General features: G+C 40.0%; 3 protein-coding genes and 1 long non-coding RNA gene across 10 annotated transcripts in view; 2 read left to right on the top strand and 2 right to left on the bottom strand.

The window, feature by feature from the left end:
* The window catches only part of CCDC170 (coiled-coil domain containing 170), an 83,755-nt gene extending 34,868 nt beyond the window's left edge, over nt 1-48,887 (bottom strand). Inside the window, exons 1-6 of the mRNA XM_040238753.1 lie at nt 48,861-48,887; nt 28,346-28,474; nt 25,619-25,875; nt 21,709-21,850; nt 16,651-16,836; nt 179-496 (exon numbers count right to left, since the gene is read on the bottom strand). Of these exons, the coding sequence (XP_040094687.1) occupies nt 179-496; nt 16,651-16,836; nt 21,709-21,850; nt 25,619-25,875; nt 28,346-28,474; nt 48,861-48,887 (1,059 nt within the window). The remainder of the gene's footprint in view (nt 1-178; nt 497-16,650; nt 16,837-21,708; nt 21,851-25,618; nt 25,876-28,345; nt 28,475-48,860) is intronic.
* An 8,040-nt stretch (nt 48,888-56,927) lies between these two features.
* Nucleotides 56,928-64,408, top strand: LOC120862621. The gene is made up of 2 exons (XR_005720818.1): nt 56,928-57,038; nt 62,262-64,408. It is a non-coding gene; the product is annotated as an uncharacterized LOC120862621 (long non-coding RNA).
* Nucleotides 64,409-78,761: 14,353 nt separating this feature from the next.
* ARMT1 (acidic residue methyltransferase 1) lies at nt 78,762-90,060 on the bottom strand. The gene is made up of 5 exons (XM_040238693.1): nt 89,896-90,060; nt 86,831-86,936; nt 86,123-86,367; nt 81,216-81,381; nt 78,762-80,446 (listed from the first exon to the last, which is right to left on the bottom strand). Exons 1-5 carry the CDS (start codon nt 89,934-89,936, stop codon nt 79,679-79,681), a joined length of 1,326 nt encoding a protein of 441 aa, XP_040094627.1. The 5' UTR covers nt 89,937-90,060; the 3' UTR covers nt 78,762-79,678.
* Nucleotides 90,061-90,333: 273 nt separating this feature from the next.
* RMND1 (required for meiotic nuclear division 1 homolog) lies at nt 90,334-125,578 on the top strand. 7 transcript variants are annotated; one of them, XM_040238690.1, is made up of 13 exons: nt 90,368-90,479; nt 92,926-93,013; nt 94,989-95,503; nt 102,509-102,617; nt 104,501-104,576; nt 107,104-107,143; nt 109,165-109,265; nt 111,168-111,274; nt 112,227-112,291; nt 113,075-113,151; nt 115,510-115,630; nt 123,274-123,390; nt 123,863-125,441. In XM_040238690.1, exons 3-13 carry the CDS (start codon nt 94,997-94,999, stop codon nt 123,902-123,904), a joined length of 1,362 nt encoding a protein of 453 aa, XP_040094624.1. In that variant the 5' UTR covers nt 90,368-90,479; nt 92,926-93,013; nt 94,989-94,996; the 3' UTR covers nt 123,905-125,441. The 7 variants fall into 7 exon arrangements, 5 of the variants coding, with proteins under 5 accessions (XP_040094622.1, XP_040094625.1, XP_040094624.1 ...); XM_040238688.1 differs by lacking the exon at nt 92,926-93,013 and having other exon boundaries at nt 90,334-90,479; XR_005720816.1 differs by lacking the exons at nt 90,368-90,479; nt 92,926-93,013 and adding an exon at nt 93,037-93,207 and having other exon boundaries at nt 113,075-113,165; nt 123,863-124,074.
* Nucleotides 125,579-125,847: the final 269 nt, after the last annotated feature.

Below are 125,847 nucleotides of genomic sequence, written 5' to 3'. Positions count from 1 at the left end.
ACGGACTGAGAAGCCTGGCGGGTAGGGTCCACAGTGTTGTAAAGAGTCGGACACGACTGAGCGACTAATGCTTGGGGAAGAAACACTTTGACTAACTCAGACAACTCACTCGCTGAATATGCTAAATGAAGGAACTGACTGTCCTTAAGAAGCCTGTAAGCCCCCAACCCCCACTCACCTGTTTCCCACTCTCTTCCTGGCTGCCCATGTCTCGAATCCTCTCCAGAATGGCATCCTCTGAGGGCCTCAGTGTGCCCCAGCTGCCCCTCAGGAGGGCTGCTATCTTCTCCCTAAATGAGGAGAGCTCAGTCTGGGAGGCCGCAGTTGCCTCCAGGCTGGCCTTCAAACTCTTCTCCAGCTCCGAAGAGCTCCTCTTCAAGAGGCTCAGCTCCTGCTTTGAGGCATCCCAGACCCGCTGACCAGCAAGCAGCCTTTCTTGGAAGACCTTAACTTCCCTTTCAAGAGCTTCTTTGGCCTCCACGGCACCGAGCAAGTCCTAAAATAATTATGGAAAGTGAAAACAATAGCATTAGTAGCCAACGGAGGGGAGGCTGCATTTGCTTCTTTATCTTGCTTACTGATGACTTCCAGGAGTTAGGGTTAAACACTCATTCCATTCTTCATTCCAGGTGCCCTATCCTCTCTTCATAAAGACATTAAATTGTAAAGCTATGTTAGGTGAATTTAAGTGTCTGAAAAAGAGAAGGGATATAAAATCAGGGCTAGAGAACCAGACTGTGGACAGTTTGAGGAAGAAAAAGGTAGGACAAATTGAGTAGTATGGAAACATACACACTATTGTAAAATATAGAGCCAGTGGGAATGTGCTATATGACTGAGGGAGCTCAAATCGGGGCCCTGTGACAACCTAGGAAGCTGAGATGGGGTAGAAGGTGGGAGGAAGGCTCAAGAGGGAAGGGGCATATGTATACCTATGGCTGATTCATGTTGATGTATGGCAGAAACCAACACAAGATTGTAAAGCAATTATCCTTCAATTAACAATAAATACATTTTTTTAAAAGTAAGTGGAAAAAAAATCAGGCCTAGGGGTGGAAAAAAAAGGAAACTGACATATAAGACTTTTCTATAGGGACCTCTGGAGAGATTTAATGAAAATAAATCACTGGCTAACATACTAGTAGATTCGATCCATAGGTAGAATAGGTTTCCAGGGCTATGTGTTTTCAAGCTTGGTATACATGGAAATTGATGTTGAGGAAACAGTCAACTCTCAGAGTCCTAATTAGCCACTAAAAATTATTTGAATGAAGCTAAATAACAGAGTAGAATTATCATAAAACATCATTGTATAAAAGAGAGTACGATCTTTCTTCCAGTATTCATTGACTGTGTATCTCCCTGTCTGATAAAGACAATACTAATACTGGTAGGCCCTGAAGAAAGGAAATAGGAAGGAGTAGTCAATTTGGGGGTGGAAGGATTAAAAATGGAGAGAGAGAACCATGCTGAGAAAAATAACTTTAAAGAATATGTATGCTTAGGTTTGTAAAAATAAAGGGCACCAAAAAAGTTACCAGTGTATCTACTTCTATTTACTATATCTAGAATGGTCCAAAGAGGCATCAAAAGGATATCTTTAAAATTCATTAAAAAAAAAAGTTTGTTGACATCAAGTTCCAAATTAAATTAATTCACATCAAAAAAGATTATGGAAATTAGCTCATGAAATGCTTTGCTTTTCTGGCTCCTGGTGACTGTTTCATTTCTCCACTCTCTTTCCAAACCAGTTCTTTTTGCAGAGAAGCCCCATTACTACTGTGAATTAAATAGTATGATGAGTCAAGGACACTTTATAGCAAATACAATACTTTAATACTTTAACAATTTACAATACTTTAATACTTTACAGATTTATTTTCAGATAGTAATACAATATCTGTTCAACTAGAATAACATTCTAATCTAGCATTAGCATTGGTGACAATAAATTGGAATTTGTTATCATGTATTAACTTAGAAATTGCAATCTAATGTGTGGTTAGAAAACTGAGTCCAGGGGACTTGCCCAGCGGTCCAGTGGCTAAGACTCCAAACTCCCAGTGCAGGGGGCCAGGGTGCAATCCTTGGTCAGTGAACCAGATTCTGCACACCACAACTAAAGATCCCGCATGCTGCAACTAAGCCTTGGTGCAGCCAAATAAATATTTTTTTAAAAAAGAGAAAGAAAACTGAGGTCCTAAATTTGATGACACAGTGATGAAAGTTAATCCTAGTCCCCTCAGAGTCCTAAAACCCAGTAGGAAATTATATATCAACTTTTACATTGAAAGAAAGTCCCTAACGCAAAAGATGAACCTTTCCATGACCAATGGAGAGATATTTTTAACCAAGAATTTACAAAAGTTCCTACAAACTCACAGAAAACGTATCAGACACTTGAGTACTATAGACTTACTGTCAGTTTGGAATAAACGAATCAATTGGCAGCTTACACTGAGAGACCAATAAACATAATTAAAATATTTCAACTATGAGAAATTTTTTCCACTCTGATATCAGAATGTTGTCTCACTGCCTTAGAGACCATGGCCAAAACAATCCTCTTTTACAAATCCAGAGCACTAATGCTTATGTCTAATAAAAATCAGAAAATTCCTTCATGGTCATAGAATATAGTGGCACATGGCAGCGACTCAGATTTTTTTTTTCTGGACACATTTCAGCCCAGTTAACTATACAGTGTTTCCCATATGAAAGGCAGGAACTTGGGCGCCAGCGGCCAGGCCTCGGGGACCTCCTCCTCCGGTGCTCTGATTAAGTGCTTCAGAATTCAGGGGGCACAGGGCTGAATGGCTGGAAACAGATGTCCTCTTAAATGCAATTACTGATAGAGCTTTAAGCAGGAGACAGCAGCTGGAGTGGAGTCTGGTTGCATGGCTACCTCAAGGACACACTGAAGTAACGTGACATAGGTGTCACCGGCCAGGATCCGGGGATGCTGTCAGACCAGACTGACACCCAGAACAAGAAACAACTAGCTCCCTCAGAGCAAAATCAGGACAGACTTCCAAGAGGGAACTGCATGGGCAAATGAGGACCGACGCTATGGAAATAGTGATGGGAATCACTTAAACGAATTTTTTTTCTTAATTTATTTACTTTTAGTTGAAGGATAATTGCTTTACAATATTGTGTTGGTTTCTGCCATACATCAACATGAATCAGCCGTAGGTGTACATATGTCCCCTCCTTTCAGAGTCTCCTACCCATCTCCTACCCCAACCTAGCCCTCTAGGTTGTCACAGAGCCCCAGTTTGAGTCCCCTGAGTCATACAGCACATTCCCACTGGCTATCTATTTTACGTATGTTAGTGTACATGTAACAAATCTTTAGCTTCAGATCTAGTAATGCAAACAATATATAATGATCCTTTCATGACTACTTGTAGCAAAAACATTTGTAAATCATATGATCAAGGCATTCATTTTAACTTCCCAATTAAATGCATGAAATAATGCAATGATTCCAAGGTTTTTGTTTTTAAAACATATTAGTTCCTATTATGATATTTCTAACCATCCGATGGCTTTGGATATGTATGAGATCAAACTGCCTCTCAGAACTAAAATGACTGATTATCATCAGGGTAGAGAACCTCTGGCTTGAGCTTAATTCATCCAACCCTAGGTAATTTTCATAAAACTAAAACTTAGTTGGTTATTTCTATCTACTGCAGTTAATACTAACAAATAAACTCAGAAATTCCCCCAAACATGCCCTCTCATGCATTGCTGGTGATAGTGTGAACAGGTATAATTTTGACATAAATATCTAAAAAATGTAATATGCACAATATCCTTTGGTCCTGTAATTCCATGATCTGTTAGAGAAGAAGCTGTAGAGTAACATTTTACTTCAAAATGAGGAAGGCCTTTCCTAAATCTGAGCTATCCCAAGGGCATCATCAACCTTGGAAAATAACAAAAATTCAGTTTAAATTTGAAATTCTCATTGTTGACAAACTCGATTCAAGTTAACAATGAATTAAACTGTCCACGAGGCCAATGTGTTCCTAGGCTTCACTTTGGTACTGCGAAACACTCTGCCCTGAACTGGTCAGACTGTGCCTGGAGGACCATGGACAGTTCCCAGCTGAAATTTAAAGGGGGACATTGTCAAAATGGATTGGGTTCCACATCACATGCTAGGATTAGATCCATAATAAAAATATTTACATAACCATGTTATTTTTAACTCTGTTTCAATTTATTATAAATATGTTGAATGAACCTAAAGACAAAGCACTGAAGACTTATAGTTACAGAACAGAATGTAAATATTACATAACTTGACATGGTAAATTAATGATATAATAAAAACTGTAAAATGAATGAGGGGAGAAAAAAGTAGGAGGCATTAAATTCATTTTATTTCATAGCAGAACATCCAAAAAAGTACTTTTTCAGGTTGTCAGGTATAGTATTGCTTTAAAGTCTTAATGGTAATATTAGAAGTTAAAATGAGAGTGTAAACTGTGGCTAGAAGTGGAAGGAGAGATGATTCTTAATTTTACTTCGGAGTCATGAACATTTTAAATTTTTTATAATATGAGCAGATATGATTTTAGTGTTCATTTACATTTTAATGCCTCACCATTTTAGAACCCTCCCTCTAGCTTACTAGCACCAGGTTGCAGATCCATCCACCATCCTGTTGGCATCAGGACTGGGATGTCTCAGGCCAAGTAGCTAGCTGGGGAAGGATACAGCACCACCAGTAGCCTGGCTGCCTTAGGACCCCATGATTCCCTAACCCACCCATCAGAGTGCCCAGGACCACACCCCACCCACCAGTGCACCTCACTAGCCCTGGGACCCCTGGGACCTTACTTGGCTGCAGGAACCAGCCCCACTCACCAGCAGACAGACACCAGACCCAGGACCACCGTAACCCAGGAGTCTGCCATATCAGGACCTGGCCCTCCACATGAAGGAGGCAACACCAGCTCTGGGACACCTTGCACCACTTGGCCAGCTCAAATTCCTAGAAACACACAATCTTCCCAGACTGGCTAAGGGAGAAATAGAAAATATGAACAGACTAAACACCAGTAATAAAATTGAATCAGTAATTTAAAAACTTCTCATAAACAAAAATTCAGGATCAGATGGCTTCATAGATGAATTCTACCAAACATTTAGAGAAGAGTTAACACCTATCCTTCTCAAATTCTTTCAAAAAAAAAAAATATTGCAAAGGAAGGAACACTTCCAAACTTGTTTTCAAGGCCAGCATTATCCTGATACCAAAACCAGACAAAAACATCACTAAAAAGAAAATCACAAGCCAATATTACTGATAAATATACATGAAAAAAACCTCAACAAAATACTAGCAAATCAATTTTAACAATACATTAAGAAGATCATACACTATGATCAGGTGGGATTTACCCCATGGATGTAAGAATGATTCAGTGTGATACAGTACATTAATAAATTGAAAAATAAATATCATATAATTATCTCAATAGATGCAAAAAGGATTTTGACAGAATTCAACATCCACCTAACATAAAAACTCTCCAGAAAGCAGGCGTAGATGAAACATACCTCAACGTAAAGAAGGCCATATATGTCAACTAACATCCTACTCAATGGTGAGAATCAGAAAGCGTTTCTTCTAAGATTAGGAACAGATAAAGGTGCTCACTCTAGTTACTTTTACTCAATGTAGTATTGGAGATCTTGTCAGACAAGAAAAAGATATATTAAAAAAATCTAAACTGGAAAGAAACAGGTAAAACTATCTGTTTGCAGATGACATAATACATAGAAAATTCTAAAGATGTCACCAAAAAACTACTGGGACTCATTAATGAGTTCAGGAAAGTTGCAGGATATAAAATTAATATGAAAAACCTGTTACATTTCTACACATTAACAACAAACTATCAGGAAGAGAAATCAAGAAAACTATCTCATTTATAATTGACTCAGAAAGAATAAATACCTAGACATAAATCTAAAGAGGTAAAAGACCTGTATTCAGAAGACTATAAGACTATTCTTCTTATGAAGAAATCAAAGATAATAGAAATAGACAGAAAAATATACCATGCTCATGGATTAAAATAATTAATAGTTAAAATAACCATATCACCCAAGGCAATCTACAAATTCAATGCAATCTCTATCAAAGTACCAAAGGTATTTTTCACAGAATTAGAACAAATGATTCTCAGATTTGTATGGGAATACAGAAGACCTCAAACAGTCACAACAATCTCGAGAAAAAAGAACAAAGCTGGAGGTATCATGCTCCCTGATTTCAAAATATTTCTGCAAAGTGACAGTTATCAAAATAGTATGGTACTGGCACAAAAACAGATACATAGATCAACAGAATAAAATAGAGACCCCAGAAATAAACTCACATTTATATGGGCAATTAATCTACAACAAAGGAGGAAAGAATATAATGTGGGGAAAACACAGCCTCTTGTAATAAATGTTGCTGGGTAAACTGCACATCTACATGCAAAAGAATCAGAATGGAGTACTTCCTCAAACCTTGAACAACAATAAATTCAAAATGGATTAGACTTAAATGTTAAGATCTGAAACCATAAAACGTCTAGAAAAAAATATAGGTGGTATGCTCTTTGACACCAGTCTTACTAATATTTTTTGAACCTGTCTCCTCAGACAAAGGAAACAAACTCAAAAATAAATAAATGGAATCGCCATACTGTTCTCCATAATGACTGTATCAGTTTACATTCCCACCAACAGTGTAGGAGGGTTCCCTTTTCTCCACATCCTCTTTAGTATTTACCATTTGTAGTTTTTTTTTTTTTTTTATGATAGCCATTCTAACTGGACTTCCCTGATGGCTCAGACAGTAAAGCATCTGGCTACAATGCGGGAGACCCGGGTTCGATCCCTGGGTCGGGAAGATCCGCTGGAGAAGAAAATGGCAATCCACTCCAGTACTATTGCCTGGAAAATCCCATGGACAGAGGAGCCTGGTAGGCTACAGTCCATGGGGTCGCAAAGAGTCGGACACGACTGAGCGACGTTCCTTCACCTTCATTCCTTCATTCTAACTGGTGTGAGGTGATACCTCATTGTAGTTTTGATTTGCATTTCTCTAATAATTAGTGATGCTGAGCATCCTTTTGTGTGTTTGTTGGCCATCTGTACATCTTCTTTGGAGAAATATCTGTTCAGGCCTTCTAAGAAAAATGATATTGATGAACCCATTTGCAGGGAAGAAATGGAGCTCCAAGGATGTAGAGAATGGACCTGTGGACACGGTGAGAGAGGGCAAGAGTGGGACGAATGGAGAGAGTAGCATTGACACATATATACCATCAAGTGTAAGATGGATAGCTGGTGAGAAGTCGCTGTGTAGAGCAGGGAGCCCAGTCTGACCCTCTGTATGACCTAGAGGGATGGGATGGGGGGAGGGAAGGGAGGCTAGGGAGGGAAAGGATGTATATATAACTACAGCTGGTTTGTGTTGTTGTATGGCAGAAACCAACATTGCAAAAAAAAATTTAATATAAATAAATAAATGGGACTACATGAAATTAAAAAGCTGTTGCACAGCAAAATATCAACAAAATGAAAATGCAGCCTACTGAACAGAAGATATTTGCAAACAATAGGTGTTATGGCAGGTTAATATCCAAAATATACAAAGAACTGATATGACTCAACATCAAGGAAAAAAAAAGAAAGAAAGAAAACTCAGACTGAAATATGGGCAGAGAACTTGAATAGACATTTTTCCAAAGAGGACAGACAGATGACCAACAGACACATGAAAATATGCTCAACATCATTAATCATCAGAAAAATGAAAATCAAAATCACAAAGAGATATTATCTCACACCTGTCAGCACAGTTGTTATCAATGAACAACAAACAGCAAATGTTGGTGAGGATGTGAAGAAAAGGAAACCCTTGGTCACGGTGGGTGGAACATAAACTGGTGCAGCTGCTATGGAAAGCAGTATACAGATTCCTTAAAATTTTTAAATTGAACAACCATATGGTCTAGCAATTCCACTCCTGGATATTTATCCAAAGAAAATTAAAATACTAATTAGAAAAGATATGTGCACCCCTGTATTCATTGCAGCACTCTTTATAATAGCCAAGATATGGGAGCAACCTAAGAGCCTATATAAATAGATAAAAGATATATATATAGAGAGATACATATATACATACATATACATACAACTCAGCTATTAAAAAAAAATGAAATTTTGCCATTTGTAACAACATGGTTGGACCTAGAATAATACCTATGGGATATTATTCTAAGTAAAATAAGTCAGACAGAAAAAGACAGATAGTTTATGATTTCACTTCTGTGTGCAATCTGAAAAACAGAACAAATGAACAACCACAATGAAACAGAGTCAAAGAGACAAAGAACAAGCAGGTGGTTGCCAAGGGTAAGCAGGTGAGGGAAGGAAAGAAGTAGGTAAGGGAGATTAAGACGTAGAAACTTCCAGCTGCAAAATAAATGAATCACAGTTACGAAATATACAGTGTGGGGGATATGGTCAATAATTAAGTGATATATTAGAGAAGGAAATGGAAACCCACTCCAGTATTCTTGCCTGGGGAGTCTCATGGACAGAGAAGCCTAGCAGGCTACAGTCTATGGGGTTGCAAGAGGCAGGCATGACTGAGCGACAAGACACAAGTAATATCTTTCATTGTGATAGTAACTAGACTTATCGTGATGACCATTTTGAAATGTATAGAAATATCAAATCACTAGGTTTCATAACAGGAACTAACATAGTGTTGTAGGACAAATATATCTCAAAAACAAACAAAGTCGTAGAAAAGGAGATCAGACTTGTGGTTACCAGGGGTGGGACATAGGGGAAGGGAAAATTGGCGGAAGGCAGTCAAAAGGTACAAACTTCCACTTAAAAGATAAACAAGTATTAGGAATGCAATGGACAACATGATAAGCATAATTAACACTGCTGTATATAACATATAACAGTTGCTAAGAGAAAATCCTGAGAGTTCTCATCACAAGGAAAAAGCCTTTTTCTATTTAGTTTATTAAAGAAATAGAATTCTTCTATTTCTTTAATAAGATGATGAATGTTCACTAAAGTTACTGTACAATTGTTTCATGATATAAGTCAAACCATTATGCTATATATCTTAAACTTATACAGTGCCATATATCAATTATATCTCAGTAAAACTGAGAGAAAAAAGATAGAGCCAGGATGACAACATGAATTATAGGGATTCTGATCCTGACTTGCTACAATAAAGAAGTGTCAAACAATTAGAACTTCACAGAGAAGGTGGACCCCCTTGTATAGAAATGAATTCCCTTACTCTTAAGGAGTTCAAGAGAAGGCTGGATGCTAACTATAGAGGAACACTTTAAAGATGATTCTTATTTCATGTAGAGAGTTAGATGAGCTAGATTCTAAAAGCTCTTAAGGTCACTTCCAACACTGTGATTCTACGACTGTAAAGAGATCTTTAATTTCTTTGCTAATTTACCTGTCTAATAATTTCTCACTTCCAGGAAGCCTTTCCATATGTCTGTACTCTTAAAATAATCATATGTTTATTTTAATCCCTAGATAAAAGTAAATAATGAGGAAAATGAAATTAAAACACTGAGAATCATATGCTGGGCTTGTCTTGAGTACCTTATGTATATTACATCATTCAATCCTAACAATAATTGTAAGAGATAGACCTTTAAATTATTTTCCAGTTTCACATACAAAGAAATTGAAGTTCAAAGAGGTAAAGTCATATGCCTTAGATCACACAGTCAAATAATTCTGGAGCCTAGAAAAAAACCCAAGAGCCTGGCCTCTTAGCCGCTCGGCTCGGTGCGTCTCTTATCCTCTTCCTTCTTACAAACACTCTGCTGCGGGACAACAAACCCAGAGAGCAGAAGGAACATCCTTCCAAACCAAGCTTGCTGACTCCAAAACCAATATGCTTTCCTAGCTTCAATTCTGGCCACTAGAGTTAAAGAAAATGTGAACAGTGTGAAGGAAAAGAAGCAGTTTTAAATCCATTATGTAAGGTTAACTCCTGATTCATTGATCGAAACGTCTAGTCTATAGCAAATGTACATGGCTAATGTAGATAAAATGACTGCTTTTCTCAGCTTTAGATTACTTCAAGACAACAAAAAGAAAAGGTGCCAAGCTTCAATACTTTTTTAAATGTACTGAAATTTTTAACTGTTAAAGATTTTCAAATAATATATCTTCCATATGTATAATAAACTACCTGGATTTTTACTTGGGAAATTTTCATAAAGTAACAAAAAATCATTAAGAAAATAAGAAAAGCCGAGTTTAGTAGAAACAGCACCCCAGCCCTTCAGAAACTTCTTTCTCTGCAGTCATTCAGGACTTTACTAGTAAAGTAAGTTTCCTACCCCAAAAACAGAGCTTTAGAAAGCATTATGAAGGTTCTCTCTGAGACCGTTAATGTGTCAGTAAAACCACTTGACAGTGTTTTTCAGTAGTAAATCTCTGGAGTCATAATCCCATGAATGAGCACTTTATTAAAGACCTCAAGCTTTTTATTGCCCATATTTTTTATAACTTTTATTATTTTGGCAGGAACTTGATCCCAAAGTGAATGTGTTTCACAAGTCTGAACAACATTGCATCATCGGTCATTTACAAGGGTAAAGACACTTACATAAGAAGAAGAATAAATTCTATACTTCTTAATGTGCTCTTAGAACATATTGTCATTTCCTATTGCTCATTTCCAAAACTGCATTTTATAGACAAACTCAATTCTTCATAATTTTCTAGGCTTGAAAAGTTAGTAACTACTATCTATAATCAAATTAACATCATTCATTCACTGAGGAAATTTGCACAGCTACTTATCTTTACTGCTCCCCTGACAAATAATTTTTGGCACCAGACTTGTATGTAGGAAGTAGCTGTGAATCTATATATAAAGGGGATTGCTGTTAAAAGCAAGACAACATCATAACCACGGTTCAAATCATTTGCAACTTAATAGCTGTGCATACTGAGCACAGTACATAACCTCTCTGAGCACCTAGCAAAATGACTATGCTAATGGCAAGTGATTCGTGTTGTTCAGTCACTCAGTCGTGTCCGACTCTATGAGGCCCCATGGACTGCAGCACGCCAGGCTTCCCTGTCCAACACCATCTCCCAGAGTTTGCTCAAACTCATCATGTTCACTGAGTTGGTGAGGCCATCCAACCATCCTGTCCTCTGTCATCCCCTTCTCCTGTCTTCAATTGTTCCCAGTATCTGGGTCTTTTCTAATGAGTCAGCTCTTCACATCAGGTGGTCAAAGTTACTGGAGCTTCAATTTCAGCATCAGTCCTTCCAATGAATATTCAGGGTTGATTTCCTTTAGGATAGACTAGTTGGAACTCCTTGCAGTCCAAGGGATCTTTGGATCTCAAGAGTCTTCTCCAACACCACAGTTCAAAAGCATCAGTTCTTCAGTGCTCAGCCTTCTTTATGGTTCAACTCTCACACTGATACATGAACTACTGGAAAAACCATAGCTCTGACTAGATGAACCTTTGTCAGCAAAGTAATGTCTCTGCTTTTTAATATGCTGTCTATATTTGTCATGGTTTTTCTTCCAAGGAGTAAAAGTCTTTTAATTTCACCATCTGCAGTGATTTTGGAGCCCAGAAAAGTAAAGTCTCTCAGTGTTTCCATTGTTTCCCCATCTACTTGCCATGAAGTGATGGGACTGGATGCCATGATCTTAGTTTTTTTTAATATTGAGTTTTAAGCCAGCTTTTTCACTCTCCTCTTTCACTTTCATCAACAGGCTCTTCAGTTCTTCTTCACTTTCTGCCCTAAGGGTGATGTCATCTGCATATCTGAGGTTACTGATATTTCTCCCAGCAACCTTGATTCCAGCTTGTGCTTCATCCAGCTGAGCGTTTCTCATGATGTACTCTGCACAGAAGTCAAATAAGCAGGGTGACAATATACAGCCTTGAGGTACTCCTTTTCTGATTTGGAACCATGGACAGTTGTTCCATGTCCAGTTCTAACTGTTGCTTCTTGACCTGAATACAGATTTCTCAGGAGGCAGGTAAGGTGGTCTGGCATTCCCATCTCTTGCAGAATTTTCCACAGTTTGTTGTGATCTACCCAGTCAAAGGTTTTACTGTAGTCAATGAGGCAGAAGTAGATGTTTTTCTGGAATTCTTTTGCTTTTTCTATGATCCAATGGATGTTGGCAATTTGATCTCTGGTTCCTCTGCCTTTTCTAAATCCAGCTTGAACATCTGGAAGTTCTCAGTTCATGTACTGTTGAAGCCTAGCTTGGAGAATTTTGAGCATTACTTTGCTAGCATGTGAAATGAGTACAACTGTGCAGTAGTTTGAACATTCTTTGGCATTGCCCTTCTTTGGGATTGGAATGAAAACTGACCTTTTCCAGTCCTGTGGCCCCTGCTGAGTTTTCCAAATTTCCAAGTGATTGGTAAATTGTAACTATTATACTCATGATTGCTGACAGTACTAAAGTAAAAACTCTGAGAGTCATAAATTTCACTAAGAAAGTTTAATTATAGGTAAAATACTGAGAGTGTCATTTTTAAATAATCTTATTTATATTTATTTATAAGACATATATATATTTATAAGACAAAGCAAATGAGTAAATATTATTATTAGGATCCAAAAGATTACTAATATAAAGTAAAAGGATATTAAGAAAACTCTAAAATATTACTTTTAATTAAAAATACCAGAATTACACAGCACTTCCTCAATGTGATGTGGCAGCCTGGATGGGAGGGGCTTTGAAGGAGAATAGATACATGTATATGTATGGCTGAATCCCTTCACTGTTCATCTGAAACTATCACAGTATTGTTAATCAGCTATACTCCAATACCAAATAAAAAGTTCCCCAAAGTACCAGCATCAATTCATTTCTAAAAAAGCATTTCTAGCTCTATCCACTAAAAGCAATGACATCCCAATAGCAATGAGCACACCTAGAGCCCGAATCTTGGTTGCTAAGCACTCTTCCCCAGTAAAAGGAGCCAACATTCCGTAGAGAACAGGCTGATTTTAGTTCTGTGGTCTGAAAATTGTAAGTGAGCCTAAGATATCATCTTCTGTTGAAAAGCAGAGAAGTATTGAAAGACTAAAGGAGTCAAGTTATAAGGTCACAGAGACAATCTTGCAGAGACTCCTGGCCAAACATGGAGGATTTGGAAAGCCAAAAGGAGAATAATTGATTATTAATAGTAGGTAAATAAAAATCCATGTGTCCACAGAATTGAAAACAAAAAGAAAGAAAATAAAAAGCTTTTCTTTAGGAAGAATGTTGACTAATAAGTAGAAGGAATGATGAAATTAGAATATTACCACTTTGCCACCCCTGATATAAATTAATCCAGGCAAGAATCAATAGATGAAAACATCACTAGGTAACTCAAGGGGGAACAGAAATAACCTGCCAATTCTCACCCCCACAGATACCTTACTTGGCTGCAGAAAATAAAATGTACTTTTTCACTGAGGATATGGGCAATCAAACAGTTTCAGCAACAATGGAACAATCTAACACTATTTGCTTCTAATGCAATTCAATATGAAGTTACAACTTTATCTTTGAAATATTCCTGCGAAAAAGGTTTACCCTGAATCCAATACTGCCTCTAAATCCAACTTTACCTGATAGGGTATAGTTAAGCAAGTTAAACCACATCTTGAAGAAACAGTCAGGCCACTGCTTTGTACTCTGTATGAGAAGTCAATAACATTTTTTTAATGCTATTTAAAAAAAACAACTATAAAAGGCTAAAAATAACCAAAAAATGCAATGGATGAATCTAGAATGGACTACAATTTGGGGAAGAAAACAGCTGAAGACATTCTTGTAGAAAATGATTAAATTTGAAAGTCAATAATAGATGTTTATTGTCTATTGCTATGTAAAAAAATTAGCCCAAACTTAATGGCTTAACACAACAAACATCTATTATCTCATAGCTCTATGGGACAGAAATCTGGGACTGACTTAGCTGGATGTTTCTGACTCAAGGTCTCTCATAAGGCTATAATCAAACTGTTGACCAGGGCTACTATCATCTCAAGACTCAGCTGAAAGAGGATTCACTTCCAGTCTCACTCATATGGTAGGTGATAGGCCTCAGTTCCTGGGCTCCTGGGCCATGCAACTGCCTACCTGAGTGCCCCACCATGTAACATCTGGCTTCCCTCAAAAGCAGTGACTCAAGAGAATTCAAAAGAGTGTATTTAAGACAAAAGCCACAGTGTTTTCATAACCCAATCTCCAAAGTGAGATTCCACTACTTCTGACATATTCTGGTCACTGGAAGTGAGCCACTTCATCCAGCCAACAAGGGGAGGGAGATTAAACTTCACCTTTCAAGCAGTACAAAAAGCTTGTGGGCTTGGAAACCTCCATGAGTAATCGATACTGTGGCATCACTGTTGACGTTTAGATGTGATAATGATATTATGGTTATGTAGGATACTGTCCTTATTCTTAAGCTTCAGTGGCCAGAAACAACACATATAACGTCTAAACCTATTTTCAAGTGATTCTGCAAATACGTGTGCATGTGTGTGTGCATGTGTACAAGGTAATAAAGCAAATACAGAAAAATGGTAACAGTTGTTGCACTTGGATGTGTAATGAATGGATGCTCATTGTATTCCTTCACCCTTTCTATATGTGTTTGAAATTCTTCCTAGGAAAAAGCTGGAGAAAAATAATTATTTGAATGGTATCCCCTCAAAATTCAAATGTTGAAGCCCTAACATCCAGTATGATGGTGTTTGGAGACGGGACCATTGAGGGATAATTATCTTCAGATGGAGCCATGGGGGTGGGGCCCTCATGTTGGGATTGGTGCCCTTGTAAAAGACACCAGGGATCTTGCTAATTCATGTGAAGATACGGCAAGACAGTGGCTGTCTGCAAGCCAGGAAGAGAACCCTTACCCCCTTGATCTTGGACTTCCCCACCTCTGGAAATATGAGAAATAAATGTCTGTTTTTTAAGCCACCCAGTGTATAGCATTTTCTTATGAGAGCTGAAGCAGACTGACAAGGTGTTGAAATGACTGGAGTGACCTGGTAATGGTGGTAAAACCTTTGCTCCTTTCACAAGGTTAATGTGACAGAAGAAGAAATCTAGCGGTCAGAAGGGCTCTTTGATACACGGAATTGGAGAGAAATAGAAATTATCATCATTACTGGATCACTTTCACATTCTAACTTCCCATCTCACCTCACCATGGCAGTGATGTCACCATAGACATGGAAGACCTCAGGATTTCCCACGAAGATAGCTCCTTCACTTCGTCCTGCCAATTCCAGAACCCCCTTCACAGCCTGTGGGACACCACTGAAACTTCACCCCTCAGGGAGCCTCGTTTTCTCAGCATTAGTCATTCTTTCAATTTAAACTCCATCTCCTTTACTCTTCAATTTCCTCCTACGTATTTTACTAACTGATGGCACTAGCTTACTTTTGGTTTTGGAAATTAACCCCTATCATTAATCCCATAATTAGTTTCTTTGACAGAAAATTTTAAAAAGAATTATATAGTGTTTAAAAATATATACAGTATTAATTCCCATGCTCAAACAGGTTCTCACTCATTTGGAAAGATCAAGCAACTAATTATATAAATAAAAATTTAGAGGTAAGAGTCACTTCCCTTGGGCAATGTCTCTCAAAATTAAAACCCCTATATCCTTTCAGCCAGCAAGTCCACCTTTAGGATTTTTGTCTTGCTGACAGTCTCACATATGAGAAATGATAGATTATTCCTAGCAGCCTTATATATAATACTGTGTAGTAACTTACTTCCCTCGTGACTCAGACGGTAAAGCGTCTGTCTACAATGCAGGAGACCTGGGTTTGAGCCCTGGGTTGGGAAGATCCCCTGGAGTAGGAAATGGCAATCCACTCCAGTACTGTTGCCTGGAAAATCCCATGGACAGAGAAGCCTGGTAGACTACAGTCTATGGGGTCGCAAAGAGTTGGACACGACTGAGTGACTTCACTTCACCTTACCAATTTTTTAAAAGTAAATAAACAGAGAAACATTGTGTGCAAAATTGTTGTCATTTGCATTAAACAATAAATAAAAAGAATAAATGTATGAATATATTTATGAATAAATATATGAATATATAGAATATTTGTAGAAAGGTATATAAGAATTTATTAACAGAGGTTGCCTCTAGAGAGAGCAACTGGGTGGTTGGGGGGAAGGGATTGGGGGACACTTCTCACCACATTCTCCTGTGTCCACTTAGAATTTTGTATCTTGTGAATGCATTACCTCTTTGTTTAAAAAATAATAATAAATTAAAAAAATTTTTTACTCCTTATAATTCAACCAAATAAGACACATTAGTACACATGTTTTACTTATTAAGTATTTTGCATTTCTTTTTTTCTAATTAGAAAAAAACTGTATGCAGAGGCCTGATCAAGTCACAGAGTCCCATGTGCCCCCCAGCCCTCCTGCTGAGAGGAGTCTTTGGGAATTGTGGTCGGTGACACTAGTGTGCTCATCCACACCTGATTTTCAGTTTCTGCTTCATAAACTTGATCACAGATGCACACACGTGCTCCACATACTGTACCTGGCTCAGCTGGCCTTTCTCTTCAATGTAGGAGGCAGCTTTTTTCTGCTCTCTGTTTACTTCTGAAGCCAGCCTCATGATTGTTTCTCTGCTAGCTTTTGCTTCCATCTCATGGACATTTATAGTCTCTTCAAGAGCAACAATTTGTCCTTTCACAAATGCATTTTCCTTGCACAGCTCTCCAAGCTGAAAAGAAAGCAATTACAGCTGTCCTGTAAAAATTAATAATTTCATACTACTCTCTCTAAGCAACTCTGATCTGTGTACCCCCGTGATCACATTATCACATGAAAACAGTAAAGGCCCTGTTCCTCCATCCACTCAAAAGATAACATTTTCCAAGGCAGCCTCTAAACTCTCTTGTTATGGGCAGACAGGGTAGGCAAATTGAAATTAATCAGAAGGTAGCTACAAGGCAACAATGATGAGCATTCAGCCAAAAGCTTTCAGACAGAACAGGCATCGGCAAGCCCCTGGCTGCTAAATACTCCAGGGATGGTGATGTTTCTAGAGTTACAGCAGGCAAGCAAGGAAGTTCAATTCAGCCCATGTCCGCTGGCACCAACTGATAAGGCGTTACCTGGCACAGAAGAGAAATACAGAGAAGAAGGCAGGACTCTCTTTATTTCAAAAGAAAGTCCTTCTAATTAATATAAGCATAGAAAAAAATCCTGAATAACATGCTCAAACCATGGTTATCACTGGGACTAGCTGGGTTTTTCACTCTTCATGTTGTGCATTTGAGGGGCTAGCGGGGAACATTAATAAGATTTGTATGATTTAGAAGGAGGGAAAATAAAACCAACCAGGCTCCTGGGCCCCAGGAAAACAGCCATGCAGACAGCTCAAGGATGCCTGTAGGAAGACCTGAAACTCCACAAGACACAGTCAGCATGTGTATTAGGACAATCTGGGGACGTGGCCCATCTTTAGCCTCAACAATTTGCCAACATGGTGTCTTGCTCCTGAATCAGGGCTGTTCCCTCTCTCTTGAACACTTTTCCTTTCCAACATCCTTTTATTAAAAAAAAAATTTATTTTATATTGGAGTATAGTTGATTAACAATGTTGTGATAGTTTCCAGACAGCAAAGGGATTCAGCCATATATACACATGTATCCAATCTCTCCCTAAACTCCCCTCCCATCCGGGCTGCCACATAACATTGAGCAGAGTTCCCTGTGCTATACAGTGGTTTCAATATCCCTTAAAAGTCCCCATCCCAGAGGGCACAGCTTAGCCAGTCTACCTAAACTAGCATTCCATGCCTCTAACTTGCTTTATGGTCTTTCCCCCGAACCTGAATTGTACTTCTTCACTGCACCTTTTACTCTTTCTTGATATTGTATATTTATTTGTTTATTGCCTCTGCATCTTGACCCACAACAGTGGAAGCTCTTAGGTGGGCACAGACTCTGTCTTGTTTCATTCACTGCTGTATCCCAACACCCAAAATAGTGTCTATCACATAGTAGTCACTCACTCAATATTTGGGAAGTGGATGGATAGATGTCAAATAAGTTCTTAGAAACCCCTTCTTTTCTACCATCTTTCCTTCAGTTCAGTTCAGTCGCTCAGTCGTGTCTGACTCTTTGTGACCCCATGGACTGCAGCACACTAGGCCTCCCTGTCCATCACCAACTCCTGGAATTTACTCAACTCATTTCCATTGAATAGATGATGCCATCCAACCATCTCATCCTCTGTCGTCCCCTTCTCCTCCTGCCTTCAATCTTTCCCAGCATCAGGGTCTTTTCAAATGAGTCATCTCTTTGCATCAGGTGGCCAAAGTATTGGAGTTTCAGCTTCAACATCAGTCCTTCCAATGAATATTCAGGACTGATTTCCTTTAGGATGGACTGGTTGGATCTCCTTTCAGTCCAAGGGACTCTCAAGAGTCTTCTCTAGCACCACAGTTCAAAAGCATCAGTTCTTTGGCCCTCAGCCTTCTTTATAGTCCAACTCTCACATCCATACATGACTACTGGAAAAACCATAGCCTTGACTAGATGGACCGTTGGTGGCAAAGTAATGTCTCTGCTTTTGAATATGCTGTCTAGGTTGGTCATAACTTTTCTTCCAAGGAGAAAGCGTCTTTTAATTTCATGGCTGCAGTCATCATCTGAAGTGATTCTGGGGCCCAAAAAATTAAAGTCTGACACTGTTTCCCACAGTTTTCCTATCTATTTACCATGAACTGATGTTAAGGCAACTTTTTCACTTTCTTCTTTCACTTTCATCAAGAGGCTCTTTAGTCCTTCTTCACCTTCTGCCATAAGGGTGGTGTCATCTGCATTTCTGAGGTTATTAATATTTCTCCCACCAATCTTGATTCCAGCTTGTGCTTCATCCAGCCCAGCATTTCTCATGATGTACTCTGCATACAAGTTAAGTAAGCAGGGTGACAATATACAGCCTTGATGTACTCTTTTTCCTATTTGGAACCAGTCTGTTATTCCATGTCTAGTTCTAACTGTTGCTTCCTGACCTGCATACAGATTTCTCAAGAGGCAGGTTTCCTTAGAGGCTGTGTATACATGTATTTATGAGGTAAAGAGAATAAGGGAATGGTTTTGAAACTGGAGAGGTTTTGGTAACCTCAGGGAATACGTAGTGAGTGTTGAAGACAGCAGGCTTTTTACTCTTGACCAGTGATTTCTTTGTAAGACGGGGAGCGGGAGTTCCCTGATGATCCAAGGGTTAAGAATCTGCCTTCCAAAGCAGGGGACATGAGTTAGATCCCTTGTCGGGAAGCATGCCTCAGGGCAAGCAAGCTCATGCACCGCAACTAGAAAAGCCACCATGCACTGCAACAAGGACCCAGTGCAGCCAAAATAAATAAGGTGAGGACTTGCTCAGGTGATTGAGATGCTAAAGCTCTAGGGTCCTAGTAACTGTTTAAAAATATAGGTTATATTATCATGCAGGTACAGTGAGGCCAACAAATCAGGAGAGACTGAAAGAGAGTTTGTTGCTCACAGTTCCTGAGTGAAGGGGGCACACCATGCCATGTAGGGCCACCCAGGGAGCACCAGGGCTGGGCAGGAGACAGAGGGAGCCAGGGTGAAAACATGTTTTCCACAGGAAGAAAGAGGTGAGGCAGCGTGGGCAGGCTTAGGGTTGCCTAGTCTGAAGAATGTCAGTGGGTTCTGGAGTGTGGGAGCCATCTCTAGTCACCCAGCACCTGGCTCTGGGGTGATTGGTTGGATAGTGGCCCAGAGTGTAAAAACCTGGTAGAAGTGGTTGGGGTGTGGGCTTCTCTGAGTTCGGTGGTTTGCATAGGAAAGCTGGGCACCCAGGAGAGTCATTTACTAGGAACTGGCTCACCCTGGAACCCAAGGTCAGCAAGGCCCCAGATGTCAAGGCATTAGAAGAACAGAAAATGAAAAGGCAAGGTTAATACGGTTTCAACACAGATTAGTACTTAGAGATCACCTGTGAGGTGGGAAAGGGTGTCTTAAGGAAGAAGCATTTTAATTTTCTTCTCTTTTCCCCACCACTTGCTTTAAAGATAAGCTTCCAAACTACAATGCAAAGTAGACTTTTACAGCCAGGCTTCCTGGTCACATGTTAGCAACAGAGAGGAGGAAAAAGAGCTGCATCTAGCACCTTGAGGGAATTAGATGGACCTAGGCCTGAGCAACTGAAACTCATCAGTGAGGCGGAACTTCCTGAAGTAAAATGAAGTCATTTCACAGCTCTCACAGGGTACACGTGGGATGTTTACTAATAAACCACTGAGGAGAGGCCTTTGAGAATGGCCAGATCCCCAGGATTCACGGCAGCACTATTCACAACAGCCAAGACATGGAAGCAACCTAAATGTCCATCAACAGAGGAATGGATAAAGAAGATGTGGTACATATATATAAGGAATATTATTCAGCCATAAAAAAGAATGAAATAATGCCATTTGCAGCAACATGGATGGACCTAGAGATTTTTCACCCCTAGAGTCTGGGATTAACATAAACACACTACTGTATATAAAACAAGGATCTACTGTATAGCACAGAAAATTATACTCAATATTTTATAGTAACTTATAAGGGAAAAGAATCTGAAAAAGAAAAAATATATATATATACACACACACCCATACACACACCCGTATAGGTAACTGAATTATATGTATATGAATCACTTCGCTGTACACCTGAAACTAATGCAACATTGTAAATCAACTATACTTCAATTTTAAAGAATAAATAAATAAAACAGTGTTTTAAAAAAAGAATGGCTGCATGGAAAGCCATTCAGAAGCAAGGGTAGGTGCAGAGATATGGTGTCCACTCAGATACCTTCAGGTTCCCTAATGAATCACTGCAAGCCAAGTGAATTATTCAGTTGATATCATTAATTTCCATCTCAATGGCAACCTACCATCACAGCAGGATTTTTATTTTTTGGCTTAAGCGTAAAATTTAAAGGTACTATAGAGCTCATCTTAACCTGATACACAAGTATCCCCAAAATGACACGCAGCTGGTTCTGGTTTTTAGTTGTGTGCATGTGTTTCTGACTGTACCTAAAACAAACAAAAATATTCCTAAAACATATCATTTAAATAGACAATTAATTTTATTTGACAATCTAAATATATTTTAAGCAAAAAATCAATCCCTTCTGGAGATTAAGTAAGTGTTGGTCACTCAGTCATTTTCAACTCTTTGTGATCCCATGGACTGTAGCCCACCAGGCTCTTCTATCCATGGCATTCTCCAGGCAAGAATACTGGAGTGGGTTGCCATTTTCTCCTCCAGGGGATCTTCCCAGCCCAGAGACTGAACCTGGGTCTCCTGCACTGCAGGGGGATTATTTACCATCTGAGCAAGAGAGAGCTTCTGGAGAAAAATTAATCCCAAATAATGCTAGAAAGAATCTTGGAATTGAGGCTCAGAGAGGTGGTATGGTTTTTCCCAGAACACACAGTTGGTTAATGCTATACGGGCTCCTGTCCTGCTCTCCTGCACCCCGAGACTTAACCTCAGCTCCTCTCCATGGCACACATCAGAACAACTATTCACTGTATAGTCATTTTAGTCTTCATACAAGCACCTTGAGAATTAAATCTTCATCTGATGCTTTTTCATTCTTCTCTGGATCTAAGCAGTCACGAAGTTGAGCCAGAAATTCCTCATGTTTCCTGCAATTCTGTGAGACTTGATTCTTACTCTCCTCATTTTCCTTTAAACATTTTCTATTGGTCAAATAAGAAATAAGTTTTAACACCAAAGAAGATAACATTCATCAAAGTTCAGCACTTGAGCTCTCTGTTGGGAAATAACCAATCATCATTTTCAACAATAGTTTCCCAGACACAGAGCACATAATTGTCTTAAAAGCCTAGTTAAAGAAGGAGAAAACTGGAAGCAACTCTGGAGCACCTATACTTTGCAAAAATGTGGGGAGATCTTCATGTCATCTTAGCAAGGGAGACAGGTTATCTGCCTCCTGTCCTTGACCTTTTAGGATCTGCAGAAGTGGCAGGTGGTCCTCTAGATCTGGAGTCCCCAACCTCTGGGTGATAGACCAGTACCTTCTGTCAGATCAGTGGCAGCATTAGATTAGAAATGAAGTGCACAGTAAATGCAATGTGCTTGAATCATCCTGAAACCACCCCCACCACTCCTGATCCATGGAAAATCTATCTTCCATGAAATAGGTCTCTGGTGCCAAAAAGGTTGGAGTCTGTTGCTATAGATCAAACACGGATCTATGACTCTGTTGAGGCTTCATGGAGGAAGAAAGAAAATAATGCTACAGTGGGTTTAGAGACCAAGCTTCAGTCACTATACAATGATCCATAAGGGTTACTTAGAGCATTCCTTAATTCATGGCCAAGGGTGAAATGAAGTCGCTCAGTCGTGTCCGACTCTTTTCGACCCCATGGACTGTAGCCTACCACACTCCTCCATCCATGGGATTTTCCAGGCAAGAATACTGGAGTGGGTTGCCATTTCCTTCTCCAGAGGATCTTCCCAACCGAAGGATCGATCCCAGGTCTCCTGCATCATAGGCAGACGCTTTACCATCTGAGCCACCAGGGAAGTCGGTTAAATATAATTAAAAAATACATCAGAAGCAGAGGATGTGCCCACCTCTAGAGAAGAGAGGTGTTCAGTCATCAGCAAAGATCACAACTAGTTTTTGCACATCTAGAATTTTTAAAGAGTAGTAAAATGGGCCAATCAAGGAAAATCAGTCAATTTATGCCCTGCTGTGAATATTTTCTTTCAAATCTCAGATAGGTTTGCTGAAATAGCATGGTCTATTTCTAACGCTTAAATGTTAAAAACTAAGAGAACATAGAAAAAAAGACATATTTTAAAGGCAAATTAGAATCATTTCAATAATTTGGCATCACTTTTAGTACCCTAGATAATAAACATGATTATTGCTTTCCCTTTTTACCATTTTAAGTGTTTACAACAACACTCAAATGTTACTGCAAATTCTTTCACACAATTCGAAGATTAACAAAGTATGTAATTGCATATACTCAAAATCATGCCATATTTCTATTTAGAAAAATGTATAACAATAAAAGACCAACATCAATATTCTGAGTTCTCATTTTCAACATATGAAAGGTAGTATGTGTTCAGTCTCTCTAACTCATGAAAGTCATTGTAAATGCCATGGCTCTGATTACTTTATGTATGTGATTCAATACATTTACTCCAAGATTTCGGTCTTACTTCTCTATTCCAGGAACTTCTAAACTATTACCACTTCTATTTACATTTCACTTTGACCTAACAAAGTTCCAGGCATCCACCATAATGACATAATCATATAAATGTGAAAATATGAGCACATATGGATTCCCATTGCATCTCGGTTTACAATAATTTTTTGAGTGGAACTAACCTAAGTGTCTAAAGGAAACAACAAAAAGAACTGGTTAAGTAAATTATGATATTAACATGCAATGGAATATTACTGAAAAAATGCTATCATGAAAGAATTTTTTAGTATCTATAACATACTATTCAGGAAAAATATTTCACTACATGATGCCATTTAAGTACAACTGTCTGAATATCTGTTCAACAAATTATGAACTATAGTTTTTCTGGATCGTAAGGTTTTGAGTAATTTTCTTTTTGACACTGTACTATAACTTTAAAAACTTTCCTACAATGAATATATCATTTTATTACTCATTTGATTAATAAATATTTATTGTGCATTTACTATGCATCAGGCTCTGTTAAAGGTGCTAAAGATACAGTAGTAAATGAAACAGATTAACATTCTTGCCCTCATGGGACTTATGTCCTAATTGGGAAGATGGACAGTAATCAAAAAATAAATGTATGAAAAATGTATAGTATATTATAGAGATGAAGGAAAAGATTAATCAGAAAAGGGAGTAAGAAACATTTAGGGGGAGTGGGGTAAAATCAGAGATGCAGACTAGGTTAGTGGCAATGTACAGTAGTAAAAATTTAGATTTATTTTGATGGTAGAGATAAATGATGAGATTTACTGAAGCATCTAGGAAAGGAAAGCAAGGATGATCCAAGATTTTTGCCCTGATCAACTAGAGGAATGGAATTATCATTCAATGAGATTAGGAAAACCACAGGACGAATTTGCGGAAATACTAATTTGGACATGTTAATTTGCGATGCCTGTTGGACATCTAAGTGAAGATGCCCAGTAAGTCATAAGATATGCAGGTCTTATGAAGAAACATGGGAGTCATGAGCATTTAGGTCATACTTTAAGTCATGAGACTGGATGAGAGCACTAAGAGAGTGGATTTGGACAGAAACAAGAAGAGAGTTCCCTGATGGCTCAGTTGGTAAAGAATCTGCCTGCAAGGCAGGAGACCCTGGTTCAGTTCCTGGGTTGGGAAGATCCCCTGGAGAAGGGATAGGCTACCCACTCCAGTATTCTTGGGTTTCCCTTGTGGCTCAGCTGGTAAAGAATCCACCCGCAATGCGGGAGACCTGGGTTCAATCCCTGGGTTGGGAAGATCCCTTGGAAAAGGGAAAGGCCACCCACTCCAGTATTCTGGCTTGGAGAAGTCCATGGACTGTATAGTCCATGGGGTCACCAAGAGTCAGACACGACTGAGCGAGTTTCACTTTCAAGGAGAGAGTCAAAGACTGAGCCCTGGGGCCCGCCAATACTTGGAAGTCAAGGAGATGAGGCGTATAAAGCAAGAGATCATGACAGGGCAGCTAGAAAGGCAAGATCAAAAGCAGGCGTGCGCAGTGCCCTGGAAGCTAAAAGAAGAAAGTGGTTCGGGGGCAAAGCCAACTGTTGACTGACGTACTGGAAGATCAGATGAGACCTATCATCTAATTTGCAGTGTGCAGTTACTGGTCACCTTAATGAGTGGCTTCAGTGGAGCAGATCGGAGAGAGGAGAGAAACTGGCACAGTGAGTACATACAAACATGTTTAAGGAATTTTGCTCTAAATGGAAGGAGAGAAAGAGGACAGGAGCTGGAAGCGCTGGGTTTTTGTTTTTAATCTTTTTTAAGATGAAATTAAGTAAAATAAATATCAAGTGTTTTATTAGTAAAGTGATTTAAGTTATTATACACAGAATTATAAAGTACATTTTAAGAACAGTTAGCTCCCAATTTTATCTCAATAATCACCTTTTGGCAGAACTACATGTAGAAAACCTAGATTTCCTGAGTTCTCTGCATAAACCGGCAATAAAACTTAATGAGGAGTGTTAAGGGTGGTCTGGGGCGTTCTGGGCTTCTGAGGTATTTTTATAACTAGCTTCTGAATAAACCCCTCGCTCTGTGTACTATTCTACAACTCCAGTTAAACCTTTACTTAGAGGAAATCTTCCAGATTTTATATATATATATACATATGATTTTTTTTTCCCCAAGTTGAGTTTCAGGGCCAAATAATGCAAAATACCAGTACCTTCAGAGGCACATCCTGCTATCAGGACACTAACTCCATTGAGAAATATATTGAAATATCCTTACTGTAATTTTTCGTCCAGTTCTACCACTTTCTTCTTTAACTCTTGGTTCTCCTTGATTGCAGACTGAGCTGTGATTTCAGTTCTAATTCTAGAAGTGGAGAGAGCCGCTGACTCTTCCTCTAGCTCCTGAACTCTGTCCCTCAGAGAGATGAGGAGAGACGATTTTCTGGCGTTGTTTTCTTTGTAGCTCTCCATCTCAGCTTTCAACTCTTGACAGGAAACTTCTTTAGAAAGCATCTTGGATCGCAGTTCTCGAAGCTGACATGAAAAAGAAGTAAAAAGAGGGAAAAGATTTCAAGGATATAAGTTTGAAGTACCTTGAAAAAAAAAAAACCCAAATCATAATTTAAAATTTCAATTTTTTATTCGTGACTTAATCCAACTTTACTTTCTTTTTTCATATTTGTTTCTGTATTACTAGATGGGAAATTATGCCTAAATCGTGGGCCCTCTTATTCTTTTTCAGAAAACTATTGAGCAATGTTTTTTCTTTCTTAATTGGAGGATGATTACTTTACAATATTGTGATGGGTTTTGCCATACATCAACATGAATCAGCCACCGGTGCACATGTGTCCCCCCATCCTGAACCCCCGCTCTCACCTTCCCCCCACACCATCCCTCTGGGTTGTCCCAGAGCACCAGCTTTGAGTGTCCTGCTTCATGCATCAAACTTGCGCTGGTCATCTATTTTACATATGGTAATATACATGTTTCAATGCTATTCTCTCAAATCATCCCACCCTCACCTTCTCCCACAGAGTCCAAAAGTCTGTTCTTTACATCTGTGTCTCTTTTGCTGCCTTGCACATAGGATTGTCATTACCATCTTTCTAAACTCCATATATATGTGTAAATATACTGTATTGGTGTTTCTCTTTCTGACTTACTTCACTCTGTATAATACACTCCAGTTTCATCCACCTCATTAGAACTGACTCAAATGTGTTCTTTTTATAGTTGAGTAATATTCCTTTGCGTTTATGCACCACAATTTCCTTATCCATTCATCTGCCAATGAACATCTAGGTTGCTTCCATGTCCTAGCCATTGTAAACAGTGCTGCAATGAACACTGGGGTACATATGTCTCTTTAAATTTTGGTTTCCTCAGTGTGTATGTTCAGCAGTGGGACTGCTGGGTCTTATGGCAGTTCCATTTCCAGTCAAAAAACTATTGAACAACGTCCTGTGATGAATGAATCTCACTCAAGAGACAGATGTGGTATATTTTGCAAAAAGGAATAAAATATTTTGCAATGGAAACTCATTTTCTAAACCTGTATTACTGCTATTGCTGCTGCTGCTGAAACAAGGAAGCTACAGGTAGGCTATTTGTAATTTCATGGCCACAACCCTTTCGCAAGTCGATACAGACTATTCACTGTATTACAGAATTTCTTCCCCAGCCTTCTGGACCCTTACTGCGGGGGATAAAGAAAAATAATATTTGGATTTCTGGGAAAAATATAGGAGAAAAGGAAAATCATTATAGGATTTATACAAAGGAAACACATTAACTTTTCTCTCACACTAAAATGCTGAACACAGTATGTGCCTTATAAGATACCAGATCTACCCCATTAGAAAATTTCATGAATACATATACTTTTTGAAGGGCTTTCCTGGTGGCTCAGATGGTAAAGAATGTGCCTTCAATGCAGGAGATTGGGTTCAATCCCTGGACTGAGAAGGTCTCCCAGAAAAGGGAATAGCTACTCACTCCAGTATCCTTGCCTGGAGAATCCCATGGACAGAGGAGCCTGGCAGACTACAGTCCATGGAGTTGCAGAGTCGGACATGACTGAGCGACTCTCACTATACTACACTACTACTATTATACTTTTTGGAACTATGAGCATGCATGCCTACATTTATTCACGTACACATACACACACATTATCAACTCATCTTTCAACGGGAGCCTGACAGTCTAGTGAGACTGTCACTTACCTCACAGGCAAGCCGAGGATTCCTGGGGGCCACTAGTCTATAAGTGCAGTGAGTCTAGCGAGAATCTCCCAGAAACTCCACAATAGACTGGATCCAGCCCCAAGGGTAGATGAATCTTGGTCACCTTCCTAGAATCTTCCCCAGGCAAGCAGAACCACCACAAAAAAGGGAGGCAGATTTCCACCCCTAGAACTGCGGATTGCAAGCAATCCACCTTAAAGAAAGCTTCTCCCAGGGATGCTAAGAGCCCTCCAAAGCCCATGTGGCCCCCCAAGTCCCCAGGTAGCCCTGGTGTTCTCAGGAAGGACAGCTCCCCTGAGAGCCAGAATCCAGCCCAGGTCACCTCACCTCCCAGCCCAGCAAACACAGTCTTTCAGGAATCCTCCCCAACCAGAGGGTACTAGTAGTCGCTTCAGTCGCTTCCAACTCTTTGCGACCCCATGGACTGTAGCCCACCAGGCTCCTCTGTCCATGGGATTCTCCAGGAAAGAATACTGGAGTGGGTTGCCGTTTCCTTTTCCAGGGACTCTTCCTGACTTTGGAATCAAACCCGAGTCTCTTACATCTCCTGCACTGGCAGGCGGATTCTTTACCACAGAGCCAACAGGGAAGCCAACCAGAGGTGTGAGGCACAGTAAGAGAAAAAGAGAATAAAATTTACCGAGACGTTTAAACCTGTGTCCCTTTGTCCTGTTTCTAATCACCTCTCTACTCTGTTTCGCTCCACGGGAAGCCAACAAGGCCCATTTGTGAGTGATGAAGACACAGATTCTCACCTCAGACTGAGCAGATTCAAATTTGACCAGCGTTGCTGCAAGTTCACTCCGGGCAGCCTTGGCCACATTCCAATAGTGGTTTAACTGCTCCCGAGTGACCGGGACTTCCAAGAGATGATCAAAACCTTCCTGATAGGGTTCCCCAAAAGACAAAATATACAGAAGAGAGTTAAACAATCTTTTCCATGCAGCTGTGCAATGCAAGATTAGTACCGAAGCATTCTTTGTTATCCAAATATGTTGGAAAGGCTGCTCAGAGAAGGGTTTGGTTCAGATTATTTCATTCCCATTCTCAAAATTCTAAGTGAGGGAGGAGGCAGCCCAGGAACCAATGATAGGGTCCCCCAGGAATGAAAGATAGCTCTCCCCAGATGGTAGCTGGGGTTGGCATTTAAGAGTTGGCCTTTGCCAGGATTTCCCTGGTGGTCCAATAGTCAAGACTCTGTGCTTTCACTGCAGGAGGCACAAGTTCAATCCCTAGTTGGGGAACTAAGATCCCACAAGCTGTGTGAAGAGTTGGCCTTTGCCGTTTTAGAGAGTTTTCCTTCCACCCTACTCCAGTGCTATTTGACCTCTGACCAGAACAAACAGAACTGACAAAGACCCACCAGAGGTTAACCTTGAGGCAGTTTTCATAGTTCTTCTGTTTCCAGACTACAAAGATTATCAACTCATCTCTGGGCTGTTGAATAAAGTGTTTATCAAAGAGACCATGTGATTTAAGAGTAGAAGTCTGTCTCCTTCATAATCACCCACAATGCCATCTACTCTCAATTTCATCGCCTGTCTTGGGGTCATGAAGCTGACTCAGACGAATGCCTGAGGCCAGAGACAGTGGTGGTGTCTGGAGTTCTTCTCCACCCAGAAGGGAAGAGCTCCCAGCCCCACTCATGGCTGCCAATGCAAAAATAGGGATCCCAGCCTGGCCTGATTATTCTAAGTTTTCAAGACAAGTCCTACATCCAGACTTTTTAAAACCTGTATTTATTTATTATTGGCTGTGCTGGGTCTTCATTGTTTTGCACACTGTTCTCTGGTTGCAGCGAGCAGGGGCTACTCTCTGGTTGCAGCACCCAGGCTTCGTATTGCAGGGGCTTCTCTTGTTGCAGACCAAGGGTTCTAGGGCACAGGGGCTGCAGTAGCTGTGGTTCCCAGGCTCTAGAGCACAGGCTCAATAGGTGTGGCACACAGGTCTAGCTGCTTTGCAGCACATGGGATCTTCCAGAACCAGGGATCGAACCTCTGTGTCTTCTGCATCGGCAGGCAGATTCTTTACCACTGAGCCACCGGGGAAGTCCTATCCAGACTTTCTGAAATTAAAAAAAAGTCCCAGATTTTGAAACTAGGTAACTAATTTAAATTTTTTTTTTTTAAATACAATCCCAATAAACACATCGGCAGAAGAGATTTGATGGGTTTGGACTGTAGGTCTGCATCTGGAACCTCTGGTTCTGTTTCTATCCTGCTTGTGCCATAACATCTGCCTCCTGCAAGAATTATTCCCAAGTTTGGACAGATACCCACTTCTATGAAGTTTCCAGGGCTTGTGGTCTTTGTGAAAGACATACAGGAAAGCCATTCATTTTTGAAGGAATATGAAATGGGTCATATAAAGGAGGGTTTCCCTGGAATATCTAGTGTCCTCAGGGGCCACATCAGTAAAACCTGTTAATGACTCTGCCTGGCTACAGAACTGCTGAAGACTACCGTTTGGAAATACTCATGAACGCAAAAGTCATCTTAAAGCCTTGAATTTCATAACAAGCGTTGCCATGACTAGTGTGTTTCAATGCACAAGATGCCAAACAAAACCTTCAGTGCACTTAGTAACAGGCAGTGTTTGCCAGTCACAACACATCCAAGAAGATGGTAGGTATGTACTTCTGGGGTGAAAGCATAAAGCGTTTAACTGCATCTATGAAGGGAACCACATCCTGTCAACCTCACTCAGTATTCAGATGGAATTTCTCCACGCCAACCACTCCAGCCATGTTTCCAAAACAGGCCATGTGAGGACCTAGGTCACTCACAAGCTATTTGAACTATAGCATGCCTGGCACACCATTTTCTAAAATTCCTTAGGGAAATAAGTTTCTCAATGACTATGATTATTTCTTTCATTGACTAACATGATTTTTTTAGGACATGACATATCATTTTACAATTTTATATCTCTTTCTTATGAAAAATATTGTGTCCGTTGGCCATAATAGTGACAGCCTCTGAGACAGTTCAGAAGTGGGCCTTTATTTGAGGCGATTACAATGAAACACAGAGTATCACCAGAAGCATTAGCATCTTCCCATGCTTATGGACAAAAGAAAGTACACATTAAGATACTATTGCCTCTAACACTGGAACAGGGTCTACAGGAGGAAGACTCTTGATTACTGAGTTTAGAAGACAGTTGTCCTTTAGTTGCTAAGTTGTGTCTGAGTTTTTTGTGACCCCACAGATTGTAACCTGCCAAGCTCCTCTGTCCATGGGATTTTCCAGACAAGAATACTGGAGTGTTGCCATTTCCTCCTCTAGGGGATCTTCCCAACCCAGAGATCGAACTTGCAGATCCTACATTGGCAGGTGGGTTCTATATCACTGAGCCACCTGGGAAGCCCTTAGAAGACAGTTGCTAGGATCTAAATCACCTTTCAAAGTCCAGCAGACTCGAGACTATCTATCAGCAAATGTTTATGAAAAGTCTATTCTGGGTCAGACACTGAGCTTACCTATGGAGTATACCACAGAAATTATTCCCTCAAGACACTCTGAGGTAGCTTGAAATGAGAAGAAATGCACAGAAGCATGAGAGGATTACAAGGATAAGGAAAAACAATACGAAAACTGAAAAAACACATGAATTTATTTATGCCCACTCATTTCCTCTTAGCCCTTCCTTCTCTGTCCCATAGACCCTTACGTAGTGTTCTTTGTGTTTAGCCTGAGTTTCTCCTCTTTTTTAAAAATTTTTTTACTGAAAGATACTTGTTTTGCAGAATTTTGTTGTTTTCTGTCAAACCTCAACATGAATCAGCCATAGGTATATATATATGTCCCCTCCCTTTTGAACCTCCCCCGCATCTCCCTCCCCATCCCACTCCTCTAGGCTGATACAGAGTTCCTGTTTGAGTTTCCTGAGTCATATAGCAAATTCCCATTGGCTATCTATTTTACATATGGTAATGTAAGTTTTCAGCGGATGTTGGCAGTTCGATCTCTGGTTCCTCTGGTTCTCTAAAACCAGCTTGAACATCATGGTTCACATATTGCTGAAGTCTGGCTTGGAGAATTTTGAGCATTGCTTTACTAGCATGTGAGATGAGTAATGCCATCCAACCATCTCATCCTCTGACCTTTTCCAGTCCTGTGGCCTCTGCTGAGTTTTCCAACTTTGCTGGCATATTGAGTGCAGCACTTTCACAGCATCATCTTCCAGGATTTGAAATAGCTCAACTGGAATTCCATCACTTCCACTAGCTTTGTTCACAGTGATGCTTTCTATGGCCCACTTGACTTCACATTCCAGGATGTCTGGCTCTAGGTGAGTGATCACACCATCGTGATTATCTGGGTTGTGAAGGTCTGTTTTGTACAGTTCTTCTGTGTATTCTTGCCACCTCTTCTTAATATCTTCTTCTTCTGCTGGATCATCGAAAAAGCAAGATAGTTCCAGAAAAACATCTATTTCTGCTTTATTGACTATGCCAAAGTTTTTGACTGTGTAGATCACAATAAACTGGAAAATTCTGAAAGAGATGGGAATACCAGACCACCTGACCTGCCTCTTGAGAAACCTATATGCAGGTTAGGAAGCAACAGTTAGAACTGGACATGGAACAACAGACTGGTTCCAAATAGGAAAAGGAGTACATCAAGGCTATATATTGTCACCCTGCTTATTTAAGTTCTATGCAGACTACTGGGCTGGAAGAAGCACAAGCTGGAATCAAGATTGCCAGGGGAAATATCAATAACCTCAGATATGCAGATTACAGCACCCTTATGGTGACCCAGAGAATCAAACCCAGGTCTCCCGCATTGCAGGCAGGTGCTTTAACATCTGAGCCACCAGGGAAGCCCTGGCAGAAACTGAAGAGGAACTAAAGAGCCTCTTGATGAAAGTGAAAGAGGAGAGCGAAAAAATTGGCTTAAAGCTCAACATTCAGAAAACAAAGATCATGGCATCTGCGTCCCATCACTTCACAGGAAATAGATGGGGAAACAGTGTCAGACTTTTATTTTGGGGGGCCCCAAAATCACTGCACATGGTGACTGCAGCCATGAAATTAAAAGACGCTTACTCCTTGAAAGGAAAGTTGTGACCAACCTAGATAGCATATTCAAAAGCAGAGACATTACTTTGCCAACAAAGGTCCGTCTAGTCAAGGCTATGGTTTTTCCAGTAGTCATGTATGGATGTGAGAGTTGGACTGTGAAGAAAGCTGAGTGCCAAAGAATTGATGCTTTTGAACTGTGGTGTTAGAGAAGACTCTTGAGAGTCCCTTGGACTGCAAGGAGATCCAACCAGTCCATTCTGAAGGAGATCAGTCCTGGGTGTTCATTGGAAGGACCAATACTGAAGCTGAAACTCCAGTACTTTGGCCACCTCATGTGAAGAGTTGACTCATTGGAAAAGACCCTGATGCTGGGAGGGACTGGGAGCAAGAGGAGAAGGGGATGACAGAGGATGAGATGGTTGGATGGCATCACCGACTCAATGGACATGAATCTGGGTAAACTCTGGGAGTTGGTGATGGACAGGGAGGCATGGCATGCTGCGATTCATGAGGTTGCAAAGAGTCGGACACAACTGAGTGAACTGAACTGAACTGAATGTAAGTTTACATGTTACTCTCCATACATCTCACCCTCTCCTCCCCTCTCCCTATGACCATAAGTCTGTTCTCTATGTCTGTTTCTCCATTACTGTCCTGTAAATAAATTCTTCAGAACCACTTTTCTAGATTCCATATATGTGCATTAGAATACGATGTTTATCTCTTTCTGACTCACTTCACTCTGTATAATAGGTTCTAGATTTATCCACCTCATCAGAACTGATTCAAATGCATTCTTTTTTATGGCTGAGTAATATTCCATTGTGTATATGTACCACAACTTCTTTATCCATTCATCTGTTGATTGGCATCTAGGTTGTTTCCATGTTCTAGCCATTGTAAATAGTGCTGCAATGAACAATGGGATACATGTGTCTTTTTCAAACCTGGTTTCCTCATGGTATATGCCTAGGAGTGGGATTGCTGGGTCATATGGTGATTTTACTCTTAGTTTTTAAAGAAATCTTCATACCATCTTCCATAGTGGCTGTATCAATTTATATTCCCACCAACAGTGCAACAGCGTCCCCTTTTTTCCACACCCTCTCCATCATTTATTGTTTGGAGACTTTTTGATGAGGGCAATTCTGACCAGTGTGAGGTGATATCTCATTGTGGTTTTGATTTGCATTTCTCTAATAATGAGTGATGTTAAGCATCTTTACAAGTGTTTGTTAGCCATCTGTATGTCTTCTTTGGAGAAATGTATGTTTAGGTCTTTTTCCTATTTTTTGATTGGGTTGTTTTCCTTGTGTTGAGTTATATGAGCTGCTTGTATATTTTGGAAATTAATCCTTTGTCAGTTGTTTCATTTGCTATTATTTTCTCCCATTCCAAGGGTTGTCTTTTCACCTTGCTTATAGTTTCCTTTACTGTGCACTGAGTTTCTCCTTTGACCTGAGTTGTTTTAAGGGCTTCATTGTGTTTGTGGCTTTCTGTTCTCAGAATTTGTTATGATGCCTGTTTTATTGCACTGTGCTCAGACAATCCATCTTCATTCTGGGCTGACATTCACAGGTGTACACCAGTGGAGTGGACCAGTCTCCATTCAGAACTGAGTCCATTCAGACTGGAAGGTTGTCCTTATTAGACCAGCCATTACACATTTTCACCACCTTCCTGGTCTCTATTATTTCTACTTCAGGGAATTCATCAAGGTTTTTGCAAATGTTCAGTTTTATGAACATCCAGTGGGTAGTTAAAAAGAAGATATAGGATTTTCCTGGTGGTCCAATGGTTAAGACTCCACGTTTCCAAAGCAGGATGCACGAGTTCAATCTCTCATTGGGGAACTAAGATCCCACATGCTGTGGGACAGGGCCAAAATAAATAGATAAATAAAAATAAAAAGAAGGTATATTCTCATAGTAACAGATGGAGAAAACAAGCTCATGGTTACCAGGGGGTAAGGTGTGGGGGGATAAATTAGGAGATTGGAATGGACATATACATACTACTATATATATGAAATAGACAACAACCTACTGTATCACACAGGGAGGTCTACTCAATATTCTGTAATGATCTATATGAGCAAAGATTCTGAAAACAGTTGATACATGTATACGTATAACTGATTCACTTTGCTGTACAGCAGAAATTAACACAACATTGTAAATCAATTACACTCTAATAAAATTTTTTCAAGTACTACAAAAAATAAAAAGAAGCTCTTTGGAGCTTCAAGTTCAATATGGATTAATTCATTCTACTTTGCTCATCATTATAATTAGGCATTTCTAGTCTTATATATTTCTATCCTTTAACTTGATCAGGGCTCGAGAAAGATCAGTTAGAGCCTCTTATTGCTACTGTAATTCTCTGTCACCTTGTAGCACTTATATTCTTGCTTAGTGGAAACTAGTACTGTTTGACTTGGTGCAAAGATTCAGAAATTGCATATAGTCTTTGTAAATTATACCACGTAACACCATAATGTGCCATTATCTATCTCACTTAACCATTTCTGCTCATAATTCAGCCCTTTCTGATACTGAGATCATGATCCCGAATTTCTTTTTGTTTGTATCTGACTACATATGCCTCTGTTCCAGCTTTTAATTTTCAACCTTTCTATATCACTTCGTCTTAGATGTAAATAAAGCTGGTTAAGCCCTCTAGATACCTTCTTAATCACACTCTATTAAAATTTAAATGTAAGTACTATGACCCAGCAGTTCTACCTCTCAATTATCTCCCCTTGGAAAACAGTCATATAGGTGCATAACAGTAGGTCTTAGAATACTTACTATACCATTATTGGTAATAACAGAAAAGAGAGAAGGGGTGAAACAATATAAATTCCCATCAACAAGGCAATTGCTGAAAAAGGCACTCCCATACTATGAAGACTGGCAATAAGCAGTAGGAGTCTGCCGTGTATGTTTGGCATAAGCATATCTCCAAGATATACTACTGGACAAAAGTAAGAAAGTATAGATTCATAGTTTGATACTTTTTTTCCCATAAGCACACATGAAGGGAAAGTACTGTGTCTTTTCTGCAAATATATTTAGAGAAGAAAAAAAGGTCTGAAGGAACACACATCAGCTGTATAACAATCCTTAGCTCTGAGGCTGACAGTAGTATTGGAGCTGGGGAGGGGAATGGCTTTGGTTTCTTCTCAAGAAGGTATATTTATGCAGTAATTACAAAATTAAACATAATTAAAAGAAAAGAAAATTACTGGGAAGAAATGTTACTAAGGTTATCTTTTAGTTATAGAACTACATTTATTTTCTTCTTTATTACATTTTTATATTTTCTAAATCTTTTACAGTGACTGTACATTAATTTCATAATCAGAGTAAATATTTCCCCCTTAAATGAAAAAAAAAAAAAGGAACAAGGACAAGAATCACAAATTCTGCCATGCAGTGTCTTTAAGGAGAACACAGGGGCAAAGAAACAACACCAGTAGCATAGGGATTGAAATGTACGTGAGGCCAGACATCTCAGGGTTTTGCTCTTTTAATTAAGCCTCCCTAGAGTTAATAAAATTTTTGGAAATTTTTTCTATAAATATTAAATAATCTTCTCTTTAACAAAAAACTAATTTTACCCTAATTTCAAAGTGGCAAGATTAAAACTCATCCATTTGTCCTCATATGAGGATACTCTAAGTTATTAGGTCTCCCAGCCAATCCATGAAGCAATTTCACATTAATTTTAGAAAGCCAACTACCTATGATTTGATTCGGCTACTAATATTATGATAATGATTGAAATTGCCTCGCAGGGTGGCTTATAGGCTTTTCAGAATAAAGGATGGTTTCAAAGCTCAAAGGCAAAAAGAAGATATCAGCTTATTCATAACTTGGTACACAATGTGTCCAATTATCCAGCCTGAGGACAATGCCCTGGGCCAGTCTTGATTCTATAGTGTTTAGTTGTCTTATTTTCCCATGGACAGGAAAAAAAAGAGAGAATGAAGAAAATCCCTGCCTACCTCTGACACACAAAAAGTATCTATCTTTCCATCTCATAACCAGTCTCCTCTTTGTTCCAGCATTATTCCATACCACAGTGCACACCTGTGTCACTGAGGCACTTTCACAGGGGAATGCTTCCTTTGGTCTCTCTTTTTCTTCCTATCACCTTCCCTTTCTCTCCTCTTCCCTCTTCAAGACTCCAGGGCTACCCCAGTGAGCAATCCTCGCTAAGACTCTCTCCCCTGCTCTCCAACTTCTTCCCCTCACGTAGTTTTTTCCCTAATTTATGGTGCATAACTTAAGTACTGCAAACTGTATTTATGGGCTTCCCTGGTGGCTCAGTAGTAAAGAATACACTTTTGCCAATGCAAGAGACATGGGTTTGATCTCTGCGTCCAGAAGATCCCCTGCAGAAAAAAATGGCAACCCACTGCCCACTCTTCTTCCCTGGAAAATCTCATAGGCAGAGGAGCCTGGCAGTCTATAGTCCATGGGGTCACAAGAGTCAGACTCGACTTAGTGACTATACAACTTCAACAAACTGTTTTTCTCCAACCAATGCCAATTTTGACTGCTTATCAGTTCTTCTCCAGACTTTGAAGGACTTTCCTGCTTTTCTTTCTTACATCTGCATTTGGTTTCTGGGTTTTCCTAAGTGCTTGCCAGAGACAGTGTGATGAGTATGGAATTCAGGAAACAAATCGGTGTCTCATCATCTTAGCAGTTGTGGAGCAAATTTTGGAGGAAGACATTTCTGCATTAAATCAAGCTTTGTGAAAAAGCTCATCTATTATTTTGACACTGTTCTCTAATCACATTTTTCTTGGGTGTTGTTTACAAACCCTTCTATCTCAATATCTTTATTGAAAAGAATACAGTCTTCCAAAATGTTCTTAATACTATAGCTCCACTAAAAGAAACTGAATTATTTTTTCATGGATGGGAAGGACTGCAGTTAGAAAAACTTAAATGCCAAACTTTCTGAGGGCTTGCTTCAAATACTAATCCTGATCTAACAAATATTAAATATGTAATTATATATGCTAGATATGTATCATATACATATCTAATATTCACTGACCCAGGAACTATCCCCACTCAGTCTTCACAACAGACCTGTGAGTAGAGACTGTTCTTATACCCTCATCTGAAAACGAGGCAATTCAGGGCTAAAAAGGCAATTCCTTTTTCAAACAGCAAATAACTGGTAGTAGATCTGAAAGCAGTAATTGCTTTTCTGTACTATCTAATTTAAAAGTTAGGGTTAAAGGACATTTAATGAATGTGCATATGAAATGTTCCTGACACTCCCAGAACAAACAATTTTACTTGTAACTCTACATGAACGTTCATGGTTCACAGTGTCCATCAACATAGAAATCGGTCAACAACAGTACATCCATAAGATGGGAATCTAGAAAACAGTTAACAGAACTGAACTAAATCTATTTAAAGCAGCATGGATAGATCTCAAAAACATACTGTTTTTCAAATAAAGTAAATCAGAGAACAAAACTAATAGTATGATACCATTTATGTTTCAAAAATACATGTTATTTTAAATTAGCTTAAAGAATAAAAATCAATAAAAAGCAAAAAAAGGAAAATTTTAAAAGTGTTAAACAAAATAAAATGTTTTCTATAGGTATAAGTATGAACACGAAAAGTATTTTTAATGATCTGGCGGATACGCACCAAATGTATTTAATAATTACCTCTGGCGAATGGTGGAAGGGGATTAAGATTAGTAGTAGTTGACAAAAGAAACTACAGCTTCACGTGTAATGTTCTCATTTTTAAAGGAAAAGTGGCTGCAATTGTAATATTAAAATTAATTTCTTAATTAAGAGACAACTGGAAGCACGTTTAAAGAGACCAATTCAGTATGTTCTCAATTTTAACATCCTAATCTTTAGATTTAAGAAGCTGAATACCATGTAAATTCTTTACCAGCTGCAGAGGCAGTGGGAAACCCTGAACTTGAACCTCGGCTTGCCCAAGACAGCAGAGGTAGAAAGAATTACTGAATTTCCAGGAATGCTTGGAATGCATTTTTTATTCAACAAGAAGGTTTTGACTACTTCTTGGATAGGAAGTTCACCACAAAAATGAATGGAATAATACAATGTTATAGCCAAAATAGTATCTTCAAGGATTAAAACAAGAATTCAATGATTCTTAATGTTTTTATTAACTGTAAAAAGATCTCCAACTAACAAAGGACAAATTAGAAAGAGAAAACAACCTAAATAACATGTGCATTGCAACTACATCCCTGCTCTCTCTTCTGGGGTGACCCTTAACTCTGCCCAGTGAAAATTTAGCAAAATGATGCTACTTCATCATCCCTAGCAGCATTTATTCTGTTAAAAGGAAGCCACAACTTCCAGCATACACACTCCTGAAAGAGACCAAGTATCCCAAGAGACAAATTTTATAAAAAATGAGAAGACAGTAGGACACGTTAGCAACAAGTAATCTCTCCAGGTTTCAGGTTAGGAAGAAACCAAATAATTTTTAACCTCCCTATAAGAATTCTCACAAAGGAACAAAGCAAGATCTACAGTAAGTTTTTAGAAGGAATTTTTCTCTCTTTTGTGTCCAGAATAAATTGGGTTATAGGCAGATTCAAAATCTGAAATTGTAGTGCTTAGCAACTCTCACTAGTTATCATAAAGACGACATGGATGTCCTCAGCCCGCTCTAGAGGACAGTCTACTAGAGTGGACAGACCTCTGTTTAGGAAGCCCTTCCTTTCTAAAGCTAGAACCCCCTAATCTCACCCTCTCCCCTCTCCAAGACCTGCATCACACAATAAGAGCTCTGCAGGAGGCAAGTTGGGGGAGATCAAAGGAGGGGTGGAGACCACCAAGAAAATCAACTAATGGACAGTGTATTCCCCTTCATAGCAATCTTCTCACTCTTCTCATTAGGTGCCGTTTCAAAGTCCGAATTGCCTCAGCAAGTATTCGGAAGGACCTGACCAGTCAAAATTCCCACCTGACCACACCACTATCTTCCAGCTATATAAAGAAAGACCCTGATGCTGGGAAAGATTGAAGGCGGGAGGAGAAGGGGACGACAGAGGATGAGATGGTTGGATGGCATCACCGACTCAATGGACATGAGTTTGAGTAAACTCCAGGAGCTGGTGATGAACAGGGAGGCCTGGAGGGCTGCAGTGCATGGGGTCGCAAAGAGTCAGACACGACTGAGCAGCTGAACTGAAACTGAACTGATTCTCTCATAGCAGCCTTCGCTTCTCCTTCAGATCACTTACAGAGTAGTAAGGAATACATGATATGTGTAATTTAAGTATGTAAGGTCTCTCTCCCTTAAAACTGTGATAGGGCCTCCTTGATGGCTCAGTGGTAAAGAATCCGCCTGCCGATACAGGAAACACAGGTTTGATTCCTGATCCAGGAAGATTCCACACGCCAAGGAGCAACTAAGCCCATTGCCCATAACTACTGAGCCTGTGCTCTGGAGCCCAGGAGCAGCAGCAACTGAGCCTACGCTCCCTAGAGCCCGTGTCCACAAGAGAAGTCACAGAAGTGAGAAGCTCACATACCACAAAGAAGAGTAAACCCCACTCACAGTAACTGGGGAAATGCCCAAGCAGCAACGAAGACCCAACACAGCCAAAAACAAAAATAAACTTAAAAATTTATTTTTAAGAAGTCTTTGATATCCACTAAGACATATCTAGCACCTATGTAAATGCTCACTAATTATTTGCAGAATAAAGGAATGGATGGGTATATGGCTCTTTTGATTAATATCCCATCCTCCCATGTGGTTCACTCCCCAGTCTTATCTGCTATGCCAAGTTCCACCAGCCTCTGGAGTTGGCTGACTTCTACTGCACCCCAAGCCCCAGGGATGATGGGCTGGTCTAGGAAGCACACAGATTCTCCCACTATGACATATCAGAGCCTGTCCATCTATAGTAGCATTGTTGTTTTTGTTTAGTCCCTAAGTCGTGTCTGATTCTTTGTGACCCCATGGACTATAGCCTGCCAGGCTCCTCTGTCCGTGGGATTTCCCAGGCAAAAATACTGGAGTGGGTTGCAATTTGCTTCTCCAGGGGATCTTCCCAACCCAAGGATTGAACCCATATCTCCTGCTTTGCAGGAGGATTCTTTTACCTCTGAGCCACCAGGGAAGCCCAATAGTAGCACTGACATCCATAAAACCATGGATGTATCACATAACTATGAGCCCTGACAGGAGAAATGTCTTGCCTTTGATTCCGTAGGTGTTCTGGAATGTACTTCCCAATCACTGAATTTTGTTGCTGTTGTTCAGTCACTAAGTCGTGTCCGACTCTTTGCAACCCCATGGACTGCAGCACATCAGGCTTCCCTGTCCTTCACTGTCTCCCAGAGTTTGCTCAAACTCACGTCCATTGAGTCAGAGATGCCATCCAACCATCTTGTCCTCTGTTGTCCCTTTCTCCTCCTACCTTCAATCTTTCCCAGAATCAGGGAGCTAATCACTGAAGAGCTTCTCCTAAGCCATGGCAGGACCATAAACTAAAGGCTAGTCCCAATTCCACAGTGTTTCCTGTAATCTTTACAGTTTACCAGACGTCTAGATCTTAGAGAAAGACTTTAACTTCCATCCAACGTCTCAAGTTTATTTTTTACCAGTGCCAAAACAAGAAAAACAAAAATAAGGAATTAAGAAAATGGCAGGAAAGAAAGGTTAAAAGAGAGAACAAATAAGAGGAAGCAAGTATCCTGGATGTACAATAAACCCTTTACATATGAACGAGTTTCATTTCGAAATCACATTTGTTGAGTCCAATTTTTCCAAAAATCCAACAAAACTAGCCTAGGTACCTAACTAACACAATTGACCATATAGTACTATGAATAGGTTTACAATAATTTTCACACAAATAATACATTAAAAAAACAAACACACAAAAAATAAAACACCTTTAATCTTATAGTACAGTACCTTGAAAAGTACAGTAGTACCAATTACATCACTTCTGCTTTTACACTTGCTTTCAGACATCCTGGGCTTGAAACAAAGATACTGTAGTACTGTGCTCTTTATAGTACTGTACAGTAAAAGCACAACCACTTGTAGAGGACGCACACATGTGACAATGTATGTAAGTGAACTAACTCACATGACTGGACACGCAAATGCGTGTTCACATCTTTGAAAGTTTGTAACTTAAAGATTTGCGGTAGGGGACTTACTGTACTGTTGGTACCGAGCACTTGTTAGGGATGGACCAGTTTACCTTGGCTCTTCCAAGTAGATCAACCTGAGTCACACAATCTACCAGGACCATGAGGTAAAGCAAACAAGTTGTTCACCACAGGAAATCACAAATTTCCAAACCTGTGGAACAACTGAATGGCATAATGTCTAGCCTTTGTCCAGTAAAAGCACTTCAGTAGCAGGTTCAAGACAATGGAGCCCAATTAGCCATCTCGCTTGAGTTTTTATTTTTCAGGGATAATTCTGAAGTAGAGCAGAGTATGAATGAATGCTGCTTCTTCAGTCAACCCTCTGAATGCCATTTGACAACATCAACTTAGTTAATATCAGAAACACATTCCTGAGACCTCTTGATTTAAGATTCATCATCTCGACCCAGCCTCCAGCTGAGACCAGTGGAAGTATGTCCTGTTAGGTGAGTATAGGGTCTTCCCTGATGGCTCAGCTGGTAAAGAATCAGCCTGCAATGCAGGAGACCTGGGTTTGATCCCAAGGTTGGAAAGATCCCCTAGAGAAGAGAACGGCTACCCACTCCAGTATTCTGACCTGGAGAATTCCATGGACTGTATAGTCCATGGGGTCTCAGAGTCAGACATGACTGCAAGACTTTCATTATTGCTAAACAATGGTCCTGTTGGAACAAATATAGGTGGAATTTCACTCATCTCTTGTAAAAATGGAAAATAACAAATCTCATATTTTTAAAATTAGTTGTGCCAAGAGATCAACCTAGAATAGAGATAAGAGTTTCAGAAAAAACTAGGAGGGAGAGGAGAGAGTTGACCAAGATATACTGGGGAAGAAAAGCCAGGAATTATTTATTCATACACATTTTGTCAGATGAGAATAAATGTTTAAAACATCTGAAAAAAAAAATGTTTATCTTAAGGAACCAAAATTATAACTCTCAGTCGTTGTTAGGGTGAAGGTCCCCTCCTATCTAATTTGTAATTTTTCTCTATCTTGTTAGGAAAATATCTTGGTGGATAAATTTGCTATTTAACTCATCCTGCCTTTAGAAGCTTGCAGACTCCCTGTGTGACAGCGATATGTACATGCTAGATGGACACTATGGGAAATTACATTAATTCACATTGTATAATATCACACTGCAGTACCTTCAGGCCGTAACTTCGTTGATATATGTAACTTACATTCACTTGTTAATCAGCAAACACTGAGATGTTTTGTCTTGCCTTTTTCTTCAGGTGTGGCTGTAACTTAAAACATCATTTCCGAAATTAGCGTAAATGTGGGATTTTTCTCTGAAACTCTTCAGCTATTAGCCTCTCTCTGCTTATTTCCACTCTTGAATTGGCTATGACCACCTCACCAGAATGTAAACTCCGTGAGGGCATTAGTATCTATAGCCACCAGGTAGTAAACACTAATCACGCTAGGTCTGTATTAAGTATGATTCAAATACAATGTCATTTAACCCCAAGTGCAACCATGTGAAGCTATTACAACTATCCACATTGCCTAAAAAAGAATTTAGGTTCAAAGATAAGGCATTTGATTTGAATCTCACAGCTGTGTTTTCTGGCTCTCCTCTTCCCCTCCCTCCCGTCCCCTTCCTTCTCCTCCTCTCCCTCCCTTTCTCTCCCCTGCCCTCTCCTCCCCGCTCCTTTCCCACCTCGGTTCTGGCCTCTTACTCTGGCTCACTCAACCCAGCTTGTTTTCAGTCTTTAAGTCAATGTCCCCTGAGCCTCCATCTAAATTAGTTTTCTGTGTTATTCACTCTCACGTTACCCAATACTTATCCTTCATGTTATCACCAAATTTACTTATTTACTTGTATGATTTTTCCTTTTTTAGCATTTTATTTATTTTATGATTATTTATTTAATGTCTATAACCCCACTGGACTATGAGGTCCACAGAGGCAGGAAAATGCCTGTTTTGTTCACCACTGTGTCCCCAGTGACCGGGTGTCAGTAAAATCACGGAATGAATGAAGGAAGGAATGAAATGGCACAGCCAGAATTCAAACCAAAGCATATCTGACCCCAAAGCCCATACTGCTCATCACTATGTTATCGTCATATATAGATATGCAATCATTTCTCCATGAATTGAATTCTCTTCTGAACTTCATTCAATATTACTGTTCTGCAAGGCAAGTCAGGTTGTTGTAGTAAAGAGCTGCATTTCCAAAATGAATCATAAGTTCACAAAATTTAACTTTGATAAATTCATAAATCTCCTTCCAACCACTTTTTGGAAGATTCCTAGGAGGGAGGGATAAATTGGGAGATTGGGATTGACATATACACACTACTATATATAAAATAGATAACTAATAAGGACCTACTGTATAGGTGAGGGAACTCTACTCAATACTCTGTAATGATCTATATGGGAAAAGTATAAAAAAAGAGTGGATATAATATAATTAATTCACTTTGCTGAACAGTTGAAACTAACACATTGTCAATCAACTATATTTCAATAAAAAATAAATTAAAAAAAGATTCCTTCTGCTTTCTACAAGTTTATATATGCTGTACAGGTTGGGTCTAGTCAATTTAGAAGCTTATATTTTCATTTAATATGAAGTCCTCTGTGGAAAATTCTTACAGAGATGGGAATACCAGACCATGTGACTTGCCTCCTGAGAAATCTGTATGCCTGTCAAGAGGCAACAGTTAGAACTGGACATGGAACAACAGACTGGTTCCAAATCAAGAAAGGAGTATGTCAAGGCTGTATATTGTCACCCTGCTTATTTAACTTCTATGCAGAGCACACCATGCGAAATGCTGGGCTGGATGAAGCACAAGCTGGAATCAAGATTGCCAGAAGAAATATCAATAACCTCAGATATGCAGATGACACCACTTCTTATGGCAGAAAGTGAAGAACTAAAGAGCCTCTTGATGAAAGTGAAAGAGGAGAGTGAAAAAGTTGGCTTAAAACTCAACATTCAGAAAAAGAAGATCATGGCATCTGGTCCCATCACTTCACGGCAAATAGATGGGGAAACAATGGAAACCATGACAGACTTTACTTTTTTGGGCTCCAAAATCACTGCAGATGGTGACTGCAGCCATGAAATTAAAAGACGCTTGCTTCTTGGGAGAAAAGCTATGACCAACCTAGACAGCATGTTAAAAGCAAAGACATTACTTTGCCAACAACTGTCCACATAGTCAAAGCTATGGTTTTTCCAGTAGTCATCTATGGATGTGAGAGTTGGACTATAAAGAAAGCTGAGCACCAAAGAATTGATGCTTTTGAACTGTGGTGCTAGAGAAGACTCTTGAGAGTCCCTTAGACTGCAAGGAGATTCAACCAGTCCATCCTAAAGGAGATCAGTCCTGGGTGTTCATTGGAAGGACTGATGCTGAAGCTGAAACTCCAATACGCTGGCCACCTGATTCGAAGAACTGACACATTGGAAAGGACCCTGATGCTGGGAAAGACTGAAGGCAGGAGGAGAAGGGGATGACAGAGGATGAGATGGTTGGATGGCATCACCAACTCGATGGACATGAGTTTGAGTAAACTCCGGGAGTCGGTGATGGACAGGGAAGCCTGGCGTGCTGCAGCCCATGGGGTCACAAAGAGTTGGACACAACTGAGCAACTGAACTGAACTGAAAGTCCTTTGAATTTTTTTCAATTGGTTCACTTTACCAAGATAACGTCTTAGTTAAGTAAGCCACAGGCAAATTAATTAATTTCAGGTCCTATTTTAAGTGACAACAATTTGTCACTTGGATAAAGCGACATGGATAGAGCTCCATGGGAGGTATTGGGTGTAGCTTTCAAAGCTCATAATGAATGCAGACTTGGGAACATTGTCACATGTCACATTGTCACAGGTCACAAATAGCTTCTTTGAGTGGAATGGGGGAAATGAAAACCTCTGTTGACAAAGAGATGGGACATTTTATTCATCAGAATCCTTTATATCTTTTCACATATTAATGATTCTAGACTTCTTCTCAAGTGGGGTTTTTTTCACTCCATCTATTATCAAATAATTTGATAAATTATCTTAAAGTGAAAATTTTTCCAAGATATAATAGTTCAGTTCCTATGCTGAGTGGTATGCTTAAAACTCTTAACAAGTTGTCTATTCAAATTGGCCCCTCAGGAATATTTCCCTTAGAAGGAATGTGAAATACAGTTTAACCTATTTTCCAAAAGAGCAATTCTCTAGTGCAATAAAACTGTCGTAGGGAGATTTAAATTTTGCTGGACTTCAGTTCAATATTCATCATTTTATGTCAACCTTTAAGAGAAGGAGCAAGTAATTTTAAGATAAAATTTTCTAAGCATGATTTACAATTGCCAAGTCATGGAAACACCTAAGTATCCATCAATGGATGAATGGATAAGGAAGAAAATGTGACATATTTATACCCATCTCTATCTCCAGATATAGTTATAACTAGGAGGCTTCCCTGGAAGCTCAGCTGGTAAAGAATCTGCCTGCAATGCAGGAGACCCCAATTTGACTCCTGGGTCAGGAAGGTCCTCTGGAGAAGGGATAGGCTACCTATTCCAATATTTTGGGGCTTCCCTGGTGGCTCAGATGGTAAAGAATCCTCTTGCAATGCGGGACACCTGGGTTCGATCCCTGGGTTGGGAAGATCCCTTGGAGAAGGTAACAGCTATTCACTCCAATACTCTCACTTGGAGAATTCCGTGAACAGAGGAACCTGGCAGGCTACAGTCCATGGGGTCACAAAGAGTCGACACGACTGAGCAACTTTCACTACACTGGGTTGGCCAAAAAGTTCATTCAGGCTTTTCCTTAGATGGTACAGAAAACCAACAAACTTTTTATATCTAAATATATCTATATCTTAAAATGGAATACTACCCAACCACAGAAAAGAAGAAAATTTGCAACAACATAAATGGACCTTGAGGGCATTATGCTAAGTGAAATAAGTCAGAGAAAGACAAGCATTGTATGATCTCATATGTGGAATCTAAAATAAGCAAAAATCTCATTTAAAAGAGAGAGATCAGATTTACAGTTACCAGAGGCAGGGGGTGGGGGTTGTGTGGGGTGCAGGAATTGGATGAAGATAGTCAAAAAGTACAAACTTCCAGTTATAAGATAAATAAATACTGGGGCTATAATATACAACATAATGACTATAGTTAACACTATTATACAATATATTGAAAAGTCCTAAAAGTTCTCATCACAAGGAAAGAAACATTCTCTTTTTTCTTTTGTATCTATATAAGATGATGCGTGTTAATTTAACTAAATTTATTGTGGCAATTACTTCACAATATATTTAAGGCATTATGCTGTATGCCTTAAACTTACCCAGTGCTGTATGTCTATCGTATCAGTAAAATTGGGAAAAATGTGTTCTATTATCTGTCTTACTATCACCTTTTCTGTTGCTTAACAATGCTCTCTATACAATGCTTCTGCACAGTTTCATCTCCCCACAGGACCCCATTAACTTTTGCGGGTCCTACGGGTTTCCCAGGTGGCCCAATAGTAAAGAAACTGCCTGTCAAAGCAGCACACGCAGGAAACACGGGTTTGATACTTGGGTCGAGAAGATGCCCTGGAGGAAGAAATAGCAACTCATTCTAGTATTCTTGCCTGGGAAATCCCACGGACAGAAGAGCCTGGAGGACTACAGCCCATGGGGTCGCAGAGTAGGACACGACTTAGCAACTAAACCCCAACAGTGCACTTTGATTAATACCTTCACGGCCTCTTTCCTCCATACAGATATTAAACCTGTATTCTACTCCCTATTGGCATGAAGAGGAACATAACAATATATTACACATTAAAATATTTTCTCAACTTCAAAGTTATTGTTTTCTCCCTCTCCTGATTTTAAAAGAATTTAAAACATTCTCATGGGTCCCGTAAAGTATGGTGGTCCCGGGGGCACTGATGGATAGATTGGTCCTGTCCTTCTAGGAAAATCAGGCAGGAGATATGACAAACCCTCCCCACTTTCCTGCTGTTGGTCGCCAGCCTCTGTGCCTGTGCTGAGCACCTGTGGCCCTGCTACACTGTCCTTTCTGATGGACTACAAACCCACTGGTTCCAACAACTTCAAGCATGGAAGGACTCAGTGAAGTTATCCTGTGTATTAGGGTCCTCCAGAGAAACAGAACTAGTAAAATATATATATATAATATATACAGTTGTTGTTAAGTCCCTAAGTTGTGTCTGGCTCTTTGTGACCCTATGGACTGTAGCCCACCAGGTTCCTCTGTCCATGGGATTTCCCAGGCAAGGATACTGGAGTGGGTTGCCATTTCCTTCTCCAGGGGATCTTCCTGACCCAGGGATTGAACCTGCATCTACTGCATGGGCAGATGGACTCTTTACCACTGAGTTAGCAGGGAAGCCATATATAAATATATATATACATACTAGGCCCAAATGGCATGGTTTTTAAACCATGGACCAGAAATCGCCTTAAAATACTTAGCTAATTACTATCAGAAAGAAAGATTTCATAATCAATATGGACAAAATCATCATCGTTTTGGGCAGCTATTCCCCAAATTCTGTCAATTCTAAATAAACCCAGGGAAAGGGTGCTCCAATATATGCAAAAAGGAGAACTGGAGGGAGCCGTGATAGCCACTCTGCTAAGGAGCTCTCCTTTCTCTGCTCATCTGGCCCTCCTCTCTCAGTCCCTCCTGCGGCTCTTTCTCCTTGACCTACTTGTTAACCTGCGACTCTCTGGACTTCATCGTCAATCCTTCTTCTTCACCACATAAGACACCTTTACTGGTCTACTTCATGCTCTCCTGAGATTTCAACCATCTGCAATAATTGATGGCTCCCCAATCTGCATCTCTAGCTAGAGATTCATGCTTCCAACTGCTACTGAACATCACCTACAGGTCCTGTCGGTGCTCCAAAGACAATGTCATCTCCCTACCACCATCATTGGCCCCAGTAACTTCAGCAAAGCGTCCCCTCCCCAGCTCTCCCCCTCCCCCATCTAGCAGAGCACCTCCCATAATTGCTTGTTGGCCTTTCCTTCTAGATCCTTACCTGACACCATGTCTTTACTCCAGCCATGCCTGCCTTCTTCCTTTTCCAAACCTTTATTTATTACCCCATTTATTATTTACTTAACTATACTGTGAGCTCGATAGTTAGAAAGAGCATCTTCTACTCAATATCCTGATTTGTTACAGGTACATAATTTCTTTAAAGCTTTATTTCAATCTTACAGAAAAGTTGCAAGAATAATCAAGTATATGCCACACTTAGATTCACCAACTGTGAGAACATTTCATCACATTTGATCTAGTCTTTTCTCTCTGTCCATTACAATCACAACAGCTGAGTCATTTGTGAGTAATTTGCGGACATCACAGCCTTCAACCCCTAAATACTTCAGTGTTTATTTCTAAGGACAAGGACATTCCTTTGCATATGGCTGTGAAATTCAAGAAATTTAATAATGACACCATAGTATTCACCAATTATCTCAATAACATTCCTTAGAGCAATTAAAAATACATCACATGTATTATCAGGTATCATTAGTCTGTTGAATCTAGTTCTCAGCCTTTTTCTTTTATAACATCAACAATGAGATAAACTGACATATGGCTCCTGACATGATGCACTGAGAACACACCATCTCTCATATAGGATCACTGATAAATGCCAAAAGTGATTAACTTGAATCTAAGGATAAGGAATCATGAGACATACCCAAACTGAGGGATGTGCTACCAACTGTATTCTTTTTTTAATTGGGGTATAATTGCTTTACTATATTGTGTTAGTTTCCATGTACGACAAAGTGAATCAGCCATACGTGTACACATATCCCCCCAAACCTTGGACCTCCCTCCCTTTCAGTTCACACAGAGAACTGAGCTGAGCTTCCTGTGTATACAGCAGGTTCCCACTAGCTATCTATTTTACACATGGTAGTATACTCTTTCTAAACACACTTCCCCTAGGGAAGCTATTTCTAAAAACACTCCCTCCCAGCATCACCGACAACTCAGCATACATGTCATCTCCTTGGGGAGTCATCTGGGCCCACCCTATCCAAAGCAAACCCTCTACACCTCTTGATCCTCTTATCCCATTTATCCCACTTGAGTGTTAACCACACTTTGAAATTACCTTATTTATCCATTTGTTTACTTTTGTTATCTATCTCCCCCACTAAAATGTAACTTTTATGAGAGTGGAACCTTATCTAAAACAGTATCTGTTTTAGAACTGACCCTCACTTTTTAACTGCTGAAGCAAAGAATTTCCCTAAGTTTGGTGCCCTGAAACTCAAAAAACCGTTCACCACACGGGTGACTCAATCAATGTATGATTCACCAAGCAGAGTTTTTCTGGTTCAGGCTTCCTCCCACATTCCCATTTTTGCTTACTCCAAATAATTACAAATTTTCAACAGTAAGACTTCCTTTTTGCTTCTCCACTCTACCCATTTCATTTACCCTGAAGTAGAAAAGACTTATGGGAAATGTGACAACTATAGTCAGGTGTTGACATTGTTCCCCTTTGCACTGACAGTGAGATTAGATGATGATGACCTAGAAATGCTGAAAAATACATTTCTGTACAAAGCTAACGTGGAAGAGTCAGGAGGGACAGCATAAGAGTAAATTTAGTCAACAAAAAGGAAGTTATTTCAGTTACTCAGAAATAGAATTCATATATTTCCTTTTACTAGCAATACTTAAAATATTTTATTCATGCACTATCTAACATGTAGAAATAGAAGCCACAATCAATAGCAGTGCTGGTATCAATAAGAGAAAGAGCATAGGGCTGCTGGTCCACCTCGGCAAAGCCTTTGAACTTCTCTGCCTTAGATCAAAGCCACCAAAGCACCAATTTCAAAGGAAAAAATTGGAAGCGAAACAAAGAAAAAAGAAATCTTGGGAAAAGAACCTAGCATAAATAATTCTAAGTAGAGCAAATGTTACTCCCTTTTTCAATTAAATTTTTAAATTGTCCTTGAACACAGAAAAAGTAAGTCTTTATAATTAGTCAACTTAATTCAAGTACAAACCAATAAGCACTCACTATTGTTTCTAATATTCTGTACATTACATTTGGCAACTTTAAGTAAAGATTCACACCACCTTTTTGAAATACGAAGGAAAAATCAATCGTGCTCTCTGCTTGGTGTTCAAAAAGTTCTTTTATCCACCTGTTATTTGAACATTTCCCCACGTGGTCCAAGAATACTTAGATACCAAGAGAAACTAAGTGTTGCAGTTTAAAGTTGGATATACAAAGAATTAACTGCTTGTCATTCATTTTTTAAACTTTTTATTCTGAACTTATTTTAGACCCAGAAAAAGGTTGCAAGATTAGAACAGAAAGATTCTGTGTACGCTTTACCCAGCTTCCCCTAACGTTAACTGCTTACATATCCAAGGCATGTTAAAACCAGGAAATTAACATTGCTATCATACTCTTAACTAAACATCAGATCTTATTCAAATTTCACGAGTTTTCTAATAATGTCCTTTTTCTGGTCCAGGGGTCAACCCAGGTTCTCACATTGCTTCTAGTTGTCCTGTCTCCTTATTTTCTGCCAATCATGACCTTGACACTTTTGAAGAGTATTGGCCAATTATTTAACAGAAAATCCTTCAAGGTGGGTTTGTCTAACGTGAAAAAGCTGGCTTAAAACTCAACATTCAAAAAACAAAGATCATGGCATCTGGTCCCATCACTTCATGGCAAATAGATGGGGAAACAGTGGAAACAGTGACAGACTTTATTTTGGGGGGGCTTCAAAATCACTGCACATGGTGACTGCAGCCATGAAATTAAAAGACACTTGCTCCTTGGAAGAAAAGTTATGACCAACCTACACAGCATATTAAAGAGAAGAGACATTTCTTTGCTGACAAAGATCAGGCTAGTCAAAGCTATGGTTTTTCCAGTAGTCATGTATGGATGTGAGAGTTGGACTATAAAGAAAGCTGAGTGCTGAAGAATTGATGCTTTTGAACTGTGGTGTTGGAGAAGACTCTTGAAAGTCCCTTGGACTCCAAGGAAATCCAACCAGTCAATCCCAAAGGAAATCAGTCCTGAATATTCATTGGAAGAACTGATGCTGAAGCTAAAACTCCAAGACTTTGGCCACCTGATGTGAAGAGCTGACTCAGTGGAAAAGACCCTGATACTGGGAAAGATTGAAGACATGAGAAGGAGGGGACGACAGAGGATGAGATGGCTGGATGGCATCACTGACTTGATGGACATGAGTTTGAGCAAGCTCCGGGAGATGGTGATGGACAGGGAAGCCTGGTGTGCTATAAGTCCATGGGGCTGAAAAGAGTCGGACACAACTGAGCAACTGAACTGAACTCATGATCAGACTGTCATCAATAATTTTTAATTGTATAAAGCCTTTTCTACTTAAAACAAGGAAAAATATTTAATTACTTATCTAGTTTAATCTCTACCAATACACTTTCTAGGACTTTTTGTCCAATTGATTGTTTCATAGTCCAAAGGTATTTATTCCCTTGGGCAAAGAAAAAAAAGTCATCCAGTTAACTTCTATAGCCATATGTAACCCAAATATTTAATATCCTTTTATTCTTCTTCATAATGACTTAACCATTTTTGTATTTTTAGCTTTTTAATAGTTCCCTTACTAAATTTTTGTCTGGTGGGTCTCTCAGATACATACAGAGGTATATTAAAACTGTTTTACTGTAGGTGAAGATTTGCCTATATCTCCTCAGAGATTTTTGCTTCTGTCTATTTTGGATTTATATATTTTGAGGCCATTTTATTAGATGCATATACATTTAGAATTGTTGCAACTTTTTCTGATAAGTAAGAATTTTTATTATTATGTGGCAGTGATATAATTTGCATCATCATTGTGACTTTCTTTACCTCTAGTAATGCTTTTTTGCTTTAAAAGTATTGTATAATATTATCATATCCAATAAGGTTTCCTGTGCTTATTATGTGTCTGGTAAATCTTTTCAAACATGCTGCTTTCAAACTTTCCATATACTTTTGTTTAAATATGTCTTTCATAAATAGCATATACCTGAATTTTGTTTTAAATTCAATCTGACAATTTTATTGGTTAACTGAGCATTTAATCCATTTATAGTTATTGTAATTACTGATATATTCATATTGCTTTTCATCATCCTTTTTTCTTTTACTTTGCTTTTTCTGTTTCTTTCTCTCTCACTTCTTACCCTTGCGGGAGGCTTCAGGTTATTTTCCTTTATACCTAGAATACCAAGGTTTCTGACTTAAATTCACATGAAGACATATGATTAGAATCAGATCTTTTCTTAACTTGAGTTTGATTAAAAGGAAGAGAAAAAAGAACAGAACAAATCAAAGAGAAAGGAAATGGAATAAAGTGGAAATGGTTACTACTTCACACCCATTAGGCTGACTATATGGAAAAAAAAAAGAAAAAGAGTGGGAGAAAGAAAGGAAGGAAGGAAGGAGGATGGGAGAGAAGGAAGAAGAGAGTGAGGAAGGGAAAGAGGAAGGAAGGGAAAATACAAGAATGGGAAAGCATGTGGAGAAATGGAACATCTGTGCATTGCTGATAAGAATGTAAAATGGTGCAGTTACTATGGAAAACAGTAAGGCAGTTCCTCAAAAAAACTGAAAATTGGGGACTTTGCTGTTGGTCTAGTGGCTAAGACTCACAGGCCCAATGCAGAGGGCCCAGGTTCGATCCCTGGTCAGGGAGCTAGATTCACAGACCACAACTAAGAGTTTGCATGCCACAACTAAAGATCCTGAAACCTACAACTGAGACCCAGTGCAGCCAAATAAATAAATATTAAAAAGAAAAAAGTTATAAAAAATTGAAAATTGAAATGCTACATAATCCAGCAATTACAATTCTTATACCCAAAATAACTGAAAGCAAGATCCTGAAGATCTGTATACCCAGAGCATTATTCACAATAAAATAGTAGCATTATTCACAATAAAATAGTCCAAGTGTCTCTGTACAGATGAATGGATAAGCAGAACATGACATATACATGCAACGTAATATCATTCTGCCTTCAAAAGGGAAGAAGTTCTAATGCACGTATTATAATTAATACAACGTGGATGGATGGATGAACGTCAAGGGTATTATGCTAAGTGAAACATACCAGTCACAAAAGGATGAAAACGGTATGATTCCACTTACACAAGGTGCCCAGAGCAGTCAAACTCAGAAACAGAAGAAGAATGGTGGTTACCAGGAACTGGGCATGGGGAGTTACTGCTGAGTGTGCACAGAATTTCAGCTCCAAAGATGAAAAGAGTTTCAGAAATAGACGGTGATGATAGTTGTACCATAAAGCAACTGAACTTAAGGCCACTGAACTGTACACTTAAATTTTGCTAAGACAGTAAATTTTATGTTATGTGTATTTTACCATAATTTTTTTAATGTTTGAAATGGTGGGGAAATAAAGAAAAACTGACTTTACTTCTTTCATAATTATACATGACCAGTTTAAGTCCTCTTTCCTTTGAAGAACTATAGCTGCTGATAGGCCGTGTTGCTATTTACCTTTGCTTCTCATAACAACTCCATCGGGCAGCTACTCTAACTAACTCTTGTTTCACCGAGAGGAAAGAAACTTGCTCAAATTCCCAACCGTGATGTATTCGGTCACTCCATTGGCAGCATTCCATATATTGACAGTGAATCTCCAAACCATGCTATGTCATAAGCTTTATGATCCCATGTTGCAGATGAAGAAACTAAGTTCTGAGACACTGTCATTTTTTTGCTCAAAGCGTCACAGTTAAGTGGTATAATCAAGACTGCCTGAACTCATAGCTAATACTTCCGGTCCCTGCGGTATTCTACTTCCTCATACACTTGGTTATTATCCCTGCTTAGTATTTTTATCTGTTTTTCAGTGCATAATGGTATGGCAGGGAAAGCACTAAACTTTTAAAAGAAAGATATTTAAGTTCCTGTTCCATTATTTGCTAACTGAACAAGCTATATCTTGTGTATAATGTGAAATTCCTGCCCTGCCTATCTGAGTTATAAGGTTGTCTCAGATAAGTATTTTGGAAACTGAAAAAGTAATTACAGTAAATGCTGGCATTTTGCTTCTTGATAAAATTTAGGTCTTTGGGGTCAATTAAAGTCTTGGGCTTGGGGGCTTCCCCAGTGGTCCTGTGGTTAAGAATCTGCCTTGCAATTCAGGGGACACTAGTTCGATCCCTAGTTCTGGAAGATCCCACATGCCACAGGCAACCAAGCCTGTGAGTCACAACCGCTGAGCTTGCTCTCCTGGAGCCCAGGAACCACGATAAGAGAAGTCACCACAATGAGAAGCCCATGCACCAAGACTTGAAAGTAGTCTGGCTCCCCAAAACTACAGAAAGCCTGAGAGCAACAGTGAAGCCCCAGAGCAGCCAAAAATAATTTTTTTAAAAGTCTTGGTCTTGGTGGATATTTTCCTTTATGTAGGTGGTAAAATTTACCCTAAAAATCTCAGTCTTAATCAGTAGGATTATTCAATATGATCATTTATTACTAAAACGTAACTATTTTCCCACCTTTACAGTAGAAAATGGGCAGATACGACCAATTAGGACCATCACTGATAGTGGGACAAACTGACATCGTGTACCTCCTATTCTGATGAACTGAGTCACATCACTTAGATGTATTCCTACCAAAAATCTCATCATGAAGAACAATCTGATAAACCTATTTTACAGAACAAGTGACCTAGATTTTGCAAAAATATCACCGAAGACAAAGAAAGACCAAGGAACTGTTCCAGGTTTACAGAGACTAAAGACACACAGCTAAATTCAATGTGTGATCCTCAAATGAAAAAAAAAAAAAATGCAGTAAATGGCATTATTGGGACAACTGGCAAAATAGCAGATAGTGGACATTAGATAATATTATATGGATGTTAAACACACTGAATTTGATCATTGTGTTTTGGTTAGAAAATTCCCTTGTTCTTAGGAGACACACACCAGAGTATTTTTTTAGGGATGAAGGGCCATGAGGTCGGTAATTTACTTTCAATTTGTTCCCTCAAACAAATATAAGCAGTACAAAAACTCTACATACTTATGCATGGGCTAATATTCTTAATGCACAAAGGATACAAGATAGGGACAAAATATGTAAATTTTCTAGTGGAAGAAAAACTAATTTTATTTGTACAAGATGGCACTAGTTTTCCACAAATACGTCAAGAATCAAAAAAATCTAAATAGAAGGAAGGCACTATCCGGTCAGATGTAAAGGCAGCCATCAAAGCTGCTGAATGTTAGAATTCCCTACTACTTGTTGGAGAATCCAACCCAAGTTTTGAATTAAGAGCGGGCCCCAGGGATTTCTGTGGTCAGCTAAGCTGAGTACACCTCTGGGGTCAGCAAGCAGTTAGACTGAACAGAGTTCCCCCCTCGTGGGGAACCTCTGACAAACGCTCTGCCTGGTGGGCCCCTGCGCGGGGTCTAGAAGGGGACACTTAGCCCAGGCTGAGCCTGCAAGTCCGCGATGCCCAAGTACCACCTGGGAGTAGACGAGTAAATGGATCCGACAACGGAATGACCGTTTCTGAAATGATTAGCAACGAAAAGAGCAGGGACTTCCCTCAGACTGTATGTATTATTATCAACCTTACCACCTCAGGTTTTTGAAGAAACTGCTCTGAAACACGTCTCTCGGTAGCTAAGAAGTTTAAGATAAAAGCAAGAATTCTTGGCGCCAGGGGCGGGGGTTCGGGAAGGGTCTGCAGGAGCCAGACACACCGTCTTGAGAATGTCACCCGTGCCGATGACCAAGAGACGCGAACTGGTACCACCTCAAGTTCAGCAGCATTTCACACACTCACGACCTGCCCGCTCACTTCCTCAAATTCGCCGGCCGCTGGCAATACCTAGTCCCTCTCCGACGCGGGGACGTTCCCACCACGATCCACCCGGGCTACCGACAGGAGAGTTCGCCCGCGAGGAGCGCCGCGCGCAGCCCGGGCCGAGCCTCCCCCGCGCTCTCCCGGGAGGAGACCGATCGCCGGCGCCGCCCCGGCGCGCGCCCGCGGGCTGCGACGGTACCTCGGGCGCGGGCGACGAGGCGCCGAAGGCGGCGGGGCCAGTGGGCGGCGGGCGCCGCGGGCCGGAGGAGCTCATGGCGGCCGGGGTCTCGCGGCGCGCTCGGACCGGCGGTGCGCGCGGGCGCGTCTCCTCGGGCAACCGGTAAACACTGCGGCGGGCCGGCGGGGCCCCGGACGCTGGCGGCGCCCGCCGGAGCCGGAGTCCTGGGCCTGGCTGCGAGGCGTCCGGGCCCCCGAGACGCGCCCGGGGGGCGCCGGGCAGACCCTGATCCTCCTGAAGCTGTCCCGGGGGGGCGGTGCGGCGAGGCGGCCGAGCGGCCCCATCCGGCCAGGCGGAGGCTCGGCCGGGCCAGAGCGACTGGGGACGGCGGGGCCGGAGGTCGGTCCTCACCGCCGGGCTCCACCGCGGGCGCAGTTCCGGGTCTTGTCCTCGGGTCGGGGACAAGTGACAGCGAGGGGGGGTCAGTGGTAACCGTGCTGACGGCGTGCGCTGTCATGAAGGTGCATGAGCATTTATTTAGCGCCACTGTGTGCCCCCGCTTCTGCTTCTTCCAGCGCCCCGGCCGCCGCCCGCTGGGTGTGCAACCCGTGCAGTTGCACAGGCCCTGCGCTCAGAAGGGCCCGACGCTTGTTTTAACTCCACTCTTGAAATTCTTAGTGATTTTTGAACAGAGGGCCCTACATTTGCCTTTTGTACTGGGACCTGCAAATCATATAGTCTGTCCTGGTGAGCAGTTCTTTCATTTAACCTTCTCAACAACCCTGCAGGGAAATATATATAATAGTAAGACTAGTGTTGGTAACAGCCACAGCTTCTAGTTATAAAACATTTACATTTGTTCTCTCAAGAGCTGTTCTAAGTGCTTTCCAACTATGATCTCATTAGTAAAAACAAGATTATGAAGTGGATATTAGAATAATCCATTTTTAAGCTGAGGAAACAATCACAGGGAAATAAAATAAATTGTCCAAGAGTATATACAGCTGGTCAGTGGCGGAATGAAGATCAGACCCTAGACTTTAAAGCACAGAGAAGGGGAGTCACCTACTTGAGGTCCCACTGTTTGTAGCAGAACCTCAAACTGAAACCCACATTCACCCCACTTGAAGGCCCTTGGTAGAACTCCCTGTGTGCTCTTCTAAAATTAAACGAAATCAAAGATACAGCAACTCTTCTTGGATTCCATCCAACCATCCTACATTATTATTATCTCTGAGGACTACTTGGCCTCAGATGATGTCTTTTGATTTTATAGTAATAATTGTCACCTGTGCAATCCAGAGTGACCACAGTGCTTTCATTGGAAGCAACATTTAAAAAAAAAAAATCCTTTAATGGAAACTAAAGCTGTCAGAAATCTCCTAATACTATAGTTCCTAGTAAACATTCTTTTCAATTGCAGTTTTTCCTTGCAGTACAATTACTACACACATGTCAAATTTTCAGTGAAATGAAACTGCCCAAGGAAACACAAAAGCTGACACAACCTCAAGGCAACTGGAAGAGGAGCTGAGAAAGTCCCTTCTCTATTTACATCTAATTGTTGCAGAGTTCAGTTTCATAAAGTCTAATTCTGGTCACTCTGGTCAAACTTGTAACTCTTCTTCATCACACCAGAAAATATGAATTTACATAGTCTTTAAAAATCAGTGCTGGTGACCAAGAACCAACTGTATAGCAGCACATGGAACTCTGCTCAATGTCATGTGGCAGCCTGGATAGGAGAGGTTGTTGGGGGAAAATGGATATATGTATATGTGTGGCTGAGTCCCTTCGCTGTTCACTGGAAACTATCACATTGTTCATTGGCTATGCCCCAATACAAAATAAATTTATTTTTAAAAATCAGTATTGGTGATGAATGTGTTAATTAAAAGGATGGGAGAAATCCTTTTACAACGTATACTTATATCAGGTCATCACTGTGCACACTTTATCTTACAGTTTTGTCAATTATATCTTGAAGCTGGGGGAAAATACAGTAAAAATCTGAATCAGTGTTAAACAGATTTTTCTCCATGCGGAAAAAAATTTACTTTCATGGTAAGTGGGAGCAGAAAAGTGCCTGGCCTGAGCCCCACCTAGATGCCTTCAAACTTCCTGGGATGTCAAGACATGAACCAAGTGATTCTTAAAGGCAATACCTGATGATGGTCCTTTGAGAATTGAAAGAAGGACCCAAGACTGGATGTAGGTCTGAGCTGGACCCTGGAAGAGTTTGGGACAAGCTGGTACTATGGTGATAGAAGACGCAGGCTGGCAGTGGGGGAAACTCTGGGTTTGATGATAGTTTAAGCAAGGGAGGGATGTAAAAAAATATTCCTGCCCAGATTTCTCACAAAATTGCATGTGTGGGCAACATATTATGGTGTGTAATGTCTCAGTACAGACTTCTATTTTTCTTTATCATGACAACAGAGCAGGCAGCTGCCAGCAGTTTGAACTAGTCTACTTCATATAACTGCATTTTTATAGAAAAGGGAAGTTCCTAATTAGATGCCAGGCTAGTGTATAGAAACCATTCCACTAGGGGCCAAGTTTTTAACAAGAGTTGATTTATAATATTATATTAGTTTCTGGTGGCCAACAAAGTGCTTCAGTTTTATATGTATATACTTTTTCAGATTCTTTTCCATAATAGTTGATTACAATGTTTAGTTCCCTGTGCTATTTAGTAGGTCCTTGTTGCTTATCTATTTTGTATACAGTTTAGGTCAAGGACAATGTTAAGGCTGCAACCAAAGGGCAACAGTAGGTGGGCTATGTAGGACGATCTAGAGGGGAGTCGGGGAGGCCTGCAGGAGGGGCTGTCACAGGCCAGGTGAGAGCTGAGACTGATGGACTGGGAGTGGTGATGGGGGACCGGGAAGATTTGGAGGTAGAATCCACAGGAATCTGAGGTTACCAGCCAGGCTGAAAGCCCAGTGAGGCCTGAAAGGCAGTGAGAAGATAAAGCAGAAGAAGGAGGAGGAGAGAGTTCAGTTTAGGACACATTTAGCCTGAGGTGCTGATAGGGGAAGGCAAACAAATATTTTGCAGTTTGGGAACGGGAAGCCCTGGGCATGTCCAGCTTAAACCAGAATTTCCACCTCATCCTTTTGTCATGTTACTATCCTGAAATATGTTTAGAAACCTGGGATGCTGAGACAGACGTTCAATAAACATGATATCTGAGACAAGATTGAAATGCCTCATCAGTAGCTCTGGGAAGACATTAAGATCTGTATCTCTGGCACTTGGGCTTTTATTTTGGAACTTTCTTGGGGTTTTGGAAGTTTATTTCTCTGGTTTCTTCCTTATGTTTGTTTGCTTGTTTGTCTTGCAAATATACAAGCTTCTCATAGGAAAAATCTATAATAACTTTGGGAACTTCCAATGTGTTTAGAAACCTGTCCAGAAAGCACTCCTATAACATTTTATTTGTCTAAAGATTTTTTTCAAAGGATATGTTTGATTTAAATATTTTCCTCAATGGCTGAATGAAATGTTGCCAAATGCTGCAAACTGCTTTAGATATCCAATACAAGATGCCTTGGTGAAAGACAGACCACCAAAATCCAACGTGTCTATCCTTCAAGTGACCACATTTAAAGGTTTTTTCAACCATTCTCGGTCCTTTCTTAGACTTGTTTCAGTTGTTTTGCTGATTTCTATTTGATCTCTCTAATTAGTCCTTTTAAAAATTAATTTGTATTGGAATATAATTGCTTTACAATATGTTAATTTCTACTATACAGCAAAGGGAATCAGCTATATGTATACATATAATTAGTCCTTCTTTAGGAATGATTATCATTTTACTAATTCATCCTGAAGCAAATCCCTGTCCCTTATTTGTTCTAGTCTGACAACACTAGTTGTAACACACTCTCTCACTATCACTTCCAAAGATCTTTATAAAGTTTCATACCATTTATTTTTAAAGTCTGTTTTCTTTTCCTAATACTTAACTGTTTCCAACATATTTTTTACCTAAAATAAATGCTATCCATTTTATAACTTTATGATAGGCTAAGCTTAGAAACTACTGAGAGCTCACTTTATAAAAAACAACCAATTCAAGGACCTTTGGTTTCAGCATTAAAACCAATGAGACTGCTTTTTTTTAATAAAAAAGTAAAATCCTTATTCAAAATTTAAAGTGCTTTTAAAAATATTTTAGCCAGGTAAAAAGAAGGTTCTGGAAAACACCCATGATAAATATATATTTTCCAGACTCTCGTGATTTTCATCTGACTTTAAATTCAACATATTTCATTGATAATTCAATTTTAATCTGTATTTTTTCAACTAATCAAAAAGATTCACTGTACATAATGCCATCCTCCAAGGCCTTGCTGAAGCAATTTTTCAGTTGTAAAGTTGCAAGTTTAAAAGAGTTTAATATTTCAGGAAAAATTTGGAGAGATTAATCAGGCAATCAGTTTTAATATTTTTCTACCCCAAGGGGAAAATGAACTTACTGGCAGATCGTTAAAAGAACCACCTCATCGTGTGTCTCTTTATAGGAAAAGTGTCAACCAGTCAGAAGGATTTATGAAGTCTGGGATGAAGCAAGAGCCTAAGGGCCTCTTTTGCTCTCTCCTCCACATTCCCTTTGCAGCTATGGGTCTTTTTGTAAGGGTCTTTTCGTAAGGTCTTTCACCTTTGGCGTTAGTGTTTCAGAAAGAGTTAGGAGTCAGGATTCTTAAGAAAGTGGTTTACTTAGGAGTGCTCCTAGGACAAGGAAGCAAAGAAAACAGGATAGGAGAAGAGAACAAGCTACTCAAGCATGTAGCTGAGCCTGGAAACTAACTTCCCACTTTGATGCCAGGGGACTGGCTCTTTGTACCTGTTACCTCCTCCCCCTGCCCCATCCCCAGCTCCAGTCTCAAGTCAGCTATCCATTGGCAGGAGGTCAAGTCTCCAGCGAAACAGACAGGATTTCACAGCTGACAAAGCAACTGTTGGGGGGGAAGGGAGATCTCAGCTAAGAAAAGGGGTTCCAGAAAGGATCGCATCTTCAACTGCACAATGCAGTTTCGGAAATAACTCTGCAGTCTTTCTCCTTTCTCCATTCTTATTGATTGTCTTAGACTGGGTTTTAAGGAGCCTTTTTTTGGGGTGGGGTGGGGTGGGTAATCTGGACTTTTATACCAACCAGTCTGCTTCTAATCCATTTTCAAGCCAACACAAGAATTACTTTTTTTTTTAACTGCAATCTGATGATTCCCTTGTTCTAAAACTTTAAGGAAATCCCACTGTTTACAGGACTCAAGGAAGAGTTCTTAACGTCAGACTTTTTTTTATACTTTTCATAGGTTTATTATTTTTCCTCCTCAAATCAACTTCTCTGAAGTGGGTATTATTGTCCTCTTATTACAGGTATAGAAACTAAAGCTCAGAGAGAGAGCTTGCTCACAACATAAATGTCAGCACAGAGCCTCCCTGGGGGCTCAGTGGGAAAGAATCCACCTGCCAGTGCAGGAGACACAGGTTCGATCCCTGAACCAGGAGGATCCTACATGCGGTGGAGCAGCAAAGCCTATGCCCCACAGCTGTTGAGCCTGTGCTCTAGAGTCCAGGAGCTGCAACTCCTGAGCCCACTTGCCCTAGAGCCTGTGCTCTGCAACAGGAGAAGCCACTGCAATCAGAAGCCAGAGCCCCGCAACTAGAGAGTAGCTCCTGCTCGCCATAATTAGAGAAAAGCCCACAGGCAGCAACCAAGATCCAGCACAGCCAAGTAAATAAATAAATAAATTTAAATAAATGAATAAAATCGGCTTAAAAAATAATTGGCAGTACAGGTTTTTCAAGTGAGCTGTCTCTGCCTCCAAGTTCGCTACTCTTCGTAATAGATATTGTCTGACAGTCAGCATTTCTCAAAAGTTGAACTCATCCACTCTGCGCACTGTTTCTCCTGTGCAACCTACCTACAGTTAAGGCTGCTGTATATGGTTGATCAGGCTGTACACTGCTCAAGGGCAACACATTTTAAGGGGTACTCTTCGAAGCAGAGACATTTTTGCTATTTGGAAGTATCTTTGTATTTTTATCACACTTTAAAATTTTTTGAAGATGGGCATTTTGTATATTTATTATGAGAGTTATTTCAATTGATAGAAGTAAAATGTCCTTTTAAAAGGTTAGATATGTACTAGCTACTTTGATCTATGAAGGAGAACTAACTTTGATAAGTGAATAATACCTAAAAGAGCTTGGGTGTCTAAATAAGAAGCTTGTTTTCTGACACACTGATCAGTTGTATATTTAAGTTTTACAAATACAGTCAGTCCTATTTGTAGGTTCCATATCTGCAAATTTACCTATATACTGAAATTTATTCACAACCCGAAAATCAATACTCATGGAGCTTTCTCAGTTGTTCACAGACATACACAGAGTGGTGAAATATTTGAATTAATGGCAAGGCTATGCTCTTTCTTCTTGTTTCAGCCCTCAGACTGTAAATAAGTGTTATTTTTGTGATCTATTTAGTTCCACTTTTTTATTTTTGCATTTTTGTGCTTTGTGTACATGTATGTGTGTGACTTTGTTATTTTAAATGGCTTCCAGACATAGTGCTGAAGTGCTTTCTAGTGTTCTTAAGCCGATAAGGCTGTGACATGCCTCACAGAGAAAACAGCATTTTAGATAAGCTTCATTTAGACGTGAACTACAGTTACCCAAGGCTATTGGCCATGAGTTCAATGTAATGATTCAACAATATATATTAAAGTGTCTCTAAACAGAAACGCACGCAAAACAAGGTATATATTGATCAGTTAATGAAAATGCTGTGACAAAACACTCATGGAAACCTAAGCCTGTATTTTCCCTGGGAGCAGTGGATCAGTATTTGCTAATTCAGTGTTTAAAATGACTTTATAGAATATAACTACTGTGAAAAACAAACTGAAAACCACTGAATTGATCACTGATTAAATTTGACACTCACACTGCAGTTTGTATCATCTGCTGTTTGTTTTCGAATGGTATCTTGTAGTTTTTGATTAAAATCTACATTTTCATTATGACAACTGTCATTAAATAATTTATATTAAATAATGCAATAATTAAATAGGATAAGTCAAATGTACTTTCTGCCAATTCAGTTAAATGACCATGTAATATGAATTTTTCAATAATATAGTCTTATGAAAAAATTATTCATCTGAAGTAAAAATAGATTTTCCATCATACTCTATAGGTATAAAGTTTTCAAAATTTATCACATGTGATAACATGATAAAAAAATCTGTGAATCCTTGTTATTTTTTTCTCTCATGTATTTTTTTTAGTCTACCTATATTTTATACTCTTTGGGGATGAAAAAGTGAAACAAAGAATAAAAATGAGTTCAAATATTTGCAGCATTTATCATGTCTTCTAAAAAGCAGGCCAAATGTTGCTTCAAAAACTAATAACTTTTAAGTGCATTTGTTCTGTGTTTATTTGGTATGATTTTAAAAATAAAATGAGTGTTACCAGCAAAATAACACAGGGATAAAAATTCACTGTGCATGAAAGCATCAAAGAGATTATGAAATTCTTTGAAGAAAAAGCGATGGTGTTTATGAAAATATTTCTGCTAGTTACATAGCAATACAATCTCTAAAAGAGAGATTTATGATGCTGAAAGAGTATCACTGCTGGATCACTTCAGTTAGATATATTGCTTTTAAAATTAGTTAGATATATTGCTAAAAATTTTTTTTTAATCTACGTATAGCTAGCTGGCAGATTTTTCTCAAATAAAAACAGCCCTCCTTCTTGGTAACTGGAAGTAGCAGACTGATTACCCAGTGAAGCTCTGTAGGGTCAAGCATTTTTCTTGCTTTAACGAAACTGGCCATCAGTAGATACATCTTTGACTGAAATCAGATTATAAATGAGATCTAGTTCTTTTCATATATACAGGGAAGAAAGCACCAGTAAAGTATAAACTTGTGTGAGAAATCTTGTCTTTTTTTTAAAAAAGTACCAAAAGTCCTTGAATTTATCTCTGGCCTTGGAAGCTTTCAAACAGGGGTAAATGGACAGACTCTGGAATCAATCTGCCTGGGATACTGGCTCTGCCACTTCGAGCTTTGTTTTGAACTTGGGCAAATTCCTCTACCTCCTTGGGCTTATTTCCTCATCTGTAGTATAGGGGTAATAATAGTTCTTAACCCATGGGGTTGTTGCAAGGATTACATAAGTTAACACATGGTTAGATAACATGACTGATTCAATGGACATGAATTTGAGCAAACTCTGGGAGATAGTGATGGACAGGGAAGCCTGGCATGCTGCAGTCCCTGGGGTTACAAAGAGTCCAACATGACTTAGCGACTAAACAACAACAAAGTGCCTAGTATAGAGCCTGGGACAAAGTACAAAATAACTGTTAGCTCTTAGCATTATTATTCTAAAATACAGAGAAGAATATTCCCCCAAAAGCCACTGCAAAAAAGGACTGGAAAAGCAAAGGGTTTACACTTACGCTAAATTACTCAGAACTTTGGAAGACCATAGGCTTAATTTTTTTTTCACTACTCAGCATATAAGAATAAATTCTTAAAGCATTTTCATTTCTTTTGGAAAATATGAATTTTAGAAAGGCGTTGTAGGTAAAAACAACAGAGGCACCTCATTTCTAAGAACTTAGAAATCAGTTGATCTCAAGACATGGAAGCAACCAAAATGTCCATCAACAGATGAATGGATAAAGAAGATGTCATATATATACAGCTTATATATATGTTCTTATAAATATATATAAATTTTGTATGTTTATATATATTTATTTATACAATGGAATACTACTCAATGATAAAAAAAAAGACTGAAATTTTGCCATTTGTGGCAACATGGATGAACTTGGGGGGCATTATGCTACCTGAAATAAGTCAGAAAAAGACAAATACTATGTAATATCATTTATATGTGGGATCTAAAAAACACAACAAACTAGTGAATATAACAAAAAAAGAGGTAGACTCAAAGATATAGCAAGCAAATTAGCGGTTACCAGCGGGGAGAGGGAAGTGGGAAGGGACAAAAGAAGGGTAGGAGATTAAGAGGTACAAATTATTAGGTATAAAACAGGCTGCAAGGATATAATTGTACAACACAGGGAATTTAGCCAGACTTTAAGTGGAGTGAAAGGTAAAATGAAAGTGTTAGTCACTCAGTTGTATCCGACTCTTTGCAACCCCATCGACTGTCCCAGCCGGCCAGACTCCTCTGTCCATAGAATTCTCCAGGTGAGAATACTAGAATGGGTTGCCATTTCCCATTCCAGAAAATCTTCCCAACCCAGGGATCGAACCAAGGTCTCTGGCATTGCAGGTGGAGTCTTTACCATCTGAGCCACTAGGGCTTCATAAGTGGAGTATAAGCTTTAAAAATTGTGAATCACTATATTGTACACCTGTAACTTATCTAATGTTACTGCCTACCAATTATAGTTCAATTTTTAAAAAATCAATTAGCCTCATGTGATTAAATCAAAGCAGAGATATGCAAAACCCCTGATAAGGACACTATTTTTCCAGCCAAGACAGACTGTAACTTAATTGAAAATAGTAACAGATATAAAGAATATGGTAACCACAAGAGAGATTATTAATAATCCCACAGAAGCTCAGGGGAAAGACAGTGAACCCCAAATGTCATGCCCATTTGATGGCTTTATTTCTCATCTGAATTAATAAATAGGTTTTCAAGGTTTTAAAGTTCAGGAGTCTAACCTCACCACCTACAAACCTATGGACACCAAGCACCTCCCAGAGACCTGGCCATCTCTCAGGACCATCCTTCATCCATAGGACCTGTCGGGTGCTGAACGCAATAGAACCCTGTTGTCACAGTTCTGTTTAGTCAGGGTCACTCTGAGGCTTCCCTCGTAGGTCAGTTGGTAAAGAATCTGCCCGCAGTGCAGAAGACCCAAGTTCGATTCCTGGGTCAGGAAGATCCTCTGGAGAAGGAAATGGCAACCCACTCTAGTATTCTTGCCTGGAGAATTCCACGGACAGAGGAGCCTGGCAGGCTACAGTCTATGGGGTCGCAAGAGTCGGACATGACTGAGCGACTAAGCACGAACTCCAAGACAGCTATGAAAATATGGATGCAGTACTTTGGGAGTCTTTGCTCCCATGTGTTGAAGTTCTTGAAGGACCAATGTTAAATATTCCATCAAAAATTATGATAACTTACCAAACAAATGTTCCATGAAAAAAAAAAATGACCTTCAAAAGCAAATGTGGCTTCTAAATTAAGTAAAACCCCAGCTTCTTCTGGATCTTTAAAATGTCTTTATTATTTTGGAAAATCTTATGGCTTTCGGTGGGGGAGTGTGGGATTTTCCTGACCCCATTTTAGACATGCTTTGGGTTTCTTTTAAAATGATGCCAACTTTCTTTCAAAAAGCAACAAATAATTCTGGCTAATAAAAAGTGGAGTGGGAAGACTGTTCCTTTTACGCTCTGGGCCTTCAGTATCGATTCTAACTTCCTGCTGAGGTTTTCTCAAAAGTATTCAAAAACATTTCAATGATTTTTCTGATTCAGACCAGGCTAGATTTTATTACCAATTCGATTTAGCCAACCTTATGCATACATATAAAGTCATCCTCATATACTTTTCTCAACAACATCATAAAAATAAATGAGTCTAATTTTTGGAAAGAGATTATAATCTTCTGCTGATTCACAGATTTGACCTCAATTAAAATACCCTCTTTATAAGCTTGCATTGTGAGTCGTAAATTTCCTTGGTCTATAAAAACCCCTCTAATAAAAGAGAAAGAGAAGGAAGCAAGTTACAGGAAGTTGAGTCTTTGCCTAACCATTTTTTAAAGAAATGAACTCCTCAGCCTTTTCAGAGACAGATGTCTCTTGAGGTGGTTCTGAAATACTGATTTATGAGTTTAAACTGCCTTTATTTCATTTGGTAAATTAGCCACAATTACTTAATACCTGCTCTTGATACACAGTGGTGATCAGACTATTCAGTGAATTCAAAAGAATAAAAAGTATGTAAGTCTAATCTTGAGGATTTTCTGGTTAACAAGGAATGATGAGTTGCAGAAAAGAGAAAAATCATAAAACAGAAACCACAGTTAGTCACCAAGCAATACGGCAAACATGGTATGTCCTCATGGCTGAAGTCATAAACATATTTGATGGTAGGTTGGAAAAGACTTCCCTAGGCAGGTGAGTCTTCCCAGAACTCTGAAAGGTAAAGTGAGAAAAAGTCAGAATTATCCCAATTCCTTAGCACATCAGGCTTTCAGCCATTTTGTAACGTACAACTCAACCTGATTTGTCCCAAGATGAAAACATAAACACAAGGCCCAGATTTATGTTTTCCAGTTTTTATATCATGATCATGTATGTGTCTGGGACAGGCTAGCTGCTCACCAAACCTGGTTAGGTGTAACTTTGAATTTCTGGCCTTTGGTATGTGAGCGGAAGTAAAGAATATCACTCTCAGGTTTGGTCCATTAAAACTTCCTGTGTGATGCTGTATGCTCTCTCTTCCCCTGTCTTCTGGCTAAATTCTGAAACCTGAATGACCTCCCAAACCACAAATTGAACAAGGTAGAACCACCATCAGCCCGGATCCCTGAATGTCTGTAGAGAGCAGATAACCCCATCACCTCCCCGCCACACATTCCAGCTAATTGGACTTCCCATTTGTTAAGCTGTTGAGCTTTGGGTATTTACCTTACCTATATAATGTCTCATATTTGAAAACAAAAACAGATATGTAATCCTGATAAATTTTGATGGGAAGATTAGAAATTTATGAAAGAATATGTATTATGAATTTATTTTCATTTTTAAAAGTAAAAAATGAACCATTTGAATGGCAAATAAAGCAAAAACTCTTAAGTGTAGATATAGTTAGAAGAAAACATGGAATGATACCATTATTTGAGGGGGAGAATGTTTTTTATCTGGGTCAGATCTGTAACACAACCATCTGTGCCCACCTGCTCCCCTGCCCCTGCCCCTGCCCCTCTCCCACCAATGCCCTGGGGCCAAAATAGTTTCTGTCTTTCGGGGAAGACTAAGCCTCTGTATTCACTAAATAAGTTTTGGGGGTAAGGTTTCCCACACAGTAATCCTCCTCTTCTTCTTTTTCCTGTGTCACACCTCACTCCAGTGAAATTTTACAAGGAAGCAAATACATAAAACAGATCATCCTGGCACTGCTCTTGTTCAGCTGGCAGTTGAAAACACGGCTCCATGCCCAAACTGCTCCCGGTACTCCTGGAAACACCTTAACAAAGCCCCAGAGGCTCTTAGAAGTACAGTTTGAGAGCCACAGCTTACATTAATTCAACTGCAAAGTATTAGGTACAGTCAGACCAAACATCCTTAGTTTCCAGAATTTATAATGCCCACGTTATTGGTCAGTTTAATCTGTATTTTTAGAAATTATTTTCCAACCTATGTAAACTCTTAAGACAGTAAACTCCGTTTTCCTCCAAAATATTTCTTTACATTCATCTTTCTTCCATTTTTCTCTATCATCAGCCTAGTTCAGGCCCACATTATGTGACTCCTTTGCCTCAGTTTCTCCCTGCTCTCCCACATCCATCCACACACAGTGTATTCTCTGTCCATGGGTAAAGAAGAGTTTATCCTCTGTCCATGGTTAAAGAAGGTCCAAGATCAGATCTGCCTGTTCAAATGGCTGTCCCTGACCACTCTGTCTAAAATAGGCTCTTCTTGATATCACCTCCTGACATTAAACCACTCCTGGGCTTGCTTGTTTCCCTCACTTGGATTGTAAACTCTGGGAGGATAGGGTTTTTATTCTGTTCATTACTTCCCAACACATAAAACAGTGCATAGCACATATTTATTGCTCAGAAAATGATTCTCTGAGTGAATAAAGGAAGCAATTCCCTCAGAGAGTTTGTAGTACCTATGATTACTCTATTCGACTCAAAACCGTTCAACTCTGCTCAATATTATGTGCCAGCCTGGATGGGAGGAGGGTTTGAGGGAGGAGAGATCCATGTATATGTATGGCTGAGTCCCTTTGCTGTTCACCTGAAACTACCAAAACGTCATTAATTGGATGTACCTCAATACAAAATGTTTTTGGTGTGAAAAAATATAAAAAGAAATAAAGTTTTGCTATAAGAAAAAAGACCCATTCAGATCCCAACATTATTAAGGCACAGCTCCCTTTTGCTGCCTTATTTCCTGTCTCAGAATCTCCTGGATGTTGACTCTCACAGCAACATGCATGAATCTCAAAGGCGTTATGTTGGGTGAAGAAGCCAGCCTCGAAAGGTTTGCATTGTATGATTCCATCTATCTGACATTCTCAAAAGGACAAAACTACAGGACAAAGAACAAGATCTGTGATTCCAGGAGTTAGGGGTTGGAGTAACGGTGAATATAGAAGAACAGCGCAAGGGAGTTTGGGGGGGAATGGAATTGTTCTGTGTGTTGATTATGGTGGTGTTCGTGGATCTATACATGTCCTGAAATTCTTAGACTTGTATTTCAAAGGAAAGAACGTCGGCTATAATTTTTAAAATAAAATAAATAAATATGCAAAAAATATTGTTTAGTCCTTTGGACCCTAAGATCCAGAGAAACTGAGTTTTTGCTGTTCCTACTTCTTGCTCTGACTTTCCTGTCCTCTCCCATCCTCTTGTGAAACCTCCCCTGTTTCTATCACCTCCTTTCTGTCTCTCCCTACCCAGACTCTCCACATTGAAAATTTCCTACCACAAAACTGGGCTTCCCTGATAGATCAGTTGGTAAAGAATCTGCCTGCAATGCAGGAGACCCCGGTTAGATTCCTGGGTCAGGAAGATCCCCTGGAGAAGGGATAGGCTACCCACTCCAGTATTCTTGGGTTTCCCTTGTGGCTCAGCTGGTAAAGAATCCTCCTGCAATGTGGGAGACCTGGGTTCGATCCTTGGGTTAGGAAGATTCCCTGGAGAAGGAAACTGCTACCTACTCCAGTATTCTGGCCTGGAGAATTCCATGGATTGTATAGTCCCTGGGGTCCCAAAGAGTTGGACACAACTGAATGACTTTCACTCACACTCACCACAAAACTGCCAGACTGATTTTTCTAACACATGCCTTTTCCCACTTCCCTCTTCAAAAACTCTCAATGGCTCCATATTGCCTATAGCAGTCGTTTCCAAGCCTCTTTCTCCTTTTCGTCAATGAATCCTTATTCAATTGGAAACTTTTTCAGTAGTCCTGTGTGTAGAACAGACCAATTTGGAGGTTTCCCTGGTTCACCTAGCTGACAAAGGGTGGGGTTCTAGAACCCTACTAAAGTGCCTCCCAGGACCTCCCTCGTGGTCAAGTGACTAAGACTTCATGCTCCCAATGCAGGGAGCCTGGGTTTGATCCCTGGTCAGGGTCCTAAATCCCACATGCCACAAAGATCCAACATTCTGCGTGTGCCAACTAAGATCTAGCACAGCCAAATAAATAAATAATAAATATTGTAAAATAAATAAGCAAAATAAAGTCACAAGTTAATGCATTTATAGCATATGCAAAAGAGTGTGTCCTCATCGCTCCTTTCTTACACCCAACCCCAAGTCCCAAAGTACCTCCCCAGAACCCCAAGGGCTCTCAGAAGCACAGGTTGAGAACTATGGTCAATAGAACAAAGTCTAACTTTGGGGGAGACATTTCTGATCTCTGAGAAATCTTACTATTGTCCTATAGAATTTATGGGACCATACAAAGCACAGGAGACTTTAAAGCTTTGGGGTTCAAGCCCCAATCCAGACACTTACTAGCTGTGTTGAACCTTGTTGAACCTCTTTCACCCTTTGATCAAGTTAAGGTAATAATAACCTATCTCATAATGCTCTTGTGTTGATGTGGCATAGTATGTGAATTCTTTGGTAAAGTATAAAGTGCTTTGTAAAATGTATGAGTAAATGTAATGAAATGAGTAAAATGTAGAGTATTATTATTATGAGAGGCAGTGTACGTGGTAGCAAAAACTATGGATTTGGGCCTATCTACCTTATTCAAAGGCAGGTCCTGTCACTTGCTACCACTGGCAAATTTCTTATTCTCTCAGAATCTTATATCTTGTGTGTAAAATTAAACATTTATAGCATCACTTCTAGACATGAAAATCTCCAGAGGAAGACAAGGGCTACCTCCTTCCTTAAGGCCCCTTTTAAGCACAATCATTGGAAAAGGGAGTGGTACCAACACAGAAAAGGTTCAAATAAGAAGGTGGCTGTACCAGGAAAAAAGAAGGGAAAATGACTTTTGTACTGTCTTTCAACAGTCTCAGTTTCAGTTTCTACTTCTGGAGTCTCAATGTGGAAAAATATTCCTTCATTCCATAAAGAATTTCTGTCTATAGTGCCAGTGTATATTCTGTCTACATAAGAGAATTTTTTAATCAATTCTTTTAACTGAAAATAAATTGCATCCTTCAGTTCTTGCTCATCAACATATTTAATTATATTCTCATGATTTGTCTTAAATTTCCAAAATGGTTAAGCTTGCAAAAGCACTTTGTCATATTCGGTAGGTAACTGACCTGCCTGATATGGAGGTGAGAGTTAACCATCTTACAGACAGGGATCAAAGGGAAGTTAATCAGTTTCAATGGGTTATACAGAAATTAATACAGAGAAAAAGAGTTTTCAATGAAGAAAAAAATGACATACATATTAACAAGTAGGAAGAAGGACTCTTGAAAGTCCTTTGCACAGCAAGAAAAACAAACCAGTCAATCCTAAAGGAAATCAATGCTGAATATGTATTGAAGGACTGATGCTGAAGCTGAAACTCCCAATAATTTGGCCACCTGCTATGAAGAGCCTGCTCCTTGGAAAAGACCCTGATACTGGGAAACATTGAAGGCAGAAGGAGAAGGGGCCAACAGAGAATGAGATGGTTGTATGGCATCATCAACTCAATGGACATGAGTTTGTGCAAACTCTGGGAAATAGTGAAGGACAGGGAAGTCTGTCATCCTGCAGTCCATGGGATCGCAAAGAGTCAGACATGACTAAACAACGAAGAAAGAAAGAAGTAGAATTTTCCACAAAAGTAAAATGCCAGGGTTTGTGCAAGAGTAAACAGGATTATCCTGCTTTGGTGCACGGCAGAAAACACAATTAGATCAGAAAATCATGGAGGTAAAAGCAAGTTTATGGTTTATATTCGAGAACATTAAGTAACAGAATAATTGAGCGCCAGCTGAAAACTACATAATTAATTAGTAACAGAACTGGGACTGAAATTCAGATTCCTTGTCCAAGTTACCTTCTCTGAACAAGAACCCAATTCAATAAGGAAAGGTATGTGATGGGTCTCCTCTCAGATCCTCATTATTAGGGTTTCAAGCAGTTCAAATAACACTCCATTTGGGAACTGATGAGAAAGGAAATAGAAATGAAGATTCAAGACATAATCTTACAGGTTGATGTAAAACTATGGTTCATTTAACTTTAAACAGCTTGTCAGTAATGCTATCAAAGATGAGGCAAGAGTTGGAATAGTTTATCCGAACAGATTTGGGATTTCACCAAGACAGCAAAACAGTTTTTATATCATCCCTTTGGTTGAAAGAATAAGCCAGTTCATTCTCGATAAATTATTTCCATCTGGTCACAAGAATAATTTCCCTTCAAAAGAACAACCCACTGGTTTTCAGCTGGTTGGTGGCCCGAAACATGAGAGGCATCCTTTTCATCACTGGATTTGCTGATGTTCAGCTCTTTGCACCAAGAGAAGGCTTCCTTTCTCAATGTGGTGTTCAGCCTACTGTAAAATTCCATATATTCATAAGCATCCAAATGACACAAAATATAATGATACAGGAAAACAGTCCCCATCCCCAACCCACCCTCATTCTAGACGATTACTTAAAAACATATCTTTCACTGGATTTTTTTTCCTTCTCCTCCTGAGACTTCAACATATTAATAACTCGCAACGTGGCTGATCATCCACACAATCTCCTGGCTCAAATTTTCACTGATGGTACATATTTACTAATTCTTTAAAAGAATTTAATTACATGGTTACAAATTACAGGAAAGGCATAGTAACCTGAAATAAAAGCCATACTTGACTTGTGGAGCCCAATAGATCGGAGCTTAAATTTTGTCTCTGCCATTGACTAGTTGAGTGGCCTTGTGCCCAGTTACTTGAAATCACTGAGACCTGGTGCTCCTATATAAATAATGGAATAAAAATCAGTCAGACACGACTGAGCAACTTCACTTTAATTTTTCTGATTACAGTGCATCTATAACATGCTTGCTATTCACTGACTGTGTAATTATTATAAAAATTGGGTATATATGTCAAAGAAATTTTGTTGAATTCTGCTTCTTGCTGCATATTTTAAACAGCTCTTTCTGATTTCTGATTTTTAAGATCTGTAAAACATTTTAAGGCGAGTTCTAAATAGGAAAACTTTCCAAATACTTTTTCATTTTTTTAATTAAAAAAAAACATACCAACACACACATACAAAAGCCTTGTAGTGATAAGATTAAGGATGACTATTCCATGTGCAAATGTGATATCTTTTCTTTCTCATTAAGGACCCCCGGAAGAAGTCAAGCTGGACAATAGAAGAATTATATTAAGTGAAGTCTGAAATGGGAAGAAAAAACACAGTATGATGTATCTCCTCTTCACTTCAAAAATAAAATCATGAAAATAAACCCAGTCATGTCTTTCACCAACTTTATGGAAAGGAAAGAAAGAAAACTGAAGGAAAAGTAAAACAACAAAAAACAAAAAACGAGAGCATGTATTCTTAACTTTTTTGGGTCATGAACTTCTCCAAATAAAACATCTAAATTTTCGATGTAATGATAAAGCAATAATTCAAGATAGCAGAAGCAACCATAATGTAATATGAAAAGACCTGTGATTTTTGCAGGTGACAAAAGCACAGATACTGCAAATATTGCTGAAATTTACGGCCAATAAGCAATACTGAAGGAAATACTACTGTTCAATTAGAGATTAATAAAAAGAAAGATGAAAATTTTTTTCACCCAAACTTACAGGTCACCTGAATTCTATCCCTGAAACCCTTGAATCCCAGTTGCAGAATTTCTGCATTGGGGATATACCAAGCCCAATGTTTATCTTCTGAAATGTAAGATAGAATTGAAATATTAGCTCCTTTAAATTTTCTGAATCATGGTAAAAATTAACTTGTTGTTACAGTTAAGAAAACAAGTACAGTTTTGCTTCTTCAAGCAAAGTTTAAGTGAAATGAAAAGCAATTATTTTTATTCTCTTACAAAGTTTTTTCTAGTGTGACTGTTCTACGTTGTTAACGAAATACTATTTCTTTTCTCCACTTTTTCAGAATTTTATTTTCAAATTCACCTATGTTGATATACTTCTATCATAAACCACGGTAACATTTGGTTACAAACATTACATGTAACAGAAAATTTTAGCCAAGAAAGGAATGAGGATACGGTTTTGTTGTCATTGACCTTACTGTGTTTTACCAAATCCTTGTTCCAGTATAATGATTTTAAAGTTGAAACCACAAGAATGTTTGTAGTCAACAATGAAAATTATACTCTGCCAGTTTTTCTTGCTGAAATCTCTGTACCAAATAGTACAGAAGAAAAATCCAGCCACTTTCCAATGCTAATGGATCTCCCCCTTGTGCCTAAACTTTGTATTGAACTCAAGCAGGATTGAAAGTCATCAGCATATATTGTGAATTTTATTTTTTAAAGAAAGACAAAAAGTGACTTTGCTTCTCATATAAAGCAATTACTCAGTGTTGAGAGTTTGGGCCTAAAAGCCTAACACAAGCCTAATAGAAGCAATTATTTCAAAGGACTAGAATAATTGGGTGGCTTCAAGCAATTCTCAGTAACTGAAGACTTGCAAATCTTAGTGGGTACTGGTTGTCTGAAGAGGTTCCTATCAGCTTCCTTAATGATAGCAAAGATGTTGGAAATCTATATAGCAAAATAAAATACAATCTAACTATATAATGAAATGTTTGCAGTCATTAAAAATCACATTTTGAAGAATTTTTAACAAATGGGAAACTGGGCACAATATAATTTTGAAGGTATAAAGCAGTATTCAAAGATGCATACACTTGTGCAAAACTTCCAATTATATAACATGGATTTCTTTATTCATTTAACAAGTACTAATTGATTTAATCGATCAGACTTTCAAGTAGACCCATTTCATCCTTCAGATTTCAATTTAAATAGCATCACATCAGGGAGATAAGAAAATTACTTCAAAGGCTAGAATTTGTCACCTACCAGCCACTCACTGAACAGCTACCCCATTCTCAGTATTGTGTGTGAGGGGAAACACGGCGGACACAGTCTGTGGCTGCCCCGCAAAAATGTACAACTGATGGAAATAAACATTTTGGAAGCGTCTTCTGTAAGAACAGACTTTTCCTTTCTATATTCTAAAAGGTCTGAGAGCGGGGGAAATGTGACCCAGCAAAGAAAAGCAGGAAGGTAGGAGAACAAGGTCAACAGCGGTCTCTGATGAGATGGCTGAGAGTACACCAGGCTCCGCAGGCAATAGTTCCTTGTAATTTAAAGAGGAGGGGAAGAGGTCAGGGTTCATGGAATATTCAGGTGGCCTCTAGGGGGTGCCAGACTGTCGCTATCGTTCAGCATGACTCCCCAGGGAATCTGGCTTTGAGATTGAATGTAGTTCAAGTTGACCAGAAATAACTTCTCCTTTTCCAGTAAAATTGTGAGAATGTGACTTAGGGCATGGACTTAATAGGAGGCCAAGGAATGTAAATCAAATATTTATGAGTCCCAGATTATTATTGATCATTATGAGTCCCAGGTCATCCTGCTATCCAAAAGTCTTCCATTCCTCTACCAGGAAAAAATTATGACAGAGGGCTTCCCTGGTGGCTCAGAGAAAAAGAATCTGCCTGCAATGCAGGAGACTGAGGTTCACTCTCTGGGTCAGAAAGATCCCGTAAAGAAGGAAATGGCAACCCACTCCAGTATTCTTGCCTAGAGAATACCGTGGACAGAGGAGCCTGGTGGGCTATAGGCCATGGGGCCACAAAGAATCGGACATAACTGAGTGACTGAACACAATATCAATGATTTAAAAACAGGAAAAAAAAATTTTTTTAAACAGTACAAACCTGCTTTTTCTTAGAAATGTAACAAATATGTCTGCTGCTGCTAAGTCACTTCAGTTGTGTCCAACTCTGTGCGACCCCATAGATAGCAGCCCACCAAGCTCCCCCATCCCTGGGATTCTCCAAGCAAGAACACTGGAGTGGGTTGCCATTTCCTTCTCCAATGCATGAAAGTGAAAAGTGAAAGTGAAGTCCTTCAGTCATGCCTGACCCTCAGCGACCCTATGGACTGCAGCCTTCCAGGCTCCTCCGTCCATGGGATTTTCCAGGCGAGAGTACTGGAGTGGGGTGCCATTGCCTCCTCTGAAAAAATATGCCTAGGCATGGAGAAAGCAATACACCAAAATCTTAACAGGAGTACTGGTGGTGGTGAAATAATGTCATCATTTTTCTCATTTTCCCCCTTGCCTTACTCACTTTCTATAACATCAAGGTATCGTATCAAGTATCAAGGTATCATACTATGAATGTCAGACATTGCATGGACACTTTACCAAGGTATAAAGCACGCATGTGTAGAAGTAGTCAGTCTCCTAGACCCCCCAACTCCAACTCAGTCCAGCAAAGTCAAGAGTAGAGGGGAGAAAGTTTTGTGGAGTTAGAGGCTTGAGAACAAGACTCAGTGAGGGCTTGGGCAGAGAGCTATGAGGAAAATGAGCAGGAGAGGGAATTTTAATAAATCTAACTCTGAACTGTATTTTCAATTCACCCTAGGATGTTTTTAAAACCTAAGTAGAGTTTGAACTACATTGGTATTGCCTTTTGCAGTGGGAATTTCTTTTCTAGAAATAAAACTTTGAGGTTGAACAATGTAGATTCTGGCCATTAAAGAGTTCAAAAGGATTACTGCATTTTTATCAAACACCAAAATGCCACCTCAAATTTGAGAGGTGGGTTATCCCAAGAAATCTTGTTCATTTGCTGTTTAATCGAAAAGTAACATAAATCCATGGAGTATGTGTGTGCGTGAGTGCTCCTCTGTACCAATGCAAACACACAGATGCTCAGTTGTGTTTGACTCTGTGACCCCATGGACTGGGGCCTGCCAGGCTTCTCTGTCCACGGAAATTTCCAGGTAAGAATACTGGAATGGGTTGCCACTTCCTGCTCCAGGGGAATCTTCCAGACCCAAGGATCAAACCTGTTTCCTGTCTCCTGCATCAGCAGATGGACTCTACCACTGGCCCATGTGTGGTATAACCACCATTTTCTACCTATTTACCTACCCTTCTTCCACTTTTTTATTGTAATATACCTACAAGATACTGGATCTATGTCTTGCTGAAAAAGTTTTGCATGAAATTTACAGACTGCTTTATCCAGGAGTTACTTCATCCTTAACCAAGGATGTTACTGTTAAGCAATGGAAGCAACTGAAGATGCTATTTCGGGAATGTTTTCCAAGACCACTCAGCTCTTCAGTGGAAAATTCACCCTCAGTTGACCTCAGAGCCTCAGCCTCCTCCTACATGCTCCTCTGTACCTGTGCCAAACACACAGAGGCCAAACTTGCTGGGGCAGAAACAGGTGGGGGGCCAGAAGACTCTAGGCAGAGCCCTGTCTTTTAGGCCGGATGAAAATGGTCTGAAAGGAGATTGCGGTCATGGTGGCATAACTCTGTGAAAATACTAAATCTTAACAGGAATACTTCGGGTGGTGTACTGGGGGTACACTATATAGAGTTCATCTTTAATCTTCCCTTCTTGCCCTTCCCCCACTGAAAGATAAAACCAATGAGATTTTCGATACAATTTACAATTCATTTTATTATTCTGGTGCAAGAAAACATGTCCAGATTTATTTTCAATTTCAGTTGCGAAACAAACTGACCTGAAATTTAGTCTTTAATATAACTGTGATTGCCAATAAATGCACAAGATTATAAAAAGTGAATTAACTCGTTGGTAGTACAAAGTCTATGCAGAAGAATCTTTCCTATCTAATGCATTTTTTTAAGACTGCACAGCAATTCTGTTCATTTAAAACACATGTGTTAAAATAATGTATTTCAGCTGATTATGGATATCACAAACCGAATGTAAAGATATTACATTTCCTCAAGTACTAATTGTTTTATTCTGTTCAATTTTGAGTTTCCAACCACCCTTTCTACAGATCAAAATACAAACGCATACAAATAATAGATATGGAAATGAAAGAAAATCCAGTAACAAAATTAAAAATTATAATAACTTATGAGGTAAGTTTTACTTTCATGTGTTCAGATATCGGTTAAGAAATGCCTCTCTTTACAAAGTATATTTAAGATGTATATTATATTATCACTGAGCCCTTAGAGCCCCAAATCAAGTAAAATTTCATGCCTCCTAGAATATTAAATACCATGCAGCATAGTATTTTTTAAAATGTTAGCTTTTAAAGCAGAATTGACTTCTATTTCTGCCCAATTAAGTTCGTTAAAACCATCTGAAATGATACATTTGACTTGAAATAAGTTACGGAAATTCCAACATCAGTGTTAAGTATCTGTAACCAGTGTAATCCACCTAGCCCCAAAACAATGTAGTGGGGCTAAGCGTTCAAACGAGAAAGCATCGGAGAGTGTATAAATCACCACCGAGAAGCCAAGCTTCCCAGAGCTTTGTTGGGGCTGCCGAGTGTTGGTCAGATCTTTCTACACAACTGAAAGTTCCTACACCAAGTCAGAGTGGACCATCAAACTGAAATACTCCGTATTTCCCAGTGGTCAGCCAGTTGGGCTCAGAAGCTGTGAGCTGTTCACCTTGCCCGGGCTGCAGACCAACCTGAACCTCAGCCTTTAATGTTCTGATGCTGCACAGAGGTGCAGGGTGGAAGCCACTCAATGCCTCGTGAAATGGAATGGTAAATTCCCATCTTCTGTCGCCCGTCAGCTTCCTATAATTCAAGTCACCCTTGAAGAAAATTAAATGAGCCTTTTGTAGTGCAGCATGTAAATCAGGAGCGACCTGAGACATTGCACTGAATTCATGAGGCAGAGTCCAAAATATATGATCGAGGTAAACCCATCTGCCCATTTTAATATGGTCTTCCCAGTCAAACCCACATTGGGACACCCACTTATTATTAGAATGCTTTAGTTGTTTGATTATCCAATTAAAATCGTGAATAGTAGTATCAGAAACAAACCATGGAATCGTTTTCCCATAAAAATGGATCTTAGTTGCCAGTTTAGAGGACAACAAGAAGTCAGCTAATACTAAATCTGTAATAAGTTCAAACCCAGAATTATCCAGAACAATATCCACTCGAGTAACAGATTCTTTTTCTCTTGTTTTCTTGCAATTGTTTAGCAATGACCAAAGATGATCCATGTCGTTCACTAAAATGAAAGGTTTTAGGTCTTCCAACGAATTCATTATATTGGTCTTCTGGGAAATATGTTCTCCACCTGATAGAGACAGATCACACTTATTTCCCCATAGTGAAATCTGAAAAAGAAAAAGCACAATACATGTACCCTTCTTTTGAATAACCAATAAAAAAAACTCTATTATATAGGACATAATGGGAGGAGGGGTTGCTAAAAATGTTCATAAAATTCATTTCTACAAAACTCAATGTAACATGTCCATCCAATCTACATTTTCTCTAATAATGCTGCATAAAGAAGCTGTGGCCTCTACTTTCAAAGTATATCCAGAATCTGGTGACCTGTACCACCTCTGATGCTACCGGCTTGGTCCAGACCTGAGTCGAATCAGTAACAGAGCTACCTGTTTCTACCCTGTGCCTTCAGTCTATTTGCAGAAATAATCCTTGACCTAAGTCATGTTATGTTACTCCTCTGATTAAAACCTTCTAACAGCTTCTGAATTCAGCATGAGTAAAAACCAAAGTCCCTGCCTTTGCTCCAATGCACCCTGGCTTCTATAGGAGTCCCTGCAGCCCCTCTTCTCTCTGCTCCTCATTTCCTGAAGCCTCTTCCCCCGCAGTGTCTCCCTGCTGTTAAATGTATACCAGTTTACTTTTCAACTGTTTAAATAAACAAACAGACTCAGGAGAGTTACATTCTTCTTAGGTCAATATCTGATCTCTCATTAGACAACATGAATATGTAGCCATGGAACATACATCACCATCGGTCAAAGCCAACTTGAGAGTAAAAGTTACTAAAAAATTAGAAATCTGCACATAAATGAACAAAATTTGTCCTTAGAATAATTAGAATATTAGAATAATATAAATTATTATATTTACCTGAAGAACTTTAAAAAATTCATTTTTCAGTTGATTTTCATCTAGGTCTTCAATAGTTTTCCTCAACTCTTGCAGATGAGTACATAAGGTGATGACAGATTCCTGAGATTCAAAGAAATTTTGGTCTTTCAATTCTTTAAATATATCAAAGTCATTGATTGGTGGACTAAAATAGGAAAAAAAAAAGTGAAACATTTCTATAACTCTATACCTTTTTTTAAACATTTGAGTAATTGCAGCTTTTTAAAGGAAAGAGAATAGTAGCAACCCATCCAAAAAACTAGTGGTGATTTTTATTAGGTATAACATAGACAAGTTACACAAAAATAATCAATTTACACTAATTAAATAAAATTAAATTATGCAAGAATAAATACCCAAACTCATTTTAATTAGTTGTCAAATATACTGGAAGTATTAAATAATTATAGGGACTGTATCCATAATTATTTATCCAGTGGATTTTTATGAAAAAGGGGAAAGAGAAACAGAATTTCATGACAATTGCTTTAGTTTAACAAACATTTTTTTGGGTGCTCAATGTGGCTCAGGCTCCAAATACCAAACATATGGATATAAACAGAATAATTGAATACAATATAGTAATTGTAAAGGAGTCAAACACAGAATATTACAGGAATCCAATGACTACTTGCTATAAAGCAGACAGCACTAATGTAAATCTTATTGTAATGACAAGTTTTGATCATTTGAGGCTTCCCTGGTGGCTCAGAGATTAAAGCGTCTGCCTGCAATGCAGGAGACCCAGGTTCAATCCCTGGGTTGGGAAGATCCCCTTGAGAAGGAAATGGCAACCCACTCCAGTGTTCTTGCCTAGGAAATCCCATGGACATAGGAGTCTGGTGGCCTACAGTCCACGGGGTCGCAAAGAGTCAGACACGACTGAGCCACTTCACTTCACTTACTCCCAAGTTGACTTTGACCAATGGTGATGTATGTTCCGTGGCTACATATTCATGTTGTCTAATGAGAGATCAAATAATAATGACCTAAGAAAAATGTAACTCAGAAGGTATACATACTAGCATAACAGACTTTACAGAATCGGATCTTCAAAATTAGCTACTTTTTCCAGGGGTCTCCTACCTTAGGATAAAAGGCAATATGGCAGATGCAATGGGATTAATTAAAATCAAAATCAAAAACATACCAGAATTTACACACCCCAGTGATGGCTGCCTCCCTCCAGTCAGTGAGTCAGCCTGGAAAGCTACACCCTTAGTCCAAGAATGCTGCCATTGTTCACAGCACTTTTGGAATTCCTCTTTGGGGATTTTCCTCAGAACCTGTTATTAAATGTCCTGTCAGCGACGAGTATTTTCATGCTTTGGAGTTAACTTGTTTTTGGAAACAGCCAAAAAGTCATTCACAGCAGTTTCAGTAGAACGAAGCATGTAAATCAAATGGAATAAAACATTTTTCGTCAAAAATGAGGAGTGAGATAATAATGAGACTAATCTCATTTTGATGTTTGTCAACTGGCTCTGAAAGAAGTTTCAAAGAATTAAAAGACTTTTTTAGCAATGGCAGCATTGCTTAAATGAATCAGTCTCTCCACATGAGGTAAAGGGATAAATGTTTTTGGATGCACGGGTTCCACTGCAGTGGTCAGCAAACTGCAGCTTGCAGGCCCTCTCTGGCCCACTACCTGTTCTGTATGATCTGCAAACTCAGAATGGCTTGCACAGTTTTGAAGAGTTGAAAAAAAATTGAAAAAGATTTTGTGATACACGAAATTCAAATTTCAGGGCCCATAACTCTGCTGTTCTATCAGAACACAACCACATTCACTCACGTACTGCCTATGGCTGCTCTGGCACTGCTAAAGCTGAGGCGTCTGAGAGCCTAGAATACTGACTGACTGGCCCTTTACAGAAAAACCTGCAGACCCCTGTTTGGCCTCGTGGCACTGATTGTGGGATTTCCGCTCCCCAACCAGGAACCGAACCTAGGGCCCTGCAGAGGCTTAACCAGTGGACTGCCAGGGAAACCCCTTGAGACTTGCTCCATATACTTTAAGAGAACAAACTCACATAGCTATAAATGATTTCAGAGATCTTAAAGTGTTTGCCGTTTTAGAATCTACTAGAGCTATATATATGTGTACACATTTGACCCAGGGGTTCACCCCTAAGTACATGCGCAACAGAAATACACACAGATGTCCACCAAGAACATGTGTTTGAATGTTTGTGGATCCGAAGGCAGCATGTGGGGGCCTAAAGTTCCGCCTTTTGATCTGACCACTAGGGACACACCATGTTCCAGTAAGAACTGCTGAATACTTAAGAAATATGCACTATTCAGCATGTATATCACACTTTAATAAAAGCTTAACAATGTCTGCCATTTTCTCCGTATTTTCATTTTTCAGTATCTGAAGCATATTTAAATTTTACATATGGCTAAAACTTTGAATCTTAATTTAGATTTGCAGACTATTCAACCACTTAACTCTAAAAAAGCCAAAATATACATCTTGACAAAGAAAATTCAAAATATGTTTCAGTGTAAGGGGCAAAGTCATCAGAAACATAGCTTAAAGCTAACGTGTGCTTTAAGTGTATGTGTGCTAAGTTGCTTCAGTGGTGCCCGACTCTTTTTGATCCTATGGATTATAGTCCACCAGGCTCCTCTGTCCATGGAATTCTCCAGACAAGAATCCTGGAATGGGTTGCCATTTCCTTCTCCAGGGGATCTTCCTGACCCAGGGATTGAACCTTCATCTCTTACAGCTCCTTCATAGGCAGGTGGGTTCTTTACCACTAGTGCCACCTGGGAAGCCCCTATGTGTGCTTTGGGATCCTGTAAAAGCTAGAAGGATAGTCCTTTGGTTACTCTGGACGGGTCACTGACCCAGGATAGGAATTCTTCATATAAGAAACCTAACAAGTTGGATACTTAAAAACTACTTCAAGGTCAGGGATAAATTAGGAGTATGGGATTAACAGATACAACTACTATACATAAAATAGATAAACAACAAGGATATACAGTATAGCACAGGGAACCTATAATGGAAAATAATCGAATACATGTATATACATACACACACACACAGAGAGAGATATATCTGAATCACTCTGCTGTATACCTGAAACTAACACAATATTATAAACCACTATACTTTGATTAAAAAAAAAAAACTACTTCAGTGCTAGTTCCGCTGTAGGACAGCCTTTCTTTGTACTACCTATAACCTGAGTATCAGACAAACACCTAGATCTTCAAATATTTGCCTAAGAGATCCCCTTAGGAGAATTCACACCCCTGACTCACTAATATTCTTGTTCCTGGAACTTCAAGCTAAATGTTGCCTCTATCCCTTTTTTCAAGCTATTCCTGGACCAATGGTTAGCAGCACAAGCTGGGCAGAATCTCCCTGGGGCATGGAAAGAAAAACCAATGTGCAGGCCCCACCACGGACAAATTACACCATTAGGATTTAATATAACAATTTTAAAATCTGCATATTTAAAAACAAACCAAAAAACTTTTGCCCAACTGGGTGACAAGCAGCTGGGTTTGTAAACTTCTGTCCTAGATTTTTCACTCTGAACGGGATCCACCTCCAAAAACAGAAACAGCATTCCTTTTACTTCTCTAACATTTGAATTCCTCCAAGCCTATTCAGGGTGCCACTCAGTGTTTCAACACTTCAGCAGCTTTGTCTGACACATGCCTATTTTCCAGAGTTATGAAACCATCACCCAGAACATCAGACTAACCTTAGTCCTGGAAAGATATCCAAATGCACTACTTGTTTGAGGAGGGGGCTTATCTGACTTACACAGACCAGGCTCCAATACTGGTTCTACCACTCACCATGCAGCCTCGGAAGAGATACTAATCTCTCTGAGCCTCAGTTTCCTCCACTGTAAAATGGAAACCATAAAACCTATATGTCACTGGGTTGCAAAATAACTAGAACTGAGCTGGTATTCAATACATGATGGTGTCTAGTGTTTGCTACTCTTTTGCTTGGGTCTGTGTGCCAGGTAATATGCTATATTTTTAGTGAGTATATTCTGCTTTTAAAGCACAAGACCTAAAACATACTTATTCAGCAAATACTAAAAAAATTGTGACCTTATAACAATTTATAAAGATTAAAACAGAAAAAAAATAGACTCAAGTTTACACACATTTCCCTAAGTAATCTTTTTATTTTACTTTCAGTGCTGGTTTAAGTGCCTTCAAGTATCCTATGCTGTGTTGAAGAATGGATACCAAAGGATTCCCCTTACTCAGCAAATCTGTATTTCTGTAACCTGTGAGCTAAAAGTAGGATCCACATTACATTTTCTTCTGCTCTGTAAGGCAGTTCTCTATCATAATTTTCCTAGGAAAAAATTAATTAGTATAAATAACTCTATAAAAAGTTATTCTGGAACATGTGTTTAACTTTTTGAGTCCTCTTCTAATCTAGCCATTAAAAACAAGAGCGGAAAATTAAGATAGTGCATCAGAACAATGCAGTTCTGTTGACTGTTCAGTTGACTCCTTTTAGCAAATTAATTCTGACATATTATCTATTTTTAAAAACAAAACGTATGCTTACTTTGAATTTTTACATAAATATTTCAAATTAACATTTTTTTGCTTATTAAGAACAATTTGTTGTATTCTTCAAATAAATAAGTTCTTATAAGAACTTTTAATTAGTTCCTACTTCAGATATTCAATCTTAGGTCTATTCTAAGCAAGTGGATAATAACTGCCAATAATCAATTACAACAATAACATTTGCAGAAATATCTAATAGCACCATTAATATCTGCTGAACTGAATTCAGGCTTCATTTGGCTTTTATTTTAAAAATTACCATTTTATAATTTTAAAGAAAGCATAAATTATCTACATTTATTTGATGGTTACAAACTTACCTTTGGATAATTGCTTCGTGAATTCTACGATACATGTAGCATTCTACAAATAGCCATGGTGAGAGAAACCACCTTGGTTTCCCATCACTTTCATTTAAAAGACTCTGTTGATATTCTAGGTACTGATTCCATATGTCAGTATCAACAAACTTTTCAACCAAAGGAACAATCGGTTTATCTGTTTGCAATTCATTCCGCAATTTAGAAAGAAGAGAAATTGCTTTCTTTTCAGCTTCCAGGCCTTTCTGTAAAAACATGGGTGGGGGTGGGGGTTATATTATATATATAACATATATACACACGTGTATGAATAGTGTACACTACAATCAGTTTATATGTAATTATCTTATCTATAACTATAAATATATATAGATATATATACACACACACACATATATAATTCCTCTAGAGTAACAAATTTTTATGGATCTAAATATAAGAAGGAAAAAATAAAACATTTCAAAACTACAATTTATGTCTTTCACAAACATATAAACATTTAAATTTAGAATTCTTAAGTTGAAAAATCAAAGAACACAAACAGATCTCATTTCGACATTATCTTGCCTTACCTAGTCTGCCTTTTTTTTGAGGTTTCATGTTATGAACTTATCTCCAGATGAAATGACCATTACCACATATGGAAAACTGCTTATTGCGTTTGTTAGACTTAACCACAAAAGAATTAAGTGAAAACACAATTCTTACCTCTCCATGTTTCTCAAAAAATTCACTTTTATGTCGATGCAATGTATCAATAGCTTTGGTTAAGATCTGGGGTGATCTGTCTTTAACTGAAAGATATGCAAATGATCTAGAAAAGAGTCACACACACAGCAGATTATTCAGTAGCATTCACACTAGAAGACTGTCATCTTTCAGTTTTTGGAACACCTCATCTAAATTTAAATTTCTTTGCAAACAACTCCTGTAAAGTAAACCAGCATTGCCCAACTTCTGGAGCAACTCAAGAAAATCGGAAAACCTCTCTGAGAGTGTTAGTTGCTCAGTTGTGTCTGATTCTTTGCAACCCCATGGACTGTAAGCTCTGTCCATGGGATCCTCAGGCAAGAATACTGGAGTGGTTAAGCCATTCCCTTCTCCAGGGGATCTTACCTACCCAGGAATCCAACCTGGGTCTCCCGCATTGCGAGCAGATTCTTTACCATCTGAGCCACCAGGGAAGCCTGGAAAATCTCTGGTGTATCATAAAAACCAAGCATGGTTTGTGCCTCAAATCTCAGACTATGCTCTAGAGTGTTTAATCATTCTTATCCTTCTTATTGTATTCCTTTTCTTCTCCTTAACCAGAAACTAGTCTAACAAAGTGGTAAGACAGAAACAGAATCACCCTTAAAGTCAAATAGGCTTTCCTACTAGGTTATTTACTAAATGACCTTTCCTACCTAGAAAGGTGAGGCAATGGATGTAAAACTGCCTGAAACACTTTACAGTGCAGAAATATGTAGGGAAAGACATTTACACCCCTGCTTCTCTTTGTCTAAATTCTCAGCCAACATTAATTCTTTTCAAAGGTTTCTCTTGCCTTCTTTGCTTCCCCAGTAACTCCTTCCATTCTCTCTGACCCTAAGCAAAATTAAGGCAAGTTACCATCTTGCTTTCTAAATCAGAAAATGAGAGATTTTTTAGAAGTGTCAGAGAATGAAGAAAGCTGGAGATGAGGAAAAATCTGAGTATACCTGAATCAAAAATTAAAGATATTCTTGATTTTAGCCATACAAAAATCAAGATTTACAGATTATCATTGTATGTATTATCAGTTTAAAGAAATACATGGTCCAGATAGAAAAAAAATTTAGCACTGTGAAGTTTTTAAATAGAAAACACAAAACAACTTATCAATTCATTTATACTTCAGATCACCAGAAACAATGTAAAAACAAAGACAGTTGGAATACTTCTGCCCAAATCTCCTATGCTAACTTAAATCTGGGATCATCACACTTGTAAAAACTCAAATATCTTACTCCAATTTTCAAAAATAGGATTATATGTCCTGAGTATTTCTTCAAGAGCCTTCCTCAAATGTGAACCATAAAGCTTGAAGGAAAAAAACTGCAAAAATGTTTTCTGATTCTGTGGGTTTTACAGTGAACAGGTTTTAATATGCATGAAATGAAATGAAGTCGCTTCAGTTGTGTCCTACTATTTTCGACCCCATGGACTGTAGCCTGCAAGGCTCTTCTGTCCATGGGATTTTCCAGGCAAGAATACTGGAGCTGGTTGCCATTTCCTTCTCCATTGGATCTTCCACACCCAGGGATCGAACCTAGGTTTCTGACATTGCAGGCAGACTCTTTACCGTCTGAGCCATCAGGGAATAGTAACTGCTCTGATCAGAATTTAACTTTTAACATTTACTACTGCTGCTGCTGCTGCTAAGTCGCTTCAGTCGTGTCCGACTCTGTGCGACCCCAGAGACGGCAGCCCACCAGGCTTCCCGGTCCCTGGGATTCTCCAGGCAAGAACACTGGAGTGGGTTGCCATTTCCTTCTTCAATGCATGAAAGTGAAAAGTGAAAGTGAAGTCGCTCAGTCCTGTCCGACTCTTTGCGACCCCACGGACCGCAGCCCACCAGGCTCCTCCACCCATGGGATTTTCCAAGCAAGAGTACTGGAGTGGGGTGCCATCACCTTCTCCACCCTTCTCCATGGGATCTTCCCAATTCAAACCTGGATCTCCTGCATTGCAGGCGGATTCTTCACCGTCTGAGCCACCAGGGAAACAACTTAACTAGAAAGTATTGCTATTTTTCTAGCTACTAAATTTCCTCACAGGTTTACATCTCCAAGAGTAACGTCTCAGGTCCAGGGACTTGGATGAAGGCAGATATACCTAGGACTTAAAATTTAACGATGCAGACACTCCCTATATTTGCCTGAAGGTGAGTACAAGCTTAAATTCAGGGTCTAAGGTGCTTCTCTGACCTCAATCCATTGCTGGTACGGTCAATTTTTTCCAAGTGTTCTTGTGTTTTGCAATATTTTGCAGTAAGGACACATCTCAAATGTAAACTGGGCCTTCCAATTTTTACTAACAGGTATATTTGTATGCAATCTATGACTTAAAAAAAAAAGACGGTACAGGTACTTATAACGGGATTACAAATTAATCCGATTAGGGATAGGAAGAAACATATTTCCCTATAGATCTCAGATCCCTAACTTTTGCAGAGAGCTTTAAGCATCCCCCTCAAAATGTAGGTTTATTAATTAAATACGGTGAGAGTCACGCGCTGCAACACTTCTGAAAGCGGGCATAACACGCTCATGACAGTCATGCGTGAGTTAAAAAATAATAATAATAAACAGCATCGAACTACTCTAAAGACGCATTAACTGTTCGATACAAATTAATGCAAGGCAACCAATATCCCCGAACCATCACTTGTAGAGAAGTAAGGGTAAACGGGGATTTCCAGTCGGGATTCGCAGTCTGTTCCCGTGTAGGCAGGTAAGAAGCCACGAATCACACCGCAAGAAGGAAACTGCAAAGACAGTCCGAGCCTGGAGCCCGGCGAGCGGCCGCCTAGCCCTCGCCTCCCCGCGAGCCGTTGGAAACCGAGCCGTGGGCCCCGGGGAAGCGGAGCCCAGCGGCGGGCTGGAACTCGCTGGCGGCGGAGGAGCAGGCGCCTCCAGCCCGCCTCCGCTTCCCTCCCCCGGTACCCACAGGTTCCCCACGAGGCCCAGTTTTCCGCTGAGCGGGGAGGAGGAAAAGGAGCCGAGAGAGCGGCGGAGGAAAGCGACACGAACCCTACGTCCCGCGCCGACAGAGACGCCGGAGACCCCGCCATCACCAGATTCAGCGCTCCCGACTCCAACGCCCGAGTCTCACCCGCCGCAGGAGGGGGAGGCGGTGTTCGCGCGAGGGAGGAGCCGAGAAAGCGAGGGAGGGGGGTTTAAAAAACACTTTTGAATAAGGAAACTTTATTTGGTGCCTGTAGAAGAGACAAACAATGGCCGGCTCGAGGACCCGGAGATATCTTCCGGGGACGAAGGCGGGGACAGCTGAGGGCGACGAGAGGAGCGGAATCAGGAAGCCGGCGGAAGGCGGAAGCAAGCCGGGACCGGGACGTCTCAGGGACCAAGGAGCGGCTCGGGTCGCGGCGGCACGGGTCACGTGGTCCTGCGGTCACGTGGAAAGGGCGAATCACGCTCCGCAGGGGGCTGGAGCCCTGTGCGCCTGCGCAGTGCCGGGCGCTTGCTGGTTCGCTGGTCGGGTTTCGGACCCGCTGCGGGGAGCGCGCCGGGCTGCGGCTGCTGCTCGGTCTCTAGTCTGCGGCCGGGCCGCGGAAGCTCTCGCGCTGCGCGCGTCCCTCTTCTCGTCCGGCCGAGAGGTTAGTGCATTGCCTTGTTCTCCGAGCTTGTGTGGTCCCGCACAGCGGTGCCCGCCTTTGCTGCCCGCCGCCCTGAATCTCTTAGGTCACATGTTTCACCGGGACCGAGGAGATCCCCTGCCTGTTACGGTGATCTTTGGTGATCTTTGGTCGATTTAGTTGGGAGTAAAAAGCATTCCATCCATAACACATGTGAATCCTTTTTTTGAGCCAGTGCACAGCGGTAACTGCAAAGATCATTTTGAGCATCTTAAGGAGTTGGAAGGCATGCTCCCAGATTAGCGCCTCTTATCCATTGAATTGTAGCCTAGTTGATACAGTTTTCTTAGTTGGTGTGTTCTTAGAAGTAGGAAATGCATCCAAGAAATTGCATATTTAGGGATGCATGTTTCTGAATATTTCATTCAGAAAATATGAGTTGAATACGTATTGTGTGCTGGGCACTCTGGTCACAGTCGACACAACTGAACAGAAGGCAACTCTTTATCCTCAAGGAGCTTATATGCTACAGGAGAGAGAGACAAAAATCTCCTTTCCTCTTCTGTTTCTTCCCGTTATAGCATTGTGACTACTTACTGTATATTTTGTTGACTATATATTGTAGCATTGTGACTATTTACTGTATATGTTACTGGTTTACCGCATGTATTATCTGACATCCCCACTGTGATGTAAGTTTCAAAAGACAGGGATTTTTGTCTATTTTATTTTCAGCTGTGTTAGCAAGTAGAACAACGTCTAGCACATGGTAGGAACTCAGTTCATAACTTGTGTGAGTTAATTAAGAACAGGAAGTATTGGTAAATGATGTTAAATGCAGTGGAGAAATAGAAAGTGGAGGAAGCTAGTGCTGCTGTCCTTTTTTTCTTCTTCTTCTTCTTTAATGATTCTTTTTGGCTATGCTGGTCTTTGTTTGGGCTCCTCAGCTTCTTTTCCCTGCAGCATGTGGGATCTTAGTTCCCTTACCAGGAACCCAAGTGTCCTGTATTGCAAGATGGATTCTTAACCACTGGACCACCAGAGAATGAAGTGGTCCAGGAAGATGTCACTGCCTAGGAGGCATTTTAGCAGAGGTCTGAAGGAGGTGAGGGAATCAATAGGTTTACAGATACCTGGGAGAAGAGTATAAGGATAGTAAGTGCACAGATCCAGATGCCAGAGTGACTGGAGCAAAAGGAGTGGGGCGGGGCGGGGCGGGGGGGAGCTGTAGGAGACGTTAAAGTCGTGATAAAGGCCAGGGAAGGGGGGAACCATGCCGTCCACGTTAAGGTCTTTGGCTTTTATTTCTAGTGAAGTGTGAGGCCATCATTAAACTTTACCAAGAGGGAAGATGGAATCTGACTTAGTAAATTAGTAAATCTGATTGCAATATTCAGAAGAATGTGCAGAACAGAAGCTGGGAACCCAGTGTGGATGCTGTGACAGTAATCCCTGAGCAAAACAGCAGTGTGGCCCAGGGTGGTCGCCGGGTTGTTGAGGACTAGTCGGAGCGAAGCTAGTGGGACTTGCTGGCGGCCTGGGTGTGGAGAAGGAAGAGAAGCACCCAGGTGGCCTGCAGGTGAGGGGCCTTAGCAGAGATAGGGTGTATTTGCTGCTTCACGAGTCGGGGGAGACTGTGGGAAGAGTAGGATTTTCAGGAAGGTTTCAGAAGCTCAGTTTTGAGCCTGTTATAGTCTTCATGCTTGTCAGAGTAGTTTAGGGATAAATATTTGCTATTTATCAGTGTGTAGGTAACTACATCAAACTGTGAGATTGGAGGAGATCAATGGGAGCTGGGAATGGAGAGGAAATGTGGCCCAAATTCCGAGCTTTGGTGCGTTACATTCTTGGAATGGGAAGCCAGCAGGAGAGACAGGCGCACCCAGTGAGGATGAAAGTGGCGAGTGAGGTAGGGGGTGGAGTGGTCCGCTGTATCCCATGTTGCTGGTCAGTGAGGGAAAACGAAGGCTGAGAAGTCTGATGCAGAGGTCACTGCTGGCCTTGACAAATGGGTTTTGGTGAAGTTTTAGGAATGAAAGCCTGATTGGAGCGGGTTCAGGGATATCAGAGAAGAGGCGATGAAGACAGGTAATAAAACTGCTTTTTTTGAAGATATGTTAAAAGCTGCAGGTTCTGCCTCCCAAATATCACAGGGACTCATCCTTGTCCTCATCCTTTTAAAGGGAGATAACATATATGCAGTGATTTCAGTGTCTCCTTTGGAATTAGAAAGGCCAGGGACTTCCTTCCAGCTCTGCATTGCTGACTATAAGCAGTCGCCCCAGTAAGGCTCCGTTTCCCCTGTGAAGTACCTCACAGGATTGTTGTGAGGTGAAGCCGAGGATTTGCTGGGTACCAAGTACTCAGGAAGCAATGTCTTAGTCTCTGTCAGTTCCTCCTCTACATTTTAACCGCAGATATATCTTTCTTAGATGTGTATCTGACTATGTGCGTCTCTCGTGAAAAGCTCTGCCTTCTCCCTGGTGGTGGAAGCTCGTAGGATCAGTACTCAGGATCCAGCCACTTCTGCCTCCCCTGGAGCTGCAGGCTGTCAGGTGAACTGTGTACCTGGTGAGGGGGGAGGGTGGTGACTTGTTGATCCTTCTGCCCTTTTGAAACCCAGTTCAAATGTCACCTCTGATAAGCCCCATCCACCCACAGCCAGAGGTTCCTTTCTCTGCACCCGAGAGCAATTGGTACATAACTCTGTTATGTACGCATCACAGTATACCATTTCCCCCACTAGATGGTGAGTACTGAGATTGTTGTTACATACCTGTATTTCCAGCCCCTAGCATGTTACTTTGTTAAACAATTGTTATTGATTTCTTACTGCTGCTGCTGCTAAGTTGCTTCAGTCCTGACTCTGTGCAGCCCCATAGACTCCTACAAGCTTACTTTTTTTTGTTTGTTTTGCCTGCTGTGGGATCTTAGTTCCCCAACTAGGGATCCAACCTGTGCCCCCTTTCACTGGAAGCGTGGAGTCTTAACCACTGGATGGCCAGGGAAGTCCCTCCAGGCTTACTTTTAAAGAACAAATGTTTTAAACTGTAAATAAGAAGGAAGATTATTTATGAATAGTATTTCTATTGGGGGTGTGTGTGTGTCTCACAACCTTTAGTCCTACTGACATGCCCAGCCCCACCCTAAAAAGCTCGTTCCCCTTCAAGAATCAGCTTGAATCTTTCTGGGAGCCTTTCCTGACTCTTCGTGTAGACTTAGGAACCTTTTATTGTAGTTCTTTGGTGGGGCCTAGGGCTGCTCCACTCAGTTATAATGAGGCGGTTGCACACGCCCTTCTCCTTCAGAAGACTATTAGCTTGGTGGCAGGAACCCTAGTCTTCCGTGGATGTGTCCCTGGTCCCAGCTCATTGCTTATCTTATTGTAAAGGCTGAATATTTTTTTTTGGCCTTGGTATTGAGGATCTTAGTTCCCTGACCAGAAATCAAACCCATACCCTCTGCAGTGGAAGGGCAGTCTTAACCACTGGACAGCCAGGGAAGTCCCTGAATACATTTTGAATAAAGGGGTTTAGAAGTACTAATTTCATTTTAAATAGTTGATATGCTAGTGAAGTAAATGAAGAGATCCTCTTTTTTTTTTTTTTTGAGGTCCTTTTCACGTCCTTGTAACCTTCCAGAAAGAAGGCCAAAAGTTGACTCCAGGTGATGGAAACATTAAAATTTTTTTTTTTAACCTTTCACTAGGCTTCAGTTGGAGAAGGAAATGGCAGCCCACTCCAGTATTCTTGCCTGGAGAATCCCATGGACAGAGGAGCCTGGTGGGCTACAGTCCTTGGGGTCACAAGAGTCGGACACGACTGAGTGACTAACAACAGACTTCAGTTGGATGTATCTGTTTTGCAGATTGTTTTACAGAAATATACCTGTTACCTAGGAAAACATTATATGTGTTTTTTAAATTTATTTATTTTTTAACTGAAGGATAATTGCTTTACAGAATTTTGTTGTTTTCTGTCAAGCATCAACATGAATCAACCATAGATGTACATATGTCCCCTCCATCGTGAGCCTCCCTCCACCATCCCACCCATCTAGGCTGATACACAGTCCCTGTTTGAGTTTCCTGAGTCATACAGCAAATTCCCGTTGGCTGTCTATTTTACATATGGTAATGGAAGCTTCCAAATTACTCTCTCCACACATCTCACCCTCTCTCGCCTCCCCTACCCCCATGTCCATAAGTCTGTGCTCTATGTCTGTTTCTCCATTGCTGCCCTGCAAATAAATTCATCAGTACCATCTTTCTAGATTCCATATGTGTATATATATATATATATATGTTAGTATATGATATTATTTTTCTGTTTCTGACTTACTTCACTCTGTATAATAGGCTCTAGGTTGATCCACCTCATTAGAACTGATTCAAATGCATTCCTTTTTATGGCTGAGTAATAGTCCATTGTGTATACATACCACAACTTCTTTATCCATTCATCTTGTATGTATTTTTATAAGGTGTTTTTTTTTTTTTCTCAACTTGAACTTTGAATTCTTGTCTTTTAGCTTGGGTTATGGTAATGTCAGTCAGACTTCTCAGAGCCCTGGCTGGATCTCGCCGTATTTTGTCAAAAGCATGTCATTGCCAAAGACTTATTCATCGAATGTTAAAACCACTTAACGAATTTGAGACTGCAGCACGCACAGCCCTGACAAGAAATCAGAACTTGGATTTGTTCTTTCCTGATGCAGCAACTGGTGGTTTGAATAAGTCTCAGGTCCTGTGGATGAACCAGAAAATATCAAATACAAACGTACTCCCTCCATTCAACACTGTATGTTGCCAAGATGGAAAAGCTCACCTTCCAACCAGGAACTCCGTCACTACTCACAGGAAAGTGACTCACAAACCAAATCTGCTAGGTTCTAAGTGGTTTATAAAAATATTAAGGAGACATTCCTCATCTGTGTCCACGGAAACAGTTTCTAAACAAGACTTTCCGAAAATCAAGAGACCACTGAAAGCTTCGAGGACCAGGCAGCCGTCTAGGACCAATCTTCCGGTCCTGCCTGTGAACGAGGTAAAAACACGGGTGGCGGTGGCGGCTGTTTTCTGACGATCCCCCTGAACCCCTGTGTGTCCCAGCTCGGCCTCCCTGCCAGCATAGGAGAGCACCTGCTCAATGCTGCCTTCAGGGTCTTTGAAGCCTAGCAGTACAACCTGTTCCCTCCAGAAGGAATCAGCATCGTAACTGGAGGAATTAGTGGTAGATATGAAGGGCTTCCCAGGTGGCTCAGTGGTAAAGAACCCACCTGCCAGTGCAGCCGACACGGTTTTGATCCCTGGGTTGGGACAATTCCCTGGAGGAGGAAATGGCAGCCCACTCCAGCATTCTTGCTTGGCAAATCCCATCGACCGAGAAACCTGGTGGGCTACAGTCCATGGGGTCACAAAGAGTTGGACGTGACTGAGCAACTGAGCACGCACTCACCATATGTATAAAGGCAAAATAGAGGCAATTAAATATAAAAATGTAGTTTATAAAAGGATTAGTTAGTGGCCTAAGGAAATTTTGGAAAAGACTGATATTAAGTTCACTTTAGGAATAGTGCTATTAAAAAGCCCCCACTTAAAAAAAAAAAAAGTCAAACTGTAGAAATTCTATATTAAGTTTAAGAAAAAAAATTTTAAGTTAACTGTGTGGACAGGTAAGCACTTATAAGCTGATGGTGACTGCGTGGGAGTGGGTGGCAAAAAGACAGGGCAAATTAGAACTGAAAAAGCAGAGTGAAGGTCTTTGCTTTTTTATCCTTTGAAGGTTGAAGGGGGTATTTTTATCCCCTGTTATGAGGTTTATGGGAATTTCTCTACAATTTGCTTTTCCCCACTAAATGGTGAATATTTAAGGTGAAGATCAAGCCCTTCATTAACCTGTGTATCTTGCATGATACTTAAAACTATGCCTTATACTTAATAAATGTTTATTAAACTGAAAAGGATAGAAGAGAAGCAAAGGAATCTTAGATGTCTGTAGTCATCAATGTTAAAAATAGGAGTGTCAAATATTTAAAATTTAATGAGACATTCTGAATCTATCAGAAAACAGGTCAGGGTCAAAACAGCTGAAAATTTCGATTTTGAGGAGTAGACCCTGAGCATTGATGGGTTTTTTTTGTTTGTTTGTTTTTTGTTTTTTTTTACTGTGAGGTTGACTTCGTTTAAAAAAGTGTACAGGCCTTCTTGTTGTAAAGTTAGGGGCTGGTTAGTGTTAGTCACTGAGTCGTGTCTGACTCTTCGTGACTCCGAGGACTATAGCCCACCAGGTTCCTCTGTCCATGGGCTAGCCCAGGCAAGGATACTGGAGTGGGTTGCCATTCCCTTTGACATGGAATCTTCCCAAACCAGGGATCAAACCTGGTCTCCTACATTGCAGGCAGCTTCTTTACCATCTGAGCCACCAGGGCTGGTAAATGACTTTTATTTGGGATTCTAGCTTTGTTCACATTCTTGTTTTGTTTCTTTCAAACCCAGGATATAAAGGGTAGGAATTTTGGATTCATTCTACTCTCACCCCTTTCTTTGTAGCTCTTGAGTTTTTAATTACATTGTTTCGCTATGTGATCATCCAGGAAATGTAGCATTTAAGTAACTGAAAGAAAATTAAGTGTAGAAACCTGAATTATAGCAGATCGAAAAAGGAGGATCAAGTCCCTTTTTTCTTTTGTTATATCTGGCAACCCAGAGCAGGATCAAGTGTGTTACGAAAGTCTGGCAGAGTCAGAGATGTCACTTTTTTTTTAATAGTTGTTGGTTGTAAATTATCAAAGAGGCATGATTTCTTTGGGCTGTCCATGGACTTGAAAGCAATTTTCCTAAATTCTGTTTTTTATTTTTCTTTAGAATTTTTTTTTTCTGCTTCCAGGAAAGGATTTGAAGTAGATTTTCAAAATTTAGTGCTTCCATTGAGGTAGTAAAAGCATTACATTTAAAACAGAGCAAGCAGCTGACATGAACAGAGAAAGAGATATTATCAGATACCTGATATGCATAATCTAGTTAAATGTTTAGTTCTGAGAAGCCCAGTGATTAAGGAAAAAGCAGGAATCCTCCTGGGTTGTACATTTCATATTGTCTAACAAGAAAAAAAGAAAAACGTAAGAATGTCTTGCAAGAAATAACTTTTTTTCCATCACCAAATTTAAGGCATCATTTGTTTCCTGGGTCCTGACGTAGGACACGTTACATAATGTAGTGGCTATGACTTCAGTTTGAGTTTTGCAAAAGCAGAAACAGTATGTTGTTTCTCTGGAAGCACAGGAAAATAATAGAAAATCTTTTCTAAGAGGTTTTCTGAAGTGATCTGAGGGCCTGTGATTTTGGAGCATTATTTTTTAATGATCTTACAGGTGAACGTAAACCATAGGTAATAGACGCCCAGGGCTGAAGACTAGCTTTTGTCTGCCCCAAGTAGTGGGCCCCTCCATTTCCTCATGGGCATTATGGGGCTGGCCAGTCCCCTGTGGTGGTAGAGCCTTTACCTCCACTCTGGACTAAGTCAGGAAAGGACTCTACTTTGTACCAGAAAGAGACACGCTTTGTCTCGTTCCCCATCCGTGTACTTGAATTCATCCTTTACCCGCGGCCACATGGCGAGCACCTGAAATGGACTTGCATGAGCTTACCTTCTGTGTCGGAGTCAGCGCTTCACCTGCTCCCATTTGCAGAGATCCTGCCCTGTTGAGATATTCAGCCTACATCTCATTGGCTCATCATTTATCATGACAGGGACAGTGCTCCTGGGTGGTCTGTCCTGTCTTGGAGGAGGACGTTGCCTGATAATGAGGGCCACTCTGAGCAGCGTGGACGCTGGCTGGGGAGGAGGGGGAGGCACCCAGTGGTGGCCTTCAGGCTAGCACCACAGTGTTGTGAAATTAACTAGTGGGTGGTTAGTAGTTGCTTTTCCCCTCTTCGGTTTGCTTGTGTAATGAAATAGTATCAATGCTTCACTCATGATCAAGGTACATACCGGTCTGTGATGTGTTCGTGTCAGTTATTGGATGACACGTGTATGGTGTGTATGGGAAAGGGCTTCTTTAGGTTGTACAACTCATCATGGGTTGTAGTCAAAAAGCTTAAAAGCTAAAGCCTTATACTAGCTGTGCTGTGCTTAGTTGCTCAGTCGTGTCTGACTCTTTGCAAGGCTATGGACTGTGGCCCACCAGGCTTCTCTGTCCGTGGGGATTCTCCAGGCAAGGATACTGGAGGGGGTTGCCATGCCCTCCTCCAGGGGATCTTCCCAACCTAGGGATAGGAATCAAGTCTCCCACATTGCAGGCGGATTCTTTACCATCTGAGCCTCCAGAGAAGGCCATAAGAAGCCTTATAGTAGTAATGTAAAATGTATCAATTTTATAACTTTCACCTGTAATTTCTACTTGATCTTAGCCAAAAGGCTGCGAAGCGATCATCTATAATCTGTATATAACATGAAAACGTACATTTTCCCCCATAGTAATATAGAAGTAAGATTACCAAAAAAAAAAAAAAAAAACAAAACCTTAAATTTTTTTTTTTTCAGTAAAAGGACGTGAATAAAAATAAACTTTCTTTTTCAAGAAGAGTATTCCGTCAGAGTGTGTGATATTCTAAAACAAGAATCATATATAAATTTCTAGCCCCATCTGCTGGAATATGTTTTCTTTGACCAGAAGAATGAAACATACTACACACACAGTGGTTTTCTTGGCTTTGGTTTGGTTTTTGTTTGTTCAACATTTTAAAATAGAAAGGCTTAAATTTAAGTCGTAAATCCAAGAACAATTTTAGGTTGGTTTGACACATTTATTTAAGAACAAGTTGTTGATCCCCATCCTAGAACCTGAAGTTTGCTCTATATTAATACTTGTATTTGATGCCCCAAAAAGAATGATTTATTATTTTTTAAAAAATCCAGAAAAAGACATGTCTGAAAGTAAAAGCTTCTGGCAGAGTAAAAACATCTTTAAATGATGCGGGGGGGGGGGGGGTTAGTGTGAAGATGACACACACTCTCTTCCTTTACCAAATGGATTTAAATACAGTCTTGAAATCAAAAAGCAAAGGAAATAAAACTCCCCAAAGATAGGTCTAACAGGTCAGATTGGTAAACCTTGTGAATCGTTTATTCATAGAAGATTCATAACTTAAACCGACTCAAGTCCCAGATGTTTAAGGAGGATACAGAAAGTAGTGTGACGAGCCATAGAGGTTATGTAATGTAGGCTGAGCCATACGCTGCGTGACACTGGCTGGAACTTTGAGCCAAACTAAATAGGAGATGGCGAGAGAAGGAAAGGTGACCATCTTCAGAAAATCTGCAAAGATCCTTGGAATGACTAAGTAAAAACAGACTGTGTTTAAAAATTTATAACCTCTCTGGAGCTCAGCACATATTTTCTCATGCAAGTAGTGATTGAATGCTTTGACTTATGCCATTTTTGAGAATGTAAAACAGTGAAGGTTTTTTTTTTTTTTTTTTTAGCACAGATGGGCCTGATCAAAAACAAACGTGACGGTGAAGCAGGTGCGAGACAGGAGGGAGTGGGAGGGACAGTGTCAACCGAAGAACCTGGCCCCCTCCTCCACCCCTGGTCAGTTACTGCCAGGTGCGAAAGATGCTAGAAGTCTGGATTTTGTGTCAAATGGCAATTTATTGTTGATAGTTTGTTGAGACCTTGAAAACACTATGTGGGTGACTCTTAAGTTGGATAGTTCTCCCGGCTGCCAGCATAAGGCTAGAGACAGCCAGCCAGTGCCATTTCCAGTACAGTAATGGGAAGACCCTCCCCTGGACTAGCTGTCAATCTTCTCCTTATCTCCTGTCTTCTCCTTCATGCGTCCTGCTCTTCCCACCAGCCGTCAGCTGTAGCAGCCCCAGAAGGAGCTCTGACGTCCAGCTGGATGCCCTGGGATTTTGTGTAACAAGCTGAAGTTTGTCAGGTTTTGCAGAGTAGAGCTTGCCTGCTGTGGCCTTTCCTGAGGCCTCTTAACTGGATTCCTTTCTTTCAGTCACGTTAATCGCATATCCTGCCAGCTCCTGTTAACTCCACGGAGCCTTAAAAGAACAACTAGTGCCCGCCGTTCTGAATCTCAGGCACAGAACCCGTTTCTGTACTCCAGCAAGGGGCTTTCCTCTGACTGTACGAATCCATGTTTTTGTCACAGTGCCTTCTTACCTCTGTAATGACTGGGAATCAGGCTTATCAGATGTGTGCAACTGGAGGGTCCCACATCCATTTAATCTCACATTTGGCAACAATTTCAGCTTTTTTTCCCTAATTGAGTAAAAGTCAATAAGAACAGTGTTTTGCTTCTGAGTGGATAGTTTTACTGATTTTAGGTTCTTCAGGTCCTCCGTGTATCCTTCTGGTGCTTTTTAAACCACATATTAGAACAGATGGAAGAAGAGGCAAAGCAGGGTGAAGTCATTTCTTGAGACGGGGCCAGGAGTTAGGTAACAAAAGTAGGAGGAAGGAAGGAATGTATGTGCTACTTTTCTTAAATTGCATACTAGGAATGTAACAGAAAGGGAAAGAAATTAGGAGCCAAGATGAGTAAATCTTAGGAATAAATTTTGATTTAGTGACTCATAAAACTCTTTTGACCAATATTGGGCCAAAGCACCATATGTACCAAAGACAGTAGACTCACTAATGTTCTGACAGGTGGATACCAAAATATAAAATTATGAACAAATGAAAATCCAGATGTAAACTACTTGGTAGACTTTTTAACCCTCTTGCATTTTGATGGTTTAACCATATATGTCCCCAGTGGCTCAGATGGTAAAGAATCTGCCTGTGATGTAGAAGCCTGAAGCCTGAAGATGTGATGTTCGATCCCTGGGTCAGGAAGATCCCCTGGAGAAGCGAATGGCAACCCACTACAGTATTCTTGCCTGGAGAATCCCATGGACAGAGGAGCCTGATGGGGCTATAGCCCGTGAGGTTGCAAAGAGTTGGACACAACTGAGCGACTAACACAAACATGTATATATCTGTGCTGTAATAACAACTGTAACAAATGTTGAACATTTGTGCTTGTCATGGTTCTGAGCAGTTGACATTCATCAGCTTGTATAAACTTCACAACAACCTTGTTATTCTGAGTTTGTTTGTTTTTTTAATGAATCTAATTCTGTGCCTGACCTCTGAGCACCTCTACCTCTGCCCGTAGCTTTTGAATTTTATTGACCACATTCAATGGTGAGGAATTTATTTTACATTCTATGTAGTGACCCAGCATACCTACATAGACATATGTGACAGAAAACATCATAAAATAAAAGTTACCCTGACTATGAATTATGGACTCTAATATTTTCTATTTCATTCTATTTTTTTTAAGCAGGTTTGGGCCAACTAAATCAACATCAGGACTCACTGATAGCTTGTGACCTACAGATTGACAAAAACACCGTGTCCTGGGCCATATGTTTGCTGTGTGTGTACTGTACAGACACAACATAAATACCTACATGTACACACAAGTGAGACTCCTAGTGCAGAAGCCAAAGCACTCACCTCCAAACCTGCACTCATTCTCAGATTTGGAGAACTTTCAACCAGAGTGAAGTTAACCAGAGCAAAAAAATCTGTAATTCCTTTGTAGATACAGACTAATCTCTGCCTGTTCAAGGCTAGTGGCAGATTACCAAATGACCTCAAATAATAATGCTGCTGGGAGAAAGAGCCATGGAAACTCAAGGTTGGACAGACTTTAAATAGCATTTCATCCTGGCGCCCATACAGTCCCTTAATCCTCTCTCTTATCTTTTGTTCAGTCTATGCTTGAAGCACAACCGGTGGGGTTGGTTCCGTTTTCATCTAGGCCATTTCATCTTTTTGACTAGCAGGAGAAAGTTCTTGCATAGGTTGAGCTGAAATCTACCTCCCTGCAATGTCCTGTTCTCCGTCTTTCTCACATCCCTTGTCCGAATCTTTGAGAAAAGGCTCGCCTGCCGGCTTTGCAACACAGAGTCCTCCCTGTAATGTGACCTGTCAGGCGCCTCTTAGTAACCCATGTCATGCTCCTCTCCCTGGTGCAGGACCTGATGCAATGCACTGCGTTTGCAACCGCAGATGAGTATCATCTTGGAAGCCTCTCTCAAGATCTGACGTCCCATGGATACATCGAAGTGACCAGCTTGCCTCGAGGTACATCTCCTTGAACCAGGGGCCAAGTATGTTAAAATGTATTAGAAAATAATTTTCCTATGATAACTGTCTGAAATATACATTTGTTTAGGTTTCATTTTCAATTTAAACAACTGTATCATAAAAGGGGTGTTAAATCTCTTTATGCAGATGACAAAGATTAAAATCAGTATGGTTTATTCAGCTTTATTTATAGGATCATTATTTGGGATGATCAAAAGCCATGCTACTTTATTTCTGTCACATTTAAAAGTTATCAGTATTATAGAAGAACCATAAAATTGATAGAAATATTTAAAACTAACAGAATTAGTTAAAAGATAAACACAATATTTAAAAGGAGAATTAAACTGAGGGTTGTAGGGTAGTGTGAGGAACACTTCTTGAGAAATACATGAAAAAATAAGTGACTTGGAACACTTTGGAAGATTCATGAATTGACCTCAAAGTAGCAAAAGTAGTGGGTGGAAAACCTCGCTGCTACAGAGAAAAATTTTGAAAGTCACTGACCCTGTAAGAAACAGTTGAAATGTCATGGTGCTTTTTGGCCTTGATGATCTGACCAGACTATTTAGTGGCAGAAAAAAATATAATTGACTTAGAAAAACAGCTGTGTCCAGGGCCCCCGAGATGAAAACTCGCCCTGGGGTCTTCTTGGCTGATTGCAGAGGCTGTCAGCAGTGTGGTCACGTGCATCACAGACGTGGCTTCTCACACCATGCCACTGCCCTGGACCTTGCCTGTTTCCTTTGTGGTGGTCTCTACTGTGCGTGTGAACCTTGCCTCCATCCACCGATGTAGTGTCAGTACTCAGGGAAGTGTGAGTGCACCAAGGTTTAGGATTTGGTCTCTACCTGAATCCTCCACTCCCCAACTTCTATCAGGGACTCTAAAGATTTGAGGATCCTAAGTTTAGGCTAAGAAATTATACAGTAATTTGCATACTAATATTAGTATGTTTATTAATTGATTAATGTGTTATTTATAATTTATGATAGAATATACTAAATAGTACTCAATATACAAAGTAACTACTTATTGGTGAATATTTATACATGTATATATTTAATATTTAAAATGTTAAAATATTTTAATAGCTACCGATGACTGCTGTGGTAGTTCTCATGACTGACTTTGAAATTATATGTTTTAAAATGGCAGGTACCTTTGTCTCTGTGTGTTTTCTATTTTCCACACTTTCTACAATATAATTTAAAATTCAGCAGAATAAGCAGTTTGAGAATATTAAAACTATATTATTAATAAAATTATAGTTAAAGGAAGAGAATATATTAATTGCTCCTCAACTTTTATTTTAAATTATTTATAAAAAGTTTAATTCTTTTTAAATTGAAGTACAGTTGATTTCCAGTGTGTTAATTTCAGCGGTAGAGCAAAGTGATTCCATTTTATATTCTTTTTCTATTATGGTTTATCTTAGGATATTGGACATAGTTCTCTGTGTTATTTGGTAGGACCTTGTTCCTTATTCCTCCTCTATAGAATAGTTTGCATCTGCTAACCCCAGGCTCCGAATCCATCCCTCCTTCACCCCGCTCCCAAGTTCTTGAACCATAGTTGTACTGAAGCTGAGACTTTAATAATTATCAACTGGACTAGTGATTACTGAATCAAAATGGGCAAGAATGAGTTTTAAATAGCTCTAATAATAGTGTCACAGGTTGTTGACTATTTTGTTCAAGTAATTTCCTGTGGTCTTCTCATTTTATCACGTTAAATACTTTCAGAAACCTTAGTAGAAAGTGTGACTGTGTTGCAGAGCACTTCATGGCGTGTGAAGAAATGATCACAAGCACTTTGTTAAAGGTGACCCTTAAACCTTGTGTCACCTTGTGACATAGCTTTTGGCTCTTTTATCACAGATGCAGCAAACATTCTGGTGATGGGTGTGGAAAATTCTGCAAAAGAAGGTGATCCTGGTACAATATTCTTCTTCAGGTAAGACAGGAGAGCAACCGCAGTGGGAGGTGGGCTGTGTGGCCAGGTAATGTGGTCCTTAAAGATGGAGGTATACTTCATCTCTTAGCAGTAAATGTGTTCAGAATTGGTGATTAAAATTTATCCTTTGGCTGTTACTTGAATAGGAGAGTTTGTTAGTTTTAGGCATCTGCTGGTAAATCCTCTTATAAAGAATTCCACCCCCCTGCCCCAGGGAAGATATCAGGGATTTTTCATTCCTTGTGTTGTAAGTTAACTTTCAGCACTGTGTCATCTTTGTATCATCTGTGCAAGTCATTTATACCATGCATGATTCATGACAGCAAAGGGCGCACTTAACATGTGATCAGAAGAGAGCCTTGGACAAGGCTAAAGTCAGGAACCACTGTTGGAAAAAATGGGGCTCTGCAGGAGGCAGGGATTGAGGGAACCGACGGCCTTCCCCACATCTGGCCTGCCTGAGAGCAAGAGGCTGAAGGAGGCTCAGGTTGCGGTCATCAGCAGAGGCCCACTCGGGTAACTTGGAGTGTGCTTATCTTTATATATAAATCTTGGTTTTCACTTACTGAGAACATGTAAGTATGGTATTTCCCATTCAGCTTCAGGGCCCCCTCTCAGGTATACATGCTGCGTGCCCTGCTTCCTTTTCTTTCTTCTCCCTCTGAAACTCTTGAGCTAAAGTTTTAGACCACCTTACCTCTCCAGAGACTTCAGCCTGGGACCCTGCCTCACATACATGCATTCCTTTTCTCTAAAGGTTGTTTTAACACCAGATACTCTGGAACAGCTGAGTAGGCATGGAGATGATAGTAGAAACCATTTGAAATCGTCTAATGTTATCCTCACAACACTGGGAGAGGGTCTTTCCCCACCCCACCCCCCACTTTGCAGCTGAGGAAACCAAGGGTCAGAGGGATTGAAGTGAATTACCCACAGTCAAAGGACTGATAGGTGGTGGGACAGAAATACATGGAGCACCCATAAGAATACAGACTTTGGTGAAGTTTCCATGGTCTTAGTTCTTACGATTGCTGATAACTGGCAGCCCTGTCTTTGTGTCTGTGGGTGATTCATAATCAGGTTCAGCATTTAGTCTGAGTAGAATCACATCCCTTTTGACTCGAGTGAGGAATTTGGATTTCTGTGGTCCCCTAGATCAGCACCATCCAGTAGAAATACAATGCAGGCCACAAGTGCAAGCCACATACGTAATGATAAATTGTTTAATAGCCACATCTTTAATTAAAAAAAAAAAAAGATGAGTTTAGTTTTGAATAGCACTAATAAGAGCATCATATATTACCTAAAATTAATTTTACTGGTGCATTTTATATAATTCAGCATATCGAAACTATTTTCATTTCTGCATGTAACCAGTCCACAATTGATGACATTTATATTCTCCTTTTCTTCCTAAGTGTTTTCCACTTACCGCAGCTCTCAGTTTGCACCAGGCCTGTTTCGGGTGCCTGTTAGTTACACGTAGTCACACAGGGCTTGAGCCCCATACCGTGCAGTTCCTGCGACCCCTCATCTGCCTGGAGCTGCTTCTCTGAGCTAGTGCTCTGGTTGCTTCATTACCTTCTCCAGTCAGCGTCCTGAGACCCTACCCTGGCCTTTTGCCACAGCTCACTCACTGCCTGGTCTCACTGCCTGTCTTCTTACCCACCACCAGTCTGTCTGTCTGTAGGCAGGATAATTTGACAGTAGGTAATTCTGATCACTACACTACCCTGCTTAAAATTCCACAGAATGTGACCAAACTCCTGATCACAGCACGAAGTTCCTTCCAGGACTGTCTCTTGCCAGCTTTGACCCAAGTGCCCCCTACCCGCGCTCAACCACAGCCACTCACACCTCTAGCTCTTTATTCTGCGACTTCGCATGCCTGCCTCACACCTTCTCCCGGAGCTGGGGTGTTTCCTCTGCTGTATCTCCTCCTCTCATTTTCTTGTTCGGCTTTGCTAGTCGTGTACAAACAGTGTCCCTCCAGTGTGCACCCACCTAGATCCTGTGTAACTCGTAGAACTCAGATTGCCAAGAATTTGGCCAAGGAGTTCTTTTTATTGGGTTGGCCAAGAAGTTCTTTGGGGTTTTTCCGTAAGATGTTACTGATGTATATGTCTGGCCAAGTCCCTTTGCTGTCCACCTGAAACTATCCCAGCATTGTTTGTTAATTGGCTATACCCCAATACAAAATAAAGAATTTAGAATTTTTTAAAAAAATTGAATCACGTTATGAAACAACCTAGATATGTGAAATAATGTAGTGTTACAATAATAGTTACTCTGCAAACCACTTGAGAAATCCTTGAATTTTTGAGGGGTCAAGTTTTTTAATCAAAAGTTCAAAAAATAGCTTTTGTTTATCATATCCATTCAGGGGTCATCATGTCAAATCCATAATAAATAATATTTTTTTAGATTAGCATTCTAGATACATTCTAGAAGCTACCTAAAGCATGGCTCTGTGTGTGGCCCTGAAGAATGTATTCCACCTTTAACTAAGTTTATTCTTTTAAATCAGGGAAGGAGCTGCTGTGTTCTGGAATGTGAAAGACCAAACTGTAAGTATAAATAAAGTGCAAAAGTATTTAAAACTTAGTTTTCTGAGAATAAATTGTTAATTAGCCCTCAATAACCTGAGCCATTGGATGATAAAATGACAGGTAGTCTTCAGTTTCTTTGCTCAGCATTACGTAATGTTGATCCTAACACTGTCATCTTCCAAAATTGTCATTTGGACTACAGGTTGCCTACATTTTCTATTCTCTGGGCACACACTGATTTGTGGGGAATCAGAAGAATCCTAGCTACACTACAGATAGAAGTGTACTTCTCACATGATAGCCTACAAATGAGTAGTGTTCACGCAGTTAACTGGAAGCTGGCTGCCCTGAGTTTTATTTTAGATCAAGATCAAGTTTTCTAGAACATTTTCACTCACTGGAATTCATTTCTTCAATATCCCAATCAGGATTTGTTTAATACAGCCTTTTCAGGGGCAGTTTGGTAATACACATCAAAACTTTATATTTAACTCAGCAATTTTACATCTAGAAAGTTATCCAAAGAAAATAATCATATTATAGGTGATGAATGATATACAGAAATGTTCAACACATTATTTACAATAGCAAAAATGAAAAATAACCAAAACACATAATAAGAGAAAGCTTGTTAAGTAGATCTGTAGAATAAAATCTACTGTCCATCGGGTAAAATCTAGCGCTTAAAAGTCACACGGGGGAAAAAGCCTGTTCCTGGGGATTGCCTGGTGGGCTTCCCTGGTGGCTCAGATGGTAAAGAATCCACCTGCAGTGCGGGAGACCTGAGTTCAATCCCTGGGTTTGGAAGAGCCCCTGGAGGAGGGCATGGTAACCCACTCCTGTATTCTTGCCTGGAGAATCCCCATGGACAGAGGAGCCTGGCGGGCTACAGTCCATGGGGTCTCAAAGAGCCGGACAAGACTGAGCAACTAAGCACAGCACAGCACATGATACAGTTAAATTAAAAGAGCAGGTTACAAACTATAACCGATACAATACCAGAGCTGTACTAAAAGTGTGCTTCATACAATCCCAGCTTTACTAAAAGGAGGTACCCACACACATAGGGGGTGGGAAGAAAGAGACTGAGGAGTGGTTTCCTGGAGAAAAGGAAACAGAGACGAGCAATAGATGGAAGAAAAATGTAACCCAAATTGGCTATTTGAAGTTGCAAAGATGTAAAAGGCTGACAGTACTCAGTAATTTTTTAAGAATGCTTTCGTAAATCTTTGGATTCTAAAATTGGAAATCCCGCCTGCCACAACTAAAAAGAGAAAGATTCCACATGCTGTAACTGTCGATCCCGTGTACCACAGTGAAGAGTGGACATCCTGCGTGCCAGTTACAAGCGTGTGTGTCTTTTGATCTAACAAATCCTGAAGAAATATTTCCACAGGCCCTGAAGATACATGCATCAGGCTGGTGCATGTGACACTGTGTTAGTGGAGAGGAGAAAAAAGTCCCCTTTGAATGGACGTTTAGAATGGTTAAATCAGTTGTGGTTCCTCCGTTCAGGATATAGCATTGAAAATGTTTGTATGTACAGTACCATCCCATTTATATAAAAAGCAAACTAAACATACATATATTTACATGTAGGGGATCGTCTGGAAGGATATGCACCAAGTGTAATCATGATTACCTTCAGGGATTAGGAATGCAGGAGAATAGAGAGATTATCACTTTCTATAACTCTGTGTTGTTTAAATTTTTACAGGTGTTTTACTTAAACATTTTTTGTGTGTGTGACAGTTTAAAGAAAACAAGCCATAATGTTGCTGTGGTTTCCTCTGGGCTGTGGGAGAATGGTTGTTTCTGTTTTCCTCTTTAAGGTCCCTTGTGTTTTCCAAATGTAACAACAAATGGATGTATCCTTCCAGTTAGTTTAGCGTCACCATGAGTTTGCTTTTTCCTTAAAACCTGAAGAACAAAACAAACATCATTAAATGTAATTTTTTAAAACAATGTAATTTTTAAAATGTTATAACCATCACTGAGGGGGTCAGGATAATTTCAGGTTAATCTTCCTTTTCTTCTAGATGAAGCAGGTGATGCAAGTTCTAGAAAAACATGAAATTCAGCCCTATGAAATTGCATTGGTTCACTGGGAAAATGAAGAGCTTAACTACACAAAAACAGAGTAAGCACCTTTTTATCAAATTTACGAAACAGGCACTTGAAATAACTCGGGAAGGCAGTAGAGAAGATCAAGTCTTTATGAATTTGGAGACAGATTTTGAGGAAAAAAGCTATTAATACAAACAGAAAGCCAAAGCAATTAATATTAGTAGACAGACAATTTTTTAACTTCTCAGGCTACCCATGAATTAAAACAAGTAGATAGTATAACCCCAAAATAATGTTTCCTAAATAGCCAAAATCAGTAAAAAGTAGTGTGCCTTCGTCAGAATGAACCTGTCAAATTATTCTAGTAACGTTTTTTATTAAGTAAATTCTTTTTGCTTTTTTCCTGTTGATTTTGAGTATAAAAAGTATTAAGTGTAATGAGGGGATGCTCTAAGGGAACCACTAACAGGAATGGAGGTGCCTGTAAGAAGTGGGGGCCTGCGGCACCTGCTCAGGTCAAAGGTGTGGAGCGACAGCATCCTGGCTGATTCTCCTGTCCCAGCAAGGCGCAAAACTGAGGAGAGATGTTAGGGTGGAGAGAGCAGGCAGTGGGAACAGGATTAATTCTCTCCACCTACCTGGTGGAATGTGAGAGTGGGGGGGCGGAAAGTCTTGGTACTGAGAAAGGAAGTGACGCAATCAGAGCTTTAGGGAAATTTGGAAGAGACACCAGCTATAGAAAGAGGAGATGGGCTAAGAGCTAAGTGCCAACTGCCAGCAATGAGTTTTCCTGTATCATTTCATCTGACACAGTCGCCGGGATTGTGGCGATTAGCTTTCGGGTGAGCTTCAGAGACGCTAGGCCCCTGACTCATGAGTAAGGACCCAGGCCCACGGTGGGTGCAGAAGAAAGCGATGGTGTGAGCGAGGGACACGACAGATGAGGAGCCAGTAGAATTGTTGCTCATTTTATTCGTCATTAAGCCCACGGCCTTGTGGCCACGTTTCCCATCAGTTCCCCTCCTATAGCCTGCCTCCAGACCGCACTGTGACTTACTAGGCATTGCCCCCCACCCACCTGTAGGTGTGCACACACGCACACCCATCTCACAGTCTCTAGAGATTAAAGTCCTTGACTCAGTCCTGGAATCAGATTTGGTTTCATCAGAGGAGACCATCCTCGCCTCCACCAACGCGGTGGGGGTGTGAGTCCTCCCTGTGACCCAGGTGCCTGCTGTCTCACTTTGTATGGGCCGAGCTCCTTCATAAAGCGTCTCATCAGCCCTGCCCTCTTTGTCGTGTCTTCTGTTTCTCCCCAACCTGAGGCTGTTAGAGCGGATTCTGCCCCCTCCCTCCCTCCTCATCCAGCTCCCTTTATCCATCTCTTCTGGTCTCACATCTCCCGTGAAGGTTTAGCCTGTCCCTTTCCTCTTTGCTTATGATGCTTATATCCCCAAATTCCCTTCCTTCCCTACCTCCCAGTCATTCCAGAATTGTCTACATATACATCTTAATTTTTCATAACTTCCCAGTCTCCTTCCGCATCCCCACATTAGCGTCATTTTAGATTATACTGTGTGTAGTTATATATTCAGCATTTCTTCACTTAGCAAATTATTGGAACCATTTTCCCTTTTCTACTAAATATCCTTTCAAAACACGCTTGTTTACTTTTGTGCCGAATTCCTGTAGATGAACCGTTCTCCTTGCACACTCAGTTTCTTTCCTGATTTCTTACTATTAAACATTTGACCATAAAAAGTTTTCTGTACACAGATCTTTCTTTGCGTCTTTCATTATTTCCTTAGGATAAATTCCTAGAAGTGGAATTACTTGGATCATAGGGTATGAGAACATTTGTGAGACTCTTGATACAAGTTGCCAAAATGACCTCTAGAAAGATAATAAGGTGACTTTTTCAGAAGAGAGAAAGTACTTTTCAAGATTTAGAAAATGCTTTTTCTTTTTTCCTTAGGGGGCAGTCAAAACTTCACAGAGGGGAAATCCGGTTAAATTCAGAGCTGGATTTAGATGACGCCATTCTAGAGAAATTTGCTTTCTCAAATGCCCTTTGCCTCTCAGGTAAGTTATTGCTACTTATCAGAGAAGGTATCACACAGTGTTCATTTCATCCAGGAAGTTAAAGGATTTAGTAGACTTTGTCGTATTTTCGGAGTACTTCAGCAAAGCCTTATAATTCCTTCTTTTTTTATTCCAAAAGAATATATATATAGTATAGAGTATAAATACAGTATCCATGCTAGTTAATTATATACAGTTAATTAATTGCTACAATTAATTGTATTGATAAAGCTTACCTGTCCAAGAATACTTTTATATTATTGTTGTTGCTGTTGTTATCATCACTCCCTTTGTTCTCTGCACTTCTGTCTGAGATTGCTGGTCTTAGGCTGTCTCTAATCCAGGCAGAGAAAGCTCAACCTTGTGTGATTGGGCACAGGCCTCTTTGTAGAAAAGTACACCCTGGTTTTTCACAATAATGGGACAGAGGGTCACAGTGGCTCTCAGTTTTTCCAGATAGATCCATACACCTGTATGAAACTGCGGAAGTTCTCCAAGAAAGGTTCCTGCCACCAGTCTATACCAGGCTGCTCAGATGGCTTGTGCATACCAGCCAGGAGGCTTTGGGACTTCTGAGCTGTACCCGCTGCCCAGAGGAGCGGAAGGGAAGGCCAGGAGAGTCTGGTTCCTGACCCAGCTACAGAGCCACCCTTCATTCCAGGGCGTAGCTCATCCTCTGGGCCTCTGAGATGTAGTATGAGAAAATCAGGGATTTTACCCAGCGTAGCTTTAATCTGCCAGCAGAGCTTGGAAACTGACTCACTGTCTTCTAGCTTTTTCTACGTAGTGCCCTCTTTTATAATATAATAAGTAACTGTTCTAAAATGTCAGTTTCATATTTTTTGGACATCTGCTTCTTAAACTATTGTTAAATGGCAGTGAAGGTACTTGCAGTTTTGCATTTTGTAGAAATGTGATGATAAATGTTCCATCGTTAATCTTTTTTCTCTAGTGAAACTTGCTATCTGGGAAGCATCACTGGATAAATTTGTTGAATCTATTCAGTCGATTCCAGAGGTATTATACTAATTTTATGCTTGTTTTTGAAGACTGAGTTCTATTGGGGAAAAATACAAATTTCACACTATAATGATGAATTTAGAAGTACAACAAACTAGTAATGAATGGTAAGAAAGCTACACTGAATTTAAGCAGGAAAAAAAATCCAGTTACATATAAAATGATAAAGTAAGAAACCTTTTAAAACTTAAAATTCAAATTTTGTGTGTTTATTAGTCGCTTAGTCATGTCCAACTCTTTGTGACTCCATGGACTTGTTGCCCACCAGGCTCCTCGATCTGAGAAATTTTTCAGGCAGGAATACTGGGGTGGGTAGCCCTTTCCTCCTCCAGAGGATCTTCCCAACCCAGGAATCGAACCTGTGTCTCCCGAATTAGCAGGCAGATTCTTCATCACTGAGCCACCTGGGAAGCCAAAATTCAAATTAGCTTTCTCTAATGGTATAATATTTTTAATGTAACTGAATTGAAAGGAAATTAAATGTTTCCTATCAAGGAAATTGTGACCACTTTTCTCGATTAAAGAAACAAATCTTTTGACAAGTTCTGAGAAAAGTAGTAGCATGAAAAATGCATCTATAGTTATATCAGAATTTCAAACTACACATGTTAAAAACCATGCCTACTGTAATTAACTTTGTTTTTACTATGGAGGAATAGTCATACTTGGGAAAAGAGCCCCTGGTTTTTCAATAAGAGATTAGGAGTGTACATCATAGAACATGCTAGTGAGAAGGGACATGTGTGTATGTATGTATCTATTTCTCCCCCTCCCAAATAGGCTTTAAAAGCTGGGAAGAAAGTGAAACTATCTCATGAAGAAGTTATGCAGAAAATGGGTGAACTCTTTGCCCTAAGGTAAAATTTTCTCTGTAAGTGATATACTTCGTATATTTAACAATCAGCAGAAAATATCCCTGTACAGTAAAGAGCAAGCATTTGTACCTTAATGGGAATTGCAGCTGTTTTTATTTCATTCGTTATAAGCATGAACAACTCTGACCCATTAGAAGCAGCTGGGCTGTGTTAGGACTTTACTGGAAGAAATTCTGCCTGTGCAAGAGAGACCACAATTAATCTACAATAAACCTCCGTTGGAGAGCACAGTCGGTGTTCTCCAGAGGTGGAAAGACACATTCTAGAATTTGAACAATGGGAATTCTCAGTACAAGTCTGTCACTGCATCATAACTCTGAATAGACCTAATTGCTACAGAAAAGTGATGTATCATCTTTCGCTGACTCTGAGACACCATAAGATGCCATAGGAAAGTGAAAATGTTACCAGCTAGCATATGAGACAATGCTTTTTTATCACAATTTTAATTTTGCGCTTCCTGAAATAGCTCTTTTTTAGATGTAGATTTATCACATTTTATGTATTCCCAGGCATACATAAAAAGGAAAACATGAGGGAAGTAAGTTGTCTCAGGCAATGACAGCTGAGTCACAGTTGCCACCTGTAAGACATAATCACTTTTAAAGATGCCTCTGTTTTCAGAGATGTTAAAAATGGGAAGAACAGTGTCTTAAAACTGATGAAGTACAATAGTGCATCATTTAAAATTAAGTTAAATTAAAAGGCCTTCAGTTTATTTTATTCTTGTAGTTTTCCCAGGATTTATGGAGTGAAACATCCTGAATCTTGGTGTTTTTCTCACTAGGCAGCATTCTTGGTGCTTCAGCCCTTCCGTGTGTGGGATGAGTGACTGGGGTTTATTGTCAGTAGTATATCTAAGGGTTGTTGTTCCACATTTTCCTTAGATATTAAAACTTGGCCTAGCGAGGAGAAGTGGACCAGGGTTCCATCACCCATGCCTTCCTCATAGCTCAGGGACCCCAACTCAGGACACCAACAAAAATAAAAACCCCTATGTCAGGAGCATCCTGCAGTCCATCTAAAGCCTCGAGCTCGCTAAGAAGTGGGATACAGAGACTTCTTTCTCCTCTGCTCCTAATGATGTGAGCAGAATTCCATATAGTGAATTACTATATCAAAACTCAGAAATTAGGACTAAATATGTTTAGGTTTGTGAATAGTTTCTATAGAGCCTTACTGTTCTTATCCTAAGTTTTCTTCTTTTTACAATGAGAGTGCTTATGTGTTATTCAAAGGAATATGGTGAGTCTGTGAAGAGATATAGTAGAAATGTGGCAGGTTATATTGGGTGAGAAATTAAGTCATAAATTACAGATATGGTATGATCCCACTTGTAGACAAACAGCATATTCATATGCCTCTTGATGTGTATACATACTACCAGACATGTAAGTGTGTGTGCACATGTGTGCAAAAAGCAGATCCTGAAGGACAACAGCAGAGTGTTGGCAGGGCCTAAAGGAATTGAGTTGTGGTGTTAGGGTAAAGGGCCTACCAGTGTTTTCTGAGTTTTTCTCCAGGGTTTTTCTTTTTTATAGTGAAAAACTATTTATGTGTTACTTCTACAATGTAAATTTTCTTTTAAAAACAAGCTCAGGCTTCATATGTAAAAGGGTAGAAAGAGAAAGAATTTGCTTATCCAGTGTTTGATCAAACACTGGAAGGATACTGAGGAAACCAGTAGTCATGTGAATACCTATCCACACACACGCATGCGTGCATGTGTAACAAACTTGAATGAAAAAAGAAGCTTCAAAATTTTTTACATTGGGTTTTCTTTTATCTGCTTCATAACTGTCAGTGTAAATATTTAATTAATTTGGTTGCAGATTTTGAAATTTTTTTGTTTACATGTTTCTCAGAAGTATTATAAGAATCAGCATTTAAAACTGTTTTTATAAAATGCCATACAAATAAGAAATTAAACATATTTACAAAACAGAAATAAATTCACAGACATAGAAAACAAACTTGTGGTTACCAGTGGGGATGGGGGAGATAAATTAGGAGTTTGGGATTAACATATGCTCACTGCTGTATATAAAATAGGGAAACAAGCTCCTACTGTGTAGCACAGGAACTATACTCAATATCTTGTAATAACCTATAATGGAAAAGAACTGAAAAGAGTGTATATATATATATATATAGAGAGAGAGAGAGAGAGATGTATCTATGTATGTATAATTGAATCACTGCTGTACACTTAAAACTGACACAACATCATAAATTAACTACACTCCAATCAATGAATAAATATCTTCAAAAAAGAAAATAGAGACCATGATTTTTTAATTCAAGATACAAATTAAAAGTTATGATTTTCCTTTTTTTAAGACACCGTATAAACTTGAGTTCAGACTTCTTGATCACTCCTGATTTCTACTGGGACAGAGAAAATCTGGAAGAACTTTATGATAAAACTTGTCGGTTCCTCAGCATTGCTCGTAGAGTTAAGGTATGTATTTTGCACTTCTGCTGAGAGAGAAAGACACAGTGTCACCTCTAAGTTGTATGACGGTGTGAAGAGAATTTTTTAATTAAGTAAACATGTCTAACTGCTTTTGAAGAAATGTCTCTTTTGACTTCTGGACAGATCTCTAGATTTCCCACTCGCATCCTGTGTACAGACAGTTTTCAGCTTTCACGTCAAAGGATATTCTGAATTTTACTCTAGAGGCTCAGTAAGATTGGTGAGAGTCTCGAGGCCTAGTAATCCAGTAGGAGATTTCTCATCAAGTTTCAAGCAAGAGTTTGTGAGGTCCAGAACTTTACTGGCAACAGTGAGAAGAAGAATGAAACTTTTTAAAAAGAATCCTTTAAGACAGATGAAGTGGTCGGTATGAGGAGGCCAGGGAGAGAGAAGAGTAAGGATGACTGGTGTTTGCTGTGGGCAACAGGTAGAAAGATGGCAGACATAGAAAGGTTGGGGGGAGGAGGAGGAGCCACGTTTGAGATATGTGGAGAGTACAGTAGCAAGAGAACAGCCACTTAGAACTGTCTCGAGAGCATTTAGAAGCATGGGAGAGAGGCAGCTGATGGAATAATGGACATAGGTGGAGGTGGTCATGACGGAGGTAAGCCTCACGGGGGTGGAGAGTAGAAAACACACTGGACGTTGGTATCGTGTGCACACGTAGTTCTGCGACGTTTAATCACATGTGTAGATCCAGGTAACCACAAGGTCTGGATACAGGTCTGTCCTGTGACCACAAAGATCTGCCTTGTCTCCTTATAGTAACACCACCGTCCCTCGCCCACCATCCCTAACCCTGGGCAGTGACTAATCTATTCTCCAGCTCTGTAATTTTGTCATTTGGGGATTGTTATATAAATAGAACCTTACTGTGTGGCTTCTAAAATGGGCTTTTTTCAATGAGTATAACACCCTTGAGATCCCTCCAAGTCATTGTCTATATCAAGCCCTGCCTTCCTATGAGCTACCTAGACATTTGGAGGGGATTCCATTTTGATTCATCTGTATCATTTTTTACTATGTCTCTCTGCATAGATATTTGGTGGTTGCTCTAGGTAATCCATTATGCATACCTTTATCACAATCCACTCTTTTCGACATTTCGCCAGATTAAATCAAGTAGGGAAACTGTATGACATGTATATCCCTCTCCTCTCCACTTTGAGAACTTCATCAATGTTTCAGTTTTTGCTTTGACCACCAGCATAATTCAGAAGACTCAAGAGGAGAAGGAAATTCTCTCATATTTACCCATGTTTATTCTTTCCTTTGTTCTTTTTTTTCCTACAGTGAGTTCTAAGATTTCTTTTCCTATTTGTGCTCTATTCCAAGAACATTCTTTAGCCATTCTTTCAGGGTAAGTCTGCGAAAGCATAGTCTCTTCAGTTTTTCTTCATCTGAGAATATCTAGCCATCCCCTTCATTCCTGGAGGATCTTTTTTTCCCTAGATGAAGGATTCCAAGTGACAATTCTTTTCTTTCAACACCTAAAAATTCCTGTCCCACTTTCTTCTGGCCTTCATGGTTTCAGAAATCTGCTCTATCTCTGATAATCTCAAATCTTTAGTTATACGCCAATGAGTCTTTGAGGCGCTCTTCTCTTTTTTGAATCTTTTCAACAAATGGTGCTAGAACAATTGGATAGCCATGTTAAAAAAAAAAATGAGCCCTAGTCTTGTCTTTATACCATTTCTAAATGAATTAGAGACCTTTAAATATAAAAGGTAAAATTATAAAAGCTCAGGAAGAAAATATAGGGGAAAAGGCCTCATGACCTTGGGGAAGGTAAAGATTTGTTAGGACAAAAAAAAAAAATCATGAACCTTACAGAAAGAATTTGATAAATTGAACTTCATCAAAACTAAAACTACTGGTCTTTGAAAGACACTCTTTAGAATATGAAGGGCAGAGGCTTCCCTGGTGGGCCAGTGGCTAAGACTCCATGCTGCCCATGCAGGGGTCTGGGTTGGATCCCTGGTCAAGGAACTCGATTCCACATGCTACAACTAAGAGTTTGCACGCTGCAGCTGAAAGTCCCTCTTGCCTCAATGAAGACTGATAATCCTGCATGCCCCAGCTAAGTCCAGGTGCAGCCAAATAAATAAATATTTTTTAATTAAAAAATAAAATAATACGAAAAGGCAGATCACAGATATATTGAGAATATTTCCTCCCACAGGTTGGAAGGAAATATTCTCAACATACAACCTGACAAAAAGACTGGTCTGGAATTCTTTCCGCTCAAAAAGACAACTCGGGTTTTCAAATGGGCCAAAAGGATTTGAACTGACATCTCACAAAATATGTGAACAGTCAAGTGAATGTGAGAAGATGCTCAGTGTTATTGTCTGTCAGGGAAGTGCAAATTAAACGTCCAGTGCGCTGTCACTAGACACACATTAGGATGACTACAATTAAAAGGACTGACAATCCCACGTGTCAGGAGGGATGTGGAGCAAATGGAAGTTTCATACGTGACTTGAGAGAATTTACATTGGTATAACCACTTTCCAGAACAGCCCGGCAGTTCCTCAGAAATTTAATTGTGTTACTGTATGATCCAACGATTCGATCCTGAGTATTTATTCACGAGAAATGAAAACATATGTGCTCACATTGATTTGTACCTGCATCTTCATAGCAGCTTTAGTCATAAAAGCCAAAAACTGAAAACAGTGAAACGGCCGCTAATAGGTGAATGGATAAGCAACTGTGGGGTAGCCGTACAGTGGAATACCACTCAGCAGTAAAAAACAGTTACCGATCCATGCAATAGCATGGATGAATGTCAGGATCATTCTGCTGAGTGAGAAGAATCTAGACACAGCAGAATACATGCTACTATATTTATAGGAAATTCTAGAAAGACCAACTTGTAGTTACAGAAAATAGACCAGTGATTCCCTCGAGCCGTAGATTTCAAAGGGGCAAAGGGATTTGGGGTGATGGAAATGTCACTTCAGTACTTCCATGGTTGTATATCTGTCAGAAGTCTTCAAACTGTATATTCTTAGAATGGAGACAGGGGCACTTTATTGTATGTAAATTATGCCTCAAGGAAAATTTGGAAATAAAGCCTCTTTTGAGAATTCTTTAATGACATTAAACAAAAGCATCAACCTTGCTGAGCAGCGGTACTTACTGGGGATGAATTTGAAAGTGCTCAAGAGTTACAGCTCTTAGATGTCTCCCCTTGTCCTCTTGGAATGAAGATGTTTGGTGGAACTCTGACTGTTGGGATGAAGTGTACAGATTATTGCCACCAAGCAAATGTAGACCTTTTCTGGTAACCAGCCTGTAGTGCTGAGTTGGGTTAGTAACAGTTGCTGAGCAATAACTAAGATAAACCAGCTGCATGGCAAGTATGAACTCAGACATTCTACTCCCAGCCCTTCATTGTTTCCTGCCTCACATCGTGGCATCCTTTGCTATTGATGCCTGCGGTGTCCTTCGCATGTCCCTCGTGGACAGGAGTACAGGAAAAGAGCCTAGGATCACGGTCACTAACAATGAAGGTGGTTCGAGCAGGAAGCATCCTGTGTGTATGGCCCAGAGGAGCAGCAGAAAGACAGGAATGTCTTTTAGGAACTTGGGATGAACACTACATTCAACGTGAAAGTCACAGCTGAAGATGAGAAATGTCAACACAGGATCAGTCATGACATAGATGTGCAGTGACGAAATCAACTAGCTGGAAGATCACAGAGCCAGGCAGGAAGGGGAACCCTGGAGAAAGTGCCGCTGCGTCTTCACCAAGCAGCCGGAGTGGATATCCTAAGAGGGCACATGCGGCTCAGCAGGGACGGTGCTCCTCCGAGTGGCTAGGCTTCCTCCATGTCCAGTGTAGGAAAGTCACCCTGCAGCCCAGGAGCAGGTGGGCAGGGTCCCCTCAGTCCCACTACTGGAAGAGTCCTGGAACATGTCCATTCTGTGGTATTTTTAAGAAAAAAAATTTTATGTGAGCTCTGTGCAGCTATAATGCTGATTTCTGAATCCTTAACCAAGTACCCAGGAGAGTTTATGCATTGCACTTAATCAGTGCTGTAAATAAGTGGAAAATAATTCGGGTAGTGTCCTGAAGGATAAAAATAAAAGTATGTTTAAATTTGGCACCACCTGCCTCTCTGCTTCTGCAGCACTTTGTTTGCATTCCTTGGGGGCTTCCCTGGTGGCTCAGATGGTAAAGAATCTGCCTGCAATGAGGGAGACCCAGGTTTGATCCCTGGGTCGGGAAGATCCCCTGGAGAAGGGAATGGCAACCCACCCCAGTGTTCTTGCCTAGAGAATCCCATGGACAGAGGAGCCTGGAGGGCTACAATCACTGGGGTTGCAGAGTCGGATACGACTGAGCAACTAACACTTTCTTAGGGGCAGCAGTTCATGCACCACGTTGTACTGATCTAGTGAAGTGTACAGGTTTGGTTCCTGTAAGAACCCCCTTCCCACCTTCCCAGTGTAGTTTCTTTTTTTGTTGTTGTTGGTTTTTTTTGTTTTGTTTTTTTTCCCAGTGTAGTTTCTTGAGGCAAGGAGAGAGCACATCTTAGTGCGTCTGCCTCTTCTTACAAGGTTGTTAATTTCAGTTCAGTTCAGTCGCTCAGTTGTGTCCGACTCTTTGCGACCCCATGAATCACAGCACACCAGGCCTCCCTGTACATCACCAACTCCCAGAGTTCACTCAGACTCACGTCCATCGAGTCCGTGATGCCATCCAGCCATCTCATCCTGGGTCATCTCCTTCTCCTCCTGCTCCCAATCTCTCCCAGCATCAGAGTCTTTTCCAGTGAGTCAGCTCTTCGCATGAGGTGGCCAGAGTACTCGAGTTTCAGCTTTAGTATCATTCCTTCCAAAGAAATCCCAGGGCTGATCTCCTTCAGAATGGACTGGTTGGACCTCCTGGCAGTCCAAGGGACCCTCAAGAGTCTTCTCCAACATCACAGTTCAAAAGCATCAATTCTTCAGCGCTCAGCCTTCTTCACAGTCCAACTCTCACACCCATACGTGACCACTGGAAAAACCATAGCCTTGACTAGACGGACCTTTGTTGGCAAAGTTAAACTCCTTCTAAACGTAATCACCACCCCCAAAGACCTCATCTCTGGATACCATCACACTGGAGGTTAGCTAGGCTTTCAGCATGAATTTGAGGAGACAAACCATTCCACCCATATTACCAGCGGTCCCTGGAAGTCCACTTTTTCTTTAGAAGCTAAAGGACTTCCCTAGAGGTCCGGTGGTTAAGACTGAGTTTCCTCTGCAGGGGGCACAGGTTTGATTCCTGATCGGGGAGCTAAGATCCTACATGTTGCAGGGCAAGTAAGCCCACGTGGTACAGCACCTGAGCCCGTGTTCTGCCAACAAGAGAAGGCTACGCACACGGTGAAACTGAAGCAAGTCTGAGCACTGCCACGAAGACCTAGGGTGGTCAAAATAAAGAGTTAATGCTACTTTTAAAAAAATGTAGTTTGAGAAATGCTAAATTTAAGATGCAAGAAGGAAACCAATAAGATGGTGTTTTATAGACAGAAATTCGGGCAGAGCAGTTTAAAAGGGAAGCACTGTGTTTACAAATCGGTTTTGAAATGTTTGCCAAAATTTTGGTGATATCTTTAATAAAGATGTTTGTCTCCAGCATCCAAAGAAATAAGTAACAGTAAAGCAAGAAATTTGGGCAGAGGAGAAATCGGGATTAACCATTTATATTTGGGACTTATCAAAAAAGTTTTTCTTAAATCAGTCTTTCTTAAAATGTAGGATACATACACTTGTGTAAGAGATGAACTTAGGTAACATATGGACCCTGAAATAACATGTAAGCATGAAAGCAAGTAACACTTGTGTTCCATGTTGAAAAGAAACGCTGTAGTTTGGCTTTCATGGCTCTTGACTGGCCCTCGGATGTGTAAGCTCACACTTTCCCAAGCATCAGGCTCCACTTTGTGCAGCCAACACCATTTCACATCATGCACATTTTCCATTTTTTGGCAATGATAGTTTCCTTCTGAAATAAACAGAATTTCTAAGTCTTTGACTTGAATGCAGTTGGCTCATGTGTACCACAGAAGCAGTGATGGTGGGATGGAAACACCCAAGTCCAGGAGACATCTCCACAGACCATCTGGGCATGATCATAAAGCGAAGAGCTGGAAGACAGGAGGGACAAGATTGGGACTCTGGGAACTGTCATCCACACTCAAGGGGAGGTCCAAGAAGTCTCAGAAAACAATGTTGGAGGCAGAATTTGGTCCCTAGAGGAGAAGAGCCAAAAGGAAGCTTGTTTCCAGGTGTTGTCAAACACTTGAGTTAATTGAGGTCTTGTAATCTAACCAAGAAAGGGTGTTAAAGTTACTCCTGAGACATCTGGAAGTTCCAGGGGAGTTGAGGTAATATCTACAACTTCTAAGGGCTAAATTGGGTGCTGAGGAAGTGGAAGAAGAAAATGTCTTTAGTCAGAGTTGAAGGAAAATAGAAGAGGGTTGGGTCAGCATTTTGAAAAGAGAAGCAAGCCTAAGGCTGAGCATATTTATAGACCAAGATCAGGCAGCCAGTAGCAATAGGAAGAGGAAGGAGGCAGCACTGTTCTAAACATTTGTACAAAGTGGCAACTGCAGGGTGCCCATGGAGTCTGGAGGAGTGGGCAAACACGTGTTACCAGTGTGGCTCCAGGTGTTCGCTGTCGCAGTGCTGTCCCATCCTCCTCTTTGTGACCCCATGGACTGAAGCTCACCAGGCTTCTCTTTCCATGGAATTTTGCAGGCAAGAATACTGGAGTGGATTGCCGTTTCCTGCTCTGGGGTTCACTCTCACAGTTTAATGTTCTGTGCACAATCGTGGTAAATATGGTGCACTAGCACCTTTCAGTCAACCTAGACATGCATCTGTGATTTGCCTCGAATTTCCACCGAACATACCTGCACTCTTGGCACACATACCTCAGAAATTATCAAGGGGAATCCAAAAAATAATTTTAAAAATTTGTCTTCCAGACTCTGTAATTTCCAAAGGAAAGTGAGATACAGAGAGATTAAGGAGGTATACCTTGTCAGTGGCCACATTCAAGTCTTTAATACAAGAGTCTGTTTCCTGTGACCCTCAACTAGCTTGTAGGATATCAGAAGGCAAACCTAGAGCATCTGCAGTTAAGCTTTAAGAGCAGTGCCATCTAGCGGCAGTGGGTAGCAGGTCAAGTTTTGTGTTCGGGAATTTTTGACAGTGGGACTTAAGACCAGTTTTAATATTGTAGACGGTAATCCATTGTTTTTGCCGTCTTCAGGCCATACTAAAAGAATCGTATATCAAGTTTTCTTTTAACTGCTTAAAATTTACCAAGGGCAATGATGAAAAACTAGGACTCAAAAAACTTTTAGATCTTCCATCAAAATCTTAATAGAAGAGCTTTGGTATGCTATTTTTTGCAGTAACATCTGTGCATTACAAAATGTCCCGGTGGATTCACAGAAAGGAAACAGGTAGCTCTGGCAGTTTGCCTTTGGAGAGAGCCAAGGAGCAAGAATTGAAGGGCTCACCGCATACCTACTTGAAACTCGGAAATTTGAAGCAGGCAACTGTTATCTTTAGTGAGTTCGTTTAAATACACAGGGTACTTTCTTGGATTTTTACTGCTGTAGGTCATGAATGAAAAGCTTCAGCACTGCATGGAACTAACAGATCTGATGCGGAATCACCTGACGGAGAAGAGGACACTCCGCCTGGAATGGATGATTGTCATCCTTATTACCATAGAGGTAAGTTAAAACTTTTATGAAAGCAACTTAACAGAAGATAATAGCAGGAAAGAACATGACATTGTCCTAAATACTTAAGTCTGTCTGCAAATGAAGCAAGTTACAAGTGACTGCGGTAATATTTTGAAAATGCATTAAAGTGTGATTTTTGGAAAAGTTCCACATTTTATCTGGCTGTGCTGCGTGGCTTGTGGGATCTTAGTTCCCTGACCAGGGACTGAAAACAGGCCACGGCAGTGAAAGTGCCAAATTGTAATAACCACTGGATTGCCAGGAAATTCCCTCATTCTAAGAGATGGCATTTAGAGAGTTCTCACTATAAATTTGTAACATACAGCCCAGCAGCAAGCGCTTGTGCCTCAGATGTGCAACAAAGTTGTTCTTATTCCAGGAGCATTTTTCATGAATCACAATCAGAAAAGTCATCTTAGGTTTGTGCCAGTGATTTGTTACACTTCTTTTTATTTGTAAGGTGCTGTTTGAACTGGGACGAGTATTTTTTCTGATTAAGTGATGACCAAAGGAAAAGTATGGTTGCAAGAGACACTCGAGTTCTGCAATCAAACGTTAACTATCATCTGCTGAGATGCCTTTGAATAGGTATTTTTTCTTAAATCAAGGAATTGTTGCAGTGATCTTTTTCAGTTTCTAGTATTGCTGCTTGAATAAAAACTATGAAGAACCCAGCATCTGGGTCTATAACCCTGATAATTTGAAAGGATGTTCATTTTATGTATTTTAAAGAACTTTGGATAATCTTGGTATCTGGGAAATTTGGGCATTGCTCCTAACCTACCCCCAGGGAGTCCCAATCTTGGCCCTAAGAAAACATAACAAAAACTCCAGTTCTGAAATACGGAAGATAGGCTTTAATGGCAGAAATTAACTTTGCATCCTGTTTTTATGTGGCATGAGTCTGCTCACTGGCACTTTCCTTTTATTAATCCATACTTTCCATCCTTTCACTACCAAGTTAGTCAGAATATCCCTTCCACACAGGAACTTTTTCTCACACACTTTAGGGGAATTTAAAATACCAGGTACAAAGATTTTAATACTTATATGCTCTCTTGAACTGATAAACTCCTTTTTATCTTCAGCTTATTTTTATGCATATTCCCCCCTGCCCTACTACCCTCTCCATCACATGAATTTTTTTATGTTATATACATATCCAGAGTATTAATGTGCCATATTGGGACACTGTCACTTTACAGCTTAACTGCTACACTGTACGCAACCAAGATTTATTTGCTGGAATAGTGTAGAGTTGCGTATCCTGGTGTGTCTCAGGGCACTGCAGGTATCAGTCTTGAGTACCACCAGGTGCCTATGCCAGGGGTACCCAAGGACTTTCCAAGCAACATGTTGGCATAGATAGCTCAAGAACTGCTTTCTAGATCAAGTTCCACACATAAGTACGTTCATAAAAACGTTGCGCCTATGCTTACACCTCTAAGCAGTTTATCAAGCCTGCTCTCCATTTTCCCATCTCACAATGTACAGAAGGCATCATCTCACCCATCTTCATTTTAGTTTGATCCACTATATTTTAAAACCTTTAAGTATATTTAACCTGCATTTAAGGAAGTCCCTAGTGGCTCAGCAGTAAAGAATCCGCCTGCAATGCAAGAGACGTGGGTTCAATCCTGGGTCAGCAAAGATCCCGGAAGTAAGGAGATGGCAACCCACTCCAGTATTCTTGCCTGGGAAATGCCATGGACAGAGGAGCCTGATGGGCTACAGTCCACGGTGTTGCAGGAGTCTGGACATGACTCAGTGATTTAACCATCATCATCAACCTGCATTTAAAAATTCTTTAGAAAGCCAAACAAGGTGTTTTTGAAAACACATTGATTGGGTTATCTCTATACTCTTTCTTGTTTCAATCGAAATACAAAATACTAAAATGGTTTGTTTCAAATGTTAAGTCTTAGATTCATTTCCATGTAACCATAGAGACAGACAGATACTGGGAGGAAAAGAGAGAATGTAGAAACTGTTTATGATTGCCCTATGTCATTTTTTAAAATAAACTCATGATTTCACTGGGAAAAAAAAAAAAAAAAAGCCAAACAAGGACAATTTGAAATACTGGTCAACAGAACTTTCTTTAATGGAAACCATGTTATCCATCCCTCCATCCCCCGTTAAGAGGACACTTTCAATAAAAACTTTCCCTTAAGTATCCATGCGTACAATTTGTTTGGGTCAACTGTCTAATAAAATTTTAGTTAACAAAGAGAGCATGAACATTTAGTGCATTATGGTCATAGCAAATTAAAATTTAACACTTCAATTTATACACAGATATGTTACAAAAAACATTACAAAAAACAAGATAACAAAACCTTCAAACATAAAAATTTATTAGGATAACATTTTTGGGGGGAAATATAACACAAACAGTCTTTCAAGAAAAAGGAACATCATTTACTTCTGTTTAAATGGATCATG

The sequence above is a fragment of the Oryx dammah genome, unplaced genomic scaffold (genome assembly GCF_014754425.2).
Source record: "Oryx dammah isolate SB20612 unplaced genomic scaffold, SCBI_Odam_1.1 HiC_scaffold_4, whole genome shotgun sequence".
Lineage (NCBI taxonomy): Eukaryota > Metazoa > Chordata > Mammalia > Artiodactyla > Bovidae > Oryx > Oryx dammah.
The sequence above is the reverse complement of the archived record's forward strand: the minus strand, read 5'-3'. Positions and strand labels throughout refer to the sequence as shown.

What these genes read in the sequence shown, in the direction of transcription:
- RMND1 (XM_040238687.1), top strand. Translation starts at nt 93,087, where the DNA reads ATGTCACCTCTGATAAGCCCCATCCACCCACAGCCAGAGGTTCCTTTC. An exon ending in GGTGAACTCTTTGCCCTAAG is followed by an intron (nt 113,152 to 115,509) that starts GTAAAATTTTCT and finishes CCTTTTTTTAAG; the next exon opens with ACACCGTATAAACTTGAGTT. An exon ending in GCATTGCTCGTAGAGTTAAG is followed by an intron (nt 115,631 to 123,273) that starts GTATGTATTTTG and finishes TTACTGCTGTAG; the next exon opens with GTCATGAATGAAAAGCTTCA.
- ARMT1 (XM_040238693.1), bottom strand. Translation starts at nt 89,936, where the DNA reads ATGGCGGGGTCTCCGGCGTCTCTGTCGGCGCGGGACGTAGG. An exon ending in CTGTCGGCGCGGGACGTAGG is followed by an intron (nt 86,937 to 89,895) that starts GTTCGTGTCGCT and finishes ACTCTTTTCTAG; the next exon opens with ATCATTTGCATATCTTTCAG. An exon ending in AATTTTTTAAAGTTCTTCAG is followed by an intron (nt 80,447 to 81,215) that starts GTAAATATAATA and finishes TTTCTTTTTCAG; the next exon opens with ATTTCACTATGGGGAAATAA.